Source organism: Clinocottus analis, unplaced genomic scaffold (assembly GCF_023055335.1).
Source record: "Clinocottus analis isolate CAN_PGR_092001 unplaced genomic scaffold, fCliAna1.0.p SCAF_18, whole genome shotgun sequence".
NCBI lineage: Eukaryota > Metazoa > Chordata > Actinopteri > Perciformes > Cottidae > Clinocottus > Clinocottus analis.
In genome coordinates this window covers 4,795,092-4,935,617 of record NW_027175909.1, presented here as the reverse complement: position 1 = coordinate 4,935,617, position 140,526 = coordinate 4,795,092, and the positions used below count along the sequence as shown (strand labels likewise).

General features: G+C 42.7%; 10 protein-coding genes across 27 annotated transcripts in view; 7 read left to right on the top strand and 3 right to left on the bottom strand.

The window, feature by feature from the left end:
• Positions 1-5,060, top strand: part of snx16 (sorting nexin 16) — a 13,674-nt gene extending 8,614 nt beyond the window's left edge. For 2 of the 5 annotated variants that reach the window (XM_068582182.1, XM_068582184.1), the window contains exon 8: positions 1-1,511. This exon is cut by the window's left edge. Coding sequence is in view for 1 of the 5 variants with exons in the window: in XM_068582181.1 (XP_068438282.1) it covers positions 1,557-1,674 (118 nt within the window). In the remaining 4 variants the exon portion in view is untranslated. Of the gene's footprint in view, positions 1,512-1,556 lie in introns of those variants that run through there. The other 3 variants (XM_068582181.1, XM_068582185.1, XM_068582183.1) reach the window with 3 other exon arrangements.
• A 26,633-nt stretch (positions 5,061-31,693) lies between these two features.
• On the top strand, positions 31,694-37,382 carry LOC137789043 (agouti-signaling protein-like). The gene is made up of 3 exons (XM_068582300.1): positions 31,694-31,877; positions 36,597-36,673; positions 37,191-37,382. The coding sequence occupies exons 1-3, from the start codon at positions 31,730-31,732 to the stop codon at positions 37,380-37,382; spliced, it is 417 nt and encodes a 138-aa protein (XP_068438401.1). The 5' UTR covers positions 31,694-31,729.
• A 5,281-nt stretch (positions 37,383-42,663) lies between these two features.
• LOC137788476 (NEDD4-like E3 ubiquitin-protein ligase WWP1) lies at positions 42,664-66,763 on the top strand. Of its 3 annotated transcripts, XR_011077747.1 has the most exons (26): positions 42,664-42,813; positions 47,003-47,059; positions 47,344-47,435; positions 47,597-47,735; positions 48,772-48,896; positions 49,293-49,445; positions 49,680-49,752; positions 53,609-53,790; positions 54,666-55,098; positions 55,306-55,401; positions 55,633-55,807; positions 57,760-57,814; positions 58,159-58,243; positions 59,369-59,497; positions 59,842-59,914; positions 60,023-60,094; positions 60,207-60,295; positions 60,500-60,659; positions 60,977-61,110; positions 61,372-61,512; positions 61,605-61,725; positions 61,942-62,046; positions 62,240-62,336; positions 62,455-62,527; positions 62,939-64,375; positions 66,320-66,760. XR_011077747.1 is itself a non-coding variant. In XM_068581286.1 (25 exons), the coding sequence occupies exons 3-25, from the start codon at positions 47,366-47,368 to the stop codon at positions 63,036-63,038; spliced, it is 2,880 nt and encodes a 959-aa protein (XP_068437387.1). In that variant the 5' UTR covers positions 42,664-42,813; positions 47,003-47,059; positions 47,344-47,365; the 3' UTR covers positions 63,039-66,763. The 3 variants fall into 3 exon arrangements, 2 of the variants coding, with proteins under 2 accessions (XP_068437387.1, XP_068437389.1); XM_068581286.1 differs by having other exon boundaries at positions 62,939-66,763; XM_068581288.1 differs by lacking the exon at positions 42,664-42,813 and adding an exon at positions 43,041-43,116 and having other exon boundaries at positions 62,939-66,763.
• On the bottom strand, positions 65,728-69,723 carry rmdn1 (regulator of microtubule dynamics 1). Its single transcript, XM_068581289.1, has 10 exons — positions 69,520-69,723; positions 68,940-69,045; positions 68,580-68,664; positions 68,224-68,383; positions 67,704-67,793; positions 67,567-67,622; positions 67,067-67,154; positions 66,875-66,905; positions 66,581-66,714; positions 65,728-66,442 (listed from the first exon to the last, which is right to left on the bottom strand). Exons 1-10 carry the CDS (start codon positions 69,649-69,651, stop codon positions 66,401-66,403), a joined length of 924 nt encoding a protein of 307 aa, XP_068437390.1. The 5' UTR covers positions 69,652-69,723; the 3' UTR covers positions 65,728-66,400.
• Positions 69,724-70,366: 643 nt separating this feature from the next.
• Positions 70,367-79,026, top strand: LOC137788757 (copine-3-like). Of its 2 annotated transcripts, XM_068581826.1 has the most exons (16): positions 70,367-70,513; positions 71,004-71,176; positions 71,980-72,159; positions 72,255-72,332; positions 73,495-73,566; positions 73,662-73,739; positions 73,825-73,914; positions 74,846-74,944; positions 75,059-75,142; positions 75,263-75,322; positions 76,411-76,544; positions 76,819-76,873; positions 77,159-77,210; positions 77,429-77,562; positions 78,214-78,447; positions 78,700-79,026. In XM_068581826.1, the coding sequence occupies exons 2-16, from the start codon at positions 71,018-71,020 to the stop codon at positions 78,811-78,813; spliced, it is 1,623 nt and encodes a 540-aa protein (XP_068437927.1). In that variant the 5' UTR covers positions 70,367-70,513; positions 71,004-71,017; the 3' UTR covers positions 78,814-79,026. The 2 variants fall into 2 exon arrangements, with proteins under 2 accessions (XP_068437927.1, XP_068437928.1); XM_068581827.1 differs by lacking the exon at positions 70,367-70,513 and having other exon boundaries at positions 71,046-71,169.
• A 216-nt stretch (positions 79,027-79,242) lies between these two features.
• On the top strand, positions 79,243-89,498 carry LOC137788756 (copine-3-like). 4 transcript variants are annotated; one of them, XM_068581824.1, is made up of 16 exons: positions 79,243-80,342; positions 81,222-81,410; positions 81,577-81,756; positions 81,900-81,974; positions 82,097-82,168; positions 82,767-82,847; positions 82,994-83,083; positions 85,028-85,126; positions 85,235-85,321; positions 85,544-85,603; positions 85,752-85,885; positions 86,295-86,349; positions 86,487-86,538; positions 86,755-86,888; positions 87,051-87,287; positions 87,849-89,498. In XM_068581824.1, the coding sequence occupies exons 2-16, from the start codon at positions 81,252-81,254 to the stop codon at positions 87,960-87,962; spliced, it is 1,629 nt and encodes a 542-aa protein (XP_068437925.1). In that variant the 5' UTR covers positions 79,243-80,342; positions 81,222-81,251; the 3' UTR covers positions 87,963-89,498. The 4 variants fall into 4 exon arrangements, with proteins under 4 accessions (XP_068437925.1, XP_068437924.1, XP_068437923.1 ...); XM_068581823.1 differs by having other exon boundaries at positions 80,651-81,410; XM_068581822.1 differs by having other exon boundaries at positions 79,243-80,749.
• Positions 89,499-91,298: 1,800 nt separating this feature from the next.
• LOC137788600 (copine-3-like) lies at positions 91,299-99,493 on the top strand. 5 transcript variants are annotated; one of them, XM_068581503.1, is made up of 17 exons: positions 91,299-91,418; positions 91,943-92,110; positions 92,518-92,697; positions 93,162-93,236; positions 93,321-93,392; positions 93,482-93,562; positions 93,726-93,815; positions 94,671-94,769; positions 95,053-95,139; positions 95,267-95,326; positions 95,427-95,560; positions 95,767-95,821; positions 95,947-95,998; positions 96,090-96,223; positions 96,999-97,235; positions 97,554-97,666; positions 98,297-98,430. In XM_068581503.1, exons 2-16 carry the CDS (start codon positions 91,979-91,981, stop codon positions 97,662-97,664), a joined length of 1,599 nt encoding a protein of 532 aa, XP_068437604.1. In that variant the 5' UTR covers positions 91,299-91,418; positions 91,943-91,978; the 3' UTR covers positions 97,665-97,666; positions 98,297-98,430. The 5 variants fall into 5 exon arrangements, with proteins under 5 accessions (XP_068437604.1, XP_068437601.1, XP_068437603.1 ...); XM_068581500.1 differs by lacking the exon at positions 97,554-97,666 and having other exon boundaries at positions 98,297-99,493; XM_068581502.1 differs by lacking the exon at positions 97,554-97,666 and having other exon boundaries at positions 91,311-91,418; positions 91,953-92,110; positions 98,297-99,493.
• Positions 99,494-99,835: 342 nt separating this feature from the next.
• Positions 99,836-103,607, bottom strand: idi1 (isopentenyl-diphosphate delta isomerase 1). 2 transcript variants are annotated; one of them, XM_068581480.1, is made up of 7 exons: positions 103,455-103,599; positions 102,693-102,847; positions 101,590-101,759; positions 101,412-101,504; positions 101,074-101,204; positions 100,877-100,981; positions 99,836-100,591 (listed from the first exon to the last, which is right to left on the bottom strand). In XM_068581480.1, exons 2-7 carry the CDS (start codon positions 102,842-102,844, stop codon positions 100,379-100,381), a joined length of 864 nt encoding a protein of 287 aa, XP_068437581.1. In that variant the 5' UTR covers positions 102,845-102,847; positions 103,455-103,599; the 3' UTR covers positions 99,836-100,378. The 2 variants fall into 2 exon arrangements, with proteins under 2 accessions (XP_068437581.1, XP_068437582.1); XM_068581481.1 differs by lacking the exon at positions 102,693-102,847 and having other exon boundaries at positions 103,455-103,607.
• LOC137788591 (WD repeat-containing protein 37-like) lies at positions 103,330-120,791 on the top strand. Of its 3 annotated transcripts, none has more exons than XM_068581477.1 (14): positions 103,330-103,390; positions 104,684-104,975; positions 107,185-107,281; positions 107,424-107,519; positions 108,226-108,290; positions 111,452-111,590; positions 112,032-112,103; positions 112,306-112,350; positions 112,524-112,600; positions 112,782-113,016; positions 113,556-113,697; positions 117,828-117,962; positions 118,260-118,374; positions 118,486-120,791. In XM_068581477.1, the coding sequence occupies exons 2-14, from the start codon at positions 104,823-104,825 to the stop codon at positions 118,615-118,617; spliced, it is 1,503 nt and encodes a 500-aa protein (XP_068437578.1). In that variant the 5' UTR covers positions 103,330-103,390; positions 104,684-104,822; the 3' UTR covers positions 118,618-120,791. The 3 variants fall into 3 exon arrangements, with proteins under 3 accessions (XP_068437578.1, XP_068437580.1, XP_068437579.1); XM_068581479.1 differs by having other exon boundaries at positions 103,375-103,390; positions 104,687-104,975; XM_068581478.1 differs by lacking the exon at positions 103,330-103,390 and adding an exon at positions 103,700-103,966.
• Positions 120,792-125,711: 4,920 nt separating this feature from the next.
• The window catches only part of adarb2 (adenosine deaminase RNA specific B2 (inactive)), a 155,749-nt gene continuing 140,934 nt past the window's right edge, over positions 125,712-140,526 (bottom strand). The window contains exons 7-10 of the mRNA XM_068582138.1: positions 139,564-139,732; positions 134,439-134,620; positions 128,194-128,378; positions 125,712-126,623 (exon numbers count right to left, since the gene is read on the bottom strand). Coding sequence (XP_068438239.1) covers positions 126,447-126,623; positions 128,194-128,378; positions 134,439-134,620; positions 139,564-139,732 — 713 coding nt within the window. The 3' untranslated portion in view covers positions 125,712-126,446. The remainder of the gene's footprint in view (positions 126,624-128,193; positions 128,379-134,438; positions 134,621-139,563; positions 139,733-140,526) is intronic.

Sequence of the window (140,526 nt, the reverse complement as noted above, 5' to 3'; positions counted from 1 at the left end):
CAACTTGTCGTAATACCATGCTCATATGCCACATGTGAAGTTAAGTGTTGCTGTTCTTGTTCCTAATATCCCCACTGGCCATATCAAAGACATGTGAGCATATATCTGTTATGTGTTTGCAGTCAGGATGTTTATCAAGGTTGGGGTCAGTTCACTTTCATTGCACCTAATTCAGGAACAGATGTGGCTGTCCCAATCCGTGTTCACAGTATGTGTAAAATGTGTCCTGGTCTATAACAGCCTCTGCACTCATATTTCAGTAAACTGTGCATCCAACTACATTGCTGTCGCATCAGAGGACGCTGCAAACTTTGTTCTCTGGCTCTGTAAAACATGCATTGAGCAATGTATTGCTTCAATTGACTACATTTACGATCAACACTGATTTGACATCCACATTTAATATGCCAACAATGTCCCATTTAACTACGGTGGCCTTGTGATCCAGACCTTGAAAGAAATGTGTTTTTACTCCAAAGCTTGCAGTTCCTTGTTATTAGACAAATGTTTCAGGCCACAAAAAACATTCTGAAATAGACATTTGAGTAAAAGGAAGCTTTTAGTATTATTTCTCCTTTTTTGATATGATTGTCCTGAAAATGAGTTGATCCCAACCATTGTGTGTGTCCTTTGTACTGCAGTGTGCTGTGCTGTGTAGACCTTTCGGCTGTGCCACACTGTTCCCCTGCATCATGTTTGACTAACACATGCTGTTGGCGCCTCTCTTTCACACGGTGATTGTAGGTTGTTGGATTTCAGGTCTTACTCCTTCCTCTACCCATCTGGTGACATGACATGCAGGGGAAGTCTGTTTATGGAAGGCACAATGAGATGGGTGGAGGGGGACGGTGCATAGACTCTCAATCCTCACCTATGATGACCCATTACAAGTGTGTTGTGGCGTCTGCATCTGCAGAAAGCCTGCACACGGTCTGGATTTTCTTATTTTGATCTGTTAAGGATGTTTTTGAGCTATGAAAATGGCAGGTACACCTGCAAAAAAATAAATAGAAATAAGCAAAGCGACATGCCAAACGCATAAAGCTCGCTCTAAAAAACGAGCGTGAATCTGAGGTTGGCTTCTCCTCGCTCGTCCACAAAACGCAACTGACGACCTTACTCGTTCTGCCTGCGTCACGCCCATCATGCCGTCTGTTTTTAAAGTTTGAAAACTACAAAATATAATCTCTGGCATTAAATCCTGAAGAATGCCCGGTAGCAATGTCATCCACAAATGGCTCGTCACAAATTGTGCAGAGTTCTGCTTCTACATCCAAACGTCTCCCCCTTATCCATCATGCAGTGTGAGATGGACGAGGATCCAAGATAAAAACCTGACTTCCTGCTACTGTTGTGGCATTAATAACATGTCCCTACAGTTTGTGTCTCCCTCCTCAAAGATGGCTGCTGAGTTGGGCTACACTAGCAGCTCTACTGTACGTGTGCTGGTCGATCCTCTCAGTCTGTCTGGCTTCATGTTGTCTGAGGTGTGCAGCTCTTACGCTGTATTTCAGTTGCTGAATGTGTTCCCTCTTCTGTGACCTCCCTATCTCTAGTGGCAGATGTGAGGTCCAGCCGGTGCGATCCTCTGCCTGTTGGTGTGGTCCGCCTCTCAGCACCTCTCCTCCGGTCATTGAGGTCACTGAGCTTAACCACCAAAAACTGCAACAGTAAAACTGGACACTGGTACCCCTCTTCTCCTCCTTTTCCCCCTCTATGATGCCCCTCCCCTACTTCCTTATGTTAAAGCGCTATTCCATAATCGCTGTATTTTTTTTTGGCCTTGTTTACCTTATCATTCCTTCCTCCTATCACAAATCCAATTTCCTCTTTTCGCTTTCCACATTGTTACCGCTGTTTCACCTTCAATCTTGGAGATGGATCTGAAGCAGCATTTATCTCAAGATCTGTGATGGACAGTTTTATACTGCAACAGCCTGTTTAACTTATATTCCTCCCTATGTGAAGGGTCATGGGATATGTTATTTGACCCCTGCAGAAGACATCATGAAGACCCCCTACAACATGTGCAAGATATGAACACTATCTTGAATTACATGCCTACAGTTATTCAAAACTCAGACTAAGTTAACCTGTCTTAAACCGTGGGGATTATTTCTCAATCACCCCCATTTGCTTCTGAGCCTCATACAGCAGCGGGCCAGTCTGAATCAACTTGATCACGCGGTCACAAAGCCAAAGTTTGGCTTCCTAACCAAAAAAATAAAACATCCACAATCATGACAATCTACAGAAAAGCCAAACCATCATCTGCACGCGTTCACTATGCTCATCACTTGTGAGAAGAGGCTCTCCTCTCAAACCAGAAAAACAACACGACCTTGTAGAAAGAAACTAAAGTCTGGATAGATGAGAGTAGATGTCTCAAGATATGCATTGGTAACCAGGTGGGTAGGACAGAAGATTGATAACTTTATGTTAGCAGGTACTTCCATGTCATTGCTTTGTACTGCCATTGACTCCCATTGGGGCGATTGACTGACCTTGAGATGCTTCATTGGGTTTTCACTTTCATTTTGTGTCTAAAAGCATCGACTCCCCCATGTTTCAGTGCCATGAAAGATTTGTGGTAAACTAAAGTCCTGTGAGAGACCAGACATAAAAACTGTAATGTATTCTATTGAGAGAGTGAGCCAAGGAAATGTGGTCTATTGTTGCTTTTCAAGGAACGTAATGTACTCTATCATGTCATTCCCCTGGCACATGACACACTTTGTTTTTTGACATTGTGTATGCCAATTTGAAGAAAGTCCATAAATATTTACAACACTGAACCTCTTCTGGCACTTTGCCTGTGAACAGATCAGACTGAGACGGTTTCCTCAACTCCACCCTAAATGTTGTAACATGGTATCACTGAGGGTTTAGTTTACCTATTAAACACAATTCTACTTGTCTATTTACCCATACTGGTGTGCGGCCATGCAGATAGTTTTGGTCGTATCTGCTTAAGACTTTATAGGTTCTATAAACATGATTCGGAGCATGTATATCGCGACAAACAGCTATTTGCATTGTAAAGACACACAAAACCTGGAAATACTGGAAGTGAACAAGTCAACATGTCTCTCTCATGCAAGCTGTCCTCGGAAGTGTGAAATGTTCTACTTTTAAGTTACGTTTAACAACAATGTCTAGAAGAAACAACTTGCACCTATCAGCTGCCCAGTGTTAGTCTCACATGGTGAAACAAGCCAACACTGCTTAGCGTAACAAAGGTTAGTGTGCTTAAAACACTGTCTAGAAAATAGAACAATCCTCTATTGTGAAACATGACGTTAGCTGATCTAACCAGGCTAACCTATTGTCCGTACATTTGACTTCATCAATTTAAAATATATACTAATCTGTTCATCTACAGCAACCATTTAATTAAGTTACTACTTCTAACCAAGGACTGAGCCTTTCAACACGGTTGGCAGTCACCGAGTCACTTCGACATACATTTTGCACACGTGCACTTTGGTGCATGCGAGTCCCTCTTTTGATTCACCACTGTCTTAGGTAATGGCCGCCTTGCATTGCTCATATGGCAATCGCTGCTGATTATGCCGACCCCAAAGCGCTCCCCTTTAGCTAAACACTGTGAGCTCCCTCAGCTCTGGTGCCGCTGTATGCGCCGTCCGTGCTTTCAGCACCGCTGGCTGCTAGCCGCAGGCTCAGTCATCTCCATGTGGAGAGCCACGCGGAGGCAATGGATATGCTTTGAATTCTGTATTCAGGACCTTCTAAGATAGGCACTTAAAAGATTTCCGCCTCTATCTTGATACAAATTAGGTCAGTGGAATTTTTTGTTTGTGGTGCCGAAAGTACTGGAAAATGACATGAAAAACTCAACAGTAATCTCCTGATTATCCACAGACACGACAGTTATCAGTGTAACCACCATCTACCAGATCATAGTCCCTCTTAATAGGGCCATCTGAGGGAACATCATGAGTAACTGTGACCTCTGCATATTAATCCAAAACTATCTGCATTGCTAGATTCCTGTGAGAATAGGGTGTGAACATTTTTTTTTCTTTTACAATCTGGCTGAACTGACCTTTTACATCTCGGGTTGATATTCTTGAGAAACTAACAAGAGTACACTTTAAACACACAGACGCACAGTGCAAGCAGCGGCACTGGAGTCAGGCCAGAGTCTTGACAATTGTGTGATGATAATGCATGGTGTATGTGGGTTGGTGGTTGATTTACGCATAATTTGCATGTCGGGCAGTGCAAATTGCTTCTCACAGCGGGTCGGGTGTGTGCAGGTCATAGAAAAGGCCGACCCCGGGCATCACTACTAGCCAGGGTGTTCCCATCCGTAATACCTACACGGCATGCCCAAAAGCCATATAAAACACTTGAAGTGCAGTGGTATCACTTGTGGTAGTGTGTTTTCACTCTTTGATGATGAGTTAATGAAGTGTAGAACAACCACAGCTCTATTGAATCAGCTCAACCTGGATAACGGGTCATGTGACGCACTTTATGGATGAATGGCAACCCATAATGTTTGCTAGGATATGGTTTTTAATACGTAATTTGTTTGAGACAGAAAAGTGCCTTTTCAACCACTGAATCTGTCTTGATTCCCGACTGGATCTAATGTGTCAATATGTGATTAATGTACATGAGCTTTGTTTTCTGTAAATTCCCTTCACGCATAATTCTAAGTGCCTTAAACATCTTTCACCTAACTTTTCTTTCGATGTGTTTAAATAGCTTTATGGATTTGTGCAGAACTTGAAACAATTCAACTTTGTTCCTCTGATGGAAATGATCTTTGAAGTGACCCTCATGTGGATGTGGTTGCTTGGAATAGACTGAACAGACTTGTTTTTGTAACGTTACATGAGTTATTATGAAGTCTTCATTACACATATACACCTATAGTTGCACTATAAAAGGCTTAAACGAATAAAAAATCGGTGTCACTATTAATGTCCTGGATTTAAAGGGGAGTAATTCACTGAGAAGTTACAGCAGAGATGTTTATCAGATGGAAATATTGAATTCACCCGCAATTAAACGCGGACTGATCCATTGAATACACGTGTATGTTTCTTCTTATTTAAAGTCTGCTTTCATGTCGTAGTTTGTGCTTGGGTGAAATAAACTGCCAGGTCTGATAAGTGATGAGATGCTGTGGGCTTACAAGTACTGTAAGGCCCATTTTAAAAGTGTGATGCTTTCAAAGTGTAATAAATTCTTATCACAGAGATATCCTTTTTCTTTGCCAACATAGTATATTTTCATCTGTAAAAACACAACTTCTCCTAGAGAGGGGACTACATGCATATTGTCTGACTCGTACATGCTTGTAACCCCATGGCACCTCCGGCACAGCTTCTTATTGCAGAGATTTGATTTCACAACATGGCTTTGCACAGGTTTTTCCATTCAGATGTTCTTTTGGTCTCTCAGCGGGATGATGATGAGGAGGAGGAGGAGGAAGGCAGAGACTACAATGTCATTAAGAGGGCACTTTCATTTCATTTGACGCCTTAAACCTTGAGGTGTAAATCCTCTTTTCTTATTCTATTACACTGTAGAAATGCTCTCAAGTGGGAAAGCGAGACAATGTATAGTTTTTGACACGTTTAACTGATTTTAATTAGGAAATGGAGACAGTGAGAGCAATATAACTCATTTCTAGAAGTCACAGTGACGCTCTACTTCTACAGCAGCAGTTGTACATTTGTGCTCGTGACACATGTCACGAAGACTTAACGACACTCAGCTGTCTCAGCCAATCAGAACGCATGTCCTCAGCGGCGCGAGTCAGACGTTGGGTGACACTGTGGCGTTAGTGTCTGCTACTTAAAAGCTAAAGAATGTAAAAAACACATTAAAAACACAATATAACATCAAATCAGAACATTAAGGGTCTGTATTTTGTTGTAAGCTCGTAGATTTAGAACTGACAACCACACCTCACCTGCCACTGCAGAAAAGTAAACATCATAAACTGTAGGGTAGCAACGATACTGCTTTTTTTCAGACTAAGTACAAGTACTTGCATTATAGTATCCATACAGAGCAACGAGCTGGACCGCTGCAACGAGTTTTTGTGTCACATGTTCTGTTTGAATCTGGTATGCTGGTCCTGCTTTTGATATAATTTGTGGTTTTAAGACAGAGCTCTACGTTGTAGTTTGTAAAAGTCAGATATGAAGTGGAAGAGAAGTTATTGAAAAAGGTCCTTTTGGGTAGTTTACAGTAATACTCACCAATACCCATTATTAGTATTTGATTTAAAAACCAACAAGCAGCCTTAAAAGCCAATGGAGAATTGGATTTGAAGGCTACTGTAAAAAAAAACGTTAACGACACGTTTTTGTGTGACACATTATATGTATAAAAATGTCCACAGCAATGTCTCATACCGTCCATGCAGCATTACTGAGATCAACGTCTTTGCTGCCCTTTAGTCGTCTTATTTTTACTGTAAAAGTTGTATGGTTTAATACTGCAGACCATTATGGAGGTTGTGTTTTAAAATCTTCCTCATTCTTTAATTTTCCTTCATGAACAAAAGGCTTTTCCCCTTCATTTCATTCCCTCCTCCCTTACAAAAAAATTCCACAATTTTACGAACAATGCGTCGTTCAATGTATGCTGCACAGTCGAGGCATTTTCAAGCATTAATATGACAAACTATTACACTGTAACCAAACAGGGACAGTATGCACACTGGCAGGTTTATGTTGCTCTACTGAAGGCCTGGAGGCTCCACCCCCTCGTTAGGAGAGCATTGAGCTCAGGTGTGGGGGAGACACACCTGATCCTGATGTAGTATAGTTTCTGTATTAATTGATCTGGATGGAGCTATGATTTCAGTTTGCTTGTTTAATTAAAAACCCTTCTACCCTGCACAACTGACTCTGTCTGTGATTGCTGCGTCATGTATGTGTATCAGTATGTGTGATCAGAAGAGTGAAGAGTTCCTTCAAATGAAATATGGGTCAGTCTTGTGATTTCTAGTGAAGCATCTGCTGAATAAAACAATGACAATAAGAGTACATTGTCCCCTGGATGAAGGCCAGCAGAGTGAATGCTATGAGAGCGAGGAAGGTCCTATCAGGTGTTGGCTTCAAACAAAACAGCAGTTTAAAAAAAAAGAAAAAAATCTCTGTATACTGACTGTCAAACAAAGGCAAATATGAAACACACATGTATAAATCCACAGAACACAGTTTACTGATACACTTAAACATTATAATACTACACAATACATACACTTAAACATTTTTATATAAAGATTAACATGACAATACCCCTCGTGTGGTGGCAGAAATGCACCAGTGTTTCCATCTTTGCATCTGTACAGAACGGTTTGAACTAAATTCAACCAGCATGTCCTCACCTGCACCTGAGGAAACAATACTTTGGACCATGTTGACACAAAGATTCCTGGCAGCTACAAAGCTCTGCCCCTTCGGACAATTAAACGACATTTATCTGCTTCGCATGCCAATGTTCTCCTATTAAAAAGGGTCAAATGATCAGACAAAAACACTTTTACTATGAACAAATTAGGCTACAGCTGCTCCACAGGACTGCGCGTACTGGCACATGTTCAGAGATGCCGCTACCCAGGACAACTATATATATATCCTGATGAATTATCAGAAAGCCTGGGTGAATGGTGTGTGGCGTAGAGCCTATCCAGAGACGACGAAAAGCCGTCTTTCAGTCAGGAGACCAAATTACAAACGTACCCACCAGAGCGAGACTGGCAGCTTGGAGAGCGTGGAGAGAACCCAACACCAAAGATCTGAGGCAGGTGGTCCATGAAAAAGCAGGATGTTGAGTGAGGCCACTTTGCCAGACAAGTTTAACATATTTTTATATTTTCGCTTTGATCAGAGAGGACTGGCAGCGGTCCGTATCCACAGAGGATGTGAGAGCAAGTCTACAAAGAGGGAACACGAGTGAAGCTGCTGGACCTGGTAACATCCCTGGCTGCAAACAAAGACCACGTGCCAGCAAAAAGCTTTTCAATATATTTTTATTTGGATCATTTTCGAACCTTTCCCTATTTTTATGCGCATATATCAAAAAATACAAATAATTCCCACATTCTTTGTCTTTATCCTCTCTGGGAATAACAGAGATAATTCCCTCACTGGAGGAGGGTGGACATTCTCCTTTTGGTAAGCTTGACATGTATGAGGTGAGTATTAATGGAGATGTGGCTTGAAAGGTTTGTCCCATTTTGTGGTAAAAACATTTTTTTATATCTTCACATGCAAAGAGAAACCTATATGAAGCCACAGTTCTTAAGGGCTATAACCCATGAACTCCTCTTATGTATTTTCAACTTCCCGCTGGAGGTTGTATTTGTCCTGCAGGTTCTCTGAGCACAAACGGATAAAGTCATTAAAAAATATATATATAGTAAATCCTGTGACTAAATCTTAAAACTCCAACACATCCTTTTGTTAAATGGTAATGATATACTCACACATGTAAGTATTTAACCACTATGAAGAAACAATACTTTGACAATGAAATCATTTTCAAAACAGGTTTTTTTGTGTTTTTCTTCAGTAACGAGATGACTGAGGTCCTTTTGTTTACAATAGTTTATTTTTGTTTAATAAAAACAGTCTGTTCTGAATGGATGACATCAGGAAACAGTCTTTCAAGTCTACAAGCTCAAATACAATAATTTGTAATAATTAAGAAAATTGTAGAAATCTGCGTGTGTGTGTGTGTGTGTGTGTGTGTGTGTGTGTGTGTGTGTGTGTGTGTGTGTGTGTGTGTGTGTGTGTGTGTGTGGAGGGCAGGGGGGTTTCTGGCACAACTTCCAAGGTGCATGTGGAAGAGAAAACGTCTGACGAGGTCAAAGCGATCAGTGACGACCTCCATGAAGAACTCGAGCAGAAAGAAAGAAAGAGGGTGGACCTTCTCCTTCCCTAAGCTTGCGTTAGATGGGTTGAGTAATGATGGAGATAGCTGTGGCTTTTACAGATTTTAATCGTTTTGTGGTAAAACCATCTGAGCCTGGGAACTTTGCAGCCTTTAATTTGGAGATAACCGAGTCCAATTACTTGGTAGAAACTACTTGTGCTAGTTTGACATTTAGTGAGTCGAGCTAAAGAACGTAATTCTCCTATTTTTTTGTTTCAGGGTTCTTTGTTTCGTCATTTTATTTTCCACTTGTTGGTATAAATTGTGCACTTGAACTTCTGCTAATTTATCTTTGACTGCTGTAAATTTAGTTTTTCGTTTTGTTTCAATAATATAAACCACTTCTTGTTTTCCTTATATATATATTTAGTCAATCTCTGTGTTTTTTGTTTTAAGTTTCCAGTTTCAAAATATATATTTTTTTGTATTACTGTCAATAAATTAGAACTGTTTTGATTTCCTCTATCTAATAAGTTTTGCCCGTAGGTTTCTCCGTGTATGCAGTGATGGAAATGATTTCCTCTCTTATTACGGCTTTCAGTGTCAACAGAAAATGACTGCTGACAACTTTCTTAGAATCATTAAACTCGAGATAGTTTCTGATTTCTTACTTTAATTTCTCCACAGTTTTTGAATAATGTAATATATTTGAGTTAAGTATTATTTCCATTTTGTTTTCCACAAATCATCAACAACTGTTGTTGACAGAAAATGCAGTTTCAAGAGGCAGGATAATTTAATTCTCCATTCATGAACTGAAAGAATAGAAATTGATCTGGAACAAAAAAATGAAGCAACTCAAAAGACCCTGCCGTCAAGTTCCTGTTCCCCTTTTTCTCTCCTCAATTTGGAGCTGAAGATCACCTTAAACGTCACTCCATCCATCCTTCACCCATCTAACCAGCATCCAGCAACGCCGGCTCTATTCAACCTTCCTTGTTGCTCTGACTGTCGGCAAAAAAACAACTTCCTCATTAGCTGGAAATCAAGAAACATCATAAAACATATTGCACAATGGAAAAACTGATTCATAATTCACATCTCTGGAAAATCTATCCCACTCCGGCATGAACACGGCAACTAACTCCTCTCTGTCTGGTCGTCTCTGATTCGTTTTTTACAAACCTGATTCTTTAATAATTATATTTGTATGTGTTTTCATGTGGATATGTTTTGCCATTGGTATTGTTAAGGCCGTTATTATTGATGTTATCAGTGTTGTGGTGATAGTAAATTGGCATTTATTTGACTTGTTTAACACAGACCTTTATTATTTATTTAGTGTTGAATATTTGTCATGAATAATATATCTCACATTTTTTATATTCATGTTTTATGTAGTCATATACTAGTTGTATTTCCTTTCTTTAAATGTTGTATCAATTCAATTTATTTCTTAGTTAGTTTGACTTCTCTTAAACTTCCTTGCCACCATGTTGTTCATCAGTAATACTATTATTAATATATGTATTATTCCTCAGGATATTACCGTAGTAATAATGATAACAGGGTAGATGAAACTGTTGAGGGCTGTGACCCGGCCTGTCCCTGGAAGCTGAAGTCTATCGAGGAACTCTGATGGGCCACCGCAATACAACACATTAAATTAGAGCCTTGGTCTGCTGCAGCGTATTCAAAGCTATGAAGCCCACAGTGGGTCAGAGGACTTCCAACAAACTGCATCAATCAGTCAAAATAAAAAAGAAAGTTAACCTATTGCTTCTAAAAGGATTACATGGATGAATTATTAAACAGAAAACCGAGTGACGCTGCCGGACTGAGCCTTTTGTGCCGTTCCCGAGCTCCTTGGTGCGCAGATTCTGCTTCACTGAGCGTGAATGGTTATCATTATGTTACTGTTATTATCTGAATTAGCTTTGGTAGAAGCGATAAACATGAATTCATATTAACGTTTGTCTATATTTTTGTCTCTTTCTTTATTCATTTCTTTATTTGTTATCATTTATTCTGAGTTGTTATAGTTATTATGATTACATTTTCTATGTCTCATCTCTCTCATCTTTAGACTTGGCCTGTTCTTACTGGGTAACTGCATCCTGATTTCTAGAAAGACTCACGGATGTTGTGTTTTGCAAATGTATTTTAAACATGTTGTGCTCTGAGCACCACAAGCAGAGGGCTATATTGTTCATGTATATTGGAGAGAAGCAGCCATCCCTACAGCCGATATCTATCAGCTCAGTTTGATGGATAGCACTACGGGAAAGTGGAAAAATATGTATTTTAGATTTTTGTGGGAAACTGCCCTTTAAGTAACTTAGTAAGTCATGCTGTTGTTTTGAGATGTCGTTGAACTGTATTGCTGAGCAACTTTGTAATCAACAGAGAATAGTTGTAATAAATTGTCGTCTATTATTTGAAAAAAAAAGTCACCTCTTTTCCCCAAAGCCAAAATAGGATAACATAACATTTAAGAACCCTAAAGTTGAGATAAGCGTTTACACATTAACCCACAGATGAGCGTGAGCAGCTCAGCTGTGTGTTGCCTATTTCTTTCCCCCAGAAAAAAAAAGATAATGTAATCTGTAGAGGACTCGCAGGAGCAGTGGCAGCAGAGCGTGTGCGAGCGCCAGCCGTTCAGCAGCTGCAATCCCGCTGCTCACGGCTCTGCGGCTGCTCTGACCTTTAAACTGAGGCGGTGTAGAAATAAAAAGCAGTAAGTTCCACTGCGGACGTCGATGGCCTCCACGTGAACATGGACAGTATAAACTGTGAGGAACGCAGGCCGTGTGTTGGATCTCCTTTGTCATCAAGTGTGTTGAGGCCGAAACGTGTGTGTTTCTCCCGGTAAAGATGGGATGGTGAAGTCCATGTTGTGGCTGAACGTGACACAAGTGACACGTTGATGAATCCGCACAATAATGATTGATACTCTCTTATAAAAAGTAGAAAATAAATGCCTTAAAAAGTCTTTTTGAAACCGCACGGTTGACTTAACTTGTGTGTTTATGGGAGGAAAGATATTTGTGCCTTTTCTTTTGTTTTCAAAATGTTGACAATATCTTTCTTCTCTCAGGTTCCATTCAAAACCCAATTGAAATATAAAAAAAGTGTTTTTACAAAGCCAAATGATCACTCTTGCCTTCTTGACAATTCACAAGCAATCCCATCTCAACAGAAAAAAGCAGAACTAAGACAAGAAATGTTTTGAACATAAACCATTTAAACGTTTTTTTCCAGACTTTATAAAGTTCTTCAAGAAGTTCTTTGACTGACTTTCCTCAACTCGGAGTGATAACTGGTTAGAGGGCCTTCTGGTGTGACGACATCCAGGGAACAGTCTTTTGTATGTCTCCACCATGTTGCTGTGATTAAATGTATTTGTCTGTTTTTTGTTTAGTTTTTTCAAACACTTTATAAACCTCCTGGTTGTGAGAACCCCCGGTCCACTTGGACCTCGTCCACCAGGTAGGTTCTTGTCCCATTACCATGGAGTACTCTCAGCCGAGCCGGTTACAGGAAGCAGAATGTTCTGATGTTTTCGTTCAGGACCCTCCGTGCCAACCTGTAGTCCTTCCTGACGAGGATTCCCGGTGCATAGTTGTGGTCGAGGCTCTTTCTGCCGTCTTTCCAGGCGAGGATTTTCTTCTGACATGCCGGTTTAAGAGCTTCCTTCATTCTGGGGAAGGATCAATCTGCACTGGACGCTTGCTAAAGGCGGTGGTGCTAATGCGCAGCGAGCTCTTTCTATCTGTAGGTATGTCGGGAATGTCGAGGCTCTTTACAAGCAGCTTCTCCACGAAGAGAATCACTGACCTGTATCCGCTTTCAGCTTCTTTGGATACTCCGTATACCATCATGTTTTCCCAACTTGAGCACACCTCTTTATTTATTATCTTTGCCCACAGCGGCTCCTTTAATTTGAACACTTCTGCTGATGCCTCTTCCGTGTTTTGCAGCCTGTCCTCGTACGACAACCCTCGCTTAGGCTTAGCGTTTGAATTTTTTTCTTTTGATGACTACAAGCTGTTTTTTTTCGTGGTCTTGCCTGGAATCACGCATCTCTCTCGCAATCGGAGTCCGGTTGTGTTGCTGCGCAGGCTAAACGCGCTGTGGGGAGTTGCCATTGTGTTGCTGCACCTCGTTGTCGTTATCAGTCTTTCTGAACGTAATAAACATAAACCAGTCCTTCTATCGTTTTGACTTTCAGGACGATTGAGGTCGTGAGCCCTTTAGTTGCGCTGCCATCCAGAAGCGGGAGCCCCGTCACCGACATTTCAAACACATCGCTGTCACAGTGAAGCGTCCCCACCAGCCGCTATTGTTCACGCCATAAGCAACCGATAGATAACCGGGTCGCTTGCCAGTTTGCATTTTTCAGTCCACAGATCCAGAGAGGCTGACATCTCCGCTGCCCTCACACATCATACTGCTGTGTGTTGATTCCAGTTGTAAACACTGATAATGATCCCCATGAAGCTGTTTGGCCGCATGAGTACCAGTGAGAAAAATACTGCTCAATATAAACATAACCAATGAGCTCATTGTTGATTTTAGGATAAATTACTGTTATGGACGTCATAACTGTAGAAAAAAAACAAGGATAAAAAGGATAAAACAAGGGTTTGGGTATAACAGCCACGGCCTGCTGGATACACAAGTGTCCGCTGCCGTATGATCACGGGATCAACTTCTTTTCTTCAGACCGTGGACCCCTTAACTCCACCTCATCCTCTGCACGCCTCTCATACACATCAGCTCTTTCCTGGAGAACACACTGTTCCATACATTGCACAGCTCATATGAACTTTACATGGGAGTATTTTATTATGTTGGCCCTCTCACCACTACCTATGAACTTCCTTCATTTCCTACTTACTACCTCAAGTTTTTGGCACTGTCACTTGATATATTGCACTAATATTGACTCTATCATATCATATTTTCTCTCTCGTATATTTATTTGCTGTAGCGTGACGAGGGATCTGCAATCCTGTATTGTGTATCAGCATTAAAGTTGTTGGAAATGAGAGGTTTCCTCAGGGACTCAGGTGCTGGTTAACACTACTGCTTTTGTCCACAGTGAACACAAAATGAAAGTTCCTTCTCGTAGCTTTATTTACGTCCATGGCTTAGATAACGTAACAAACAACCTAACCATGTTTTATTGCCTTTTTGTTTAGTTTCATATACAACATGAACACCGTGTCTAACACTACAATATTACTCCAGGTTGGACTGGTTGAATGAAAGGGAAATATGCAAGACAAAGCTTAACTATATGAACTCAAATCTATGTGACCCACTTCTGCAGTTGGAGTTGTGCTTAAACGAGGTTGAACTTTGGGCTTAACGCTCTCGATATTAAAGTTGTTTACCGGCTTGTTAATTTGTTTACCAGCTTGGAACAAATACTAATCAAGTGACTATGGCAGATATCAGTTTTATTATCCTACCGTATCCAAGAATATTATCACTAACCACAACATCTCAATGCTCACACCCCGGGCTACAACCCTCCTGACGTTTGATGAAAATCAGCCTTGTAAGTCCAGCACCGTTGTGTGCAATAAGAAGAGAGATGTTTGGACCGAGCAGAGATGTTTGACATTGCTAATCATAAGACCCGCCTTTGGCACTGAATTGTTTCCAAAAATACTGAGAGGCTGGTTGGCGCTGGCTGTGACTCTGGTCATCAGCAGGGATTACTGGCGCTTGTCACACAGAGTGAGATGAATGCATTAGCAAAATGACTTTGGATTTTTGATCTTATGATACGGTTGTATATCCCCATGGTAATTTAGGGTGCACAGCTCCAGGGCCGAGTCGGTTCAGGGAAGTATGTCCAACAAACATTTAAAGAAGTTCTGGGAAGATGGCATCAAAAATGATCAGCGTTTATCTCCTCTTCTCGTCCACCACTTTCCCTCCATGACTACATGCCTCATGTTTGAAAGTGTGAAATACACTAAGCCCCGCTGCCTGGACTCACTGCTTACGCTTGTCGAGCTTTTCCTTATGACAGGACACATACTGGTATAGAGTTTACAATATCAGTGGCAGATTTACCACTCACAAGTCTTTATTTTTTAAACATTGCGTCTTTGATCCCAGACAAAGCAGGCCTTTCATTTCTGGCTGGCAATCATCAAATCTGCCCTGCTGAAATAATTGTAGCAGGCAGATGTTATCGACTGTAATAGAGGGCTGCTGGGATATCGCACTTTTGTTTGAAACTCGAACGTTAGCATCGGCCTGGTTTCCTATACAAAAAGTGGGATTTTCCATTGGATTTTGGATAGATACAGAAAACAGCTAACCTGACACGCCAGATGGTTTGTCACACAGAACAATATGAGAAACCATCATTGGAAAAAACGCCCTTTCAGATAGTACATGGCAGAAGACTGGATGAACCACCTGTCAATCAAACTTGTATGGAAGTGAGTCGGGTGACGAGCAAAAACATCTTCTCGGCCGAAAAAGGGAAGGAAATAAACTCTGTGGCAAACAAAAATTTAGGATCATTTTTATCTTTTGTTCAGCAAGATAATCTTCACAAAGAACATCACTTTTATTGGACTTTTGGAGTGTTAAAGTAATCAACAGAAGCAATGTGGTAACATTAGGATTCAAACAAATGACACACGATCGATTATAATCACAACGAGCTGATAGCAAGAACACATTCTCGTGCTTCTGGCGCGATGTCTCATGGTCAGACTCCGCCAAAGCAAATCTCAAGCCAAATCATGCACTTTATTTCTATAGCACCCTTCAAAACCAGAACCGAAAGCATCACCATGGCAGAGATCTAACAACACATCTTGGCTCTTTTCTATATTTTATTTGCAAAAGGAAAAAAAAAATGTATTTCTACATTTGTGTGTGTGTGTGTGTGTGTGTGTGTGTGTGTGTGCTGATGGCCTGCGTGTAGAAACTGTTTGTCAGTCTCGTGGTTCAGGGCTTCAGACTCCTGCAGCGTTTGCCTGATGGCAGGAGCAAGAAGAGCGTGTCCCTGATGATGTAGTGTGTTCTCCTGGTGACTCTGGTGGAGTGTAAATGTCTTGAGACGAGGGGAAGGCTGCTCCTGAGATGTACTGTGCAGTTTTTATCGCACGCTGGAGTGCTTTCCTGTCCTGGGCAGTTTCCATACCACGCTGTGATTGAGCTGGGCAGGATGCTCTCAAACATACATCTGTAGAAATTGCTGATTATTTCGTCAAATTTTCTCAACCTTCTTGAGAAATACAGTCGCTGCTGGGCCTTTTTAATGTTCAGCAGTGCGTCATGAGACCAGGTGAGGTCCTCGCTGATGTGCGTTTGAAGGAATTTTCACCCTCTCCACCTCTGTCCCACCTATGTAAAGTGGCGTGTGCTGCACTTTCTTCCTTCCTGAGTCAATAATCATCTCATTATATTAGGAGGAGGAGTTAAACACTGCAGACCACTGGTTATTAAGAGAGAACAGTCACTCGCGCTACATGGAAGATCCTTCACATAGCTGACATTTTTGGAGTTACCTGCAACAGTTTGTGCAAAATATAAAATGAGCTGGACCATAAACGTAGCACTTGACGCATATCGGCATATTTTGTTGAAGTTCATGTTCTTGCATGATTCTTTTGATTGTGCAAGATTAACTGTTTGGATTTGTGTCCACATCGATGAATGCACTTATTGTAAGCTGCTTTGGAGAAAGGCTTCAGTTAAATTAGTTTATTGAAACGCAATGGCGCAGAAGCCGCAATTTGTGTCTCAAAGCCATGGACTAAGACCAAATATGTGTTATTATATCCATTTATTGGCCTTTCGATATCAATGGCAAGCGTCATCCTGGTCACCACTCTTCTTATTGCGTCAGTCGGTCCTCATGTCGGCGCCCGTGACTGACTCGGCACACACACCTTCTGTTCCCACGCACGCTCCTCAAAAGATGAATGAAGGGCTGGGAACGATGTTCCCAGAACGATGGGAACGATGGGAACGATGGGAACGATGGGAACGATGGGAACGATGTGAACGATGTTCTCAGCAGGAGAGGGCTTTATTTGAAGTCTGATAGAGTTCACAACTGTGGTCACATTCTGCTCAGTAATTATAAATCACACTACACATTACATGCCGGGAGAACTGCAGCCTACTGATAACGCACAACAATTATTAAAACCACATTTGTAGAAATGCAAAAACAGGGAAACTGACCCACTCGATCCTCCCTTTAATCTGGTCTCCTGACACATCAAGTCCCAAAATTTATACTGTTTTACCAACAGTATAAATTTATTTGGGGAAAGGATTAACCTATATTAACATAGGAAACATGTGTGATTAGTGCATTAGTAAGTCATATTAAGTGTGACTTGTAATCACATAAACTAATGTAGTTGTTGAAACATATTGAAACATAAATGAAACATATTGCTCATACTACTGTTTTTATATTTGACAAAATCTCAAAGCTCTGAAAGCCTCTTGTGCTCGTAAGAGTAGAGTTACGCTTTAATGACCCAAAGAGGTCATTTTGGCCTGCAAACAGCATTCAGTGGATCGATGAAGAAGACATTTGCCAAAATGGAAATGATGGTGTCTGGTGCGTAGTGTGGCCGTGTCAAATTTAGAGTTCTGCACGCCTCACGCTGAGTTGATTCGGACAAGGCGTTTTTTTTATAGACCAGGGTCGGACTTGGGCTCATGTGCATGTGTGCCTTCACATATATCAGATAGAGTGGCAGCTCTCAGCTAAGAGCGGAAACGGTGCAAACTTGTTGACAGAGCCAATCGTGGTCCCCTGACTGGGAACCAGAGGGTGGGGATGTTGTCGTTTGGGGTGGCATATCAGTAACCGCCAGATGTAACCGCCATATGTCACCGCCATATGATAGCACAAACATGCACTAAAAGCATGCAGAGGTGGCCTGGCAATGTACAACACGGAGAAGCTTGAATAACAACACAAAGAGGGAGATCGGAAAGAGTAGTTTGCTGCATTATTAATGCTCTCGATGACATGTATTGCTCCTTTTAAGTCCCAGTGAAGTTAGAGCCTCTTGTAGTTGCTTCAATGAGACAATCATGAATCAAGCGTTTTTTTTTCTGCTGGGTTGTGCGATGGACGTGTTGGACGCGGCGCAAATTCGCGCGAGTTGAAATATCCCAACTCTGGCGAAAAAATCCTGTGACGCAAAGTTGCGTGAGTTATGAACCCAGACGCGATGAAGTTGGATATTCCGACGTTTGTGAAATTTACACAACAAGTCTCAAAGCAGAACTAGTGGTTATTTCCATGGGGGGAGGCTGGAAACGGTAACGAAACCGTTATGAACGCAAACACGAGGGCGTTTGATGTGACTTCCACAGCAAGTATAAAGCAGAACTAGTGGTTATTTCTTCCATCGTCAATAGCGGAAAAGATCGCTCTTTTCACGGCGATAAGCCACGGGCATAAGCCACGCCCCCTTTTACGCAACCCGCAAAAGGGGGCGTAATCAAGGGAAAATTCGTGCGGCGTTTGGTTTGAACGCAGCATAAGGGTGAAGAGGTTAGGAGAACAGTTAGGATGAGGCTGGTTGCAAATATGCCAACAGTGGTTCTCCAGTCAACACGACGTCCTCATGTTGACTTACACGCCTATCAGTAGGCTGCAGTTTTCCTGGCATGTAACGTGTAGTGTGAAAGGGAAACCCAACTGGACAAGATCATGTCTTGCTGCTGTGCTCTGGGAAGAATTGCACCATGTGGAGACCACATGGCATTTACTCAAAACTACAATTACGTATCTGAAGCACAACTGGCCTTCATATCTCGTAAAGTCATATTTTGCAAGAGTATTGTTCAGATTATTGAGTAGCTCAAACTGGTTTGCGGCCTGCTGCAGATTCCAGAGGAGTCCATATGCTGGAGGATCAAGTGAAGGGCGATGCTGACCGCGGCGCCGAGAGACCTGTCGGCCCTGTCGGCGAACAGCAGCGGGTTCATGAGTGAGTCGGTGAGGGTTGTGAGATGGAACAGGACAAGGAACTCATAAGACTTCATAACCACAGGAGTCCGGGCCTGAAATCATTAACTACTGTGATCCTTGTTTTTCGGGGGGGAGGATGAGGATGATGCTGAAGCTCTTGGAGCAGGCTGGTATGTGGCATGCCTCCAGGAGTCGAAAATGTCTGTGAACACCGGAAACAGCTGATCGGCACATTGTGCTTCAGGGTGTGGAAAGAGACGGCGTCTGGGCCAGATGCTTTATGGGAGTAATGACTAACAGCCTGTTAACAACTCCTTAAACCTGTCCCCTTTGTCGTTTTGTCTCGACCTGGTGCGTGATGGTGCACATCCCATTCAGACCGGTGTGAACAGTACAGTCTGCACAGTGTAAGCACAGCTGGAGGTCCTCCACAGCCTCACTGGTCCACTGCTTTGATTTCCTCACAATGGGTTGACAAAGCTTTAATTTCAGCTTGCATGCAAAAACAGTGTTGGACTCAAACAGATCTTAACCATGTCATACGATATGCTGCTATAGTACACATTGAAGAGATGATCTCTAGCGTTTCCAGTTCAAGGCATCGACTTCTGAGGAAGACTCATGCTGTGTGCATAACTTCACGGCTCATTTAATGATGGAAAAAGGCCTTATATTGCCTGTCTTCATTTTTTTTTAAGAGAGTTATTTGTATCACTGCGCCCAGCATTCGGGGACATGTAGTATTAAACCGCGTTGCCGGCTACCACCAACAAATAGGGTTTTGCCAAATAAACCTGAACTAAAATCTTAAGGATTGCCACTTTAGGAACATATATTAATGGAAATTGCAGATGGAAATATACGCAATATTCAGGAATTCACACAGGAACAGACACTACCACTGACTTGTGACAATTCAGCCTCAATTTATTACATTGAACCTCCACGGACCAGATCATGGCATTACAACATAACAACGTGATTTAATCGGTTCATTTACAAAACATTCAAACAGTTTTATAATCATAGTCTACAATATTTACTCCAGTTCTTTAAAAGCAAAACTATGTTGACATTCAGAAAGAAAAAGATGAATCTTAAGGCCCAGGTCATGCATTTTCTCAGGGCCAATTTTTATGATTGACTTGACTTTCCATTTTTAAATGCTTTGAAATTGAGAAGTGATGACGGCCCTCGGACATGTAAATTGCTCTATTTGAAAGTATAATAACTATTAGTTTTAACAATAGTGCCTTCTCAGAATCATGAATGACCAAAGTAGGCAGACACGCCGAGTTTTTTTTCCCCTGGTGGTTTCTCTGAGAGGAGCCTGACTGGGTAAGAATGTGTGTGACTAAAGGGGACTTTGGGTTTGGGTTCTTGCTTTTCCCATAAAGGAAAAAACAGTTTTGACATTGTCGTGCAACGGAAGCATGCAAGGTCTATAACTCCAAAAGATGATTGTTCAGAATCCTTCTCTGCTGACTGTTTTTACCCGATTTCCCCAAGTGGACACAGTTCCTTTTTAGTTTGTTTGCAGACAAAAATAAATAAGAGTTTCTCAAACAAGTCCAAACGCATGCACATCTGACAGATGCAGTAAGAAGGGGGGATTTGATGAGTAGATGGATGGTAAATGTTGCCGTCAGAGGCCGGTCAGAAGTGAGGGTGATGAGCTGATGTTATTTCCAAGAGCCATCAGGTAAGTAGAAATGTATTGATCAGCACCCGGTGAACATTTGTGCATTAAATATGGATCAATCCAAGTTTAAAGTAAAAATACACTAAGAAGAAGAATTAACCTGGTGGACCATGTCCTAGACACACTACACTACTACAACCGGGGATGATTATTACATCCTCAACTTTGGATATAACATCAAAGGAACAGTTCTACATTTTGGAGAAAAAACAACACTTAATCCAGATTTTTGCTGTTAGTTGGATGAGACAACTGATCCCACTCTCATGAATAAGCATTCTCCATCCCACTGTGAATCCAACATGTAGAAGGATGTAGAGACATGCCGGACACGTGGCTCATATTTAAACATCCTTTTATTCAACGCTTGAAACTCCATGCTGTTGCATAAAGACTGCGTCACGCTTCTTGATATTGTTGAAGAACGCAAGGTTCCTCATTGTGATTGAAGCGGTGATCATTTACAGGCCCAAGCACTTTTGGAGATGTTTCAGAGAGGGAGAGAGGGAGGGAGTGTTAATCAGAGAGTGTTAGTTAATTGCCTTCAATAGAGCAGCTAGAGAATGACAGTAATATGGGAAGAGAGGGGATGAAACTGAATAATACAAACCAAAATGTGGACGTAGTTTCTTGTACAAAAGTTAAAACTCAGCTAAAAAAACGATTTAACTTCATGGATGTGTTCAAGAAACAAAAGACTAAGACATAATAATATCATTAGATGCAGAAAAATATTGTTATCTGGACTTTTTGATTTGCAACATTAGATGGGTTTGGGTTTGAGAAGTCATTTATTGAACGGAATAAAATGGATTCATATCACACGCAAAGTCAAATTGCTCTACATACTGAAAATAGGTACCAACACACTCCGAACACCGACTGATATGAAACTATCCCATTCAGTTCTTCTACGCTTTTAGTGGTGCACAGTCAGGTACAGTAAAACAATGTTGGAGAGATTTAGCGATTGCTGTTAATCAAAGAATCCATCAAATAGATAATACTTCCCTTGCTCACCTTCCCACAACAGTTATTACATAATAGATTACTTCCTAGTTGGCAACTCTGTTCTAATGCATATTGACAATAATGACTGATATTTTCTCAGACCGTGGACAATACTTCATCTATGAACTGATTTATGAAAATAAAAAACAATGTTTACAGCAATCAAACATCCATTTAGAAATGTAATTCGAAACCCAAACTACATAAATCATATTCCACCTTTTTTTAGAGGGAACTTTATTATTCTGACGAACACCCGACCCCAAGTATCCACTCATTTCTTTAAAACAGGAAACTCTAGACCAGCTATGGGCAAACTACGGCCGGCGGTCCGTACACGGGCCGTTAGGCTTTTTAATCCGGCCCGACGAATGTTGGTACAAAATTGTTCAAATTACAGTAAAGACCGCTGTAACGCTTCTCCGTTGCCGACTTTGGTTTCTTAATGGTTATTTATTGCGCTGTGCTCTTTCAGGCTGTCTGTGTGCGCTCTCCTGTCGCGCCGCCGAGCGCACCTGCGCGTGTTTTCCGCCGGCTGCGATTCCCGCTCACGCTGTCCATCTGTCCTCCTCCGCTACGCGAGTATATACTGGGAGGACACACACTCTTAAAACATCTGTTGTAGCTCAGGTTAAAGCAACTTTTTCCAGCACCGTTCCCTGAACCACTCCCCCACTCCTGTCTCCACCACAACTGCTTTCATTTTGCCATTTTGCTGCAGTTGATCCCACTCCCAAGTACAAACACTCTAATAGCCCTTATTTTAAAAAAAAATACGTTGTTTAAGTTGTTAAATTAACTAACAGCTGAATCCAGTTATTTCCCTCGGCATAACGAATGCGCATCAGACCCACGAGACTGCGCCGCCCGGCCCGCTCATGTGACACGTCGGGTTCGGCCTGCCAGCTTTGAGCTCTTCTGTAACAACGAGCGGATCAAAGAAAATAAAAGTCGACAGTGAGAGTCGAGTGTTTAATGAGGAGTGGAATGCTGAATATCTTTTCACCGAAGTGCGATCAAAGGCTGTATATCTTATTTGCCAAGAAACCGCTGTTCAAAGAAAACAATATCAGCCGCCACGCATGCTAACAGTCAACGCCAGAACAGGCGGCTACTGCTCAGAGGTTAGCAGCCAATTGAAAGACTTAGCTAAATATTGTTATTTTTGCTAACTGCTATTCGAGAGTCAAGCTAGCATTCAAATTAGCAAAGGCTAGCAAGCTTTTCTCCAAAAGGGAGTTCTTGAAAGAATGCATAGTAGAGACAGCAGGTCTCTTGTATCCAGAAAGCAAAAACTAACTTGAAAAATGTAGTTCATCATGCAGGACAGTGACTGGCCATGTAGAACTAATGGACGAAGACTTAGCCAGCGAGTTAAACAGAAAAGCTGAGTCATTTAAGCTTCGTTAGCACTGGACGAAAGTAGCAACGTAAAAGATAGCGCTCAGCTCTTGATTTTTATCAGAGGGGTTGATGAAACCTTTGAGATAATGGACAACACGAGGAGAGGACTTGTATAACAGGGTGTCTGGTGTCATCGAGAGGCTGAAGCTACCTTGGTGTGAACTTGTCACCACAGAAGGATCGCCAAACTTAACAGGAAAAAATGTTTGGCTGCTGAAAAGGCAAAAGGTAAAGGAGGAAAACCCTGAGCTGAATTGTTTTTCTCCTACAATGCATAATCCATCAGGAAGCCCTGTGTAAGTCTGTATTGCAGCTTGATCATGTAGTGACGCCAGTCGTTTTATCACGTTGTACCACGCGCATGTCCGCTGGTTAAGTTTAGGGGAAAGCATGTTGACGAGTGTGCTTAAAGGGGAGATTAGCGGAGACATTTTTTTCAGGAAAGCTGATGATTTTCCCGAGCTTAGCGACCCAGATTTGCTTTGTGATTTAGCTTTTGCTGTGGACACACTGACACACATGATTGAGCTGAACATTGAGCGACAAGGGAAAAATTAATTTGTGAAGAGCCTCCAAAGCCAAATTGACTTTTATTGACTATTCTCAAGACAAATTTCAAACAAATCATTCGCTCATTTCCCCGCACAAGCAACAATGAAAATAATACAGCAAACCACTAGACGGTCGGTTCTCTGATTTTGAAAAAATTGACAAGTCACTTTAGCGGGTGTCATGTCCTCTGTCATAAGACTATGAAACAGCGCCGCAGGAGTTGCAATTGGATCTGAATGATCTTCAATGTGACTCTCTTTAACTCGATGACTTGCTTCACGATGTGAAGCCAAGTTTCCGAACATTAGGAGGATGGTACAGAGGATGTTGGTGTTGTTTTGCTCTACCTACATGTGTGAGCAGATGTTCAGCGTGATAAACAACACGTCACACCACAGATAACTGATGAACACCTCAGATCTGTCCTGAGAATGCCCCATTAAAACTGATACCAAACCTTTCCCACTGAAGTGTAATTTTTCTTTACTTTTTAGTTAATGGCTTTTTCTTTTAATTTATATTAGTTCACACAAACACTCTCCGTCCTTTTCATACTTGCCCGGTCCATCTCTCACATTTTAAAACTCGTTGTGGCCCCTGAGCCAACAAGTTTGCCCACAAGTGCATCAGACCAAACCATGACCTTGGAGGAACTCAAAAAAATCTCTCTTTTCCATGTCAAATTATAAATCACCTGCTTCATACAACTTGCCTGCAGAATTCTGCAAACAGTTATGGCAAATATAACAGAAAATATAGCACAACACTTAAATACCACCCTGATTTTAGTTGTGCTTAAACCCAACAAAGACCTGTTGCTCACATCCATCTACTGTGTGACCTTAAAAATATCAGTTAAGTTACTAGCCAACATGTGGAATGCAGTCATAATATCCCATTTAATCCATCCTGAATTAACTAGTTTTATATCGGGTAAACAAATTCCCCACCAACATGCACCGCTCATTTAGTTCAATAAACGTCTCGAAACACAATATCAACAGCGTCATCACTGGATGCTGAGAAAGCTTTTGATAAATTCAACTGGTCATACCCTGTCATCACCCTGCAGAGATTTGGCTCAGCTCCTTCTTCACCTTCCAACGGTCGAGTACAATGCGCCTTTCACTGCAGGCACGCGACCGTCCGTCCAGCTCACGCTCAATTTTACCCTTACCCATGAGCAAGACCCCGAGATGAAGCCCTTACGGTCCCCTTTCTTTGGGCTGTGACTCACTCACGACCCGGACGGAGCAAGCCACTGTTTTCTGGCAGAGAACAGACGTGAAGGTACTTAAACGTTTACACGAGAATACATTTTTGAAAGCAATGCAGAATGCATGAGTCTTCTGAAATCATATAAATAATAATACATTGTATTTGTATAACGCTTTACAAGGTACATAAGGCACTTTAAATGGTAAAGACAAAATAAAAACATAGTTAAAAAGCATCACAGGTTAAAAGCAGATTTAAATAAATGAGTTTTAAGTGCTGTTTTGAGAGGCGAGTGATGGAGCATGTCTGAACTGACCCTCGAACATTTGGCCCGACTTGGTGCCGCGGTTGGTGTGATTTCATCACATGATGGTGTTCAGTTTTTTTTTAATATACTCTTTGTTTTTCTTCTTGCAATGCAACATCTTTTTCTGTAAATGCACAAACAAAAAATGAAAACGTCTTTAAGATATTTTTTAAAATGTCACCGTGAAAAGCACTGCAGTAAATCATTGCTGCCTGCTCGCTTGCTGCTACTGTCATCACTTCGACACTATTGGAGTTATTGGCGTTGTCATTAATAACACCTGTGCTTGTCCTTGTGTGTCGCTGCCCAGTCTCACAACCGGCACAGTGTTTGTGTTTTAGTTTCAGTTTATTTTTGGAAAGCAGCTTTCATATACTGTATTTTTTTGTTTTTTCGGATTCTCATAGTGGAAAATAAACATCTGGGTCAAATTTGGCTCCACAGTCAAGTAAGGTGGTATTTTGGTATTTTTCCGTTTCTGCTGAAAGCGTTGACCCATCAAGCGTAATTGTAGTGGAAACATAAAAGCAAGAGCGCTGTTTTGGATTCTTAGCTATATTGTAGGACTCCATAGTACCCCCTTAAAATATTATTTAACTATCATGTCATGAATATTTTCACATCTTTCAGAACATTACTTTTCGGAGAAGGTTTGCTGAATGATCTTTTTTATAATGTACACAACTTTTCAAGCATGTATCCTGTCTTGTCAAACCCAAGTTCAACTGACAACATTAGAAATATCTGCTTTTATTTAGGTAATCTGGTTCAAAGGCCCCTGTATTGTACAGCTGGCTCACAGGCACGGCACAGCTAAATCAAACCAACCCATAATTAATGCATTGTTAATTTGTGTTAAACTTTCTAAGAAAGGGTTTAGTATTTAGTGTAAAAATGATTTATATTATTGTTTTGCTTAAAGAAATGCCTAGTCTTCTGAAAATAAAAAAGGGAAGGTTTCCTGACATTCCTCAGGACAGGAATGATATGCAGCAAATATCTCAAATATGTGGAGATCCATCAGCGTAAGTAGTCAAAGATTTTGGTGTGGTTGTGAGAAAAACAACCACTCCGGTCGTTATATTTTATCTCACATATACTTTTAGAAAATGCCTCTTCTATGCATATTCTATCTTCTCTCTCTGCGAAATCAAACTACCAGATATGTTCTAAATATATGTACGCAAAGTAAACTGCAGTAGTCTTTTACTTTTCTCAGGGAGACTGAAATCATTTTACAAACCTCCACGGATCAAGCGTGAGAGAAATCATTTTACACTGCTGGAAGAGACACGTTATGAATCTAATAGTGACAGTAAGTTTTGACTTAGAAAATACAATTTGTCAAGGAAAAAAGTTCCACTGTAAAAATAAAACACATTTTTGCATTCTGATGTGTTTTTCCAATGACAACCTTCTGAATTGTTCTTCATGCCACTTTGACGCGCCAATCTGTCCTTCCATGTTTGACTTTCTGTCTGGTGCTGACGGGACGGTTGAGGGAAGAGGCCAAGGACGGCTTGAGGAGAACATTAGTGCGTCCCACGCTGCCGCAGGGGTTCTCAACCTTCTTTCACTTGAGGCACACTTCCACCAGATTGTAGAAACTAAATATAAGAGGAATCATGATTCACATAATGATGCCTCTCTCACATTTAATTTCACTGCAAATAAATTTCAACTTGCGGTCTGGGAGTTCCAGGCTAACTCATTAAAGCCGTTGCCGTAGATTTACAGTAAATCCAGAGGCTTATTGCAGTCGAGGCAGTCGCCATTGAGTCTGTCTTCATTATTGAGTTACAGTACCGGTGCCCGGAGCGGACAAGAAGAACAAAGGCAATCACAACCACGTCACACATTTTATAGGAGACGCGATGTTTCAAATTAATGTTTTTAATGAAAATACTAAATATAATACAAATCTTGTTGCGTTAGGTATTATTTTCCTGTGCAAATATATTTGCCCATGTATATAACATAATATGCTATGCATATGTGCTTTGGCTATAAGGGAGGTCTAAAGGAACAGAGAGCAAGAGGACCTCAGTGTTTTGCCCGGGGTTGCCCTCAGGAGGTCTATCCTGCTTGGGGTATTACAAATGTCATCGTCATGACTGTTGATATTGTGCAACATGCCTCTTTCTATCACACAGAAGAAGTTTTTTTACCAGACTTCCTGTCCGTGGCTGACTCCAGGTACGCGCGCTTGTCTGTCGCAGGATGACAACCTCAAATCTCGAACCCCTTGGAGAGTTGATAAAAAACATAAATGGGCATTCAGATAAATTTGAACTTGCGGGTCTGTAGTACATCAAATGAACACACAGAGGAGGAAGAATATCAGAAGCTTTTGAATCTCCATGTGTCAAATATGACATTAAACATATACTTGATTTTGTCATTTGTGATGATGACTTTAATATGAAACAAGCTCGGTGCTTTACAAGAGGGTGAAGTTAAGGATGACCAACTCCTAGATTATAGAGAGTTATATATGAGAAGACCAGGAAACTTTGGACCGGGTGTTCACCAAACTCAGCCCTAAACATAATGCCTTGCTGACACAGTGCAGCTCACGGTTGGTGGGGGGCCCAAGGGTGCAAGGATCATGAACAGGGCCTCTGCAAAATGCTCTAAATTAAGGTCTCTACTGTAGACATCTAAAAACTTTAAAGATGCATGTATACGGGTTTCTGCCACTGTGAAAAAGCGGGGCATTTCAACTCTGCCCCAAATTTAAAACCGTGCTCTCGCTCAGCTGACAGGAACCTGATGAAGGAGCTGTATGATGTCCTTCAGCCAACCTCCCAACTAAGCTCCATGGGAAGCATGGCCAGGAGCCTGTACCTGGAACAGCAGTTCAGGAAGAGGAGGACTGGGTTATTCTCAGAATACAGAAAGCTCCTCAACTGCAAGCAAGACACAACAAAAAGAAAATCTAGAGACATTGTTGAAAAAAGCTAACTCGGCGGTGCCAGCAGGCAGCATTGTCACTTTGGGACGCAAACAGGAACTCCCTCCCTGCACTTCTTCCTGTTACAATAAGAGCACTTGACGTGGCAGCATAAGTGCCCCAGTTGAGAGGGTCATTATAGCTGTGAGGGACTCATCAGGAAGCTGCATTATACTCAGCATGGAGACCAGAACACATGTTTTCCAAATGTACCAGTTTGTGGAAGATGCAAACAGGCTGGTACGTGAAGTTTGATGTTGTACTCTGGTTAAGGGAAGGGAATATGTATTTCATTGAGAGGAAGTTAAGTAATACATGAGCTTTTATAAAGTTAAAGAGTTACTTTTGATGTTTCTTTTATTACATTGAATATCACTGAATATCAGTGATTATAACACAAACCCAATAAATGTATTTACTTTTCAAGATGATTGGACCAATAATATAATTATTTAGTAATAATCGCTATTATTTTCTCTTTATAAAGACGGACTTTGGATGCTTAGCTTTGGACTTGACTTGCCTCCATCACAAAGTCTGTTGAGCTGTAAAAAAAATAACACTGTGCAGACACGCAGGAGACTTTCTGCATATTTGACAGAATACTGACACCCACTATAAGACATGTGGTGAAGGCCATCAGTCTCACCATTGTCAAAATGGGATTTTCAAAGTCTTGAATGGGAAATTCTCTTATCAACAATTAATAATGAAATACCTGTAACTCGCAGACATTGCGATGGAGGTGTTGGAGAAGATGAAAACAAATTACAACCCGGTCACTAAACGCAACCTCTACCTGTGTTTGCTCAAAGCGTGTGGACCCATCCATCTACATCAGATTATCATTTAAAAAGCATATCTTTTGCTACATTTATGCTTTGCATCCACGCTACGCTTTGATGCCCTCCAAAGCCAACGTTTGAAGTCAAGGTCGGAGGCTTTGAGGAGGGTGATGGACGCAAAACTGAAGACTTTCCTTTTCTTATCTATACTTATTTTGTTTCTCCAGTGCAACAGACAACAATGAAGCCGAAAGGAAACTGACCCATAATGTGATGATCCATAATCTGATAAACTTATATTTGTAAGCGTTCATTTAAGAAATAATAAAATGATGTGTGTGTGTGTGTGTGTGTGTGTGTGTGTGTGTGTGTGTGTGTGTGTGTGTGTGTGTGTGTGTGTGTGTGTGTGTGTGTGTGTGACCTGCACTCATTTTGTCTGTTTGAGTGCGAGTGTAGGAAGTATAAAAAAGATGGTAAGGATCAAATATTCGTTAAAGAGAATACTCTGTTGTTTTTTCCTGGAGCTAATCAACTCTTCCTGCTTACACCACCACCCACATGGCCAGTGTACGTGAATGGTTATGTGATGTTTTGTTCTGGCGTGTTAGTATGGATGGAAATATTGAGTAAGATGCTGATAAAACATTCATTTGGGTGAAGATAGAGCCTCAGTAAACCCTCAATTAACTTCAAAGGACGTCACTGTGAGAATGGTGGTCTTGGTTTTCATCAGTGCTTTTAATACCATCCTGCTCTGCCTTCAAAGAGAAAAACTCTTCCATCCTGTCACTTTATCCTCTATTACTCACACCTCTGGCCCGTTCCCTTGTGATTTTGTTATGCGACTTGAAGTAAATGAGGACTTTGTTTCACAACAGCGAAATTGCTCCAAAACATGTCAACAACTAACGCAATAAAATTGAAGTCTCACTGTTCATTCGTGTGCTCACTACTAATTATTATTATTATTACAAATGCATCTTTGCAAAAATAACCTTCCTATTTAAAACACTTTAAGGCAGTCTCTTGGTGCGCCTGCTTGTTCTGGCATTGATGTGTGTGTCTGAGAAGTCGTGAGCACACAACAGCATCAGTGAGACAGATGTGTTGGTTTAGTTTTGCTGTTGCTAAACGGAGCCCACGGGTTACAAGGTGAATTCATTGTAATTGTACAACAGGGTTACGCAACGAAATGCAATGTGTAGTCCCATGTTGCTGCATGGGAAAATCATTTGAAATATATATATTATATGTGAAGGGTGAGGGATGAATTGAGTCTGGCAGGCTGAGGAAAGAAGCTGCTTTGAAACCTCGTGCACGGCAGCTAATGGACAACGATGTTGGGCGTTTTCATCGACTGGCTGTAGAGCCCGCTCTCCTGGGCCTCAGCATCTCATGCTAATCTGTAATGTTCCAGTGGGGATGCTTTGATTGCTCCTCTGTGAAAAGTTAACGAGAACGTAGCGCAGGCTTTTTCCTCCTTGATTTGACTTAACTTGAGCAGCAGGTTGTTCTCTGAGCACCACTCTGCAAGACTTCCTCCTCACATAAAGTCTCATGGTTGTTTGTCATCCGGCCAGTGACGGCGGTGTCATCTGCAAACTTCACAACAGGTTTTCTTCATGTTTCGGGTCAGCAGTCATGGGTGTACAGCGTGACCGGGAAGGGGCCGAGCACACAGCCCTGGGGCGCTCCGAAGTTCAACCCTCGAGTGGAGGGCGGTGTGGCTGCCAATCCAAACTGCCTGTCTGTTCTGGAAGAAGTTGAATACGCAGTTGCTGAAGCCCAAAGTGCTAAGTGTACCAATCAGTTTCATTGGGGAGATTTTTTTCTTTATCTGTGTATATTCTAGTGCAAACATACAAGACATATAACTACATTTATATACAATTGTATTCATCATTCAGACATTTTCTTTGGTATAACATTCAACAATCATGGAGTAAATTAACATTAAAAAAGATCTAAAACTGAGCTAATAAACATGAAATAAATGTTGTTTTCTGCCAATAATTTGGCAGAAAATTTTGCATATATGTGACTTCGTAACGCCAACAGTTTCAGGTAAAGTTGTATCACTATTATGATACAGAACACCAACATATTTTGATAAAAAAAATACTAAACCATTTATAGCAAATAAAATGTAAATTACAAAATACTATTTTGTATTTCAAACACATATTTATTTAATTCAATATTGTCAGTGAAATGTATTTAGAGTTAACAGCCCTTACTCTGACTTTTTATTTCAATGTGCACGATAAAAAAAATATCAGTTGAATAAGTAATTTCTTTGGTCCCGTAAAGCCAGACTGTTGCCCTTAAAATCTGATTTGCTTTATCGGCATGGACATTGGATATTATTGTATCTCCAATATTAAGCAAAAGCGTATGACAGAACATAAAGGCAGCAGGGCATCATGAGTACAATTTAAAAGAATATCACATGGGATATGTATGAGAAAAGGTCGAAAGTGCATGTGTTTCTTTGAGAGGAAGGCCACTTAAAATATTTTCTTGTTCATAATATTCAAGCTATGATCCCCAGGAGAGCTTTTTCTGACACTTTTAAGAGTATACACATGTTTCATGATATGCAAAAAGTACTATTTGAAATTTAAAAAAAGAGTATTTCTTGTTAATACGTGTTAAATCTAAGATAAAATCGTGGAGGTCACGGTTGTTTAATCTGCTCAGAGGCGTGAAGACAAGGGGCGTGTACTGTTGGAAACCTGCCTCTCTTATAAGTTCAAGTCCGCGACGACTGAGACGCAGAGACAAAGAGCGAGGCGGCCAACAAGTTGGATGTAGGCAACCGGCTGCAGCTGGCAACGCAACACGCGCACTTTTTGTTTTTCTCCCTCCCTCCCCCCTCCTCCCCCCCCCGGCCCCTCTCCTCCTCTCCATCGTGGCATCCGAGGAGAGGCAGCTGGCTACAGTCGGGATGAAGCTGGCTGTCTTGTGCTTGTGCCTTCTGCATTTGACCGTGGTCAGTGCCGGACAATACACCCGCAAACCGCCTCGTAATGGCCACGGCAACGCGGCCGGCAGCCCGGCCAAAGCGCCCCAGAAGCCGCAGCCCCTCGGCACAGGTGAGTGCATGGGCGGCGCTGCTCTCAGAAGTAGAGAATAACCTGCACTGAACTGTTTTGAACTCTTCAGTGTGTGTCCATTTCTGTTGAGATAATCCAACAAGAGACATGTTCTTTTCGAAAACATACGTTTGGACTAAAAGTATGGGCTACTACACAAGAGGAATGATTTACTATTATTTAATTATGCAGTGCCAAATGTATTTATGGTATATTTTGAATTGTGAAAGTTTTAAAGGAAATGCAATCTCAACCAGGAGTATATAATGGATTTTAGTCTAAATAGGAAATGACTTTCCTTGTCAGAGTTAAAGTTGAAGGCAACATGTGTTTGTCAAAATGTGAGATCCTGTGCATTATGTGAATATAAGTGTATCGTTGGATTGGACTCGGACGGTGGTTTGGATCATCTTTATGATGTCACGTTGTGAGATATATGAAACTGACCAGAATGAAAGATAAGATAAGAAACTGTATCCTAATAGGGAAACTAGTTGTGAGGCAGTTGCAAGACAGATTGCAAATATTACATTTTTAAAAAAAAGTTAACGGCTAGGATCCGCCTAAAGATAAGGACAGCATCAGATTTATTGGAAGAGTAAAGTATTGAACATGTTCACATTTGTAATTGGACATTATGTCCCAACCACGTCATGTGAGTGAGCTGTACGGATGTGGTGCAATGTATTGTTGCTCTTGTCCTTTGTTTGTTCATTGTACATTGAGGATGTACATTGAGTGATGGAAAGTGACTTGTGTTTGCCAATGAAGCACATTCAGACGAAAAAAAATCAATTCCTTTACAGAAAAGGTGATAACAATTAATAGCCTGCATAACATGCATGACATACGCTGTAGAACATGTGTACAGTTACTGTAGCCAAGCGGTAGATCTTTTTTACGAGACAGTTTTGTAGCCTATGATCCGGATTTAACTTTTACTGATGACTTCAGGAATACATTCATGCTTATAGGATTACAGTCAGACTAAACACAGTAGCACCAAAATAATCCTACGAAAAGAGTTGAAATGGAACCCCGACGGGCACAACATGATCTGGACGCGGGAGGCCCTCTGCTCCTCACAGCAACTGTAACATGCAGGGTATTAGGAACACATGCGCTAATAACCTAACAATAACGTGCTTTCACACTTTGTGGGGTTCAAAAAAAATATTGTGGGGCTCTAAGAGGAATTCAAGGAGAGAGGAGAGATGCAACTCGTTACCAGATTATCATAGTTTATAAAACAAAAGACAACGCAGCGCCGACATAGTAGACCTGTCGATGCGGCAAGAAAAGCAGCAGGATTCATACGCGCAGATTCAACCATAGACGCATATTGGACCCGTTCGTATGAGTCAGCTCTGCATTGTCGTCCAGACTTTATATTAAAAGTGGGCGTAGTCACCATGACGTCACCCCTTGGTTTTTGAAGCTTTGAGTTGGACGATTTCGCGGAAGCCATCTTGTATTTAGGCCACGGCCATGTTGTTTTTTTCACAACCAAAAAACGGAGGTGACCATATTTGGAATTCGGAAGAACGATGCAGAGATGTTGTATACGCCTCTGGAAGCGGCAGCGATCTGTTAATCACAGTTATGGTCAAATTGACTCTAAATGGACCATAATGGACCACTAAATGAACATCATGCTGTACTGAAGAATACTTCAAACTAGCGAGATCAGAAACTCTTGTTTACAATGTTTACTGATGTAATAAATCATGAGAGAAGTACGGTCATTTTCTCATAGACTTCTATACAATCTGACTACTTTTTGCAACAGGAGGAGTCGCCCCCTGATGGTCACTAGAGAAAATGCAAGTTTAAGACACTTCAGCGTCAGCTTCACTTCACACAGAGGTCGCCAACTGGTCTGGACAAGAAAGCTGTAAACAAATATGATTCAATTAGTTTGAATGTCCTTATTGCAAGATCACGAGTTGATCATGCCGTGATCGATAGGAAACAACCTCGTTATATTGAGATAACGAGATAATTCATTCACTATTGCCGGGAAAAAATCCTCTTTCCATGTACGGGTGAAATTATTCCGAAGGTGAATGCCCAGAGTTGCTGACAGTGATGGACTTGGTGAAGTTAGCAGGAGGATACCAGAGGGATAAACATATGATTACGTCTGTTTTTCAAAATAAGATGTCAATGAGGGTACATACAAAATATGTGTATGGAAATGTGATGAAATGGATTACATTTGCAAGCATGTTGTCTGTGAATACATCCTGACTGTGACTGATGCATTTGAGTTGACGACACCTGTAACAACGTACAGACAGAAAATCAAGAATTATATCAATTCAGATATTTACAAAAGTAAAAGTCTGACATTTCTACGTGAAAAACCACATAGGTCTACAGATCTAAGTAATGTAAGATGACAAAATATCAAACTTATTTTAATTCATTTAATATTTTAATTTGTCCGACATCCGTATGTATCTACTCAGAGATGTTCTGAAGTCAAATATTTCAATCATTGAGAGGAATTATTATTAATGTGTTTTCTTATCTTCTTATCTCCAGATAACAAAGCTTGTTTTCTCGAGATCACGACAAACCAGATCCGTCTGACAAATGTGCAGTAAAATGGGCCTCAAGCTCAAAGAAAGTTTCTCTTCCTCTCTCACATCAAACGTCTACATTTAAAGATTTATTTTATAAGCATAGTCTCCCAGTTCACACACCAAATGAACAGGTATTACTGTACACCGTCATTAGTCCTCACAAAAAGAAACATCCTCTAAAACACCTCAATGTTTTGGTGCTGTGATAGTCTACGTCACAAGGAAGCCACATGTGAGAATAAACAGATAAAACAAAGCAAATCCTCTTTACCACCACACATACTTGTCTTATTTTGAATGTTAAGATGCAGGCCATATTATTTGACCCGAGCTTTTCTGTTTTTGTTGCTATTGTTGTTAACTTTCCACCTGATGCGAACTTGAACCGTGTACAGTTTAAAGCAATTTAAAGGCCGGGTTGGTAATCCAGTTTTTTATTTTTGTGGAAATCCTTTCTCGCTATTGCAACTTGTCAGCAATCAATAAATCAAACAGCATCTGTGTCGGTGGCGTGACTAATAAGCCGTCCAATCATTTCCTTCATGCAGAATGAAATGATTGGACGGGCTACCTGCCCGTCTACCTGCCCGCCCGGGCACACTTTGCCCGTGCACTTATTGCGCGTCACCAGAGTCTTCCACAAGCTGCTGGCCTAACAGCCGTGAGTCCTAACAACAGCCATGTCCTTTGTTTACGTTACATTTTTGGGAATTACCAACCCTAAGCTTTAAAGTATACATATGTAAATAATGATTAAATAAATGCAGTTTGAAGCAGACAAAATGTAAAACCTAATGTATCGATTGTATTCAAATAAATGTAATCAGTTTGCTTGTAAATGTCTCCTTGTGTCCTTTTATTAAGGAAAAACACTATTTAATACATTTTATTGTGTCTATAGATTTCTTAAGGACAGGACATGTGCTCCTTGTTAAGACCTGACTTGGCTTGGTTTAATAAAGTCTAATCATTTTTTCTGGCTTTAATCTATTATCATGTGACTATGCAGGTAATTAGGATTTAATAGGGAATCCCGACCAGAGGCAGCGAGGCCTCCAGGCCCCCACCTTTACGCTCACAGTTCTTGAACTGGACGCTTATTGGCACATTCAGTCTCGATAAGGTGACTGAGGAGATTCTTTCGTGTTTGGTTAATCTCTGAACCCATCGGCTATCGGTCAGAGGACGCACAAGCCGAGGGCCGACGTTTCTGGGGTTCAGGTGCAGCCAGCAGGTGTCCGGGCCAAGACTATCTTTTCTGTGCCTTGCCCGTTAACACCTCGCTTGGCAACTTAAGATACGAGACTGGAGTTAAGAGACGACGTGTACGACCGGATTGTTTCACGAGTTGCCAGTTTACGAGCTCATTTTCAACCAATAAAAAGCGTAATCATCATCAGACGATAGCGGGTGGGTTACCACATTGCATTTTGGCCAATGCGTTTTACCTCGTTCGCTGTAGGACAGAATCAACCAAAGCCCGCTCCAAGGTGATTCTTTAATATTAATGGCATAGAAATCAGCGAGTTTTGGATGTCAAAAGCTTGTCCGGTTGCCTACAGATCTACATGTGAACTGTTCATAGAGATTAGTGTTTTGTGTTTAGGTTAACCTCTTGAACAGAAGTCCCATCTGGTGTTTAAGCAGCTGAAATAGTCGTTTATTTCACTGATATACATTTTAATTGTGGGATAAAATTTCATTATATTCTGTATTTAAAATCCAGTGCAGTAGTGCATTTTTATGATTGTGTGTTAATGGTTCAAATTGCTCTTTCATTTTTTTCATATTATAATCATTTGAATGTTTTTTGTCTGTTCGAGTGATTCGGAGACATCTCAAATATATCCTGATACTACATTTTGCCTCTCTGTAGTCAACAGGTGCTTGTGGTGCCTCTGTTTCAGTGGTGGTACTCCACAATGTGACACTAACACGACCCAAAAATAAAATAACTTTCTGTATCTTTTAAATATGCATTTGAATTTAAAACTGATGATTGGCTTTGTGACTTAAATGTACAGTAATGGTGAGAGGCACAAACTGGGATTAATCTGAACATAAAGCAATCTGAGACGGATATGTTCTGCAGCATAATTTCCTAAACAGATTCTTGTCGATGTTTCAACAGGGTCTGTAATCCAGGGCAGACAGAGACCGCTGTTTGCGAGGCGAGGACAGTATGAAAGACAAAGGATCCATACATCGGTGAGATCTGTGGTTTATAATCCAGTAACATTGAGCACTACTAACGCACTGATTCCTAGTGAACAGAAAGCCATTCTTCTCAGCAATCCATAATTGGATTATCTGTGATGGTCTAAAATCTTGACTTTTGGTGATTTATACACACTGCAAAAGAATTTTATGATCTCAGTTGGAAAATTTATTTGAAAATAATTTTAATGGTTCAGTTGAATTTTGCTATCTGATACATCACCATGTCAAATAATCTTAATTCTTGGTTACACAGATTTGGGACATAGTTGGTAATGTGCACAAAGACAAAAAAAAACGGCTTCACAATAAGTAGTGGATCCTTTGAACAAATAATTCTGTTCAGAAAGCTCAGAAAGCTTTAAGTTTTCAGCGCTCGATAAACAAAACCAGCACTTTTTAGACACCAGAGGAGAAGTCATATCTGCAATATTACCGTCGCCCCGGGTTTTGATGCTCTCATATTCATCTCCTGTGCTTCCCTCTTTCCGTTCTCTCCACCTTGCAGAAGCCCAAAGTGGTCCCTGTTGCTCCGAATGGCGCGCTCCCTCCTTCCAGAGCGGCGGTTAAACCTGTGAAGCCCAAGTGCTCTCAGCTGACACAGAGCTGCTTGCCCCAGTTTGGCTGCTGTGACTCAGGCGCCACATGCCACTGCCGCTTCTTCAACGCAATCTGCTTCTGCCGCCGGTCCATCTCGTAATACTAGCAGAGGAGATGAAGAACGCCAAGACCACAAAGCTGAGACATAAAAATAAACTCAAAACACACACTACCCACGCTTGTGTTATAACATTTATAATCAACCACCTCAACAGACAGACTGATGCATCTTACAGGTGGGTCAATAACCACCACCTCACTATGTCAGCATCTTATGTCAGATAGTGCACATTTTATGGAGTTTAACAAACTTGTATACCTCTTGTGAAAGGCAGCTGCTTGTAAAAATATCCACTATAAACTTAAGCTTACAGTCTTCTAAAATACATTTATTGTCATGTGAAATCTTTTGAAAAATACCTACTGTATATTATCAGTATTATTATGTGTTTTGTCTTTTTTGATGTTGCTGACGTTGCATTTCCCTCGTGTTACGTGTCCACATATATATATGTTTTGAACTGTTTTGCTTTAATAACATATACTTATGTTCATAATGTGTGAATTACATTGAAGATGTGTTATATTAAATAAATTCTATACAAACAACATTTTTAAGCAATCAGTTATTGAATCAATTACTTTTTAACTGTTTTTCTTCACTGCAGTCTTAGCAAGTGTTAAGTTATGAGCACAGGTACACACCTCAAAGTGATGTAAAAGAGAAGACAACAGAACAATGACAGGAACGTAATGGCAGAGGCACGAATGGAGAGTCTGAGTCATAGCATCGAGAATACACAAGCTAAGTTCTGTTTGAGAAAAGCTTTTAAATACATCAGCGGAGATGTTAGCAGCAGCCATAAATTAGCAGTTCAACTTCACAGTAACATGCTTGTGGAGTGCACTTCCTGCGGAGAAAACCAGATGCAATGCTGCCATCCACAGTAGTTTATGTGGTAAATGGAGCTGTACTTGTATAGCGCTTTTCTAGTCTTCCGACCACTCAAAGTGCTTTAACTCTACATGACATCATTCACCCAATCACACCCATTCATACACTGATGGGAGGAGCCACCTGCCTATCAGGACTAACTCACATTTACATACCGTAGGCACAGCTACGTGTGCCCAAGGACATATCTTTGGGCGGGGGGTCCTTTACTCTATGGCATGATGTCAGTAACATTGCCTTTATGTTAAATTTATATATTACACGTTCCAAAATTGATGTTTTATGGTGAAAAGGTGCAACCAAGTCAATTGTTTCTTTCTAACTGCTCTAATAATAAAACGTTGTGATACACAGCCGCTCTTCCACCCTGCCCCCCGCTCTCTCTCTGTAATGAAACATGTTGTATACGATATTCAGAGCGTCGTTAGCTGCAAGCTGCAGGCTCAAGCTGCCGCCATGTCGAGAGCCACTGAGAGGCATCGGCTCAACCCCTGGCCACAAACAGCTCATCAACCCACTGCATGTCAACCCTGGCTTCCCTTCCTCTCATCCCCAGAGTGTTGCTCCTGTCTCATTGGCAGCTGCGCTCAGGCCCAGTGAACGACTCGGCTGTGTGAGGGCCACGGTGGAAAAGAAACAAAAAGGGCACCAGCTGCATGTGTCTGTGCACCAGTGAGCAGAGTGCTTGTCGGGCAGCCTGTATGGCACTGCATCACGGTTTCAGCCCTGGAAGGCCACTCTGATGGGCATGGCATCATGTTTTCTCCAATTAGGGGCCGCCATTTCTGCAATCTTATTTTCTGTTTTCTCCACTGGAAGGGCACTCTCGAGGGCCCTTTTTTACATTTGGAAGGAAACCCGTCGAACGTTCGTCACCTTTTTTTCCCTACCATATAGGAGCATCAAAGAGGACACTTGTGCTGCGTTTCGATGGAGCCCAAATCTTTTCAATGTGTTCGGATCACATTTGATTCCATGTGACATGCACTTCAGGATGTTGTCTTTCGACAAATGAAAGGGGGGAACTCCAAAATGCTCAAATTAGAGTTGGCTTACAAAAGTGAAACTTTGTTCAAACTTTTGTGAAACAAAGGCTGTAGGTTCATATCGTCCCTTATTGTCTGGAAAAGCGCTCGCCTCCTGCATAAATGGTGTGCTGCAGTGCAGCAAGGACCAAGGCCTGCAAATACAGAATAGAGCTGTTTTCCTATATGACTTTGACGATTTCCGAAGAATCAGGTCCAGGCATTCCAGAGTTGCCCTTTTAAACAAGTAGCCAACAGGAGATTATCTGTGTCAGACGCATTCTCACGGGATATACTCCATTTGGTTTCTGCAAGGGGTACGCCTGGGAAGAGCGTGCATGAGGCAGGACATGGCATGGCTTGCATTGTAATGCTGTAATTGGGTCTCCTCCAATTCCTTGAATTTGTCTTACCATGACCTTACGGAAAGACCTTCCTGGATCCCTTCGTCACTTCAAAAGACATTTTTCATCAGTGTTTTTATCAATGACCCCTCTACTTCATCCTCGGATTTGAATTTTCTTCTAGTTTTACCCCATTTGCCGTGTGATAAAAAAGCGCTAGCAACCACCCTCTCCCTCGTCAGAAACTCCCGAACAAACAATGTCAACCTCCAGGGCTGTAAAATGTTACACATCACGGTGTGGACGCGACCTGGAGAGTGATACAAGTAAACATGACATAAACGTTGGGGTCTCAAGCCATGCCTCTGGTCCAGGATTATTGCTATGCTTTTGGAGCACTCGGGCGTCTTAGTTCCATCATGTTCATGTACATGATGTCACACAGACCCACAGTTGGTTTAGAGAACTGCATTTATTACTGACAACTAATGAGGCTCACTTTCACACACATGCTTGGCATTGGCTTACACTAGAAATAATATTTGTGCCAACTACTCAAAACACTCAGGGATCAGATTTTACTACGTATGCATTGTACCCTAATGATATGACGCAATGTGGCCCATCTTCTCTTATAACTCTCCTTGTACCTGGCTTTTTGGCTTAGATTGTTGTACTAAAAGACAAATGAAACAATACAACTTCTACAAAGTATTTACTGCTTTTTCTTTTTACTGGTTATTATGCTGGACTGAATTAAATTGTGCAGGTCGTCACGGCCATATGTCCACCATATGTTGTGAGATGAGTTGGCTTGATCTTTATTACTGAAGGAGTTGAGTTTATACATTTTACATTCTTGCTGATATATTATGTATGTTTCTGAGACATGCTGGTTGTAAATAAGAGTTTTTGAGCACATTTTAACAATGTTGAGGGTTCAGTGTTTAAAAATGTACTTTGGCGCCCTCTGCTGGTGTGTTTACACACACACACACACACACACACACACACACACACACACACACACACACACTTATTATATAGCAGATAGTGTATCTGATGGTTACCTCTCATGCATTGCATTAGGCCAAAGCCCGGAAGACATTCAAATCAGGCGGTTGGTACATTGGTAGTGAAGTGAGTGAAAAAATGTCAAATGTATAGTTTCAAACCCACGATTGTACATCACATGTTCTGTTTTGGAACGTAATATGTTGCCACAAAGCGCTGTCACATTATGCATTTCCAGGACTTGCAGCCCCTCGCCCTCAACCACTTACCAGGTAAATCATACCTATATCATAATAGATAAAATGATACGAGTTGATAATCTGAAAAATAGATGATTGAAAAGCAATAAAGAGAGTCTGGGAGCTTTACAGCATTTCTTTTGAATTGTCACCAGCTGCCTCAAATTTGTGTTTTATTTCCTTTTTTTCTTCTGCTTTTGATTAATTGATAGTAAAAGCTCAGAGAGAGGCAGTAAAGGCAGAGGGAGAGAGCGGATGACATGCAGCAAAGAAAACAACTTTGCCTTGATAAGGGTCGCTAACTTCAAACACTAAGACGTTAGCTGTGTTTTCTTTTTCATAAATGAAAATGATTCCATCATTTATTCACCTTAATGCAGGAAATTAGTTTTTTAATGCTCAGAACTCCCTGTGGCTTGTGCAATATACGTATAGTAATAACTACAAATAATTGAGGAGCTCCTGACCCCAACCAGGAGGACGGAGGGGTCAAAGTCCTGGGGGAAGTCTCACCGGCAGAGGTCTCTGATGAAGCTAAGAAGCCCATTGCCAGGTTAATATTATAAGATTGACCCTGAGATGCTGAAGGCGCAAGACATTGTTGGGTGGTCTTGGTTGACCTGCATCTTCATTGTCACATGAAGGTCGAGAACAGTGCCGGCAGGTTGCTGGAAAGGACTCCGAAACAAGCCATCCGGTCTTTGTGGGAGCTATGTCAGTATTCTCTGCACAAAGTCAGACCGTGACCATCAGCTTGCACTGGGGCAGTTTGAAGTCGGGTGGGAAACAGTTAGGATGGGAGTCAGGCAATACTTCTCTACTGGAAAAATATGTTTTCCAGGTGGGGAGTGAGTTGGAAGGCCTTCAAGTATCTTGGGATCTTGATCATGAGTGAAAGTAAAATGAGGCGCAACATCAACCAACAGATCGGTTTAGCCTCAGCTTTAAACTGGGCGCTGTGCAATTTATATTTCATTTTGCAACCTTATGTTGTAAAATGACAAATAAATGAAATGTATAATCTCGTAACAAAAAAAAAGCAACAAACACACAATAGTAAATATAAAATATTTTCAAGACGGCCGATATGACTCAAATGTGATCAAATAGATGGATACATCTTGATTGGAATGAAGTTTTTTAATTTTTGGGAAATTTCAGACAATTTTTTTTTTTTTGGAGAGGGGGGGTAACAGAATTGTTTGTTTTCTCCAATTTACCATCTTATGGTCCCTCTCAGCTCATTGCGACCTCTTTGGATCCTGACACTTCAAAGTATAGGAACCACATGCAGCATATGATGTATAAATATAAACATACAAGCAAAATTAAATAGATCTTTCTTATATGAGAAGATACTAAGGTGAGCAACATTGCTGCAGAAGTAACTACAAATAAAATGTGTGCAATATGATGATTGAATTATATATATATATATATATATATATATATATATATATATATATATATATATATATATATATATATATATATAGACATCGAGAAACACCGATATAGGAAAACAAGTTGGAATACATATATCAAATAGGACAAATAGGAATGATGTGTTCGCCTTCAATTTAACAAAATAGTGTCTTGGTTTGTGCGCTGTAAAAAACACACACACAAATAATGCGTTATTTTAATTACACTTTCTGAAGATAAGCGCAGAAAAACTATCGATATGGTCTGGTTTAACTATCCACCTGGGTTTGTTCAATAACAACACACATCCACAGCGTTGACTCACAGGGCCAACTCTCGTGTCCCGTGTTATTACACAGCAATATTTGGGGAGGCGCGCCTGTGGACCGTGTGTTTTGCTGCTCAGAGGCTTCTGCACAGAGATGGCAAGACAACCGTAGCAGACTGGGGCCTATACGGTTGGGCTTTTTACCGACAACCGTAACGTAAGAGACGCAGAGAGCGGGAACGGAGCGGGACACCGGACGAGGTAAAAGCCTGCTGCTTGTGTCACCAAACCCATTGCGAACGAATTTGTCGTCATGTCACAAATTAAATCTCTCAAACATCCGACTAAACTGTCAGACCGACGTTAGCTCGATGATGGCGGACGACTAGCAAAGCGCCTTCGCGAGGCTAGACCCGTTAGCACGCCGGCTCGCGCCCGCAGTGGGAGAAGAGCTAACTTGTCTTAAGTTTGAGACGTTAGCTCGCTAAAGTAGCAGCGGGCTGTACGGCGAAAGATTCAACAAACACAGTGGCAATGTCCATTGTGTGAGGATATACCCACCTGGTAAGCTCGTTAGATATTGCAAGGGCAATTCGAGGGACAGTCGGCTATCGGGAAGCTTGTAACTGAAACAAATGACACTAAAAACAGGGTTTCTTCCAGTGGCTAGCTGGTTAGCTTATTGATAGCGGGCTAGCTGACTTTAGCTTTTCGTTGCAGACCGCTGCTAGTGGACCTGGATGCACGTCCTTATCTGACAGATACGGTTAACGCGATGTGAAACGTCCGGGGCAAGTATGAGATGACCAAACACTGTCTCCGATGTCATAGACTACTAGGTTACTTGGAGAGCATTGTGCCGGGTGTCTGGTAAATTACTCTTACTTAGGTTAGCGTTAACGTTAGCATTTTAGTAGATTATCAGAAGTTAGCCGACGTTCGTTAACCATGTCGGAGTTTGTGTGTGATGATCCATGTTTGGAATAACCAGGCTTCAATAGCTCAACGTTGCAATTTTATTGTAGTTTTTAAGTGATAGCAATATGCTGATGTATTATCCAACACCCACAGTATTGTTTACTGAACGTTGTTATCAGAAAAGAAAAGAAAAACAGTGGGTACCTCTAACTTTTACGTGTCACCATTTGTTGTCAACAAGGTGCTTCTTTGATTATGAACGATACCTGACTTAAGAAACGCCAACCTAGGCCTGACTTGAGGCATACTGCTGTTTTAACACGGTGTTTTAACATGTCAGTAGTGCTTCCTTTTATTAATACTGAACAAGAACAAGTACAACACACTGAAACAGTCGTTGGCCAAGACGCAGTATTTTGAGCCCAATATGATACAGGATATGAACTCGGGGCCCAGCTAAGATCTGATGGGAATCGCTATCAATGAAGTTTAGGCCCAATGATTTGACTTTTATTTGTTTCAGTGGCTGATCAGGATTTCCTTGGCTATTGTATTCCAGAATCATTAGTGAGTGTCTTGCTGTTTTCCAGCTATAAACAGTGGTTTGACAGCTCAGGTTGTCGCATGTATATTAGTTATTATACAATAGTAGGGAATTAATCTCAGGAAGCTGTCACTTGAGCAGCAACTTTTGCTGGTTCTGAAATATACTTGTTTGTGTCTCGCTCTCGCTCTCTCTCACACACATTGACCTTTGAAAAGCAGCTGAGGGGCAGGAGTTGTAGACTGCCGTCAATGCATGCAGCGAGTGTGTCATGCCAACATGAAGAAAAGAATAATTTACTGGGTTTCCTATTGAGTATGTTGAGATAAAGTAGAACTAGGTTAAAGATTTCTATTCACTTAGTGCTTGAACAGCGTTTTCTATATGTAGGGAATTGCAAGCCTAATAGCTGTCTCATTACTGAAAATGCAATTATTTTTAATTTGGGGTGCCTGGTTCTCAGTAAATTGGACAGATCACAACCTCTGGCAGGTGTAAATTAAGCTTCTCCTGTGTCCTGTTAATATGACAATATATTCTGAATGTAGTTTATAGATAACATTTGTTTTCATTTTGAGCTATATAGAAAATGGAAGAACAAGACTAGAGTTGGTTATGGCTTAGTTTTGTACTGACTTATTCTTGCCCTGTTTGTTGAGCTGTGCAGAGTGCTTGAAGGGAGACTTCAGTGCTGTTCATGTAAGCAAACACCCCCCTGACATCACGGTCAGATGTATTCCAATGCAGGCAACTTTGTGAGAGACCGTGTATGTGGGCATGATGTCCATGTTGGTGTGGAAGTTGTTCTGTGTGAAATTAGAGAACCTTAATATCAGGCTTCGTACAAAGTCTTGAACAATTGGAAAGCTCTTTATTTTTACCACCATATTCTCAAGGTTAGGAACGTGCTTGAATTTAAATATAGTCTTTAAAAAGGGGTTTTCAACATAATCTTGTGTTTATTCACACAATCACTTATGTAAGCCAACAATCTTTAAGTGTTTGAAATCAAAAGCTCCATCTTCATATTTGTTGTCTTCTGGACTGAAAGTTAATGTTTTTTTTAAACTTTATTGTCCATATGAGAGGGGTTTGGAGCCAGTCAAAGTGTTTTTGGTTATTTATTTGTCAAGACCTTTTGAAAGGGAAGGCAGATGACTGCTGGACTCTGCCATTTCCATCCTTTATCCCCCTAGTTGTTTTTTCCCTGATACAGTTGTTAACTGCCTGCTGTGGATGGAGGGCTTAATTTATTCCTGATCGTTTTGAGGAGTTATCTTACTCAGTGATTTACTCAGTGGTGTATTTCAGTGTTTCTTGGGTCCCGTTTTGTGTCTCCTATCGCTGATTTATAAATCAAAATTAGTTAAAAATAAACCAAAACTAGGATTTTTTTTAACTTTTGAAACATTAAGTGCTATGTGTGTTTCTGGAAGATTTATCAGGGTTTATGACATTTATAGTAATACATATTCTAAAAGTTAAACTTTAACTTGGATTCGTAGCTTTTTTAAAAAAAATTGCTGATTAACCTGCAGATCACTAGTGAACTCACTTGGTATGAAACTTTGAGAATAGTAAGATGGCCGACTTATTTTTACATGACACTGTGTTGCTGATTTTGTTTGTGTCTCTCTGCCCTGTAATCTGCACATTGATCAGTTCATTCAGGCACGGACTGACCTTGACTTTTAATTGAGTTCCTTCTAAGCTGCTTAAAATGTGCCTGCTCCAAATTGTGGTCTATATTGGGTGATCAACCAGCCTATGTGACAACCTGATGCTGCGATAATTTAATCATATCAAAAAACGCTTGGTCAAAATTAGACCCTTGGTACAAGATCAGGAAGCAGTGGGTGTAGTGACTTCTGGAGCTTGGACCTTTAAAGGACTTCGTCTGGTTGGAGAAGGCAAGCATGCCTGAACGTGGTGATCAGGGTTATGTTATGTCACTGCTGACAAAAGACTTAGACAATTCCCCAAGAAAGACATATTCAGGATTTATTTGATCGGTCTTGAGATCAATTGTAATAGATTGAAAGGCTATATAGAATTTAAAACTATACATTTCAAAGAACCCCTTTTTTTTACAACGTGCCTCTTAATGTTGTAGTTTAATCACAATAATGTAGTCGTGTAATCATATCGATAGTGTAATTGGTGTTGAGAGTCAACATTTAGGGGGACTTTGTTGATGATCAATTTTTTTTCAGCACTGCAGGGAAAATAACACATTTGTATTGGCTCATTTGATATGAGAATTTGAAAGTGTAAGGCACGAATCGCAAACGACAACTACTCATTAGCATGCAAGGTCATCGATCAATACCCCACCGTACCAAAAAAGTGTGCGGCAAAATAATGAACTCATTTGATCCAGTGTGAAAGTTGGTAGCACCAACCTGCGGAAACGTTGATCCAGAGCCCTGTGTTTCTTCTAATTTATTGAACTTTGCGCTGTTTCATTAACATTAATGTGACGATGTTCATTTCATGTTTGATCTTAGCCAGATTCACACTGACAGAATCTTACAAAAACAATTGCTAGCACATTTACAGATTGAAGTACACGTCTAAAAACATGGTGCATAGTGACTGAAGTCAGTTCATTGCTGTGAGCGGAGAAGTCAGGTTTGTGGTTGACCACTGCTGAGACGAGAATAAGAACAGTTGTAGATGTGAACGATAGTCAGTTGTTTTGAGTGCAAGTGGCAATTTTGCTCTTAAAGAATTTTACACCAGATCAAGTTACTTTTATTTATACTTTTTTATTATTAGTATAGTGTGACAGTAAAAAAAAAAAATCACACGGGCTTTTCACAGTGTCCCATTTATTCCTCCATGATAACAGTTATGTCATATGTTATGAGATGTACACATACAAAGTATTAAATTGGCGTCTTAATCCAAGGTCCTATTTTGAATGGCTGAAGTATACAGCAGCTGGTCTCAGCCTTGTACTAAACAAAATGCTCTTTTCTGTTTCAGAGGAACCATGGGACACAGAGTGGGCTGAACCAGAGGGTCTAGCAACACACACCAATTGTGAGTATGAAATGTGTTTCCAGCATTATAATTACAACATTACAGAAGGTAAATAATAATTACACAAAATGTTGAACAATATGAACAGCTAAAACCTGGTGAAACATTGACCACAGACCTCAACAAAAGGTTCAGACTATGCAGCAGCAGCTTCTACGACTCCTCAACTGTATTTTTATTGGAACCCTGCCAAGCTCACTTGTTTCTTATTTTTGATTTTACTGGCTGTACATCTTATGTGTTTGATGTTTGCTTCATCGGTCTGTGTGTGTATGAATTTAAAGGTCTCCCACTGTGGTGTATGACATGGCCACGGCTTCTTCTAGAGCCGAGTCTAGCCATAACCACAGAGGAACATCGCAGCTCCATGCCATTGGTGAGTCCAAGCACGCGAGAAACTAAAAAAACGCAGGAGTGGCAGAGAGCTCACACCTTGCATTGTGTGTCTGAATATCAGAATTACACTGTCAACCTTATACTGAAAAAGTGAAAGGAAATAAAACACTTGTCTCATTAACCCATTCATGTACCCACCAGTTTCCTGTGCCAAAATCAAGAGGAAGAAAAGCCTGTTTGGGACTTCCATCTATGTGGAGGTGACAGCGGAGGGGGAGTCGCGGCGCACAACAAAGTCCAACAGCTCCTCGAGTCCTAAATGGGATGAGAGGCTCACTCTGTAAGAAATGACCGTTTGCCTCCTGTGTTTATCTGACAGTCTGTGCCTGTATGCATCTTAGCATGTGATATCCACAACTTCCTGTTCACAGTGTATTAAGTCGGGTGGGATACAGAACAACTCTTGAATCCACTTAATTATATGAAGAAGATAAAATCATCGACAGAGTAGGCATCTGTCTTCTATTGAGGGGAGTTCCTCAAACAGAAAACGACCCATTCTCGTATGAAAAGCTGTTGTGAGGGAAAGATGAAGCAATAGTTCTGTTCTCCTTGGCTTTGGGGCACCCCTTTGAGGTCCATGCGTCTAACAGTGGGTACCTTATCTAACAAATATAAGTGCTGTTTGTTCATCTGAAAAATTATTTGGAAAAAAAAATGCTGAGACTTTTACAGTTCTTGCTTCCTAATAGCCCAGCTAAATGCCAGAGGCATGTCATTGCAAATACTAATTGTCTTGATTGGGTAATTATTGCGAAGAAGACAGAGTGGTGCTGTCTGTGTCATCCTGTGTTGAACCATGGCTGTTTCGCAAGCCGTTATGAATCCTGCATATTGACGTCCTGGTTACGATTCTAGATGTTTCTCTTTAGGCTGAAGTGCTCAACCGTGAATACAACGACTGTGCTGTGTGGTGTTCATTTTGTGTAAGCACAGAAAACGCAAGGAAGCAGCCGAGTACATCAGTCGCTAAGCCTGCAGCAAGGCTTTTGAGAAACATCGAAATAATTGTTGCTTTCTTTGTCGTTGTTTCTCTTTTTCGAGGAGGAACGGATACTGAAAGTAGATGCAGAGGTTGTGAATGGAGATTTTATGTATTAGACATACTTCACCATGTTCGTCTCTTTGCTCTCCACATTTAAATGTTTTGACTGGTCCCAAAACCTGACCAAAAATAAAAGGCCCTCCTGATGGAGCACACTAGCACTAAACGCATATAATTTGACTGTCCTTTTTGTGTGTGTGAGATTTGTGTTAAACATTGTAATAATTACATGTGTAATGCGTTTGTTTGTGTGTTCCTAACCTTTTTTTAGGAATGTAACACCGCACACCCAGGTGAATTTCAAAGTATGGAGTCACCACCCCCTGAAGGCAGACGCTCTGATGGGCAAAGCCACGCTGGACCTAATTCAAGCCTTGGAGCAGCATGACAGAAAATGTATGATTTTTAAAATGCAGAACCATGTTATATTACAATGTTGGGGGTGGGCTGTGTTTGTGTTTTAACATGTACGTTGTGTTGCAGTTAGACAGGAGACGCAGGAAGTACTATTTATTTAGACAAGCTTACATTACCACCGTGTGTTTTTAACTTTTATTTTCTTTTTGCTAAATACCTTTCTGCTCATCTCCTGATTTATAATGTGAATTATTGACGTTTGTGTTAATCAGAATCACCCTGACAACAGATGTATTGTTGAGGTTGCCTGATATCTGTTTTCAACATGAATGTTGTGAATTAACCGTGTCTCTGAAATTGTTTTGCTTTCTGCTCTTCTTGATGCGACTTTGTTGTAATGCCTCCTCCCACACGATCCCTGTTTTGCCTCTACAGTGGAGAATGTAAAGGAGGTGCTGAAACTGAGCGTGGAGCAGAAGGGAGCTCTGGTTCCTGCAGGCGAGCTGACTGTCTACCTAGATGGCCTGACTGTCACTGGCCAGGAAGAACTGGCACCACTTACCAACGGCAATGCAGCAAATGGCACCAGTGAGCTGAGTATTTATGTGTTTGGGGTGGGCGAGGCAGGGGGTTGCCAATTTTCATCATAATGTTTACCGGTGACGATCAACAATGAAGCAAAGCGAGAGAAATAGGCTGGTACACTATCATCTAATCCCTGTACAGTCACGCACTCACCACTTGTTCATTACATTAATTTAGTAAATGGACGCTTGCTCATCATTTCTGTTTGCTAAAATAGTTTTCTCCCATCCCCACTAGAAGTCCAACAGAATGGCGATGCCATCCACGAAAATGGAGACTCATCCTCTTCTTCCTCCAGGGCTGCTAACAGGTGAGTTAACGAGCATTTTGAGGTCATGGGGAAGATTCTGTCCACTTCACTTTCTCTTATATCAGTGGTTTTCAAACTTTTCCTGTCGAGCCCCCCTTTGATGATATAGGAACATTGTAATCCTGTTATAGCTGTAACAGACTTGCCATCAGGTTTGAACTTCATACCAGTCACAAATATGTCCATTTTGGTGTACATCGCTTCTTTCCTATCTCTTATCTTTTTCTCTTCCTGTGTCGCTCTGTTTCTTTCTCGCTCTCTCTTTGTGTCACTGTGTGTGTCTCTCTCTGGTTTTTCCATTCGTTGCTCTGTAACATGAGCCACTCTGGGGGGTATGGTTGGCACACAGTTGATTTATTTTAATTTTATTTGTATTTCTTCGGTTCAACCATACGATGTTTGTCTGTGTGTGGGTTGGTGATGAAGCTGCGCATCCCCCTAGGGAGCGTGCCCCCCAGTTTGGGAACAACTGCCTTATATGGTTGTTGGCCTGATGAGAAGAACTCCTTGAAAACAAGGAATGCTAACAGGCTGCAAAGAGTTATGTGCCAGCTTGGTTTCCCGACAATGTGTGCTCGAAGAACACATGCAGGCATATTTGGTCTGCATCTTGTCTGTCTGTCCTGCTTTTTCTCCTTGACTATGCCCTTCCTCTGCTTTAAGTACTCATGCTGCTGCTCTGGTGCCAGTCTTTCTTATTTGTCACACAGAAAAAGTCTCCTTTAGTAAGTGTAACTGGGCTTTTATGGAAAAGCCACTGAAGAAGCATATCTGCTCATCGCAACAGACGGGAGGTTGGCAGAGGGGTTTAGTAGGTTGTGGTTGCCTGGCTCTCCTCTGTATTGCAGTTCCTGAGAAGACTGCAAGACACAAACAGAGAGGTATATTAAACACTTGGTAGTGTTTCCCCTCCCTGGGAGTACCCAAAATATTTGAATACTCGGCCAGATCGGAAAGGTAGCCAGCTAAGGGATATTTGTGGTAATAAGACTTTTCCGTCCATCATTGTTGAATAAATAATGAAATCTTTAACGTGTGTTTATGAAAGCAAGACAATTACAATAACACAAACCCATTTTTTGGTTTCAACAAATTCAAGCATAATACAGATGATTATCTCTGGTAAATCTCAGGGAAAAACAACTTCTTTAAAAAACAAGAAGACCTTCAACATTTTTGATAGAATTATGCATGCATTTTTGGAATTTTTATATGTAGTGTCACCCTAAATGTGGCTGAAGCCGCCCTGCTTCTTCCCCTAAATGTGACTACAAGTAATATGCTATTTAGCTGGGAGACAAATCTTTGGGCCCTCTGCCCTTCTTGTTCTCTCTGTCTGTTTACTCGTCCTTAACGGTTGTAAGTCACTGTCATTCATGGGTGCCAACTGGCAGCCTTCACGCCGTTACTTCTCTTTCCTTTTTCTAGTCACCTCTTTCAACCTTCCCCTTTTTTATATTTAATTTTTTCTTTTAAAGCTTTTTATTTATTGAGCCTTACCGACCTTTCATTTCAGTTCGCTTGTGTTTCTACTTTTCCTGTAGAGCTTGAGGCACCAGGTCTCATAGTCTGTCAAAATATTTGATCCCGACCTGCCCCTCATGCTGGATACAGGAGCACAATGTTTCATTTGGTGTCAACTGTCTGCTCCACCTTATACCATTTCAGTAATTGCTACTTTGTCTTTGTACCACATTTTCTCCTCTGCATTTGATTGTCATGCTAAAACAACAAGTCCAGTTCCCTTTGAAGTATTTGTATTTAAATTATTGAAACATCAGTATATTGATACAAAATAAAATATTGACTCAAATTCCTTGTGAAAGTGTTGTCAGCCTTTGCCAAGCTCTATCATGAAAATGGCCAAAGATATAAATGGGCCTGATATGGTGAGAAATTAGTTGGCATCTCTTTCTGTGCTTTGCAGCTTACGTTGTGTATTCGGTATAGTAAGAGCTTTTGATGTGCGGATAGGCTGAGTAGTCAAATCAACATTCATCAGAGTCGTCCATTCTTCTTGGTTGCTAGCTAACTGGTCTGCTGGCTGTGAACTTGCCTCGACGAGGCCTGGACTTGAGTCATATGGCAGATTTTGTAATGGTCTTAGTGTGGGCTCGTCTGTGGCACCGTCTGAACTCTTCGGCCTTATAAAAGGGCCTCTTCAGTTGTGCCCATTACGTCACTGTGCAATCCTATTATGTCCTGTCCTTGCCCTCGCAGGACAATAGTCCCAGTGTCTCGAGTCAAGCCTTTTAAGGTTACAAGGATTACAAAGTTCATTTATTATCATTGTACAACAGTCCCATTCTGCTTCATAAGAAAACATGCAAAAAAACTAACAAAACTATGTTATGTGTGGAGGATGAATTTAAGACTCACAGCCTGAGGAAATGAGCTGCACTGATGGTACGGCAGCTGATGTTTCTGTAACACTTACCAGACAGCAGCAGGGTGAACACGCTGGGGTGGGTATTGTCTTTGCAAAGATCCTTTGGGCTCTTCACAGGCACCGGTTGTCACAAATATCACTGATTCTCAGTAGATGAGTATCAATAATGTTAAGTTGTTCTAATCGCCTGATGTAGATGTTTTTTCCAAAATCAACAATTGGCTTTTTGGTTTGACTGACGTGAAGCAGTAGTTTCTTCTCTGAGCGTCACACTGTAAAATTGTCTGTCTGTTTTCACTCTCTATGAAGTCTAATTGTTGTTTGTAATCTGGCCGATGCTCGTAGTGTCATCGACAAACTAGTTTCATCTGCAAGCCGGAGGTGGGGGAGCTCTGATGGGGTGTGTCTGCGAAGCCGAACTGCCTGGAGTCTGTTTGTGAGGAAGCCTTACAGAGTGAGATACTAAAGCCTATAGTGCTTGGTTTACCAATCGGTTTCATGGGGGAGATTGTGGTGAAGGCTGAGCTGAAATCAACAAACAACATTTGGATGTCGGTGTTGTTATTTTCAAGATGAGGGAGTGGAGGGCAATGGAGACAGCATCATCTGTAGATCTGTTAGTTTTGTTTACAAACTAGTGAGGGTCCAGGCTGGCTTGGATGTTGTGTTATATGTGTATTGTAGAGCCAGTTTGTCAAACCACTTCATCAGAATGGGATGAGAGCCACAGGGTGGTCGTCATTAAGACTGGACCCTGCAGACTTCTTCGGTACAGGGACGATGTTGCTGTCTTGAAGCAGGTGGGAACACTCTCCTGAGACTGCTATGTTGAACACGTCAGTGATGACATCAGTAAACTGATGGCACGTGTTTCTAGAGCACAAACAGGGAAGTTATCAGGCCCAGCAGCTTGACTGGCCCCCGCACACACTCACATTTGCTAATCTATAGACATACTTCATACTTCTCAGTTTATTATTTTGCCATCAGATTCATTACCGGAGACCCCTATGCCACTGGCCATTGCATTCAGTATCACAGATGGTCTGTCCTCTCTGGCACAGAGGTGTGATAAACACCTGTATCTGTTCATCCATAAACGCCTTATTGGACATTCACCTCCAAATATAACGTTTAAGCTGGACTAAAACACAGGACCCTGGTAATCTTCCACTCCTAACAGTCTTGTGGGTTTATTCTGAACTTATAAAACCTGCCTTTGCATTTGGTGCACATACACTGTGCATCAAACGCATGACATTGTCACTATCCCATGACAATTCAAGACGCTGATCTAAAATCCCTTTAACACTTGGTGTGTAAAAGTATGAATTACCAAACACAGTTTTTATTGTGTATACTAAATAGGTCTGGAATTTGTAAGGTGTAATGAAGGAATTGTTGCTTGTCTAGCTAGATTCAGATTTGATCTAACTATTTTGAATCCTGGTGTGTTTTCCCTTAAAGCACATTGAATGGTACAGACTTGGGCCCGAGGTCAAGTTCCTGTTCGGTCTCCAATGGTGTGGATGGACAGGAGCCTTCCAGCTCCTGCAGCGCTGCTCTTGGTCACGTTATCAACGGAGAGGCCACACCCAACTCCACGCCAGTCCACCAACCCTTAGACAGTGACACTGAGAGTAGGACGGGTGAGTTGGATTTTTGGTTTGCGTCTCACAGTGTGTGAATTTGTACGGTCTGTTTCTAACCGTTTTAATGCTTTGTTGTGGTTTTCCCAAGTGTCTCTTATGTCTTATGTCTCTTGCGAGTGGTAATGTCTTCACTTCAGAAATATTTCCTGGTTTATGTATGATAAACTATATTCTCATGTCAAGGATGGAGTAATTCAAATCAGAATCTGAGCATCTCAGTTAGACGTGTGCACATTTTCAGCAGGTATCCATTATGTTGCGCAGGCTGTGTTAACTTGGGGTTTAACTTGGTAAACAGAGTATAATAGTATATCCAGACTTATTAGTTGAGGCCTATAATCTGCTTCTTTTAGCACCTCTTTCAAAAACTCCCTGGAGAGATAAGCAAACTGAAAAGGAAAGCCGAGTACAGTGTACTGTGGAGAGCAGGCAGGGCACTAATAGCACATTGGCATCACTGAGCTAGGGTTGATGAGTGAGACGATCTTCTTTACACGGTACTTCAGACAGAACTAGCACGGTCGGTTTGAATTTATTAAAAATGTTGCTTTATCAAAATAATTGGTGTAATTTCTCTCATTCGTGGGGCCTCCGCTGCCTCACTCGAGTGACAAACTAACAGGTGACTTGAGAATTGTTTTTGTTGTGACTTCACTGTTTAATTTTTTATAGGCAGCAAATAGCCTTACCTTAACTTATATACATAGATAAATCACAAAGATAAAAGTTGATGAATGTTTTTGTGTAAGTTCTAAGATTACAAGACTAGCCATTTGAAAAAAGAGTATTCCCATGAGACACCACTTGGATGGATGAAGAGTTTAGTCCATGCACGTAAACAATATCATTGTCTTTCCCTGACTTGCCTCCAGTCAACGGGGAGTCCTGTGATGCTGCGCTTGAGCCATCGTCCGCTGCATCCAGTGATGCGCTGCCCTCTGCAGATGACCATGAGGACTGCAACCAAGAAGCCGCCCCGCCAGACCCTGACGCTGAACCGGATAGCACCCCTCAGACGCTGCCAACTTCCACACAGGCTCCAGCCTCCTCTTCTGCTGCTAAGCCTGCTGATAGCACTGCTGCTGCTTCCTCCACATTTGCCTCCCCGGCACAGGGGCCCAACACCATCACGACCTCCACATCATCATCGTCCTCCCCACCAGCTTTAGAAGAAGCAAATGCTTCAGGAGGAGGCGGTGGCGGCGACGGCGGTAGCAGTAGTAGCAGTGCAACTGTAACTGTGGATGGGGCCAAGCCCAGGCAGCAGGCCCCCAATGCTGGAGCCTCAGACCCTCTGCCGCCGGGGTAAAAGAAACACCACCAGCTGCATTTTCTGCATTCCCTGACTTTATGACATCACTTTTTTTTTCAAAAATATGGTTAAATTAATGGGTATTTATTTTATCTTAGAAATTGTCAAATATATTGTCTCCTAGTAAAACAGGGGGTGCCACATTATGATGAGACTCATATTTTACAAGGTTATTTATGTTATTAATGTTATTCTTTTAGGTGGGAGCAGCGTAAAGACCCACATGGGAGAACTTATTACGTAGACCACAACACCAGAACTACGACCTGGGAAAGACCACAGCCGCTACCACCAGGGTGAGTGTCTCTCTCATGCTCCCTATCGCTATCTATTCAGCGCTTCTCAGACATGGACTCTGTAGGTTAATTTGTACTTTTTAGCAGGAGCTTTTTGAATTTTTATTGGCCATAAGTCAGCTTCAAATATTAATTACAAAAGACACTGTTAATATATCTCTATTTTTTAGAACATGGGAAGTGTACTTTGTTTGAGGCTTTTATTGTGCCGTATCTCTGTCACTCTCCTAGTTGGGAGCGTAGAGTGGATGACCGGGGCCGGATCTATTATGTGGACCACAACACCCGCACTACCACATGGCAGCGTCCCACTATGGAATCAGTCCGCAATTTTGAGCAGTGGCAGAGCCAGCGCAGCCAGCTGCAGGGAGCTATGCACCAGTTTAACCAGCGATACCTCTACTCTGTAAGTCAATTCCCACCTTCACCTGTCCAATGCCCTCTTGTTCCATTAACCCACTTTTTAAAAAGAAAAAGATTTTCCACTTGTGAAGGTCATTTCTTTGTATTTTCCTGCCCACTCATTCAGTCTGTCAACTTTCTAACTTTTCTTGTTTGGGTTTCACTGTGGAATTCCTCCGTCATGAACAATACAACATTCCACATAATGATGATAATCAAGAAGGACATTTCCCTTAAGGGAGGTCACATTAGTGCATGCAAAGAAACCGTATGGCAAATTTGTCCTTCTTGTGTAAATTTGGTATACATTAACATTGCTGTCAGGGTCCCTTGAACTGAGGTCCGTTCAAATAGGTTGACTCATTTGCACTCTTTTTGCTTGACACTCTTTACAATTATGGACGCTGTGTCATTATGTAACGCATATTATTCAAAATATAGCTCCTTCGTTGATTTGTGATTCTTACTCTACAGTCTGATTTTGGTGACCAAAGATGCATGCTTCCAATCTTTAGATCTCACACCCAAAGAACTCATCTGACACTGGATCTATCCAAATTTGAGCTTTTAGAAGCTCGTCATGTTTTTACATGTGCATTTTACTCAAACGTTCCCGAGTACTTGCCCATTACTACAGAACACAGAGAAACCTATAAGGCGTAAACAAACCTGGCTCCTTAACTGCCGTCTTGTATGATCTTGAATAGTTAAATAGTTTTGAAAATATACATTATATAGTTGATAAATTGTTTTATGCATGTGTTCTCTGAAAACACGTTAAATCTTATTAAGACAAAAAAAACATTTAGATGAACGTTAACTGGCTCTTTTTTTTTAATTGGCAACCCAAATACATTCTCCTACAACCAAACAGTGGGCCTCAACACAGTCTTTGAGAGGGACTGATTGACAGCTCTGAAATGGCTCCATTGTCTTTTTAGAGCATTTAAGGCTGCCATTTAAAAAGATCAGATGTTTTAAATATGGTCCTTGAAATGGTTAGTATTTGTCTATGCATATGATAAATGATTTCAACTTTTGAAAGTTTTTATTTGTACATCAGTAATTGTTTTCTGTCCATTAGCCAGTGGAGACCTTTCCTACACCTACTTATGACTGCATTACCACTGTTCATCTCAACGCAGCTACATCAATGCAACTTTGGTAACTGTGAAAGCTGAAATGAAGCTTATTGTTATGTCCAACTTGAGCAAGTTTCAAGTAATGGCCAGTTCATTTTCCTACCACAGTAAAATCAATGGAAACCAGTGACTGCACTGAAGATAAAAAAGATGGGTCTGTAAAGGATTGGCCTCACTGAAAAGTGGATTGTAGAGTATAACAAAGAAAGTATTTTTTCACATCATGATATACATCTTTTTCTAACCTAATTGGTAAGGGTAAACAAGTCGATCAATATTTGTATCATGATGAGCTTAGAAATCAAAGTCCAGTTTCCGATGACGATTACAATTGATGAAACTTGAAAATCTTGTCCATCACCCTTCATGTAATGAGTCTCATCTCGCTCTCTGGGGGCATTTGTGTTGCATCCCCATTTATCGATACACAGCAACTTATTTGGCCTAAGGTGAGAACTACCTGGATATATACACCTCTGCCTGCCCTAATCTGGTAGGAGGGTCCTTCTACCAAATCTTTAATCTCAGCAGTGATGTCATCTTTACAGATGATTAGTTTACAGCACAAATCAATAGACAGCTGAGAAGTAAAGAACAGTTAACCAAGCACAGAGGCCTTCTTGCATGCCACATGGCAAAACTTGTTTTCGTTTGGAATATCTCCCATTTCCCTAAATCGCATCGTGGAGTTTTTATTTTATAATTTTCCTAAATTATTTTTTAACGTTTTTTTGATACATATACCTCTTTGGAATATTTACTCGTCAAATCTTTTTTTTAAATGGAAGTTTTTGTGTGCATCCCTCGTTTTCAGGCATCCATGATGTCGGCTGAGAACGATCCTCTCGGCCCGCTGCCTCCTGGTTGGGGTGAGTTCACATTCTTCTCAATACTGCACACGTTTTCACTCTGCGTCAGTATGTCCTGTTCTTTAACTGTGAGATCTACATCGCATCTGCAGTTCTTGCTGGTAAGACAAACCCAGAAATGTATATATAGATTTGCAGAAATGTTGCAAAATGAGTGTTAATACGAAAGCACAAATTCTGCTCGCTGTTCATGAAGGTCATGGATGGCAGCTAGTCGAAAATGTGCATGAGAACATAGCATGAGTCAGCACTGATAATCTGACATGTGTTGCCACATTTTGGGGCCCAGTGTTCATCCTGTCTTTTAAGATACTGATTCCTCTCTGCGTTTTTTTCAACTTTAGAGAGGCGCGTGGACTCCAATGACCGAGTGTACTTTGTCAACCATAGCACCAAGACAACGCAGTGGGAAGACCCCCGAACCCAAGGGTGAGCTCTTTTAAATATCATTTGTTTATGTGAAAGGTGAGCTCGAAGGTTAAAGGGTCTTTTCTGTCTCTGAGGTCTGTTAGTGATTTTACTGGCCTTGTTTGGACCAAAACAGAAGAAATACATTCTGTGATTTTCTCACAAATGACTGTGTATTGGCTGAAGTCCACTTTCTGTAAAAGTGTTGAAACATTTACCCAGTAAGACAGAAACCATTGATCCATAAAAACTCCCTGCTCCTCACTTGGGGATATGCAAGTCTTTGCTCTGAGCTAATGAACCTCAAACATCGGCCAACGCAAAAAAATCAATGTTATTTATTTTTTAAAGGTTTTGAATAAATATTCAGCGAGGAAAATGACGAGGTAGAAACTGTGGCATAGTGACCTCACTGTGTGTTTTGCTGGAGTGGAAGGAATTGTATGCTTTTCTGACCTGTTTCTAATGAAGAAGAGTAATTATAGTTAATCTACAAGAAAAATATATACACCAGTATACGCATAACTCTTTTTATTTTCTGCTCAATCCTTTCCCAACTACTATTGTTTTTTGATTTCTCGGGAGATCACGAGAAGCATATTCAAATCAGCATCCAAAATACCAGGGACTACCTTGCGCAACAATGTGACCTTTGACCTAAATCAATAGTCTAAGTGGTCACATCGAACTGCATCGCTCGAGGCATTTTGCTGGTGACTCGTCTCTAGCGACGGGTCCTGATGTGGGTAGCCACTTAGAAATCATTCTTAAAAGAAACAATTGTAATATTTTTTTGCACCACATGCCAGCAGGTTATAATATACGGGAGAAGAACAACCGATAAATAGTGTATATAATCATTAAAGCAAAATTCATTAATTCGCTACCATTATGATGGCAAAATCTGAGTGCTTCTCGTTTTGCAGGAGTGCCCTGAAGGCCTTGAGTTGGAAAAAATTCAACTCAGCGGGAATGTGCCTGACATCATTAGCGGTTTTCCCAATGAGGGTGACTTTTGCTGGAAGACCCGAGCTGTTTGAGATTAGCGACTGTAGTTACCATGATCTAAAAATAATTTATGTTAGGCGTTAGCACTCATTCCGCAGGAGCCATCCAAGAGTATAATTTGTCCTTGTGTGCGTGCAGGCTACAAAATGAAGATCCTCTTCCTGAAGGCTGGGAGATCCGGTACACGAGGGAAGGAGTTCGCTACTTTGTGGATCACAACACCCGAACAACCACTTTCAGCGACCCCCGCACCGGAAAGTCCTCTGTGTAAGAACACGTTTCAGAATAGTTTACTTTCTGTAATCTGCTTTTCTTGGGTGATTTTAACATACTTTTCAAGAAATTCAAAGAAGAAAGAAAATGGTTCCCACTGGCATTCATTTTTAATGGTTCTGATTCACGCAGGGATGTTCAGGGAATTTGATGAATTAACTGAAAGCCAGGAAATATTTCTAAATAACAACTTGATGAGACCCTACCAGAGCATATTTGTACTACATTTGCTTGTCATGGTATGGGGAAGATTTCTGACCCGTGTAGAATCCGTTGCATTGCATCCATCAGCTGGCGCTTGTTACGTTTTGACCTCTGAAATGTTTCTGCTCTATCAGCACCAAAGGCCCTCAGATTGCCTATGAGCGCAGCTTTCGCTGGAAGCTTGCCCATTTCCGCTACTTGTGCCAGGTAGGTGTTTTAATTCTCCTACTCCATAACTCTTTCGTTTTTTGCTTTCAGTTAATTGTCTTTTTTTGTCCCGATTGCATTAACGGGTTTTTCCTGATGTTTGCTCAGTCTAATGCTCTCCCTAGCCATGTGAAGATCACCGTCTCCAGACAGACGCTGTTTGAAGACTCTTTCCAGCAAGTAAGAGGGCTTTTCTACCGCAGTGCCAGTCTGAACCATTGTTGTACAGCACATGCAGTAATACGCCTTGTCCCATGTCATTTCGCTGATGTGTGTTTTCTCTGTTCATTAGATTATGGCCCTAAAGCCTTACGACTTGAGGAGGAGACTCTATGTTATCTTCAGAGGCGAGGAGGGTCTAGACTACGGTGGCTTAGCCCGGTAATATAGACAATAGAAATAGTTTAATGTCAATTTAAAAATGTTTCTGGCTTCTTTTGAAATGTGAGCAGCTATTAATCATATAAATCTCTTGTCTGTCCCCCTTCCTCTCTTCTCTCATTTCTGACTTTTTCTTACTTAATTTTGTTCCCATTTCTTTGATTCATCCCCCCTTCTCTTGTCTTTTTTCTTGTCGTTTTGCAGAGAGTGGTTCTTCTTGTTGTCCCATGAAGTGCTGAACCCCATGTACTGTCTGTTTGAGTATGCCGGCAAGAGCAACTACTGTCTGCAGATCAACCCAGCCTCTGCTATCAACCCGGACCACCTCTCCTACTTCTGCTTCATCGGCCGCTTCATCGCAATGGCAAGTTCAGCAGCTGCCCACAAAATGGAGAATATTCCTGATGACACCAACGCAAAAACATTAGAAATGGAACAAGCTCTTGATTTTAGTCGACATCTATTTGACGTAAAATGTCAAACGTTTATTAGCGTTGGAGCCAAAAGTAAATGTTGTTTTTCTATAAACACAAATACAAATTTGTCAAAGAAAAGCTTTTGACATAAATATACCAAGTAAATCTGTCAAGTGATCGATGTTTCACGATGGATAGACCATATTTTCTGATTGACCAACATAGTTAAAAGAATACATTTATTTTTATTTCTCTCCTTCTGCAGGCCCTTTTCCACGGCAAGTTTATCGACACAGGCTTCTCTCTGCCTTTCTACAAACGCATGCTGAACAAGAAGCTTATACTCAAAGACCTGGAATCCATCGACCCAGAGTTCTACAACTCGCTTATATGGATAAGGTAATTTGTGTTTTACCCTGCACAGCCTTCAGAATTTATACATGAAAATGAATTTTAAATGATCCCATTACTGTCAAGCATTTGATAGTGAGAAGACAGTTTTGTTGTCAAAAGGGCTTTAAGGCCCTTTTGATGCTGGAGGCTCGGCCAGGGTTTGCTTTCTTTAATACGACGGGCTGAAAACCTAGAGATCTTTTTGCAACAATGAGCCGATCAGCCTTGACTCTGCTGTGGCACCAACACAATCTCGTCTGTCCTCAGGGACAACAACATTGAAGAGTGCGGTCTGGAGATGTACTTCTCAGTGGACATGGAGATCCTGGGGAAGATCACCTCTCATGATCTCAAACCTGATGGCACCAACGTTCTCGTCACTGAGGAGAACAAGGAGGAGTATATCAGGTTCAGTATAACTTCTGTCTCATCACAATGCTATTTATATATGATATTATTATTTTTCTTACTAACAAAGTACATTTGTGCAATGCTTTTAGTCTGATGGCAGAGTGGAGGTTCTCCCGCGGGGTGGAGGGTCAGACCAAAGCTTTCCTGGACGGCTTCAACGAGGTGGTCCCACTTCAGTGGCTCCAGTACTTTGATGAAAAGGAGCTCGAGGTGAGCACTGTAGCCTGATGCTGGTGCCGTGACGAGCTGGCTGTGCAGTTAATGACCTGTGGTGTCATGTTTCTAGTGTGTGTTTCCAAGAGCCTACTCAACTTCTCAGAGCTTTAATCATTACTTAATGTGTGGAGAAAGATCACTCTTTTTCTGTGAGACTTTTCTGTACTTGTATTTGTCCTTTATTTCCTTGTTTGTGTGTGTTCGACGCAGGTGATGCTCTGTGGAATGCAGGAGGTAGACCTCCAGGACTGGCAAAGAAACACGGTGTACCGCCACTACACAAGGAACAGCAAACAAATCATCTGGTTTTGGCAGGTACAGTCTTTCTCTCTCACACACACACACACACACACACAGCTTATAGAAACACTGTGTTTCTGCTCCCTTCCATTGTTAACAGAGCAATCGTGCGTTTACAATGGGAGGGAGCAGAAGATTCACAGGGTGTTGCACATTGCATGGTTTGCACAGAGCGATTAAAAGTCAAATCACACTTTCTCCCCTGAAGCTGGTGAAAGAAGTGGACAACGAAGTGCGACTGCGGCTCATGCAGTTTGTCACCGGAACCTGCCGACTTCCTCTGGGCGGCTTTGCTGAGCTCATGGGTCAGTGACAGACGCACAAACAGTAACACATTTATGAAATAATCATTCTGAAACCAAGAGCTATGGACACACACGTGTCTTCTTTTCCCGCCACAATGTCTCCTCTTTTGTATTGCAGGGAGTAACGGGCCCCAGAAGTTCTGCATTGAGAAGGTGGGGAAGGACACTTGGCTTCCTCGGAGCCACACATGGTGAGTGGAGTGCTCGACCTCTGATTCAGGATTCCTCCCTCACGTAGATCAGATGCTCCGGACGTCACTCAGTTTTAAGTCAAGTGTGATGCGCTGTTCCTCGCGTGGTGTTTTACACTTTATTCTTGATGAGTTTTGCCATCATATTCCAATCACTGCCACTTGAAAATTGAATCACAGCAGCCGTAATTGACTTAGCTGTTAATATTAGGATGTAATCAACAGGCACACGCAGTCTTTCCAGTATTTGAAAGAAATGGAGCTGCTGCTTTGTTATCTTTTATGAATATGTTCTATCACATCACAAGCAAAGAAAACATTGAGTGTACTCGAACACTGTTTTAGACGTAGCTCATGTTTCAGGAAGCATCGGATCCTTTCCACTGATCTGTCGTCCTTGTCTGTCCTCAGCTTCAACCGGCTGGACTTGCCTCCTTACAAGAGTTTCGACCAGCTGAAAGAGAAGCTGCTCTTTGCCATCGAGGAAACAGAAGGATTTGGCCAAGAATAGGCGGAGGAGTCCTCTTGCATTTCTCTCCCTCCCCCGCCGCTGTCTATTCAGCCGAGTTAAACAAACAACAACAAAAATAATTGCACAAGATAACCACCAATGTATATAAGCTATTTTGTCATTTAAAACCAAATCTTAATTTGCAGCATCGTTTTTGCCGCAATCCTGTTCCCCAGCCCTTAAATATAATGATACCCCATCATGAAATATGCAAGCATTTCAGCATTTCTGCTCCTCTGTTTAAAACAGAAACTCATGGATATCTTTTAAATGTCCTCCCCACTGCTGACTGGCTTTTTAAAAGAGACTGAAAGTGTTTTTGAGAGGATTTTTATAGTTGGAGCGCAATCTTCTTTTTAAAGCTCTAGTTCTATAGAGCTACCAAATGGCAAGAGTGGTTTTGGGATCTGGTGCCTGAATATAATTTTCCCCCCGTTGGACTCATAGTAATTGTTGCAGTTTTTGCGTGCTTGCATGGCAGCCTCTGGAGATGAGAAGACTCCTGTGACCACCCTCTACCACCACCGACACTAAACACACACAAAGACACAACCCTCTCTACATCTGGAGTCAGAAGCATCATCCGGTCATTCCTGGGATGAAGTCGTGAAGATAACAAAAGGCACATGATGAATCAAGAAAAGGACTCTAAATCGCAGAACTCGACTCGGTTCTCGTTTTGTCTTTTTTGAAGTGTCCTGTGAAGCCACTGTGGTTTTTAAAGCAACAGCCATGATGATGCTTACTTGATAACATACAGATCACATTGACTTAAACCCCTCGGTTATCACAAGCAACAAATCCCCCCTACAGGGCATCTTGTAATTAATGTCATATGATGAGAGGTCTGATATTTGGCCATCTTGTGTCGTAATTAGGTCCAAAAGACAATTTGTTTCACTTATCACCATTAATTAATTACAACACAAGCCTATGAGACATAACAACCCAAACATTATTGCAAAATGGAAGTACATTTTAAATAAAAAAAAATTGAAAAAAATGGTCAGTGTCATAAAGGAGACGGGCACTGGACGAAAAAAAAAGTATCAAATTTCATGTCTTGAAAGCAACATATATAAATATTGCATGCAGGCAGCAGAGTGGAAACTGTCCAATTTAAAAAAAATAAGCATTAGAACACGTTTAGTGGTTGATAGGTCTACTAGAGGTGTGAGAACATTACTATTCGGTCACATGAAGTGTGTCTCTGCTGTTTGTCTGCGCAGTCAGCAGCAGGACGGGACTGAAGCCACAAGATGAGCTTCAGGCCTCTTCAGGTCATCATCCGGTTTACTCGGCCCGAGGTCAAGCTCCGTCTCAGGTTTTGTGCTGAGGTAAGAGAGCCTTAGTTTAATAAAAGAAAATACATAAATGCATGAGTCTGTAAACCAGTAAGGATACAGAAAAATTATAAACTAACGGTTCGCTGACAAAAAAAATGACACAGACCAAACACTGCGTGGAGACTGACGCAGCATTGCAGTGCTACATGTTTTTTTGTTTTGCCCCCCCTTCGCCCTCTCTCTCTCTCCTTTAATGCTTCAGGGGGGGCACGCGTATAGTTTTTCAAAATGTCACGTCTTAACTCCACTGTGTCTAAACTCTGGTGCTTATTCTTTTGGTCCGCGGTCTGAACTCAGCTCTGGCAGTGGCAGGCCATCCTCATCGTTTCCTCTAGCATTGTGGGTATTTTTTTATTTTATTTTTTTCTCAGGCCACTGCAAACAGCAGAAAGCCGTTTCAGACTTTTTCTCGAAGGGGCGTGCGGACCCTCGAGCCGTCAGTCATGTATATAACATGTATTCAGCCGTCCCTGAGGAGGAGCTGGAAGGAGGGACGGTCGTATGAAGAAGAAAAAAACCATTTACTGTAGCGAAAGGAGCCGACTTTTTAAAGAGTCAACACTGCATAACTCTGTGCTTCCTTTTGAAACAGAAACCTGTAATCAAAGAAAAAAATCAACTGTGTATGTGAATATCCATTGTATAAAGATAATGAAAGTAAATAAAGTACTTAAATATTATAATTAATCACACAGAGCCACCGCTCAATTGATGGAAATCTGCGATGCCTTTTTTTTTTTTGTTCTTATCCTAAATAGACGGGACGTTTCGGGAGTCACCCTCGTAGCCAGTGACACGGGTGTATTCTCTCTAAAGCGACGCGGATTCACGAGACTGTCTAATCGTTTCAGGCCACCCGAAACACATCCGAACTGTAACATATCGCGTGTAGATACACACTGTAAACACCAACCACACTGTACAGAATGCCCCTTTACTGAAGACGATGTGTATAGGAGATTCATTTTTAATCTGCTTTCACCCATCTTCAAAAATGAAAAGATAGAAATAAGTGGATAAACCCCTCCATGACCACGCGCTTCCTTGTGTTGTGTGATTATCGGGAGGGGAGGGTGAGAGGCCTTCTGCTCAGGATTCACAACGAAACTGTTGGCAATTCTTATTCTTTTCTACAAGGAAAATAAAACGCTGTGCTTTTGGTTCATCTGTTTTGATTGGGTCCTGCCTGTGGAAAAAAAGACCATATTTAATAAATATCTGACCATCTTTACAGCTGGTTTGACTTTATTTACACTACTCTTTTTTTTTTACTGGCGGCATGAAATCCCCTCCTTGCCAACGAAGAACGAGCATCAATAAAGTGCTGAAGACCAAACCCACAGTTAGTATTTACGTTGGTCTCGTTAAACCAGTTGGCCCGATGCTATTGAAGGAGCAGCAACCATTATTAAAGATTTGATTTATTCTCATCTTAAAAAATAAAACAAAGGAAATAAAAACCACAGTAGAAGCGTGTACTTGAATAGAGCTAACGTTTAATTTGAGAAACTATCCGTCGGTGTGAATTGCTGACATATAGATCGGGTTTGGGAATGGAAGATGTTACATTTCTTTAATTTAAACAAACAACTTCTCAGAAATGGTCATTTACAATATGCAACTTTTCACCACAAAGCGCTGCACGCTTCACTGTCCCACATTCGTCTTGACCACGTCTCGGACATTTTTAGTGTGCAAATCTGATTTTTTTTTTAAAGTGACCACGTTCAGGTATTTTATTTTTTTCAAACAGTCAGCCCAGCTAATAGCACGCGCTGAAGCCTTAAGCTAGATGTCAGAGAGAGGTCGGTGTAAGAGGAACTCCGGCATGATGAGATGCAGCGAGCAGATCGCCCACTACTTCAAATATCAAACGTTGCAGGTTCTTTTATGATTAACTGAATTATTCAACTAGTTCTACTGTATCGATTACAGAATCAGCTGGAAAAGTACATCCCTCAGGGAATTAACCGTCTCCGAAGGCGTCTGGTTCCACTCTGGTGACAATTACCGGGTTCATCCTAGTTTCTTCAAGAGGTCAACGGCCTCTCTGTGGACCTGCCAGGAGGAGTAAAATGAACCTATTAGGTATGCTCACATCAGCGCGGGGGATTCATGCGTCAGTCAAAAGCCATCATGGTGTTGTGTGGGCCAATCAGTGATGCTGAAACCCAATAAAACAGGAAGTGTGTGTACCTCTTTGTCTTCCAGCGTGTGGGCAGGATACTCTTTTGCTTTGGTCAGGAAGAGCAGCGCCTTCTCCTTGTCCTTCATGCCCATGTAGGTCTTCGCGACCATCAGCAGATTTTTACTGTAGAAGTTGGGATCGACTAACACATAGAACGTCACGTTAATTGAATGCATTTTACAAGCACAGTGCTTTTTTGTTTTTTACGATCAGAGAATCTGAGCTCGCAGCCAACAAGAGATGAGCAACTATTTTAGTACATGCGTCTGTGACTTTTAGTATTTCTTTCTCTTTTTTTTTACCTTCTTCAGCTTTCAGGAAGAATTTCAAAGCCTGAAAGGGACAGAAAAACAGGACTTAATCCAAATCTGAGAAAGTTTGTCTCTCAAAAATGTGACAAAACAGCTGTTGACGACAGCCTGAAGCTGTGTTCATAAGCAGCACGGTGTGCGGTTAGTCACCAAACAGCAGGAGAGGCTTCAGACAGAGCTCACCTCCTCGTATGTGGACTCGGGCGGTGAAGAAAAAATGACAGCCGCCACCTTGCGTTGGTACCAAGGCAGTTCAGCAAAAGCAAAGCACCTGAGAGAGAGAATACAGATGATGATGATAATATTTTAGAAGTATTGAGCACAACAGAACGTTTTTCAACATCTAGTAGCACACAAAGGGAAACGCAACAATATTGGCAAGAAGAGTTTTTTCTCCAAAACAGATACACTATTCTGTATTAATATTGGTAAATATTTGCATCTTTAAAAAAGTTGCCTATGCCACATTAAGAGCACTCATCCCTTTTCATTCTGTGGGCCTCATTATGTATTTGTTCTTTCTCTTCAGAGGAGTCTTTACACTCCCAACAACTTCCCCCTTCTTTAGTGCGTTTGTGTCCATGTCTGACTTTAATGTGTAATAAATGTTCATATGATGAAGCAGCTGTATTGGAACAAAATGTCACAGCTATGGTTTGTTACAGTAAAAAATAAAGACTCACCAGTGACCCAAAATATGAAAGGACGTGGCATCTTTTGGATTGAGTTCAACAGCTCTCTAAGGGGAAAAGCAACACGTTTCACTTCCATTCACCTCGTAAACGTAGTTCAGTGATGATAAGACCCAAATGCCGCTCACCTCGAGATGTTCTCTGATGATGTATGAATTTCCAATTTTCACCTTGACTCCCTGGTAATCCCCGATGTCGCTGAGACACACTGCGTACCACTGAGTCAGGAGGGGGAGAACGTTGAGAGATCAATGTCTTTTTCTTTTCTTTTGCTTCACACTTTTTTAAAATAGAAATGTGTTGACAAACTTTGGCGACATGCTGCGGGTGCAAAGTGAATTTGTTTCACATGTTTGGATTGGTGCGGTGTGCCTTGTGCTGGGGTGGTCTGTGTTTGTGTGTTTTAATATTTTTCCATTGATGGTTTTGAGCGTTATTTGCAGGAGGTTTATGACTATTCATATTTGGTTGGTTTTCTTGCCGTTAAATGATGGAGGAACGCTTGATTTGTTGTTTGTTAAATGTGTCTGAATAATTCCACGAGGGATGGACCATGTTAATGACCACACACCGATATCAAATGTGTATTATATTATAATTGTATTATTATAAAAGTAGAGCCTTCTCAGTAGGGAACCAGGCTCTCACTTTGTGCGCCGCAAAACACTTCTCATCCTTCTCCAGGGCCTTCTGTGCATATTCGAAACCCTCGAACGCCAGTTGCTTCTTCTGTTCGCCCCCCGTGTTGGGCAGCACGGAGAGGTCACGAGAGGCCCGCGCCAGCCTCCACAGGAACTCAGCCTCATTACTGGATGGACAGGAACACAAAAAAACACACAACTTCAACTTATAATGTGCATTTTAAACCATTTACTTTGGGAGCTCTGTGGTCAGTGATGCAAAAATAAGAAAATATCAAATACAATCTACCAAAACAGGGTACATTTCAATAGTTCTGGTGGGAAGAGGAGGCGAGACGGTGAGAGCCTGAACCTTCTCCTCACCTGTCCTTGTGCTGCAGCAGCAGCTGGTACAGCTTCTCCGTCTCTCCGCAGCTGTACAGGTAGTCCGCCTGCTCCAACACCTGATCTGCGCAGGCGCACAACAGCAAATTCAGCCAGAAACGCTCACCAGCCTGAACGTACACTCCCCCCCCCCCCTTTTTTTTGTGTTTTTTTTTTACAGTGCTCAGCTTTGGTTGACCTCAGGTGACCCTATAAGCAGCGTCGGGTCAACATCGGGTTATTGCACTCGGTCACATTCAATGACATTTTAGACTCGGATTGACATATTCTGCGCCTTCTAAATCCCTGAAAAACATGTGTGTTTGTTTTTGTCCCATTTATCTGTGGGATATGACCTACCTTTTTCTAGAGCATATAGCACGGTTGAACTCTGCACTCTGTGATAAGCGTCCAACGTGAGGCAGGACAGCGCGGGGACACCCAGGAGGACAGCCGCTCCTCCGGCCTGTGTGCGCAACAAAGGCGAGGAGGGACGTGAAGACACACAACAGGGACCACATGCAATTACAGGGACGACTTCAGAGGGGAAGACGGTTCATTGCCGATGGCGATCATTTACAGTGATCAGCCTCAGCCACGACACTAAGCAGGATGTCAACATCGGGTTATTGCACTCATTCCACATTCAATGCAAAGGCTGCATTGAACTATTATCAGTTCAACTAATATGACATCATGCTCAATTATACACAGTCTTCCTTATAATGATCATCATCATCATATTAAACCTGTTACTTGCTCAGCACCTTTCTGGCATTTAAAGACCTGCTGCCCTTTCACCTACATTAGCGTATTAAACAATCGGGTCTACTGTCGCACTACTGTTCTTCCAAAGCCAGGAAGTTGGGTGAGATTAATTGCTTCGTGCAGGAAAGCAATACTGTCCGATGAGTACGAATAAAAAAGCAGAGGTATTCACGGTCAGAGCAGCACCAGTCCTTCTTAAAGTTGTCCAGTAGTTCCGGTTTGTCCCTCTGATCCGGACGCCTTTGGCACCGGGTGCTGACAGTAAAGTTCTGCTCACACATCGCCTCAGCACGATCCCAGCCATTGTGTCAAAGCCCGAACACTCAAAGATAAGAAAATACACTTGACATCGCAAACTTAAAGACTCGTCCTGAAACGCAAAACAGGACACATTCAAGAGCCCAGAACAGAAAGCTGTTGCAAAGGGGCCATAATTGGGTAAGGTTGTGTCTTCACGCACACTAAGGCATAGATTATATTCTATACACACGCACACAGTAACCTCAGTATGCTTTGTTGCATGTTACCACGCTGATTTTGTGTGTTTGTGTATTGAATAAATTCATTAATTTAATGACAAAGTAAACAGTTTACAAATGCATTTCAAGACTAAAATGCCGTAAACCAGTTTATTTTAATGGCAAAAAAATGTTTGAGGGCAAAACGTAATACAATAAATGTTCTGATGCCTCCTAGATGTCACAGCAATGTCTAAAATGTTAGCTCTCACAGTAGTTTAAATGATTTGCATTAATTGATCGCCTCGAAAGGTATTTCTTGAATGCAGCCCGTGTGAGGCTGTCCCCTCGATATGTCACCGATAGGAAACAACCAAGACTCCCGGGAGTTCCGTCGTAATTTTGCCGCATTAATTATATTAGACAGTTTCATTGTACAATGTTTTTATATTATATAGTTGAACAGTCTATGGTTAAACGTAATTTTAGAACAAATGTACCAGACATATATAACTTTGTTGCGCGCCGGACGGTTAAGGCGAACAGAGGGAGTCCGTTATGTTGACTACTAAACTATTTCGCAGCGCCCCGCTAAGAGTCCGCTCCACCCCTCCGGCTCAGCCCAGCTGTTCCTGTCAGATAAACACGTATCCATGCGTGACCACCAGAAACAGGCAAAATTGGTTATTTGACTCAACAACTAAATAGGTAAATAAGTCAGCGTTGAACTGAGGGAACCGTTTGTGTAACTTCGGCGGGGACTTTAGGTCGGCTTTAGTTTTGGTGCACCGGGCATCGCCACACCCACTAACTGTCGCTGCGTGCATGTCCTGACCTAATGAATTAGTTAATTGACGCTCAGACCAAGATGTGTTGTTTGTCATTATATTTTGATCAGTAACGTGGTATTTTTATTGTCTTTATTTCTGTTCAAGGTAACATACGTTATTATGTGATAACCGCTTAAAGGTAACTAACCTCGAGGCTACCGTTACCGTGTCACCGTCACCGTGTTTTACCTTCTTCAGTTGAAGCAGTGATTTTGCTCAGGGGCTATTGTCTATGAAGTAGAAAACGTACAATATTTTCCTCATAGATGTAGTGTAGCAGTATCATGTGACAAAAAACTGAGATATTTCAATAAAGTACAAAAACCTTGAGTAAATAATCCTTCTAATTATCGGTGGTTGTCTTTCAGTATAACCAGCAGCCATGGCCTCAGGTGGGGCCCCGGTGCCAGGGGCCACCCAATGCGCCACCAAGGTGGAGCTAACCATATCCTGTGAGAACCTCATGGACATGGACGTCTTCTCCAAGTCTGACCCTCTGTGTGTCTTGTACATCAACACTTCAGGCTCCAACTGGTATGAGGTCTGTATTAGGACACATGTCACACGGTATGGATATGATTCAGGCCTTGTTGTGAATAACTATTTATATCAACCTTTACATCCAACAAAGACGTACGTGAATGCATTGTGGGCACGGTGCTTGAGGGTGTTCGCTGTTTTATATTTCAATGTATGCATTTGGTGTCGGATTGAGCGCAAGTCCTCTGACACTAGATTAGGAGTGTCAAACTCATTTTCACTTGGGGCCACATCAGCATTACAGTTGCCCTCAAAAGGCCAGTTGTGACTGTAACACTGTATAAACTGCTCCCTAACATATTGTTAAATAACTGTTTTTACATTTGATTATTGTTTATTCCAGTATAAAGCTATTCTACATGCATTTATATAAATATCAAAATATAAGTAAGTACATTTATCTGTTATTACAACATAAATTCATTTAATTTAGGGTTAAGAAATACACATTACTCTATCAAAGATCTAACTTAAAAAATAGGACATAACTTAGGTTCCTACAAATAATTGGAAGCTGCAAAGATGGGGGCACACCTGTTCACATACATATGGACAGGTGTGTCCCATACCACATATGGTATGGGACACACCTGTTGCATGCAGTGCTAGGAAGCTTGCCTTCTTTTGCGGGTCACAAAATCAATATGCATTGTGGTCCCTGTACATTGTAAAGAAGCATAGACTTTAATTTTAAGACGATCATATGCCTTTCAAGCTGTCATGGACCGCTTAAAATAATGTGGCGGGCCAGATTCGGCACCCATGGCGTAGATGATGAGTATGTTATTTTTCTTTGTGAATCAGTTTGGACGCACAGAGATGATTCTAAACTGCCTGAATCCAAAGTTTGCCAAGAAGTTTGTGATCGATTACTACTTCGAGATGGTGCAGAAGATGAAGTTTTCCGTGTATGACATTGACAACGACACCCACGACCTTGGCGATGATGATTTTCTGGGGGAGATTGAATGCACCCTGGGCCAGGTGAGCTTCACTTTGTGCAGTTTGAAAAGAAAACTTTTCGGGCCGTTCTGCCATCTGTTCATCGTTCTGTGACACTGCCAGTGTTTTGTGTCCAGATTGTTTCTAACAGGCAGATGACCCGATCTTTGTTTCTGACGGACAAGAAGAGGCCTGCAGGTCGTGGGACCATCACAGTGAGTGAACCTTTTTCTCATCCGTAAAACATGACGAGCCATGCGATTGAGGCGCTCTCTTTTTAACTGTTTAAACTATCTTCATCATATTATCCACCACATTGCACTGCACCTTAACTGCTTCTCCTGCACTCTGGATAGAGGCAACTACATTTAGTTGTCACATTACTTGTACTATGTGCAATGACATTAAAGTTAAATCTGAATCTGAATCTTTGCCCACACCAACAGACTGGACAGAAGGGCTTCAGTGTGTTGTTTTATACACCACTCCTCCAATCTATCTCCAAGCTTTTGTGGTTTGGAAAGTGGTCGAAATCAAGCATGGGCAGTGTTAAATGTTGTACATGGTGTAACGGCCCAAGGGGACGCGTTGTCACAGGCATCTACATTCTAGCCAGAAGGCTCCGCCTACGCGTCAGAGGAGCATCAGGATCAGGTGTGGGACGAGACTCACCTGATCCTGATGCTCCTCATCAGCCAGGCTTACAAAAGGCAGGGAGGGCAAGTGAGCAGAAGAGAGATGCAACAAGAGAAGAGAGGCTTCGTTTCTCCCCGACGAAGGTGAAACCGATAAGCCGGGTAGCGGCCCGGTTGTGGTCGAGAATCACTGAACAGAGTTTGAGACCGAGCTACTTTTAAGTTCTTTTGTGTTTGTTTCATTAAAACCATTTAAAACCTCCAGAAGTGACTCGACCATGATTGCTACGCTACCCTAATGTCTGGGCCCTTCCTCCCATCCTGTTACAATTTCTTATTAAGTTATGTAAAGCATATATATATATATATATATATATATATATATATATATATATATATATATATATATATATATATATATATAGGGATGTATCTTGAGATGTGATCAGAGAAAATAATCCAGGATCATGATGTTTGTTAATGTTATGGTATTAGCCGAATAGTCATAAAATACCACAATCTTTCTGGAATTAGAGTTATTGCATACTTGAATCAGTTGTCGCTTATTGTGAAATTTGATGTATGGCTTCTCTCTCTTTGGTACAATATAATTTAGAGGGTTGTAAGCTATAGGTTGTAACACAGCACGCTGCTATGTGCCGTACACCGATGTAAATACATGCGTTTGAAATCGCCAGACCTTTAAGAGTTTTGATTTCTTTGTTTTTATCTTCAAAAACAGATATGTGCTGAAGAGATAACGGACACCAGGATGGCAAACTTTGAGGTGTCAGCCCGCAGGCTGGACAAAAAGGTATTATAGGTATTTGTGAACAGCTAGGTCGGATATCTTTATAATTTCAACTGCTCTGAAGTACCGTTAATCATCATTTGGATGTGGATGTTCAGTTTTTGTGGTGGTCCGACCCCTTCCTGGAATTCTACAAGCAGACAGAAACTGGATGGCAGCTGGCTCACAGGACTGAGGTAAACAGGTTCCACCGGCAACTCATTCCTCTGCTGGTAAGTAACGATTATTACCTTGTGGCTCATTGTAACCCTGTTTACGTAGGTGGTAAAGAACAACTTAAACCCACTATGGAGACCCTTTCGCATCTCACTGCGATCTCTTTGTGGAGGAGATGTGGAGAGACCAATCAAGGTAGTTTAGTTTTTTATTTCAGTTACCTTTCCTCAGTTAATGAGACTGTACAAATGCAGCCCAATAACACAACCCCCTCCCTTAACAGTAGAATCAGTTTTTCTTTTTATCATTAAGAGTTCAGCTTGATTGACCATTCTACTCTAACATACTAATGATTCATTTTGTGATTGCATTTTCTTTTCGTCTTGCAATGCTCCCAAACTTAAAACACGCTGCACCCCAGCTGGGTAAGTGATGTGTGTGTGTGTGTGTGTGTGTATGCACCATTCATGATGTCCTCCACCTGAAGGGGTGCCCTGCTATGTTATTTGTACTTAATTGAGTTACTCCCAAAGCATTCACTGTATTTACAAGCTATAGTCTAAAAAATTAAATGCTGTCGGCATACCATTTAAAAAAATGTTTATACACCGAAAATCTTTTTAGTAACGACTTCAGAAAATCATCAGGGTTCAAACGGTCATGGAAAACCTGGAAAAGTCACAGAATTTGAAAAATGGTCATTTTTAGTGCTGGAAAAGTCATGTAAATGTGTTATATTCATGTGTTCATGTCGTTCATTTACGCTGAGTTAATAATTAATATGCTTCTAAAAGAAAGATGCTCCAAGTATAAGCAGGCGTACATACAGGCATCTATATACATGTTTATTTGTTTAAAAACTATTGTCTCATTAATTTGTGTCTTTTAAGGTATACTGTATGTTTTTGAAATGATCATTGTTAGTTTAAATACTACAACTACAAAATTATCTTTTACATTTCTACCAAATTTCCCAAAATGTTTGATCATGGAAATTTGGTGAAAAGTCATGGAAATCCATTGGTCAAAATGTGTTTGAACCCTGATTCATCCTGTCTTGATGCTTAGTTAGTCTCTCTCTAGCACTTTGTCATCTCCTACGGAAAATATGTCTGTTTTCCTTCAGGTTGACTGTTATGACCACCACGAGAGCGGCGCACATGCCCTTATTGGGAGCTTCAAAGCCACACTGGCTGAGCTGCAAATGGGAACGCACGTTTCCCCTGTAAGACTTGTGTGTGTGTGTTAGATTCTAGCTCTACCTTTTATTAGTAGCCTTGATTTCATTTCATTTTTTAACTGACATAAATGTGACTGATTCATTTTTTTTTACTTGCAGGCTGAATTTGAGTGCATCAACGCAAAAAAGCTAAGGAAGAATAACTATAAAAACTCTGGAGTCATTTGCATCCAGAACTGCCAGGTAATGATTTACAAGTTGTCTTCATCGATTTGAATATATTTCTTCCTACACTCTCTATTGCACCACTGTACATTGAGCACTGCTGCACACAGTTAACATGTTGTTTAACCTTTTTTTCAGGTGGTGAAGGACTATTCCTTCCTGGACTATATTATGGGGGGTTGCCAACTCAACTTCACTGTGAGTTTGGAAAACCAGATGTTTTTACTTGTATTTATCAGCAGACTTCCAGGTTGTGTGCCTCGCTGACACCTGCAGACGCTTAGTGTATCTGCATACACTCAGGTCTATAAGTATTTTGCTGTGACACAATTTCTCTTTTTATGTAATTTGTGATTCTACAAGCTCAATATAGGTCAGGAACTGTGACATTGTTGTTACCTAAGGTGTAAGGGCAGGGTTATCTACTATTCACACCCAGAGGACCGTGGTGAAAAGAGATGGTGTTACTGCAATTACCTGTAAAATTACCTTGGTCGGGTCCTGTCCATCCCATGGCGCAAAAGCAAACTTTGTCACTGGGTATGTTAGTGGAAATCCATTCTTCAGGTGTAGTTAGTAGCGCTCGTCGGTATGACCGATCAGTGCATCGGTATGATCGATTTGCCGTGTCATTATGGATTAAGCAATTGGATTAGTCGGAGGGCAAGTCAGGTGAATCAGTGTCTGTAAGAAGTCAACAAGTGTGAGGCTGTGAGCAATATAACAACCACCTTTTTTTTGTTAAAAGCTTGAGTAAAGGGTCTGCTTACATGTGGAACTTGTGTAAGGATTAGGTGCATGGGGACGGACTGCTGCTAGCAAGTCTTGAGCAAATCAGAGTGGTTTACTTTTTCACGGGAAGAATTAAGGTTCGGACAGGTGAGTTACTGCAGGGCACGATTACGCCTGCAAAGGAGAGTTAAACTCAGGAGTCATGCCATCAATTGCTTCTTGTTTCAGCGGACATTGATGATGGCAAAGGCTGAAACAAAGATTTAGTTGTGACGAACAAAGGTTGTGCATTTGCGATGAGGCCTCTGACGTCTTTGTGCTCTTAGGAAATGCTTGTCATCCCTTACCCCAAATGTTTGTTATATCCATTGAAATAAAGCTGAACGTCTACACTTCAACCACATATTGACCGCTTTATTCCAAATGAATTGCAGTTGTGTAAATTTAAAAAAAAATGTTTATGGCCCTGACTCTGTGTGGGTGAGTATATTTACACCATACACCCATCCTCAAATCTTGAATTTTAAACATTTTTTATCCTCACCTCCGACCAGATTGCCATTGACTTCACCGGCTCTAATGGGGATCCCAGCTCTCCCCACTCCCTCCACTATATCAACCCTGAAGGCTATAATGAATACCTGACTGCTATCTGGGCGGTGGGGAATGTCATCCAGGACTACGACAGGTAAACACTGCTTCATCCGACATCATCCTACCACTTTAATTCTCCATTGCCGAGATTGGGAAGAAGATGATGTCGATGCAGGTCCAAGCAGGCGTTATCCAGCCGACTGCAAATGTGACCGCTTGCTTTTTGAAAACCTGATTAAGTTTGCCTGCTAACAATGGTCCCGCTCTACAGGCCTACTCTACAGCTCTGTTCTCCTGACTGATTTGCCTTGTGTAGTGTCATTAATGTTATACCTATACCTGTCTTGTTTCTGTCCTTTTTTTTGTAGCAACAAGATGTTTCCTGTCTTTGGTTTTGGAGCCCAGCTCCCCTCCTCGGGGCAGGTGTGAAGACATTTCTTGACGGCCTTGAAAATCCTTGTCTTCTTTAGCAAAAGGCAATTTGTTAATTTTTAACAGGGAATCATTTTGTTTACCCACAACTAACAAACTGCCTCATAAATTACTTTTGGAGGATGACATTGTTTTTTGTTTTTTTTAAATAAAGTTGGTAAGATTTGTTTTTAACAAGACAAACAAACCGGAATAGAAGTTTTCTGACTGGCTGTGTTGTTCTTGTAAAGCTGTTATTATTAATGTTTTGATCTATCTTTAAATTGATGCTTGCAGGTTTCTCATGAGTTTCCGATCAATTTCAATCCATCAAATCCTTTCTGTGCGGGTGAGTCAAACTTTGTCACAAGATGTGAAGTATTTGGTTCGTATGCGCTGTTCATTAATGCCGCATTGGTGCTCCCTTTGTGTGTGTGTGTGTGTGTGTGTGTGTGTGTGTGTGTGTGTGTGTGTGTGTGTGTGTGTGTGTGTGTGTGTGTGTGTGTGTGTGTGTGTGTGTGTGTGTGTGTGTGTGTGTGTGTGTGTGTGTGTGTGTGTGTGTTGCAGGCATACAAGGTGTAGTGGAGGCCTACCAGCAGTGTTTGCCCCGGCTGAAGCTTTGGGGCCCCACCAACTTCTCTCCGATTATCAACCATGTGGCCTGCTTCGCCAGACAAGCTCTGCGGCAGAGTACGGCCTCTGTGAGTAGACGTTACATTTCATTATATTTAGCTGACGCTTTTATCTAAAGCCACTTACATTAAGTGCTGCTAAAGTGCTATACAGTGCTACTTTCCTTATTCAAGGTATATTCAAAAAAAGAGGACTTTTTAGTTTGCGACGGATAAATTATTTTCCAAAAATATAAGAGATACTCACTTCGTATACACTTTTAAATCAAACGGTTGTTGGATTCAGTTTTGAGACCAAGACCAGCTGATAGAAAGAAAACTAGCTTAATAATTTATAGGTAATATCTGTTGTTTGACTGCTTTTGTTCCATTTACTACCCAAATGTTTTTATGTTCATCTTGAACATATTGTAAAAACACATTTCACTTGTTGACACCTTCATATTATTTTAACAATTTTCTCCATCAGAAGAATATTTGATTTATTTAGTCAAATCTAGTTGATAAAAAGGTTACACAGTTATGTAACTCTCTCAAAATAAGATTCATTGTTGTCTTTGTCAGAAAGCATTTCTGAGCACTCATCAAAACAAGCAAACTGGAAATAAAAAAAATCAACAACAACAAAACAGGAATTAATTTGTTTTCTTCTGATACTTAATAATTGTAAACTTAATCTTTGGCATTGTCAAATGTGTTTTTCTTTCCATCCATCTGCAGCAATACTTCGTGCTGCTCATCATCACAGATGGCGTGATCACAGACATGGACCAGACACGCTCTGCCATTGTGGAGGCCTCTCGCCTGCCCATGTCTATTATCATAGTGGGTGTGGGAGGGGCAGACTTTAGCGAAATGGAGTTCCTTGACAGCGATGACAAATTGCTGTGTTCGGCCAGAGGAGATGTCGCCTCAAGAGACATCGTCCAGTTTGTGCCCTTCAGATATTTTCAAGTAAGCACCTGCCCAAACCTTTTATACTGCCATACCAGAGCTATTGTGTGCACATATGGGATTCAGACCATTAATATAGCAGCAAACATCTATTATAAATGTACCACCACCACCTGCCTTCTCTCTCGCCTTCTTTTGACGTCATTGATCAGCATGAGCTGTCAACAGAACAGATACATGCACACTTTAATATCCGCGAGCATCGTCCCAAACGTGGCTCAGACTTTTATTCTTGTAACATTGTCATTGCAGGGAAGCAGCGTGGCCCTTGCCCAGAGCGTCCTGGCGGAGCTGCCTGATCAAGTTGCCTCCTTCTTCAATTCTTACAAGCTGAAACCTTGTGTTTCTGACCCGTCAGACCGTTGAGTTCACTTAACTCCTAAAAAAACATCTTCACGACCTATTTGCATCTCCTTCCCCCTCTGTCTGCATCTACTGTATGGAATGGCATCCGTAAATGCCATTCAATGAGTGTGGACAAGGACAAGGATATGTGATTGGACTTGATTTAGAGTTCATGAGAGAAGATTTGTTGTGTTCAAGAGGCTTGTAAGGCTGTGAATGTAACGCTTGACATGACGGTATTGCTTTGTTGATTACGTGTCATTATTATGCATTTATTTTCCCTGTATTACATCTTCTCTGCTACAACTTTGCTGCAATTCGTAGAGATACGATTTTTGTCTTATCCCCAACTGTGAGAAAGCTGTGGGCTCACAGAGTGTCCAGGCAGCGAGCTGTGATGGACGGACAGGTTGTGTCAGTACCATCACACTCATTTGAACACTGGTCCTGGTTGCGTCTGCACATGCGAGCATAGTTTAATTTATGTTTGGGTGTCATTCTAAGCATGATCTTCAATTTAGTACTAAGTTTGAGCTTTTGAGGAAATGTGTTTATTAATGTGTGTATTAAGCATGACAAATGTAATCACAGTGTTAGCTATTGTAACATTCAAGATCAATTAGATGAACAAACATCTGCTGCACCCTGCTGGTAAAATAGTTTGATGCTATTGATGCTAAATTATCTTTTTTTTTTTACTTGCATCAGTGTTGTCAGGCAATTTGTGTAAACTGTTGCCTCGAAGATGTTGCCTCTTCTGGCACTGTGGCTTCCTTTCTGAGGAGGGAAATGTTTTTCCAGAACTGGCGGACATACGTCCCATCACAGTGCAGCGATCTAGAATTAGGTTTATCTAACTGTCCAACTAAATATATATTATGCGATGAACGCAACTGTCAGTAAGAAATAACATTCATACTACTAATGAATTCAGTGACATTTTTTAGTGTAGTGTAGTGTCTTTTGGATTATTTTATCAAGACTGTTATGGGTTCAAAAAAAAAAAGATCTACAGATAAACAACAACTTCAAAATAACCTCAATTTACCACTTGAATCTGGACAACACTGAACCACAGTCCTCTGTGTGGGTGTTTGAGGCATTTCTATTGTGTTAATGCTCCAGTTTTGTCTGACTATCGCAGCTTTGACCAAATACTTGTGATTTAAGTCCAGGTTGAAGTCTTTTGTGACTGAGAAATGTAGGCGTCTGGGTTCACTGCATGCCTTTCTCAAAGTATAACGACAGGAAGTCTTTCATATTTAATTAAATTTCCACTTTTTTTATTGCCGTGTTTGTAAACCCTTGTATAAACCGAATGATGTATTGTATTTAGCTTAGTGGTTTACCAGATTTAATATTTTGTGCGTAAGCTGACAAAATGGTGAGTGCATTGCTTTTATCCGCAGCGGACTGACTGGTGCCCCTCAGCTGGGCACGAGCGCAGTGGGGCCCCGCCCACCTAGCTAGCTGCTGTCTGTCATCTGTTTGCTACTAACAGCTCACACAGCGCACGGACAGCTAGCGATAACTAACAGCTAGCTAACAAGGTAGGACGTGTGAAGACGCCTTTTCACAATGAGCTGTTTTGCCGTAAAAGTAAATATGACGTGAGACAGAGGTTTTGTGCGCTAACGTTACTAGCTGCTTCACGTTACTTACGGATTGTTGTACTTTTACAGTATCACGGGGTTTTAGCCGAGACAAAATAGGCGTCAACTCGTTCAACTTAACGTTACGTAGTAACTACTTTATGTAATTAGTAGTGAATACCCATTTTACATCGACTGTTCACAGCAAACGTGAGTGGTAGTTCATGTAGTTAGTAGTTAATAGACGTTTTATTTTATCGCCTCAGTCAACGTACGTGAGGCGTCTCACGCGACGACAGCCAACGTCCGTAACGTTGAAGTTCGTCACGGCCCGGCCCGCTCGAGTTTGTTCCACTACCGTTACGGTAACTACATTACGTCATCGTCGGTCTATCCTCTTTTTTAATGCAAAGAGCACATAACGCTACTACAACTGAGAGTGTTTGACTGTGAGCCACCACTGTGTGGCGCAGCACATTCCTTCCAGCAGCTGCATTTGATTGCAACTCAATGGGCTTATAGGTGCCCTGAACACCATACAATGTCTTATATTCAACGTGCTCTACTCTCTATACATTTATATTAACTGTTAATAAACAAATGTATAACACGTTTGGCATGTTTACTGGGTCCTCTTTGTATTCCGGGCGTGTCAACAAGCTGTGTACAACTTTGAGATGAGGTTGGTTAAACTTGACAAGTAAACTATATTAACAAAACGCTGATGGAGCAAATGTTTTCTGTCTCTCAGTCCTAACTTGGAAATACAATGGGTGTGGTATATACAATGTTCCCTTTTATGTTTTGTAAGACTGTAACTGTGTTTCTGTTTGTCAGTGAGTGTGTGTGAGTGTCCTCCAGGCTGGCATGGCAGCAGTTGGACCCCTGGGGCCGAAGGTCCCTGACTGTATGACCAAGGTGGCACTGAGCGTCTCCTGTGAGAATCTGCTAGACATGGACGCCTTCTCGAAGTCTGACCCTCTGTGCGTGCTTCTCGTGAACAGCTCGGGGCCTCACTGGTCCGAGGTAAGAAAGTCAAATCTTTAAACAGGCCCGTTATACGCATATTGTGTAGATTACACAACTGCACTGGCTGTCACTTTGTACATTTCAACACCTGCTGTGATTTCAAAAAGAGTGTCTGGCTATGTACAAATACAGTCTCTGACTCTGAAACTTGTGTCTTTGTTAGATTGCCCGGACGGAGAGAATCCAGAACTGCCTTAATCCCAAGTTTTCCAAGACTTTTGTCATTGACTACTACTTTGAGATGGTGCAAAAACTGAAGTTTGAGCTGTACGACATTGACAGCGACAACAACAGTCTGCAAGATGCTGACTTTCTGGGAGAACTGGAGTGTACCTTGGGACAGGTTGGGGCACTTTCCTTACTAAAAACCCAGTCAACCCCAGTGATTACATGAAAAAAAAGCATATTAACCCTTTTCTTTAGTTTTTGAAGCCGTGGCCCGGGTAGATAAGATAACTTTGATTCAGAAAGTGTTTTTCTGTCCAGATTGTGTCCTCAAAGAAACTAACACGACCACTCGTCATGAAGGACAAGACACCAGCGGGTAAAGGAACCATCACTGTGAGTCCCTGTCGTTCACATTGGCAATGACATTCAGCGCATAAGTGATATGTAATGTGTTCCCTGGCAGATTGTAGTTGCACTTTTTTAATTTTTTCACCAAGCTGTTTCATGTTTTGTAGATATGTGCTGAAGAAAGAACAGACAACAGAGTGGTGGAATTTGAAGTTGCAGGTAGAAAGCTGGATAAAAAGGTATTGATTGCTTCTTGTATTATTATTTTAGAAATTCAAAAACAAATGAATTGTAGCTTGGATGCGTAGGATGAATGAGTAATTCTCTCTTTTGTCTTGTGATGTGATTGGTTGCATTGATGGGACATAATTCCCACAATACTGGAGATTATATGTTAATATTTCTGAGTGAGCTGGATTGTGGTGCAGCTGGACCATCTAGTTTGAAAGGGACTCAGCTGCTGGCCAACGAGTTCTTGTTCCCGTCCGATTTTAAAGCTGAACAAATAAAATTGAATGAAGCTTAAACACAGTCAGATTCCACCGCTTCATCATCCATTCAGGAAATGCAAGACTGGTTAACCATTAACTAATGGACAACACTAAAGAACAGTATCTTGTGTTTAGTTATTTACACTTTTCCCCCGCTCTGACCCATTCATATCTCCACTTCCACTGGATTAAAATGAAGGCTCTGCCTTTTATTTACCTATTGCCACGGTGAATCATAGTAGTGTAACTCCATTGATGATGGCTTTTGTCACCACTCACGCATTTAGTTCGGGGTAAACTCTGTGTTGATTGACCTGACTTGAATTGTTTTCACCCTTATTTTCAGGACTTCTTTGGCAAGTCCGACCCTTTCCTGGAATTCCACAAGCAGGCGGAAACCGGATGGCAGCTCGTACACAGAACAGAGGTACGGATATAATCATTGTGTCTCAATTGGTCCCAGGGGCTGTTGGACAGTGCGTGGGACAAGTCATGACTAAATGTGTCTTGACAGTTTTGAAGTGCATGTGGTGAATGCATGTCAACTGTCCAAATGCTCTTTGATCTGTGCAGGTGGTGAAAAACAACCTGAACCCAACATGGAGACCATTCCGAATCCCGCTGCAGTCCCTCTGCGGAGGTGACGTGGAGAAATCTATAAAGGTACACACACCTACGTGCAAAGTTGTTTTCTCACTGCCACATTTGGAAAAACTGATATGGGGAACATTACAAAAGGGCAGTGGCAGGCCATGGTTTTTGTACTTCCTCCTTCTTTAAGGGATCAACTGTTCAGCGCACTGTTCAGGCTGCTATTGCTGTCTCTAAGGAATCACAGTACAGAAGCCTCTTAGCGGGCCGTCATCATGTGTTAACCGTCAGAGAGAGAGTGCAGAGAGAAACAGATGTGCAATCTGATTGGACAAAGCAGACAGACAAGGCAGCAGCAACAGAGGCCGACGGGAGCTGGTCAATGAGAAAAAAGCTAATAAGGAAAAAAACATTATAATACATGCATACAATTAAATTACAAAAGAGATATAACTTTTAATTATAGTTAAAATATATATTTAATAGCTATAACTTTGTGATTCTGTTGAGGCCAGCAGAGAAGGCTTAGCAGGCACCTGACGATCCGCCACTGAAAAATGGGACAATCTCAAAGAATAGCCCAAATGTATTTTAGAGATTGTCTCCTACAGTAATGTGAAATAAGTTGTTTTTTTCCAGCCCGACTAAACATCAACAACAATAAGCATACATTTTGATCATCACTGAAGCATTTTCGTTTTGTCATGGCTGAATCAAGTCCACGATGAGCACGCTGCCTGTGATTGATGATTCCTTTTCTGCACACCTCAGAGTCTGATAGTTTTGGTTGGATTAAGGAAAATGTATTTTAGCCTTAGTTTATGAGTGTTTTCTTGTTTTGTTTCCATCCTCTAACCGTGTAAAAGCACACATGTCAGGAAGGGATGCTTTCCAGCCTGCGGTGCAAGTGAGTTTATTGTCTCCACCGTGAGTGCTCGTCACGCGAGCGATGCAGTGTCTTTGATAGTGCGGGCCAAAGTCCTTTCCGTATCTATGTCTGTCTTGAAGGAGGACGTCCACAATTTCAGGTATCTGGCTCATTGGTCTACTTACCTGTTAAATGATGAGAGCATCATCATGTCCACGGCTTGATTTGACAGTGGGGCGCGAGCATTAATTCAAAATGGATTTAGAGAGAACAGGAAGTATGTGCAAAGCTAAATTATAAATCCAGATATCCAGACGGCTCTGGTAGTTTTTGGCAGTTCACAAATAATAACAAAATACAACGCACCAAAATGTATTAATTTTTCCGTTTACATAGGATATATGAAGTTTAACTGTGATACAACACTGTGCTGTTGACCACAATACATAATGAACCTGACTCCAATATGTATTTAATGTTAAATATATTGTATTGTTGAAGCATATGACATATGTAAATATAGTTAACATACATTTCTGCTCATGCTCGTGGCCTACTCTTTATTCAGCTTATTTATTATTTATTTTACCTGATAAATTAGATTTCACAAAAGGTAAGTTGACCATTGGGGAAGATTCCCAAAAGGTAGACGGCTTTCTGTTAAGATGGATTCCACTTTTCTTTAGTCACCCATTACCTTTCCTAGCTAACCATCTACCAGACTGTGATGCTACCAGACTGTGATGCTACCAGACTGACCGTAGCATCACACAGTTAGTCTAACCTGTACTCGCTCCATGCTGTGTGTCGACCTGTTTTGCTTGTTCTCTCACCGCTGAAGGTGCTCAGAAGCTGCTGGGTGCAGATTCTGAGCAGGTACTGTGTGACCTGCTCTAAAGGGGAGGCGGGACCTTCCCCCCCTTTCATTTTGCCAATTAGAAGGCTTGCGCGTGTGTGTGTGTGTGTGTGTTTCTGTTATACTTTTCAATATCAGGTGTTGTCTCACATTTGAAGCTTCAAGGCATGTTTCTTTATTTTTTTTTTACTCATCTGCTTTGATTTTCACACTGGTGCTCATTTATTTTGTTTCCCTCTCAAGAGAATTGATTGGATTTGTCTTGTTTCTCCAAACTGTCTGTGTTTCCTAGGTAGATTGTTATGATCACAACAACAGTGGCTCTCACGACTTTATCGGATCATTTGAGACCACACTCTCCCAAATACAGCAGGGCTCGCAAACATATGCGGTGAGCTAGCTCTCTGTGTGTCTGTCTGTCTGTCAAAACTGTGTTTGTTATATTAAGGTTGACAGTGCCGCTCCTGACACTTGTGTGTTGTGTCTGTGCTCCTCTCAGGCTGAGTTTGAATGCGTAAATAGCAAGAAGAAACAGAAGAAGAAAGGATACAAGAACTCTGGCGTTATCATTGTAAAACAATGCAAGGTACTGCACTAATTGCTTTTCTTTGTTTAGTACAACCATACTGACACAGGAAGTCAGTTGTTAGATTTGAGATGTTCAGATAAAAGTAGATCAGTGATGTTTCACACTACCTGTACTTCAAAAACATTCAAACATTTCTATATACATTTTTTTTTTTGCAATGTTGTTACATCCATTTTTTTTTTAACAGATTTGATTTCTGTAAAAAATATTTATTTTCAGATCGTGAAGGATTACACATTTCTGGATTACATAATGGGCGGCTGTCAGATCAACTTCACTGTGAGTACTCCATCTTTTTATGTTTTTTATTAATTATTTCTACACTATATATTGAGGATTTAATGTTTTCGGGAAGCATTTTTTTATGATGTTGTGAAAGCATTAGCGTATTTAATTTTGCCGGCTTTCAATCCATCCCCTGGGGCAGATTGCCATTGACTTCACCGGCTCTAATGGGAATCCCAGCACTCCCCAGTCCCTCCACTACATCAACCCTCAAGGCTATAATGAATACCTGGCTGCTATCTGGACAGTGGGTAATGTCATCCAGGACTACGACAGGTACATGGGCTGTTATACATAAAGTTTTATGTTGGTAAACAAAAGTAGAGGAACAGTGCGCCTTTTGTTCTTCTTTCTATAAGAATTAGTCCGACGAGCAAACACACAAACTGTGAATAAGAGATTTTGCGTTGAGATGTCCCAACTTAACATCCTACCATTCTATGTTTTTGTGGTATTGTTTATCATAAACAAGCAACCAAATTTGTGTCTCTCTCTCCATAAGGTAAATGATCCAATCGATGTAAAAATGTATTCAAAGTGAGATGCAGGGACGAGCAGTCAGAGCCGCACGGCTCGCTCTGTAAATGTCCCGTCATGTCTGAATGAAGTTGAGGGCTCTTTTGTAATCTTTTATTTGTCTGAAGTTACCACGAAAACAACACCTGTTCTCTTTTACTTCCTGTAGTGACAAGATGTTCCCTGCTTTTGGATTTGGAGCCCTGATCCCCCCTTCGTGGCAGGTTTGATCTGCATTTAGCTGTGTTTTTAACACGTTCTCTAATGCATGGAGAAAAACATAAAAAACGTTTCTTGGAATCACTTGAGTCATCTCAGAAGTTATCGCGGGATCCAGATTGATAGTTGTTTGTGTTCGCAGGTCTGCCACGAGTTTCCCATCAACTTCAACCCGGCGAATCCTTTTTGTGCAGGTGAGGAGACTGAAGCTGATGTGAACTCTTACCGCTGTGTTGATTGGCATCATTTTGTTCTTCTACCAAAAATATGGAATAAGATGTTCCAATCTCACCTATATCTTCCACAACTAAAACTAATGATTATCAATTTGGGTTTGAGTCACTGATTGACCAATACATAGAAAGGGTGTGCCGTAAGGCTTAAGTTCTCATGTGTGTGTGTGTGTTTAGGTATAGAGGGTGTGGTCCAGGCCTACCAGCAGTGTCTGCCCCAGGTGAAGCTTTACGGCCCCACAAACTTTTCGCCCATCATCAACCACGTAGCCCAATTTGGCAGACAAGCCATGCAGCAGGAAACCGCCTCTGTGAGTCGCTGCACGTTGCTACAACTCCATCAAGTATTTTACGATTGTGCTTTTGGTCTTGAAGTAGCTACCAAACCGATCGGTCCTTTCTTTTCCTCCCGCACACAATACCAATCATTCTGTTGCTTTTGTTGTTCCCTCTGATGTCGATGTTTTTCGCAGCAATACTTTGTTCTGCTCATCATCACTGACGGAGTGATCACGGACATGGATGAGACGCGCAGCGCCATCGTCAACGCCTCTCGCCTGCCCATGTCCATTATCATTGTTGGCGTCGGGGGAGCCGACTTCACTGCCATGGAGTTCCTGGATGGGGACGATGGGACTTTACGCTCCGCTGCCGGCGAGACGGCCATGCGGGACATTGTGCAGTTCGTGCCTTTCAGGCAGTTCCAAAATGTAAGAGACATCACAACGCAGCGTCTTCGCAGGCATGCGCCACATGAGCTTCTTTAAGGTCCTAAATAATGCGTACATTTCAATATCTTAAACGTCTTATTTCAGGCAGGCAGTGCGGCCCTTGCCCAAAGCGTACTGGCAGAGTTGCCAGACCAAGTGGCATCCTTCTTCAATTTATTTGACCTGAAGCCCCCCGTCGAACCCAGTCCTTCCTAGAAATGTAGGAGCACTCCTGCCCCGCCTCCCCCTTCATTCCTCTCCTTCTCACCTCCATTTAACCTGCATACATGTTTAAGATTTTTCCTGTGTTTCTGTGACGCTAAATTAATCGGCCGCATAGTTTAGTGTTCAGATGCCACGTATGGCGTGAAACAGATAGCGTCGCTGTCAGTGTAGAAGCAAAGATGTGCACTGCTCGTCTGTGTAGTCCAGAGCCCCACACTCGTGGAACTGACCTCGCGAAAACATGCTGATCATACTTGGAACATTCATGAAATGAGCTCACCTCTGCAGCGCCCTGCATCTTTAATATGGTTCTATCTCTCTGTTTCTTCTCTTTAGAGTCCTCCAGAAATGCTGGCTCAGAGCGTCTTGGCGGAAGTCCCAGGTCAGGTTGCAGGCTTCTTCAATACCATGCGCTTGAAGCCCCCCCACAGCGACACGCCTCTCCCCTGACCTCTTGGCGTTAGCACCCCTCAGTATGACACATGAGCATGCAATATCTAGTCTATGCAGATATGCTATGATTTGTAAATACTACATACCCTCCGTATAAAGCCATAGTACACAGATGCCGTGTACATTTCTTAATATTTCCTAACATGTACTTCATTTAAACATTTAATGTGACTCAAGTGCCAGGATTGTTAGGACTTAAGGTAATTTATTGTTTCATTGATCTCGCACAATCTGCTTTATTCATTTAAAGTAATGTGACTTGTTTCAAGGTCATTGGTGCAGCCGGCGTATCATCGTATCAGTCTGTCTGAACGTCTCTATGGAAGAGCTGGAGCCCTTCACGTGTCCTCTATGTTTATGCTCATAATGAAGCATATGTTTCCATTCAAATCATGGAGTTTGGACAAAGCTGTGCTATATCAAATAATGTAATGTTTACATAATGGCTCCAAACATAATGGATTAATACGTTTGCCTAAATACCTTTTTGGAGATTTTTTACACTTACAAAAGTTACTTTTTACTGTCGCTGCTGTTTTGTACTTTTTTTTCTGTTCTGTATTTGATTTTGACATCGTATTCTGTGACACAAGTGTTAACAATGAGAATCCCCAGACTGTTAGGAAAATGTCTGAATGCATTTCACGAAGTGTACAAGTATATTGAATATACACTAGTTAGCTGTGGCATTGCCTTATTATACTTTGTCATTTACATAGATTTTATTGATATGTTATGTGAATATCTGCAATGCAAGAAACAAAAACATGTCCACCTACAAAGTAACCATCTTCTATTTCCGTATTTGTTTTTTAAAAATAAAAATATTAGATCATGTAAAAGTAGTTTTTCTGTAGTGTTTTTTTGTTGTTTTTTTAACAACTGCCTTCCTGTCATGCTGTTACAGAAATACTGTATGTATTTTAACCAAGTAGTGATTCATTCACGTATGTTGAAAAGGTTTTACTGCAACCAAAGTGTTGTAACACTGGACTTTTTCTACATCTAAAAGAACAAAAACACACTTCCTTGTCGGTTCTTAACACACACGCACACACAAGACATGTTGAGATATGTCAGATATTGAGTCTCCCTGTAGTTTCCGATGCAGCTCCACCCATAGAGTATATGTGAGGCCTCACCTTCCAATTTATTGTGAAAGTATTAACCGGAGGTGGTAGTATAATACGTTTCACTCTTAGCTGGTGGTTGTGGTGATTGTGCAATTTTGTGCGTTCAGTTGCATACAGCAGTTACCAAAAGAAAACGACTCACTATACTAAATTTTGAAACATTAACAAAACTCTGGACTTTATTTGCTCAAATGCATCTTGATAGCTAGCACAGTTTTCATGTCATCATTGTTCAAGTTTTGGAACATTTTGGTACTGTTTCAGAGTTTATAATGGGTGTGTACTGCACATAACGTTCTTCATACATCATTGTTCGATCATGGTAAAACAAGCTCGTCATACACGTCTGTGGTCTATGCATTGTGGAGATGAAATGAAAATAAAAAATATCTTGACTAAACCTGGAAATATTCTGGTGTACAGATGATTGCCGTTTCATTTTTAAACACATTTTCCGACAGTAGGAAAGAGTAAATAATGTTTTTTTCCAGTAAAGTAGACCAACATTCGTTAGATTTATGATTTTATGGATTTTGTTTTACAATGAAGTTTTTTTTTTATTTATAGTTTCATTAATTTCCTTCCAAGATATTGAGAAAGATTATTCATCACATTCAATTCTCATTTATATAAATAAATAATTTTGTAAACACCAACCGTTGCTCGCGACTATCAAACGGCCAAATAACACAGACGTAGTCGGTTCAGCCTTTTAAAAGACGTCTAATAGTGTCCATGTAAATGTTCAAATGATTGTAGAGCGTTATGAGGCTGTTATTAACCCTGACAATAGTCAGCAAAAAAAGCTGCTGGTGGTCATGCTGCAAAATGAGTCCAATCACCAAGATTGCGATGATGTCATTTTTATGTGTGTTGGTCCCAAGAGATGCTCCTACAGACCTAGACTGCTGGGGACATCATGAGTTCTTTTCTCCTCTTCCCTCTGTCCTTTTTATTAATTCATGTTCCATCAGTGCACATCACAAACTCTGCTTCTTCTCCGGAGTCTTTGAGCTCTCTCGCCTCACAGGTTTCCATGGGTCCTGGTTATATCTGGACTCTGGTCCTGCCCGACAACTTTGAACGCCATGTCGAGCATATCACAAAAAACGCCTTCTTTCATCTTGAAAACATTGTCGACTACACTCCTCCCTTTCCCCTCCTGCCGCTGAAACACTCCTCCTCGTCTTCATCACCTCTCGACTGGACCCCTGCAACAGCATCCTGTGTGGCACATCCACCAAAACCATCATCAAACTATAACACATCCAGAACTCAGCTGCCCGTCTCCTCTCCCACTCTAGCACCAGAGACCACATCCCCCCAGTCCTTCAAAACCTCCACTGTACCCCAAACAGCAAAGAATCCAGTTCAAGATCCTCCTCATCACCTACAAAGCCTTTCACAACCATGAACCCCTTCATACCTCTCTGACCTCCAGCACCGACATGCTCCCATAGCCTGTTATCTGCAGACGCCAACCTCCTCACCATGTAAAAAACATATTTGTACCACGTAAAGTGCCTTGAGTACCTGGTAAAATAAATTGAGAATAAAATGTCCAAACTTTGACACACACACACACACACACACACACACACACACACACACACACACACATTTGAAGTTATCCTGTAATCTAAGTTAAAGATCAGGTCAGTGACGCTTGGTAATAATTAACACTAACTTTGAGTATTAAGAAATATGTTTGTAATTTAAAATCATGAGTCTGCTAACATGTTTTAGACATAGAATTTCACTCCCATCCAGTTATATTGAGCTACATTTTAAAGATGTTCAATTGAGTCTGCAGACCTGTGGTTTCCTCTTAAAAATAGGATCTAGAACACAAACGTTTCAGATCCTATTTTTTAACCTGAAGCTCCAGTTTGTACCCAAGAGAATACTTGTTTGTAGCTCGTACAAAGCTGACCTCTAGTGGTAGAGAATAACAACTACATGTCTCAAGTGAGTAAACATTATGATCCGTTGTTTGTTTGTTTTTGCAGATGTTTATTTTAGAGGCCCATACGATTTTGTGTTTCAAACGGAAAATGATAAAACATAGTATTCGCGCCGGGACTATTTGAAAAGGGATGGGTTTCGTAGCAGACGTGATGACGTGCTCTTCCTGGTGGGCGTAACTTTGTCACGTTGAACGGCGGAGAACGAGGAGCCTACGTCATTACGTCACTTTCCCGTTCAGGAGGGCGGTTCCATCCTGCTAAACTCAACTGTCGTCCTGCTAAACTGTCATGTCGAGCGGCTAAAACCAGCCAACTAAGTAGTTGTATTATTGTGAGTCCAGACAATTTTAACGGTAAGTTTTAATTTAAATCACCATCTACATTTGGGAGGAAGTTAAAGGGCCAAAAGAAGCTCTTTTTTAATTTTTGTAAAATCCAGCCCAGTTGGCTGGCTGGCGTCTCGTAGTACTTTCTCTTACTGGAGCTGCTTGTATCCTTCTTGTATCCTCCCCGCTGCCTGGGCTTCATGACTTAACTCCTGCTGTGTTACACGTCCCGGACACGGTTGCTGGTTCACCGGACCGTGTTTGGGTGAGGCAGCACGGTTTTGTGTCAATGTTTTGAGGCGAGAAACTCTACATTTAGATGTTTGCGGCGTGAGGTCTGTTTATCCTAACGTACATATTTGTCACTGTGTTGCCAGCTTGCGTAAAGTTAACGCCCTCAATAAAAACAAAAACACATTGTTCATGGAAGTTCCCTTTGTGGTAACGTCAGGTCATGTTTCAAAGCGACGCGCACTTATACACCAAGTTTGTGGGTAATACGCTTGTTATGTTCTCACAGTGACGTCCCTCTCTGCGTGTCTCCTCTCCAGCTCTCCACAGTCCGACCCTGCAGTCTTTAGTGAGACATGGCAGCCCAGTGTGTCACCAAGGTGGAGCTCACTGTGTCCTGTGATAATCTCATGGACACGGACATCGGCTCCAAGTCCGACCCCCTGTGTGTGCTTCTGATGAGCAGCACTGATTCCCAGTGGTATGAGGTCAGTCGGGAATCTGGAGTCATTCAATACTCGAGGAGATTACAGATTGATGCTTTTGTGTTAGTGTTTTTTTGTTGCCTCTCCCGTTTGTTTTGAAATTAAAATAGAAAAGGTATTCCTAAGGAACCTCCTCTGCTCTGACAAACAGATAATGTGGGGTATTTGAAGCAACGCGTTGCACTTTTAGGTGTGGCAGTTATGTCACTGCTGTCCCTTGCAAAAAAAAATCTAAGAGCATCGTTAATTGTTAACCCTCAAGTAGAAAAGTCAGTGTTGAGTAAAGCAGCAGTTATGTCTATTTCCTGTTGCTTCAGTGTTGTGTGCCATTTTGCTCTTCAGATCCCTGGATCTCTTAAGACGGGTGTGCATGTTGAAGTGAAACATGCAATGTGATCCTTTCTTGACAGGTGGGGCGCACGGAGAAAGTCCAGAACTGCCTCTGCCCGAAGTTTGCGAAAAAGTTTGTCATCGACTATTACTTTGAAATAGTGCAGAAGCTGAAGTTTGGAATTTATGACATCGACAACAAAACCGTTGATCTGAGTGACGATGACTTTCTGGGGCAACTGGAGTGCACCTTGGGCCAGGTAGGCGTTTGGCTTCATGTGGTGTTGATGGTTTCAATTCCTTACATTAGGTTCCACTTCCAACAAAGTTTTTCCGTTTTTGGTAACAGTTCCAATCAGTGTAAAGATAACTATAAACTCACACTCAACTCTTAACTATGGCTGTCCTCGACCAAAGAAACACACTTACGTTTTGTTTGTGTGCCCATACATTTCTAGGAAATTAATCATTTTGCATAAAAGTCTTTAAAAAAACAGCTATTGGCTAAAATCAATCGGACATCCTGTGCTGTAATAACATGCTAATGTTGCGGATGAAGACCGGACGTCCCTGATAAGCAGTCACTGTGCTCTCAGTATAACCCGACCCCAAATGTTCACTCTGCCTGGTTGTTTTGGTTGTTCGCCTTGTGGCTAAGAGGCTGCTGTGTTGCACTCGTCCACTGCTGCTTCTTTGTCAACTTGCGTTTGTGTGTTTATTTTAGGTCGTGTCCAGTAAAAAACTGACCCGCCCGCTTGTCTTGAAGAACAAGACCCCTGCAGGCAAAGGGACCATCACGGTCAGTGACGGAGAGAGCCGGAGAGGAATGTGGCAATGTTGTTTTTTGTTTTTTCCCTGTTGTTCATCTTTCATCCTGTTGTAGATCAGTGCAGAAGAAATAAAAGATAACAGGGTGGCGAATTTTGAAGTTGAAGCAAGGAAACTCGACAACAAGGTACGAACGGTTGTCACGCTGTTTTTAATTCTTCAGTATTCAGCTACATTTCACTTCTTGGTCTGTTTCATTACGTTACTCGTTTACAGGATTTCTTTGGGAAGTCCGACCCGTACCTGGAATTCTACAAGCAGACAGCAACTGGATGGCAACTCGCTCACAGGACCGAGGTACTGCTGTGGAGAGAATTAACTGCTAATTAATATCCACCCCAAAAAGAAACATACTAAATATAATTTCCGTTGCCTCTTTAAGAATCTGCAGTTCCATAAGCATCGGTTCTCGATGGTGTCGTCTGCACCTGGATAACTTTTTGTTAAATTCTGTCACCAGGTGGTGAACAACAACCTGAATCCAACATGGAAACCCTTTCGAATCTCCCTGCAGTCGCTCTGCGGAGGAGACCTGGAGAAACCAATAAAAGTAATCTAAATACTTTTTCTAATCTCAAATACACTTCCCTAAACCGCTGCTTGCACATGATCTTTTTGGTCGAGTGGCGCTACATTTTTTCACTGACATAATGCAACCTCTCTTGAAGCTGCACAATAGATCCCGGACACAAACATTGTGTCGGCTCTCTTGGATATCTCAAAACATTGTTGAAGTGTATTTAGTGCTGGCTTGATGATGTACGTATTTTTGTACTTTTGAAGCGTACATGTCAGGAAGGGAACTGTTTTCAACCAAACAGGACAAGTGAGTTCCCCAGTGTGTTGCAGTGTTTGTCTCTTTTTCCTCGTACCATCACTTAATAGTGGATGTTTGTGAATGAAGTAGAAAGCGGAGGGGGGCGAGGGGGCATTGCAGGGTTCTTCATCCAACACAATCGTCTCATAAAATGGATTTGTCTAAAAACCACACATTCCTCTTTTAGTCATCTGACCGTCTGCCTCTGTCTAGTACGCTGGTTTTACAAAAACATTTGTTTTAAATCTCACTTGTGCATGTTTTTCTTGTTTGTTTTTTTTACATCTCCAGTAAAAATACACTTGGAGGGTACGTTCACACATACAAAAACATTTATCACAGCTGTCCAGATATTTCTTGATCCTCCTCCGGCTCAATACAATGGAGGTTATTGTGATTCTGAAGATCTTGCTGTATCAGCATTATTTTTTTGTCTGGCTTTGGTGAACGGTACCTTTTTTAGTTGTATTTTTTTTTTTCTGTGTAAAGAATGTAACTGTTTTCTTGTCTGCCATATTACTGTCTGTGTGTTGTTGTTTATTTGTCTCTTTTTAAAAAATGTTATTTTAATTCTTTACCTTTTTCCAGGTTGAGTGTTATGACTATGACGACGATGGCTCACATGACCTGATTGGAACCTTCGAGACCACAATGACACGCTTTCAGCAAGCATCACGATCGTCTCCGGTACGTGTGTGTGTCAGTGTGTGTGTGTGTGTGTGTTTCCATTGTTTGCTTGGATGTTTAACAACCAATGTTTCAAACTGTATTTTAACATTCTCCTTGTGGTGTTATTGTAATGACTTTGGGTTTTGGTGATGGTCAAAACCCACTAGACCTTGTGAATTACTCTAGCTAAGAGCACCGACGAGTGTGGCTCAGAGCAAAATGTAGATTTTAAATGCAGAACTCTTCCCTTTAAGTAAGACCTTTTGCACTCACACCCACGCTTTTGTGTGTTTGTCCTCAGGCAGAGTTTGAATGTGTCAACAGTAAAAAGAAACAGAAGAAGAAAGGCTACAAGAACTCTGGTGTGGTGAGCGTGAAGTTATGCCAGGTACAGACACGATTTGGTATCTTGTGTGATTGGTTTAAGATACCGTGGTGATTTTGGGATTACACGCTCTTAAATACTCTTTAATAAAACGTATGTTTATTGTGTGTTTCTTGTATGTATCTTTTAGGTGGTGAAGGAGTATACCTTCCTGGATTATATCATGGGAGGCTGTCAAATCAACTTCACTGTAAGTTTTACTTTCGATATTAATGCATCTTTTTCTTTTATTATTTAGTATTCTAGGGCCACTAATGCCGGCTTCCTGAATTTCTGTTTTTTTTTTGCAGGTGGCTATCGACTTCACAGGCTCCAACGGGGACCCCAAGTCTCCTCAGTCTCTGCACTACATCAGTCCTCAGGGTGTTAACGAGTACCTCTCTGCTACCTGGTCTGTGGGCAACGTCATCCAGGACTATGACAGGTATGTGTGACCCGTGAAACGCATGAAACACAAGCTGGTACGTTCAAAACTTCCAAGTTTGAAGAAATACAACATCACTTTGCATTTCTTCATGCTGTGGCTGGACTGGTTTGCATTGAATTGAGGAAATCTGTTTGTCAAACTTACACATCTGAACATGGTATATAGTGTCCTGTCCTGAGTGATGTTTCTTTCCTCCTGTGTAGCGACAAGATGTTTCCTGCCTTTGGCTTTGGGGCACAAATCCCTCCCAACTGGCAGGTAGGACTTGTTCAAACTACAAAATGCCCCATGAAAAAGATATGATTACTGTTTGAATCTGAGTGAAAAGTCATGTAGTAGTTCGACACAGGAACTGGAATCTGATGGGTTTGTGTTTCTTTTAGGTTTCCCATGAGTTCCCTCTCAACTTCAACCCAGCAAATCCATTCTGTGCAGGTATGTATGCAAACCATTGCACTGTACAGTTGTAGATGACGTGTAGTGTGTTGATGCAAGCATGATCGTGTGTGTGCGGGTGTGCGTGTAGGCATTGAAGGTGTGGTGGAGGCCTACAGGGTGTGTCTGCCTCAGGTCAAACTCTACGGTCCCACAAACTTCTCCCCTATCATCAACCATGTAGCCTGCTTTGCTAAGCAAGCACTCCAGCAGACCACTGCGTCGGTGAGTATTTGTCTGTTCATGCAATCCCAAGATAATGGATTATTATTATGATTATTATTGTGGCTGAAACAATCCAGAGTGAACAGTTATTTTAATAGTGACTTTTACCTTTGCACTGCTTGCTGTCCAGTTCATTAAGACTCACTGTAGACATTACGATGTGCCACATTTGGAACGTCTACTGCCTCTACAGCCTCTCGATACTCCTTTTTTCCATTCTTTGTGCAGACATTTCACAATGCAAGAGGATTGGAAAATTGTTTGATTCAGAGCAACAGGAGTCTTGTGATAATATCATCACATTAATTGGCTGTTGGAGCTATTTTCAGATGCCAGGCCCGGGGTTATCAGATCTGTGTGCCCCAGAGAGGCATTACCTTGAGGTCGAACTTTGTCTGAACCCCTTGATTTCAGCTATAATAAATTAATAATAACTCCATGTCAGGCTTAAGTAATGCCAGTGTTCAATAAATGAACCGTTAGTTTCACACGTTCATTCTAAAACTTGTTTGCTTGCATTTCATGTGTCCCCATCAAACTATGAAGCAACAGATTGCATGTGTCTGTATGTTCTTGGCATCTCCAGAGCTGCTCATCCGATCTATGTCACACTTTTCAGCACACGCAGCACAAAACCAGCAACTAATCCGTTTGTTTTGAGAACCCAGTAGATCTTGATTTACAATGTCCGCGTTTGGGTCTCGGTCAAAACATGCGTACACTTCAGCCATGAAATAACTGATCTACTTCCTCTGTGTCTGCCGTCTCCCCGAAGCAATACTATGTTCTGCTCATCATCACCGACGGAGTGATCACAGACATGGATGATACGCGCAGCGCCATCGTCAACGCCTCTCGCCTGCCCATGTCCATCATCATCATTGGCGTCGGGGGGGCCGACTTCACTGCCATGGAGTTTCTGGATGGGGACGATGGACGCCTGCGCTCTCAGACCGGCGAGACGGCCATGCGGGACATCGTCCAGTTTGTGCCGTACCGGCAGTTCCAAAACGTAAGTCGGGGGGGAGGGGAGGGAGGGGGGGGGATTGCTTTATAGAAGATGTGAATAGGGTTTGCTTTGATTTCAACAAATATGCTTTAAATAAGCCAAATAATTTCTTTAAAAACTGCATGCCTTTCAAACTTTTTTTTCTGACAATTTCACTGCTTCATTGTTTTGGTTTAACTGGCTTCAAACTTACTCATCTGAACATGGTATATAGTCTCCTGATCCAAACAGGAATACATGCCCAGACCCAGGCATCCCCAGCCCATCAACCTAGATCTCTCTTAGCTCACCTCTGTGACTTGTGTATTCATCTCTTTTCAGGCGCCCATCGAGGCTCTTTCCCAAAGCGTATTGGCCGAGTTACCTCAGCAAGTGGTCTCCTTCTTCAGTATATTCAAACTGAAGCCTCCCCATGATCCAAATCCTACATAGGGGTACCCCAAATATGTATTACTTATAAAATTCACCTCTACCCTCGCCTGTGCTTGGCCGATATGAATAACTGCCTCATTGCATGAATCCTCCCATGTAGTGATAGTAGTCCTCCTTTTTTTTCTTACTCACAACTTTGTTTTGCTAAAGATCCATCATCAGTGCTGAGAGAGATGGTGCAATACATTCTGTGTGAGGATATGAAGCACTGGTGACTGATCTCAGAAACATATTCTTGTTCACAGTAAAGGGAAAACTCCACTGCTCAACAGACGTTTGACAATCTGACATGACCACTTGTATCTTCTGCTATTTTCTAAAGTGAATCTGGGTTGAAGCTTGACAAAACTAAGATGAAATGACAAAACAACATCAATGCTGTCACTGTTGCTGCTCACTCCGGCTATAAATGCAGCAAGAGTAAGCAACTCCTCTGGAGGTTGCCAGAAAAAGTGTCATTGTGACAAAATGACTCTCGAAATACAGTGGAAAAAGCAAAGATGGTTGGAATTTTCCCTTTCGCTGTCTTTACCTGCATGGCGCTCTACTTCTCATTCCTAAACCCTTCATTTAAATAAATCAGTGGCAAGATTAGTTGTAAACATTTTTCTCTCTCCTTTTTTGCACTTCAGGCTCCCCGAGAAGCACTGGCAAAGAGTGTGTTGGCAGAAGTACCAGGTCAGCTGGTGGACTTTTTCAATACCATGAAGCTGATTCCACCCAAATCCAGTGCTAATGCACCGAGCCCTGCGGGTACCGTCTGATGATGCAAGAAACCAGATCCAGACCTGTCTCATCTCTTGCAGATGTAAAGCAGATCTCAGCTTTGCATCCTCGCACAACTAGACAAACGTCTTTCCTTCACTTGCCTTACTCAAACTTTGCTTCTCAACCACCTTGAGGAAATGCCAGTATCCAGCTTTTTTTTTTTTTTAAAACTAACTAACTGTCGTAAATCCAACATAATCATTCCGTCTTTTTATTTTGTGAAAATATAAGTTGATAGGCAGGAAATTGCTACTAACTAAAAAGTTTATTTTAGAATTATATTAAGACACATTCAAGCATCTTCTGTTTGCAAAGTACTCAGTGAAATGGAAAGCCGTACGAGAAACCCAATTCTCGTGGCAGAAACAATGCACTGTGTAAAAACTCGTAAGTTGCTCATGAAGTGTGCGGGTTCAAGTTACAATAGATTTGTAAAAGGCTTTGACGCATTAAGAAAACAAAGAATCTTTTAATCATGGGACAAAGTCTATGTCATAGGTTAGTGGACCTTCCCCATATACGATGTTTACGTAGCTGAAATAGCTGCAGCGCTGCTAGTAGCGTAAGTATGTACGTATAGCCAAGTAGCTTTGCTAATGCTTCTCTATGCACTCTAACCTTTTACTCATTACTCAGTGAAATGCCAAACTCTCTCTGTGGGTTATAAACCTGTGTACACACAGAGCTGTTGATACCCTAAGTATGAAATATTGTGATAACTAGAACGTGGTCTCATTGTTTGTGGTTGCATGGTGCCTCATGACTTGTATGTGCCAGTTGCATTGGGTTAATTAGCCTTTGGGTAGTTCCTGGACAAGGACTAGCTTCAATATGTATGACATTGTATATCAGTATTACACACGCTGTATTACATGCGCTGTTGCCATAGAAACAAGATACAGTGCTGCTTATTGAAATATATACTAGTTAGCTTTTATGGTTGTTCGATAAAAGATATGAAACTTTCATGATGTATCAGCTTTAGTGCTGTAAGAGATCAGCAATGTGATTTTGTGTCAATATTGAGTCAATCAAGATTCTTATTAAAGATCTTAATCATGTGTGTTGCATTTAACATTTCTTTCACAACTTTTAGCAAGTCCACAGCCCTTTATAGAGGATTTGGTCATTCTCTTACAACATAACCAGTTAAATTTGCTTCCTTGTGATCATTGCAGCAAATGAATACACACAATGTTGTGGGCTGAATTGTGAGCTCTTGATATTTGGTAGGTGCAATGTAAGCTTTTGCTGCCACCTACTGCCACACAGAGTCCAAAACATCTTGTTTGTGCCATCTATTTGGCCAAAACCATGATTGAATGAAGTTATAGTTTGATCTTCTAATATTGTGACACAAGTGATAAATGTGTTTATTTTATACACACAGAAATACAGTCATCCACTGCCAATGACCACAACCAGACACTTTATTGTGGAAAAGAGTGCAAAGACATGGCGTGTTCACTGACGCAATTGTCTTTATCAACACACAGAGGTGACATTAGTTGTGACATCACAGCTTGAAGACACTATTCATCTCAACCTAATGACCTGTACTCAGGCACTTTTTATATAAAAAATAGGCTATTCTCTTCCATTTCAGTGTCAATGACGAGGTTGCTTTTTACTTCCCACTGAAGTATACACGTGAAATGTTTTTAATCAGTAAATCCAGTGTGCAGTTTACCAGAAGTGAATGATCTATTTGTCAGCTAGACTAAGAGTCGCCCTACCAGCCCTACTTGCATACACTTGCAGCTCGGAGCTACAAATCCACACTGCCACGTTTAGTAAGACTTAAACAGTCTCCGCCGCCTCCTCTGGGAAAAGTGTGATTCTTGTATTTCAGAGTGTTAGTTGTGGCTATGCTTGCGTGTCCGGCAGGTTCTACGACAAACACGGGTTTAAAATGAGTGACGGTAGAGCCCGGTCCTGGCTTTTGGCTACATGCGGTGGATATTTTTGTGATCCATGAAATTCTTAAGGTTCTGCAGGTCGTCCCACCACTTGAAGAGGAAGGTCTCTGCGATGAGGCTGAACCAGGGTGTGATCTCCAGCTCTTTGCGCTTGGCCTTCTCGAGCATCTCCTTCATCTCCTCCTTGCTCACGTAGCAGTGGCTCTTAATCTCATTGGGGTCCGGGCTCAACTCCACGTTCTTCAGGAGGGAGAGAAAAAAAAAGACGATGTTATTGCCCATCATGTAGACACACAATCAAACATCCAAACTAAGATGGTACATGACAAAGACAAAAGCAAGATGATGTAATCTAAAAAGGAAATACAGTAGCAACTTCAGGAACTTGTTAAAGATCTTCTGACAAAAATTGCCAGATTTAATTTTCTTTTATCCTCCAGCGAGGCACAAACGGAGGCCAGATACACGTTATCTATCCTAATATGTAACTCAACTCTAAAGCCCAACAGACGCTACAGCACCAACCTTCTGCATGAAGAGGATGTAGTCAATCTCGTGTTCTCCCCACACGCCGTCTGACTGGGCCTTGTAGTGGATCCTTGTCAGGTACGTCATTTCATCTGGTGTCACCTGAGAAAAAGAGAATCGCCACAATCCTTAACAATACTCTTCCATTGAATGCAGAAGCTGGGACTTCCACACCTACACACATATACACATACCTGTTCCATGGGGATACCAAGTTCAGCTTTAAGTCTCCTCTGAGCAGCTCTCCTCACTCCGATTGCTTCCTTCTCCTCCCGCTCACTTTCGGTCTGCAAAGGATGACTGCAGCATGTGTTTGTGAAACAGCCTGCGCACGCACGCACACACACGCACACGCACACACACGCGCACGCACACACACGCGCACGCACACACACGCACGCACACGCACACAGACACACACAGACAAGGTGGATGGTGAAACACAGTGCCAACACCCACATGTAATGTGTCCCGGTGGACCATTTTGGGATAATGGTTAAACTGGGTAGTTTCAGGTATTTTTGGCAGAGACCTGGAAATGTGATTTTGGCGTCAGATCTCTGTTGTAAGAGCAGCTTGTCTTCACTGTTGAAAATGAACACGCTGAAGGCTCTGTGTAATAAACCTGGGAGAGCAAACAAAAGATTTACTGCAACGACGATGCTGAAATCAAAAGATATGCACTAGAAGCAAGATGAGCATTGAGGTACCTTTGTCAATGTTTGAGTTCAGGTGGCAGTTTTTCTTCGTGTCCGCACCAATGTTCTGGTCGTTCTCGTCGATGACGATGCACATCTCCGACAGCAGCTGGACCTGCTTCTGGTCGAGGTTATCCGTTACCTCGGGCATTGTGACCGCAGACCGTAGGTTCCTCGCCTCGCTGCAGGGACAACAGTTGTAGACTCTTAGTGCATATTCACATCCAAACAGGTGTCAACACTTTTAAATTTGACCCAGAATATTCTAGTGCTATAAGCTCTTTCTATAGCGTTTTAAGTTTTGGAAAATGAATGAAAAGCAAACTCTCCCTACTGAGGAAATTTACAAAATGCAGGTTTAAAGTACGAGAAGAAAAACTAGTACAAAGAATTCATGCTAAAAGATGGACTTTTATACTCCAGTATGAATACTCAAATATCTTATTGTGGTGGTGGTCTGTTTTTAAATATGGTCTAGACTTTTAAATTATTGAATAATCTGAATATTATCAACACGTTACATTAAACAAAATAAAAGCAATTTGCTGGTTTTGTCACAAAACCCAAAGAAAAAAAGTACAATAATATGGAAAAAAGAGAATAGTTTCCATTTGAGAAGCTGGTATGCTTTCTTAATGAATCAAATCAACAATTAGTAATAACAATAACTATCCAATTTCTAACTGCTAATCAGTGCTTTGACTCGGGTTACATACAGTGTTGATGGTAGTATTGCTAAAGTAATTCAGCTGGTGTCATAGCCTTTAGCTTATGACTTGGCCACACAGTTTACAAGGTAAGCATGCTGGGGTAATAGCTGGTGGACGCTGAATTTAAACTCCATATACTCAGACTTCTAGTTGCTATTGTGGAAGCGTGTAATGCAACAAATACGAAAAGCCGCATTAAGTGCAGGACTTTATTTTAAAGTAACGTTAGTGTTTGGCATGACCTACGCGGACGACATTCATCTGGTAGAGACAGGAGTCGTTGCAGCTCGGCTGTCGGCAGCACAGACACACGCCATTCCCTGCGCTTACCTCTGGCTTTGCGTGCTTCAGACTCAAAACACGAGACGTCGACCGCTTTCGGACGCCTTAAGCTCGCGGTCTTACCTTGAAATAGCTCTGTAGCCGGAAGTGACAGGCTCGTAGGTAGACCGGTGCCGTAGTGCAGCAGTTCTGCACGCGCGAGGTACGTTTGATTTCAGCCTCGCGGCTCCCTCGCAAGACACCGTCCGCAGCACCGCCCACACGCCCCGCACCATCGCCTGACCAAAACACAACACCAATCACAAGGTCTGAAGGGGGGGACGGTGGTAAAACCTGGACAGGAGTCAGCGAGTCGGGATCGGAAGATACCGCTACACGAATGGCCGTACAGGTTTAGTTTGTCAAGGTTATATACAGCCTGTATGCTGTAACACAAGATTAGACCGGACACATATGCTTTACTGTACATTGTACGACTGTGAGTAAGAATGGTCTTCATTACTGATCGATCACTTGAATTGTTTAGTAACTGATCTGTAAAACACAGGTTCCCAGAAAGCGCGTTCCTGTTCCTCCGTTATTTGACCCAATTCATTAATATAATCGTAGCCGAATTGTTGAAGCATTATATATTTTTCCAATAAAGTGAGTTGTTCAACTGTTTTAATTGAGTGATTGTTAACACGAGCGCATGCAGTGGACCAGGGCATCGTCCCGTTCCGGTGGATCCGTTTCGTGTTCCCTTGTTAACACTGATAGTCAACACGCCATCAGACCACCGCACGGCCCGCACCACCCAGGCCTCTGACAGCTGAACACAAGTAAGCATTCATCTGCTACATATACAACCTACGGAGAGAGCGGTAAAAAGGCTACATTACTTACAAAACAATTCTCCTGTTTCAAGTGGAAGAATCTCGTCTTTTTTTAACGTGTTTTGCGTTTGTTTACGACGATGTTTTAGAGCTGACGCCAGTGGTCGCACCACCGAGCTTCACTCGCTGGTTCTGAGGTCACGGGTTTCCATTGGTTGCCTGAGCAACAACGCGGCAGCCCATTGGCTCACAGAGTGAACTATTAACCACGTAATGCGGAAGTCGGTGCGCCTATAAATTACGTGATGTGTCAAAATTTGGTTAAGAAAAAAACTAAAACTGTAAAGTGTCGATACCGGTCGCTGTCAAAGGTCATACGTTGTCTATTGACTCATTGGCAGGTTAAATACTACACTTGTGTTAGGGAAGCTAACACTATATTATTATCTGTCTGACGTACACGTTAGCATGTTGAGCGGTGCCGCAATGCACGCGATCGTGACAGCGAGCATGCGCGTCCGTGTAGTTAGGGTTCATTTCGTTTGTTGACTTCCGTGTTGGATGATGAATACAGTGACAGAGGTGAGTGTGAGTGACAGTGGTGAGTCAATAAGCCATACAAGTCGGAATATACATTTTTGCTAGCATAACCCCGTTAATGTCCTTTGGGTATTTGGTATAACGTTGAATGAAAGCAAGTCTTTTTTTTCTTGTAAATGCATAACGCTAAGCTAGCTGAGCTACGCCAGCTAGCTCGTGCTCTTAGGACCGTGCCGCTGGACTTCATTAATATTGTGAATATAATGCTGGCAAATGCACATTTATTATAGAAGACTGTAGGTCTTTTTTCTTGGGATCCAATTGCTTCTTTACACACAAAAAATACCATTGCCTTTTTCCTTCAACATTAGGCAAAATCAGTAGGATGAAGTAGGACATTTTCATTGAAAAATGTAGCTTTTAAATCAAATGTCTTATCAAGTTCTACAAAGTAATATTCTATGTTTTAGTAGGATGAAGTAGGACATTTTCATTGAAAAATGTAGCTTTTAAATCAAATGTCTTATCAAGTTCTACAAAGTAATATTCTATGTTTTTGTTGATAAGAGAAACATTTAGATGAATGTTTTTGTAATGTTGTTTCAGAGCAGCGTGTAACGGGTCAGCATTGCACCAACAAGCACTATAATTCAGAACATATCTATTTGTAGTAGTTTGGATCCATGCTGGAGGATACCCTTTCCCTTTGAGCGGTTCCTGCAATGATGTGTGAACTTGCACTTCTCTTCCTTTTTACAGCAGAAAAGGTGGCGATAACAGACTGACCTGATCCCCCCCCTACCCCCCTCACCAGCCAGCTGGCGAGCCTGGCCTTTGTTTACCTGCTTCTCAGGTACAGCAGTGAGCAGGGGGCAGGGCCACCCACGCACTAGAAAGGATGCCTGTGGAGGGTGGCAGCAGCAGTGGCTCCACTTCGGCAGCCCGTCACCCCAAACAGAAGCGCAAGGCTCACAGTTTGTCTATCCGGCGCACCAACAGCACGGAGGACAGACCGCCAGGCTTCCAAAGAGGAGACATGCTGGAGGGACAGGTGAGGGATATGCACAGACATCCATACTTTTTTCCCCCCTCACACATGCACAGCTGACCTTTGTACACACACAGTTTGATTACATGATTTGTACACATGGCTTTTAAACGTTCTTGTAGACCTGCTCAAAAATACATACCAGGTAGACATTCTTTATTAATTTGGTTTTTGATTGTCATTTTGTTGGTGATTGAGGATGTGTTTTGTTAGTCATGAGAGTACAGTACCAGCCGGCTAAGCAGCATTGCTTTTTTATTTTGTACCTGGTGTTACAACATTCCATCTAATGTATTTGTGAGATGTAGTTTCTACCCCCCAGGGGAAAATGGGCTTTTTAGGCAGCCAGAGGGTTTTACTTTGACGTAAACATGCTTTAGTTAAAGTGTTAACGTCGTCTTGATTTTTGAATTCTCTTAACTTTTCTGAACTGCCTGCTGTGGATGTGCATGCTGGTTACTGATTATTTTTTGTTAAAACAAAGGGATCTACTGTGACTTCTTAAGCCCACTGCATCAAGTTAGTGATTAACCCTGCCCCAACCAACAGAGTATTTAAATTACAGCTACAATTGATTTATTTTCCTCAGAAAGGGAGGACTGTGAGCCTTCACAGGAGCACTCATCTCCTGATCCAAAGTAGTTGTGCCAAACTGTCAAGCTACTTCATGACTGAGATAATATAATTTGTTTGTTTGATCAAGAAGAACATCCTGGTTGTTACCTTTTTGGGAGGAGGCTGTTGAATGACCTTGTTTTGAGTCATCGCTGAGATAAGATTTGCAAATTGATTGTGAGTGACTGCTAAGTGTTTTTAGATTGTATTATCATGCATTTTGCAGAGGGAGATCAAACTGGTTAAATGAAGGACACATTATTGTCTTTGCCTTTTTCATGATCAAAGTATTCCATCTGAAATAATGCAATGCTTTTTTGGGAGTTATTGCCCAGCCATAGTTTTGACCGTAGAAGTCCTTTTACTTTCTCTGATTGACAATGTCCTTGAATTATCGGCCACTAAAACTAGAGCTCAGCTTGCATTGTCCTGTTGTCTCATCAAGTTTTAATATGGGCCGCTTGTCCAGGCCTGATTAGTCTTTTCACCAGGCCTTTTTGTCTAATGCCAAGACATGCTGGCTTTGTATATGTATCTAGTCTACCCCCCACATCACAAGTCCAACACACACACACACACACACACACCGCTTTGTAAATCCATATGTAACACAGAGAATGCATTTTACTCCAACTTTTAATGCTGTCATTATTATCCAGGGTATGGTGCAGATTTTAGGGCCTCAACTAATCAGCTTTGAATTCACAAGTACTGCTTGTTGTTTGCCAAATTACCTTTTTTTTCTTTTCTTTTTTTAACTAAGTGTTGCTACGGGGCGCAGGCAGAATGGTCAGGCGGTTAAAGCCACTGTGACAAACTGTTGGTTTTGAACACGTGCCAGAAGAAAGAGTGACACTCGAGTGTTTGGTTTCCTCGTCTTTCAGATGGCTAGAGAAAGCAGCAGCTCTCAAGGCACGCTGTCAAATGCAGCCTTTTGAATCCTTTGTTTTTTCATGGCAGCTTTTTACGTCCCTTTGCATGCTAGTCTGGTATAGACTGGTGGTCACCTGATAACTGGGTACTTCTAGGAGTTCACCATGGAGGTAAGTCCGTTGGAGTGAGTTTGCGTGCTTGGACCCTGGCTGTTGTGTTGTTAGTACATAGCTGTTGTAGTTATGTAGCCCAAAATGTAACTGAGCTTTTACACAAACATAATTGGCAGGTTGAAAATCAGGTAAACATGCGACTGTGTTTGTCATGAGTTTTATGTGGGTTGCTTTCGATTTATTGGTGAAGTGGCGTGTATTTAGTCAGACATTAAGACTTCTTAGACTTATTTGGGATAATATATGACATACTTGTTTGTCATTGTAACATTTCTGGTTTGGCTTGAACATATTCATCTGTAAACATATTCTTTAGAATGGTCAGCACAACATATTCTGTATATATTACACTATATATACTATAATATAGATATATATTACTGTATTTATTACACTATATGTGAACGGGAACACCACAATGGAGACGGGTCTGGAGGGAATTAACGTGGTGACTCCTGCTCCCGACACCAATGTGATTCCTAATTTGTTGGCCTTCGTCAGTTTCCCATCGAGTTTATTGGAGCACTGTCTTTTCTTTGTTGTCTGTCCAGGACTCCAAGCTGCCCCCTTCCTTACGGAACAACCTGCTGGACCTTTTTGGCCAGATTGAGCGCGAGTTTGAAAATCTCTACATTGAAAACATTGAACGTGAGTACTGGCGGGAAAGAGTCCAGCAAAGGCATTCATATTTCTTGGACACATGTACCTTGCTGTAGTGATCCTCAGGTGTTGATTGATTAACCAGACAGTGTTTTCCTACTGATGCTCTGTTACTGTGCTGACGTTATAGTACGCCGGGAAATTGACTCTCTGAACGATCGTCTGACTGGAGATGGACAGACTATTGAGGGAGGGGACCCCACCAAGGGGGCTTTGAAAACAAAAGGTACTGCATTTCCTTCACAATCTGTTGCATGTCCATATGCTTAACAACTCTGTCTTCGGCTATTTAAACAAAAAAAGGATTGCTGAATTTGATTGAGTGGCTTTAAAGTGAAAGTAGATATCTTGTTCATTGAAGAAAAGCCTCAATATAGTTTGACTAATAATCTTCTGGCTGACTGATCCTAAAAATACAAGAAAGATATACAGTTGTCAAGATATTTTAAGCACCAACAACCAGCTTAACTTTAATTGCGGTGTCTTTTAAAAGCACACATTGTGCACACAAAATATGACCTCAGATTTTTTTATCATGTCGAAATTAGTAGGTACAAACGGACTAATGTTAACAGTGCTGCAGTAAAGAGGAGCCTTCAGGGAGGAGTCTTGGATTAAACTACCGTTTCAGTCTGGCAGATTTGATTATGCGACTGACATTACGCTAAACCTGAAACGCAGTCTGACCAGGTGGGACACGTTTCCATGGTAACTTAGGTCAGACACATTAAACCTCCTTTTTATTGAACAAAATTTCCTGAAAATATGCCTGGTTTGCAGATGTGAGTCTGCTTAAACAGGTCATCTGTGTGTTTTATGAAACCGCCCTCTGGTATTAAACGCTTTGACGCTTCATGAGGCCGGCGCCGGCCAACGGGTTCGCCACTCAGCGGAGAGTTTCAGCCGTTGTTCTTTGTCTCCCCATCACACAGCCAGCCACAGCACCAGTCAGCTGTCACAGAAGCTGAAGACGACGTACAAAGCCTCGACCAGCAAGGTACCTGGCTCCAGCTATTCCATCTCCTTCTATGGAGCCCGTAAGATTTGTCATCTAAGTGATTGTCGGAGCGGTGGGGGGAATGGGAGTAGACTCCCAAAAGATGCTCTATTGCTGAGAGGGGAGCAGGAAGTCTTTTTCCTCTCATTATATGTTATTAAATTATTTAGTTTTAAAGTGCTCATGCGTTTATTTCTAGATTTTGGAACTGAGGTTAAGGAAACGTGATTTGAAGCTGATTTATCACAATATGACGTCTCCCTTGACTTGCAGCGCTTGTACACTTCCCGTGGTAAAATAGGTGGACCTCGCAACTTCAGTGTGGCCTCATGGGAGTTGTGGGGCGGAGATTCATGGGTAACTTCCTGAATGCTCTTGTTTTGTCGCTAGGCATTGCGAAGGGACAGCTTCTGTCTGTTTTGAACTACAGTCCGACCTTGACTCCTCATCTCTTCTCTGCCCGTCAGAATTCATTCGGATGAACGGCTGCATAAAATAAGGCTGCATGTTTCGAAGCCGTTTCTCACAAGAACACACTATATATATTTGGTCATGTCGGTATCTTAGTCATTCCACAAAGTCTTCTACCAATAGACCACCTAACTCCTTTTACATCAGCAAAACAATATGTCACAGTCAGCGTACTCCTCTGACAGATGGTCTTGGACTTTAACTGATGATTTTTCATGTATTTTATTCTTTACAAAAACTAACTTCATTACAAAAAAACAACGTAAGAACTTGTTCCTCTTCAGGGGAGGGCTAAACGGTTTCTTTATACTTGCTGAATTGACCGTTAAAAACTTCTCCGACTTCCGGTTTAATCATATTTTTCGCTTTCAAAATAAAAGCACCGTACAACAAAACAGGAAACCAAATACATTTTGCTTACGACAGACAAAAACATGCAACAAAAAACATCAAAATTGATTGGCAAACAGTTTCTAACTCTAGCACACATTGCAGTCAGTTATCATAATGCCAATGCAAATAACGGATGTGAAATTACAAAAGTAAAAATAAATAAATAAATGTTTCCCCATGAGACTTTGGAAAAGCCAAGTTCAAACGGATCGGCTTCAAACGGAGCAACGTTCAGGTAAAAGTTGAATTCAAACAGCTCTTAAAGTGAAAGTTCAGCACTTTGGGAAATACACCTATTTGGCCTTATTGCCACAAGTTACATGAGCGGCTTGATAAGTGGGAAGCAAATGCCGGCAGCCGCTTATCGTAGCTCAACACATCAAATGTAAACCGGGAGAAACCTGTGGAAGGTAAAATAAAATGCATCGCTTCCCAGCACCTCTAAAGCTCAGTAATTAACTTGTTATATCTCGCTTTCTCAATCCTTCCATAAACTGGCGTGTGCGTTGCGACCTCTTGACCCCAACCAGCCGCTTGGATCAGATGCTGGTTGCCTGGCAACTGTTCCCAGGCAAGGAATAGTCCATCTGACAGCCAGAAGAGCGATTTTCATCTTCTCGTCTAACTCTCGACAAACTTCCCAAAATGTTGAACTATTCATTCTAACGCGGCGCTTTGTGCACACGGAAGAGAAAATGTTCTGCTCCGAGTACATCTTGTGTTTTTCAAACGTCTTCAAAATATCATCTCGTGATGTCATTCCCCTCAGACATAAGCACACTGTCGCTGTCTGTCGCTTCATGTTAAGCCCCTAATTTTTTTATTTTGGGCGCTTTTCCCCTCTGTGCCCTGAAACTAAATAAATGTAAGCATAGAGCCCTGCAACCGTGTAAGTGTCATGTTATAAATGTTGAACTTAGTGTAATATGTCACTTAAAAACACGTCTTTGACTGTGACTCCACATTCATTCATTTCACACTTTACCTACAAACCTCTTGAAGCAAAAAAAAAAAACGAACGTAATGCAGCCAAAGTCTGAGCCGGATGAAGGGCGGGACTCGATCCTCATCTGATTTGAAAAGAGGATACACAGGATCAAGGGAGGACGTAGACTAACAGGACCAGCTGCTATATAATACACAGCTAACCAATCAGCTGGCTGAGAAACAATGACGTATCAGACTGAGCGTACATGAAACTAATGATCTGCACTAACTCCTCTCTTTGGTGAACTTACTGGGTGGACCTTGACTGGAAGGGGAGATGTTTTGTATTATTGTTTGTTGTCTATCAATGACGGTGGGGGGAAACAAACTCGATTGTATTGACACCACATTAACACGGCCTCACACAAAGGACCCAGATGCTTCGCTGCTGCATCTAATGACTACCAGTGATGTCATCTGTCTGCTTGCAGCTGCCTGCGCCGTGCAGACGGCGACTACTCTGTGCCAACTGAAACTACAATTGACCCTTTCATTTGTTTGTGTAACCTGACCACTCGGTGTGTGTGTTTTTAGAGGTGCTCCCTTTGTACAGTAACACAAGCACAGTGTTGATCTATCTTCCTTACTCTTACACTTGATCTTAAATATTAATATTCAAACGACACAGTTTGGTGGAATTTGAAAACATAAACCTTTCGGCACTTCCAGAAACATCCTACGATATGAAAACAGTGCTTGCAGGCTGAATAATAATAGTAATAATGCTGAAGTGCATTATGTGTTCTAAATAAACAGAGCCAAATAACTGCACACTTAATATGCAGCTATAATTGCCATTCACCATCCTGTGGTAAACCATTGCTCTGTTTGTTTTAAATCCAGAGTGGACTCATCATTATGCAGAACAATGTTTCTTCTATCGCTGACATAATTACCACGGAAAGCAAAATCCCCTCCGTTTCTATTCTATTGTAAACTTTGTCATGATGACATTTCTTCCCCGAGAGCTGTCAGGCTGTCGACAGGTTTTTAATCCGCTCCTCTGAAAGTCAGCCTGCTCTGAAGCCGGTTAGCCGAGCAGCTCAAAGTGACCGGCTCACGGACACCACAAAGCCCAAAGAAAGATGCCCCGCCCAGCGCCCACTAATCTGTTGGTCAGAGATTAAAAATAAGATGTCTGATGCCTGCCAAAAATAATCATCCTTTTGAATTATAAACCCAATTGTCACATTTGTTTCTGCAACTGAGCTCTTGTGTGCCTTCTAGTGAGGCGTGAGGACTTGGATGCTCATCCCTCTGTCCATCTCCTATTTCTCCATCATGTCCTTGTCTCCTCCCTCCCTGTTCAGATTGTGTCCAGTTTTAAAGCCACCGCAGGCTCCCGAGCTTTGTGTCAGCTGCTTAAGGAGTACGTGGGCCACCGGGACGGGATCTGGGACCTCGGCGTCACCCGAAATCCGCCAGTAGTCCTGGGCACCGCCTCCGCAGGTATACAACACTACGTCTTCTGCTGCGTTCGCACTAAACGCGGCGCGCATTCTCGCGTTTGGTTTACCGCGTCACTTTACTCGCTCGACGATAAAAGGGGGTTCAGACCAAACCCCCCCAAAAAACAAATTAAAATCGCCCGGCGGAAAAAAACTATCATGCATTGTCATGCATGTAATCTGGTTGCGAGTCAAATTTGCGCTGCGTTTGGTGTGAACCCCCCTTTATTGTGCTCTGCACAGCCTACGTGCCACAGAGGCGTGTGTGTGTGTGTGTATATATGTGTATATATGTGTATATATCTCAAGTTTGTCGTGAAGTGGCCTTGAGCTGAATCTAATTAGGGAGCCCACCATGTAAATACTTTACTATATTAAATCATTATATGACTACTATCAAGAGTCAATGGTTTCATGTTTCATCACCGCTCTTTCTCCACAGATCACTCCGCTTTACTTTGGAGTATAGAGACTGGGAAATGTCTGCTGAGGTATGCCGGCCATGCAGGATCAGGTAATGATGAGTTCAAATCGTACATACCTGTCTGTTGTCTCCCATGCAGACATTTCAAAGTGCACAGTGAGATTACCTCAAACATATGCTGAAGGTAACAGTTAAATACAACTTTGTGTCCACATTTTGAGCACTTTGCTTGTTCCATATTTGGAGTAAGTGATGCAACACATGTACACTCACATTGTTCTCTCGCCCACAGTCAACTCCATCAAGTTCCATCCCACAGAGCAGATGGCCCTCACAGGTATGCATTTAAACGCCTGTGTGTGTTTTGTTGTTGTTGTTGAACAAGCTTGATTCCTTCATTCTCTTCATGACAGTTTGACGGTCTTCTCTCTGCCGCGGTTGTCTCCAGCAGTTCGGTTTCTGTAGATCTGAGTGTGCTGTGTGTTTGCTGATGTGTACTTACACCCGCAGCCTCTGGGGACCAGACGGCTCACATCTGGCGCTACATGGTGCAGCTTCCTGTCCCCCAGCCGCCGCCAGATGTCACTGTGAGTACCTTTTTGTGTTGCTCTCTTCTCCGTGGAAGCTCAGAGTTTTAAGATGTGTATATTCTGAATTAATATTAAGTTCATTCACAAATTGCAAGTGTATCACCAAAACTCACTAAACACCTGTGTGCATTGACTGATTCTGTGTGTCCTTTTCTTTCTTTTGCGTGCGCACCCATAGGCTCCATGTGACGACGACCAGGACTCGTCAGACAGGGAAGAAGGCGAGGTGGACGGCGAGGGCCCTTGCGAGGTCCCCACCGTCCGGGTCGCTACGGCAACCCTGAAGAGCCACCAGGGTGTCGTGATCGCAGCCGATTGGTTGGTGGGAGGCCGACAAGTGGTGACCGCTTCCTGGGACCGCGCTGCCAACCTGTACGAGGTGGAGACGTCCGAGCTGGTTCACGCCCTCACTGGTATGTAAACAAATGATGTCATAGTACATGCATGTAGCACAGTATGCGTCTTTTATCTTCAGCGTGTGGAATTTATAATCCAGTATTTTATGGTACAGATGCATTTGGAGAATTTTTTTTAGGTTTTTCGCTTTTTAAATATTTGAGTATTTACGTTAATTTCACAGCAGACTTATTAATTTGTGTGTTTTTAATATATTTTTTATGTCACATTTTCATGTCATTCAATTTGATGTAATTTCTGGCAATACCAAATTACAGGTAACTCTGAAATGAACAGCAACACAAAGTTTAGACCATTGTCTTAAACATTTCAAGGTTAACATGGTTGAAACATATTTTTTTGAAGGGATGCACACTGTGTTGTCGCTAACTGATTGTGATCATAGGTCTGATTGATCAGATTGTGTCTCGTCTGCGACTTCAGACATCATTATTTCCAACACTTTAACAAGGAAAACGCTACACATGAAGTGGACCTCTGACTCTCGTGCTCTTGCTACTTCCTGATACTTACTCGTCTGCGTCTGCGTCTGCAGGACACGACCAGGAGCTGACCCACTGCTGCACCCATCCCACCCAGCGGCTGGTGGTCACTTCCTCCAGAGACACCACCTTCCGGCTGTGGGACTTCAGAGACCCGTCCATACACTCCGTCAACGTCTTTCAGGGACACACTGAGTGAGTTGCTCTCATTTAACAAACATTCAATCGAAAGAAACTGAAACTGTTCAACGGTCTGAGTTGCTGCAGTCTCTGTTTTGCCCACAGGGTGGTGCTGTCACATCTATCTGGTCCAGAACGTTCAGCTTTTTCTCCTTTTTTCCTTTTTCAGTGCCACATTAATTTACAAACCCAATTGCTCTAAGCCAAATCCTCCACTTGCCTCTCATTCATTACAGAGCACTTCTCCTCACTTCGACAGTTCGCTTTTTTCTTCCTCCCCACTCTTTCTCTGCATCTCTCTCTCTCTCTCCCTCTCTCTCTTCCTACCTCCCCCCCCCACCTCTCTCTCTTTCTCTCTCCCTCCTGTTCGTTTATCGGTCCGTTTTCTGCATTAATCCGCCACTCTGTATAATTTGGCACTTCGCTCGCTGTTAACACTCAATTGCAGACGCTCATTTCAAAATGATGACTGTCAGGCTTGTCTGTGGCTTTCAACGGCGACGCACTTTAAAAAGTGTGTGTGTGTGTTTCTATGTGCATGTCTACATGTGTGTGCCGGCTGGCTGGCACCCTCTGGCAGCCTTTTGATTGCAAGTGGGGGGATTACATAGAGCTCATTATGTACGACCCCAACATGTTTAAATCCTGCAGATCCCACTCTAATTCTCTCCCATAGACAATTGGTATAATGAGATTAAGCACCAGTGTTTCACAGTTAACAACAGCCCCCCTCCTCTCCGTTCCCTACCTCCATTCTTCTCTTCTCTGTGAATGGGCCTGTAAAGTAAAAACTTCCTGACTTGCCCTTTTGTGATGCATTTATAGCAGCAGACTTCAACAGACTCGTGTGTGTGTCTGTGTCTGAGTGTGTGTCTGTGTCTGAGTGTGTGTTATGTTGTTGTCTCGTCAGTTTTTAGTTACCAGCAGAAATCTGAATATTGCCCCCGAAAAACTCTATTGATTGACTAATTGGGTGATTTATTCATCATATGTCAATGAAATGAATCCTTGATTCTGTAGCGGGTGAGTGAGATGAAAAGGGTTTGGGGTCCCATCGTGAAAGAAACAGTCACACACGGATGCTTACAGTTTACTCAGCCCCGTTACTTTTTATTCTGGCCAGATGCTACAACAATAGCATGTTGCCGTCTCCTCGCCGTTTCTCTTTGTAATTTTCCTAAATCTCCAACTTGGTTTAAGTGGCACAGTCTCTGCGAGCAGAGGCCGGTGTGACCGGTGGAGCGCTGGAGGGGAGACGGCCTCTTGCTTCCACAGTCTTTCCCGCGTCCTGTCAGTGAGCCACAGCAGCTAAAAGTGCAGCACACACCCTCTAACGTCCAGCCCACCGCCCCGCCGTAATTGCAGAGTAATGACAGCTGCCCACGAGCGAACAAAACCAGAAGTGACAGCGGTCTCGCTCTGCAAACGTAACGCCATGTCACGTTTGTCTCTGGCCTGACGTCGGCAGCTTTTGCAGCCATTCGATTGCAGTTGATAGAAAAGCACGTGTGAGTGTGCAGATCTGACGCCTTGTCTCTGGAGGAATACACCAGCACTTAACATGTTCTCAGCGGCTGTCAGCAGAATAACAGGGTGCTCTAAAACCTCTTAGTCATCTCTTACTGAGTTGTTTCATTCACATTCTACCTTCTTGTCGTTGGGTCCGCGCGCTCGTCCTCTTTCAAATGAGCACATTGTAATATTCCTTTAGATTTTCAGTCATTAAGATAACTCTCTGGGAAGGAGGATAAGATCAAAGCCGAGCAGATTTATGCCTGATGGGTAAAGAAATGGCAGGCAGCCAGGAAGCGTGGCAGGAAGAACAGTCCTCCAGCGGTAATCGCCTGCAATCTCTTTTTGTTGTGCGTCTTTGTTGATTGTTTACCAGTGTGCCTGAGATGTTCGTCAAAGTCGGTAATTTCTCTCAATTTGTTAGTACACTTTCTGAAACCCGTAGGATTCTCGAGCACTGCAATTATCACATCATCCTGGGCAGCACTGCATTTGTCCCACAAAAGGATTTTCATGAGAGAGAAATGATCTGTCGACAGTTCCTTGCTTATTGTCTCTGACGTACATTAACCCAAAATGTAAAGTCAGAGCCAGCTGAACTACTGTTAAAGCTTCCGGCAATAAATCACCAGTTCGATCAAGTTGTGCATTTAAAGGCTTCTCATTCCCACAGTGCGTCGCTTAAAGTCACCGTCAGGTCAAAGACACTGACAGCAGCTTCCTCAGCAGAGTCTGCAGAGTCAGATTGGCACCTTTAAGATGACAACCTTTGTTCTGTAAGGGTGTCATGGACATTTTAAATGGCTCAATAAGGAGAAAAGCAACTAATATATTGAGGCAAATGTCTCAATATTATTGTAAAAATAGAAATCTCCGACGTTTGGAAAAGAGAACGAGGCAACGGAGAACCACAAGTGGAAGTTCCTTCCTGTTTGGCCTCATCTCTGTTCTTAAAATCATAAAATCCCTATATTTATTTATTTATTTATTAATTAATTAGTGGCTAGAAAAAAATACAGTTCTGACCTGTGTGTGCCGCAACCTTTGATAGGGCTAAGGGCCTTTTGAGTTTCATGCTTAGGGATTCATTCAACTGTAGAAATTCTCTGTCTCTCTCTCTGTCTCTGTCTCTGTCTCTCTCTCTCTCTTTCTCTCTCTTTCTCTCTCTCTTTCTCTCTCTCTCTCCTCTTTACCGACTCCCCAGGTCTCGGATCAGAGGGAGCCTTGACCTTGGCTGTCAGACACACTGCAGAGATGCCATTAAGCAACACTGAATACTTCCCTCCCTCCTCTCCACCCATTCTAAAAAACCCTTTAACCTTAATCAAGCTTTTAATCAATTACCCTGTCTGATTACACTCCCCACGCACCTCCCGCCTCGCACACCTCCTGTCCTCCCTTCTCCCTCCGTCTCTCACTCCACCGCTTGTATTCCCAGGTGGGCTGTACCCGGCAATGTCAGAAGGTGCCTGTAACGATACAGCGGTTTCCTTGAGCCCCGACCCTCTAATAGGACAAAGTTTAGTCCCCTAATTAGCCCGTAATGCCATGTCAATTTAAATTAAGAGCCGAGCCAGTTTTAGAAAGGAAAAGTGTGCGTGCGTGCGTGCGCACTGCTCAACGCTAATTTTAATCAGGAATCAGAGGTTTTTTTTGAACAGGCACAAAGGGAGGGGAAAACCGTCCCAGGAGCGACTGACATACAGTAATTGATTGGAAATATTAAAGTCTATTAAATGAGTGGCTAGGTGACCGTATGTGCCATCATGTGGAGCGGCGCATCGCGGCTGGCTGGGTAAAGCGCGCTGGAGGAGGAGGATGCTGCAGACCAAGACCCTTCCTGCCTCCGGCGCGCCCAGTATCGTTTATTTGGCATCGTTATTCATTTCAGCCGATCGGTTCTCCCCCTGTACCCCGGCCTGCATTAGACTTAAAGAGTACTACACTTATTTTCCTTTATCGTACAGTTTTAGTTTTTTTTGACGCTCTTACGCAGCATCGGAGATGGACGTGATCGGGGTTGAGCTCCTGTAACAGCGATGTCGGCATACCGAGCGCTGGACTTCAGCGACTGGAGGTTAGCAAAGCAGTCGGAGCAGCAGCTGAAATCAGTAAGCGGAGAACCACGGTTCACGGGTTGCTCCCACGGAAATTGCGGTTTGGCGTTGATTGCCTGTTGCTTGAAGGAGTGGATGAGATGGTGCCATTAAATGATGCATTTAATTATAATTGCGAGTAATTGGCTATTGTAATATTGAATTATCGTAATATAAAAATCTTCTCCCGGTTTCAAAGGTTTTGCAAAGTGGAAACCGTCTTTCACGGCATCCTTCAAGTCGTTATTTAACCGTTTCCCCCCGACGGCCACACCTTCTGGTGACAGGAGTGTGATGCCGGCAACGTTCTTTCATTTCTTTCCTCACCTGTGAAAGCGGAAGGTGATATCTTTGTGATGTCTCCATCGGGACCGGTCTCAGTGTAAACTTTCTGACGCGGCGCCGGAACATTCGTAGGTCGTCGTGTCGCTGTGCGACGTGTGGGTCTGTCCCGTGTGAGCTCCTGTGGAGCCACAACTCCTCTTGTTGTGTTGTTTGTGTAACGCCCAACGTCTGTCTGCGCCCATCCGTCTGCAGCACGGTGACGTCGGCGGTGTTCACGGTGGGGGACAACGTGGTTTCGGGGAGCGACGACCGCACCGTCAAGGTGTGGGATTTGAAGAACATGAGGTCGCCGATCGCAACCATCCGCACGGACTCGGCTGTGAACAGGTAGGTGAAAAAAAAAAAAAAAAAAGGAGATTCGTAGCATTTTTGTTTGGGGATTATAACATCTGCACCAAAAAAAAATAAATCTGTTTTTAAAAGTCTTAACAAGTCAGTCGGGGGGGAACAGAGAGGCAGCTGGTGTCGCTGTTCACACGTGGAGGTGTGCAGACGAGAAAGGGAATTTGCGCTCCTTTTATTTTTGACACGCGGTGCTGAAAAACACACCATAGTTCAAAAGTACTGACAATTTTATCGAGAAGTATTGAGAAACACGTGACCTACGTTGCTGTGACCCTTCAGGATCAGCGTCTCCGCCAACCAGAGGATCATCGCGCTGCCGCACGACAATCGACAAGTCCGACTGTTCGACATGAGCGGCGTGAGGCTGGCCCGGCTCCCACGCAGCAACAGGATGGTGAGGACGGGAACAAAGCGGCCCGGAAGATGTGCGCTCGGTCAATCGGCATCAGTAAAACTTATGTGTGTGTTTGTGTGCGTGTGTGTGTGTGTGTGTGTGTGTGTGCAGGGTCACAGGCGAATGGTGTGCTGCACGGCGTGGAACGAAGAGAACCAGTCGTGCAACCTGTTCACCTGCGGCTTCGACCGGCAGGCCATCGGCTGGAACATCAACATCCCCGCCCTGCTGCAGGAGAAGTGACGCCTCTGAACACGCCCGCCCACACACTCGCGCACACACACACGCACGCACGCACACGCAAAACAGAAACACGCGGTGAAGCAGGAGACCCCGCACACACACACACACACTGTAATCTTTGGTCTCGCACGTGCTTGCATGTTTAAAGTGCTTACGCAGCGAGGCTCTTTGGCTGTCGTGTGTATCACAGGTTTCCAGCTGTGGGAGGAAACAGAATGACCTTTAGAGGATGCGGCTGTCGACGTCCGATATTCCACTGACGGATAACTCTGGTTTAATGCGTTCGTAACGACCGACCCGGTTCCAGCATTTTAAAGTCCAAGTGTGTGTGAGGCCAAAGCGCTGATCTCCCTTATTTGACCCCCTCACTTATTTAGCATGCGTTGTGAACTGTGACTATGCTGACTCTTCCGTTTCCAGCCTTTTTTTTTCTGTTTTTTTAAAAGTGTAAAAGTATACGTTTGACTCCACAGTCACGGGGCTGCTGTTCACATCACTGTCGTTTAGTTCGCTCTCGCATGGAGATAATCTCGGTTTTGCAAATGTTCCTTAGCTAGACGTAAGAGTGCCAGGAGGGTTGGTGGGATATGATATCAAGAAGGTATGTAAATATTATGTTGTGGCCTGATTAAGTCGCTACTTCATGGATTAAGTGTCTTACAGTGATCTACCTTTTTGAAGGTGGCGTTTGGCAGAGATAGTGTGCATCTGTGAAATGTTTTTATCCTTTTAGTCAGACTTGAAATATTCTTATCGTGGAACAAAACGTATATAATATAATCCGACCTGCCAGGAACAGCTGCTCAGCATGCAGGCTGCCGGGTCCTTCAGCCGTATTTAAATGTTTCAGGAACTGCTGTCCCCTTTTTGCCTTTTTATCTTCGACGCTTTCAATCTCACAGCCAGCCTCCATACCTCTCACGTTTTTGTTTTCCGTCTTTCGGATGGTTGTGTAACCCCGCCTCGTTCCGTGTTTACAGTAGGACTTCATGTGTAAAGTGTCGCTCTATCGTGTCTTCAGTGTCGAGAGCGCAGCAATAACGAGTGACTTCTGTTCACCTCTCTTTGTCGGTCTGTTCAGCATTATTATGATGTGGTATTCCCCACGTGTCGCAGGTTTGGGAGTCACTACTTTTAGCCATAATGAGCGCTCGCAGTGCTCCAGTGAAACTCAGACCCGCCCTCTTCAGCCTGTTGCCAACTCAGAGCATCGCTCATCGCTGCATCGCGTCATCCTCGAGCTTTGGTCCACCGGTCATGTCTGTGCTTCAGTAACAGTCAATATGAATTTGTCGTGCACCTGTAGAACCCATGGCCTCGTGTGACCTCAGTAAGGAGAACCGCTCTGACTCTTTGTTGTTGGTGGCTCTTTTTAAGTCTGTGAAATAAACTCTTCATCCAAATTCAGAAGCAATAACCCTCTGTGTGTTCTGTCAGTGAATAGGACTTGAAATACAAACTTGAATCTCAGTTTAAGTAGTGGAACTGGATTTGGGCTTGACCATGAATCCTTTTTATTTGTTACACTCGTGCAATATCCCCTCAACATGAAGTCGCGCTGTAGTTTTTGATATTCAGACGTTGAACTTATGTCAGTGCTGTAAACCCCACGGCGAGATGTGCTTTGTGTGACTGGTGTCGATGTAGCTCGGTGTACATAGTTATGCATAACTTGCCCCAAAGTCGGCTTCAGACTTCCCATTGTACTGCTGTTTCTACCGCCAATAGAGCCAGGGTGGATTTTGGGGTCACATGAAGGTCACAATGTAATAAACGAGTGTTGAAATGCCTTATTGCATTAAACGATGCATCGGCCTTATCCACCTGAGCATCAATGCACTTTTCCAAATGCTAAACAACTAGTTGTGCTCCACTGCACAGTGCAGACACAACCTTCTGCTTTCATTTCGGGAGCTCAATCTCGCGGCCACTGACATCTATGTCATTTAAATCTGCAGGTAGAAAGGCAAGTCCCATTTTCGCCCCGACGCATGAATCCCGACTCGAAGGAAAAATCATTTTGGATTGAAACATTAAATTATCGCGTGCCAGATTGGCCGGGTGGGTAAAAAGTGGATCATTGTAGCGAATCCTATTCCTCAGAGTTCATTATGGGATCTACTCTGCATACTTTATTGTGATAGCGATGTGCTCTCTTGACACTTTCCAATAAAATGTGTGATTTCCTTTCCCAGCCTCTCGTGTCTCTTTTTCATCTTGTTTAACACAAACCCGTCTCACCCTTTTGTTCAGTTCACTAAGGTATGAATCATTTTTAAATTACTTTCATCTGGATTTTAATCTGGTAGGTTGCAATAATGAAGTCTGGTGTTAATGAAAGTGGAGCCATAAGGCGCGTGAGGAGGTGGACCCATTACACATCACCACGTCGTTTTTCACAGCAGACATTTTCACTTTATTGGTGTCTATTTTCTGGATTTTGATGTGCTGTGTCAAATCCCAATATTCAACCTAAATATTAAATAGTGTGAGGTGGCATGTTGCCATTTTTTTAACTCCAGTTCCCGGTGTATTAACTTAAGACATTGATGATGATCAGAAGCATTAAAGCATTAAAGCGCTGTGATTGTATTTCTAAAGATATTCGAGCTTTATTACCCTCTCTAGTGTCTTTTTATAGCTTGTAAAGTCGTGATGGAATGAGGAAACGTGTTAATACTACACTTTGAAAGACATTAATGTGTGCATTTAACATACTTGAGCATTATAATATACTTGTATAAGTATTAGCAGTTCCATCAACCAGTTGCAGCTTACGTCCAGGGCTCATGTAAAAAAGGACTTTAATAAAATAAGTGTTTTTTTTCTATTACCATACGGACGCGTATGATTCCAGTAAACCTGTTCCTGTGTCTTCACTTGGAGACGGTTCTTCACAGACTGATAGAAAGCTTCGTCACAACGTGTGACAATGGTCACCTGCAGCTCAACATCTGCAGAACGTCAGCGCGTCACGCATCTTCAACCCGCAGCGCAGACACGATGAACAGAGTTTGAAGGCGTGCGCCCAAGATACGTTTCACTCGTTCAGTATCTGCCCCAATGTGATGTATGGCCACACGCTCCGCTTTGTTCCTGAGTTATGCACATTAATAATCATGATGGCAGGAAAAGGTTTGCTGAACATTATGATGGCAAAGTGAATGTGTGACATGCTTACATAATTAACATATTCATTAGGAAGTTTTGGTCAAAATAGGGTTTCGCAAGGTCACACGGACCTCGACCTTTGACCTCCAGACTTTGAGTTGAAAGGATAAATCATTTCCTATTCATAAAAAGTAGCATAGTATAAAGGGACATTTATGTCAAAAAAGTAAATGTATTGTAAGTAAAAAATGTTAAAAAATGATATTGTAGTTTAAACAAATTCATAGTCTATGAAGAGTATGTCGAAATCAAATAAGAGGCCGTTAACGTCCCAGTTAAAGGCGTTCATGTCCACGCCATGTGACAAACTGACACGCTGTTAATAAACTATATGCAGCGTTACAACAGAGACCATATTATAGTTGTTATGTCCACATCAATATGTCAACATGAATATCCATCTGAAAGACGATGAACTTGGAGGACTCCGTCTCCGCTGTGGTATCAAGGAAAGGAAGGCACGCAGGACGATTTATCATTATTATTGTATTATATCCACTGCTGCTGTTATTAGTAGTCATTATTGTTGTATGAACCAGTGTTCACACTGGTTATTGCTTTTTCTTCTGTCATGTTTTTGATGTACATCATATATAGATGATAGATGACCATATTGTAGTTCTGTTCATTCTGTACACATTTACTGTGTACAGACGGTCTGTGTCTCTCACAGAGGTTTCTTCCTTCTTTTCTTTTTCTGATGTGAGGGTCATGGGACAGAAGTGTTCATGTGTTGTACAGATGAAGTCTGCTAAGGAACATTTGTATTTTGTGATTTTGGGTCAAACAGATGAAATTAAATTGAACGGTCAAAAACCAGAAAATACATCGTTTGACAAAATCCATCTCATCTCGAGAGGCCGAAGCTCAGACGACGTTCAAATCAGGGAGTAAAACATCTCAAATATCCACGATAGTACGTAACCTGATATGAAGAGGCCATGTGACGTGAGTTAACCCTGAGGGTTCAGGGTTTAAAGTCTGAGTTCTTGCATCAACTAAAACGCAACATAAAGTGTATTTATCCGTACTTCATCAAAATAAAACCTACTAGCATGTAAACTTGTTCTGCATGTAAACAGTATTGGGCAGCTGGTCACAGTAAACCATCTCTACAAGTTTCCTCAAGCTAAAAGATCCTGAGGAAGACTCCGACCTCCGAGGTGTCCTGAACGCAACGCGGGGCTGCTAGTTGAAACGCTGCCGTGCTCCGCGTGCTTTGGCTCTTAGCAGTCACAGAGACACAGCATGGCACCGGGAGACCGACTCTATTCTGTGGAGCTTCACCTCTCTTTCCTCGTCCATTAGATTATAGCTGGCTGGCCGTGACCAGCCACCGGAGCAAATTGTCAATTATGATGTTTATTGTGGAGCACACAGTCGACTGCATGGCCTTCGGGGGACGGGTGGCTGCTGCTGAGGCGGCACAGCTCCATCCCCTCCTCGCCGCTCGCCTCCTTCCTCGCTTCGTTCTTCCTCCGGGCTAATTTGGCAGCCTGGTCTGCGTGACACCTGCCACCGAGCCAAAGAGAGATAACCATTTCCTCGTGGATTTCCCCTGGGAGAGACGGGAGGAGGGCGGCCCCTTTAATATGTGTCTGGATGCTCCTGAGGGCCGGCGCCGGCGACGGACAGGTGGAAATGGACCAATATCTGGGCTCATTGTTGGAATTGTGTGTAGTTGTAATGACAGATGTAAATCCGACTCAACAAAAAACAACAACTATCAAAACAAAGTAAAATTACAAGATTTTGTGGTTTTATTCACATATACAGTACAAACATTCACTTTGTGTTACTGAAGTGCAATTTACAGACCTTAGCAGCAATTCTTCATATACTTAAATTTACATGATAATTAGACATTTCCAGGATCTCTTTCACGTCGTTGTCAACATCTTTTGTACATATGTACACTATTAGATACAGTATTGCCGTTCAGACATGCCTTATAGTTATTGTCTCTCAAAATAAATCAGCGTTTATGGCCAACACAGCCGTTATGAAACCTGGTGCGAAGCACGGCGTCACCTCTGTCGACAAACAATGTCAACTCTGGAGTTATGGAGCGTGGGCTGAACACACACGTCGGTGGAAAACATACGCCGCATCTCCGTCACAAGACACAGACTCGATGTGCTAAATTGGATCTGAAAGTGTAAACAACGTGTCAGACAATATGAGTTCCTGAAAACGGGGCGGAGATCAACGGGCACGGCAACACACACCTGCCCGAGGGCGCCCGAAAGAGGTTCATCTGGCTTTGCCTCTGGCTCAGACAAGTCAACGTGGACTTTGTCACGATGCCTTTAGAGTCACGGTGAAATGCATGATGCCTTCTTTTTTTTAATATTTATATGTTTTACCCTTTTAGATCACATCCCCCTGTCAAATTGTACACAAAACGCTGAATGAAAAGGGATGGATGGAAACCCAATCATCATCTTTTCATCCCGTAAAACAAAGTATGGCGTCTGCTCACATGAGCGAGAACCGGTCAGTTTGAACCAACAATATCGTCTGCTACTTTTACTTTTCGATGTTTGCGAAATTTCTGTCTCTCACTGGTTGGTGGGGGTTTGTTGAATAAAAAAGGTAACTTCACATCTTTCAGTGAATCAGGATTTGGCAACATCAGAGTGTGAATCCGACCACAGCCGGTGGCTCGTTTGGCCAATCCCACCACAGAGCGCTGAACTCAACCAGTCAGCCTGTTTGGTTTTCATCCCAAACTTTAACTTTTGACAAATAAGAAAAGCTCGAGAGACAGAGAAACAGAACCAAATCTACGTTTCCAGGGGCTTCATAACACTGTCATGAAACAAAGAATATCACATGCATGGCTCTGCAGACGCAGAGCGTTGCTACTATTACTACTCAGCAATACTGGCCGATGTCCTGGAGCGATGAGAGGCCGGTGGAAGCCGCGGCCTCGTGGACGGGAGGCCAGACGCAGGCCACATGCGGGTCACGCTCTCTCTGGTGTGCGGTCGACACTTTGGTTTGGTACCGCATCCTCCCAGGAGCCCGAGCAAGAGGCTCCGAGAGCAGGGAAACAACCACCCACAATGCCCACAAACAACTACCCACAATGCCCACTAGATGTCACTCTCATGACTTCGATTTTTACTGCTGACTGAGCCGGCGCCTGGTGCGCATCATCCCTCCTCCAGAAGTGAAGATAAATACAGCAATGACACAAAAAACACAGTCATGATCACAATGAATATCAACACTTAGCGCCATGAAAAAAATCTCACACACACACACACACACACACACACACACACACACACACACACGTATGTTTACGTGAAATATGTCATAAAAAAAGTGTGAGGTACAAATGTACATGGTAGTGATCAGAGATGTCCGTCTTCACCTCGCTGATTTTCAATCTTTAATTCCTACATAAGTGTTGTGTGTGTGTGTGTGTGTGTGTGTGTGTGTGTGTGTGTGCTCACAGTTAGTCGAGACGGCAAAAAGTTTTGTAAATATCTGTTTCTCTCCGTTCGGGGCGGTCATGACCACAGAGAGAAAGCACGCGTCGATCGGGTCAACGCGGCCTCGCTAATGAGTCGCGACCTGAAGTCGCGAGTATCGGGGACAAGGAGCTGCCGTTCAGATGAACGGGGACGTGGCGACGGAGGTCGAGCAGGTCACGGGACAAGAAAGAGAAAGGAAGTAAAAACAGGAGAAACACTCCCACCTGCACTCAGACAAGCGGTAATGGCTGTTTATGCACCTCAGCTCCTTTCCTCCTCTACATGCGGCGGGTTGGAAAAAAAGAGGACGTGTTAACCTGTCGTCGTGTCGCGTTCACCTCCGGCGCGCTTGAAAGGCGCCGGAGGAGGGGAGGAGAGAGTGACGAAGAGGACGTGGAGGGGAATAGGTGGAGGACTGAAAAAAAATGTAAAGGAGGGAGGGAGGGAGGAGACAAAAGGAGGACGTCAGGAGTCAAAGGGTGAGTCAGAGATGGAGGACAAAAGAGAGAAATGAGAGAGGGAAGGTGCGGCGAGCTGAATGCAATGTTGTGTCCCTCTCTTTTTCTCACTCTTCCCTTCCTCTTCCTCTATCACCCGTCACCCTGACAGGGCCGGTAATTGGACGTGGACCTCTCTCCCTCTCCCTCTCTCTCTGTCTCTCTCTCCCCCATGGCTCGGCTCCTCAGCGGGAGCCTTGGGGCCCGGAAATAGCTGATGACAAGATAGCGGCTGCCTTTCATTCCGCTCAAGGTTACCCCACCCTTCCTTGACAGCCGAAGAAGAGTGGGCATTTAGGTGTGTGTTTGGCTTCAACGTGTGTGTTTGTGCCTTTTGAAGAAGGGCAGGCAAAAGAAAAGGTCCGTCTGTTTGTGTCCGTTTATTTCTTTTCAGCCCGTCCAGTTGACCTTCCTGTTGTCGTGTTTTCTGTTGGGTGATTGGGCGGCACATCCAGGATGACACACACACACGCACACACACACACACACACACGGTGATAGCCTTGACTTTAACGGTTACACTGGTAAACGTATGAAGGTGTGAAGCAGGATGTTGGTAAAGAGCATGGAGTCATCTCAACCTAAAAAAATAAAGGTTAAACAAACAAACACACACATTCCCTCTCCCTCTCCCTCTTTCTCTCTCACTCTCTCTCTCTCCCCCTCCCTCCCTCCCTCAGACCGACAGCAGGAACTGTTCCTGCTCTGGCGGTTTCTTGACCCAGGTCCCGAGGCCCGTTTCCTGCAGCGATCTGAACCACTGCTGCTTCACTGTCTGGTAGGGACGCGCCGCCATCTTGGCGTCGCAGTACATGAGCTGGCGGTCCGCCGAGCTGAACACGTGGATCCCCGACTGAAGAGGGCGAGCGAGCGAGGGAGAAGGAGGAGAGAGACAGGCAGAGAGAGCAATTTGGAGTCAGATTTTGAAAAACCACACAGAGACAGACACGGCGATAGGCAGGAGGGAAAGAAAGAGGGGGGAATCAAACCTGGGGAGGAAGAAGAAGAAGAAGAAGAAGAAAAAGAAGAAGAAGAAAAAGAGCGAGCAAAACAAAACGAATGAGCCGGCACAAATGCATTCGGGTGGGGTTGGGAGGTGGCGGGGTGGCGGGGGGGCTTCAACAGCTGTGTAATCTCCCCATTTAAATTTCACAAGCAATTGAACATTCTCTGTGCTTTTTGTGCATTCCTATTGTCGCGAGGGGAAACAATGAAGATCCGCGGAGAGACAAGTGGGGCGAGAGAGAGAGAGAGAGAGAGAGAGAGAGAGAGAGCAAAAGTTTCTTTTGGAGATTAGTGCGACTGCTCTTGCGTGGCCCTTATATACGGCGCGCGGGGAGCACTTAGGGTGGGGGCCTCCTCGAGTGCTTCTCCAAATAATTATGGTTTCATAGTCATTATGCTTTAACGGCCCGCCATTTGGCGATGCGGGCACTGTCTGTTACATAAAGTTTCGGGATGGAAATGAAAGCGCGAGCGGCTCGGCGCGCTGACGTTCAAGATCCGAGCTGCCAGCTTTCTGACGAGCCGCACAGAGAGCAGATGTCGCCGCGGCCGACGCACTTATCCGCGGCGGAGGAGGAGCGTCGCGCACGTTCTGCAGCGCGCAGCAAACTCCGGTGTGAACACACGTGTCGGCTGCCGGCGTCTCGTCAGCTAGCGGCTCCGCTCGCCTGTCATTCCTGACGGCAAAGGATGGCGTTGTGTGTTTCGACAACAACCGAGTTGTGCGTCTCGCGCGGCGGCAGAGGAGCAGAGCGGCTGAAACAGACATTTATTCATATGAAAATGCGACTATTGTTCCGACTCAGATTAATTAAATAGTACATCATAATATTTTTTTTTTCTCTCCCAGCGAGTAAAAGATACTCTGTGGAAGGTGGTTTTTAATTAACATTTAAATTAGCAGGACATTTTCACAGCAGATATGTCGACAAGTCATAACAGGCAAAGCGCAGTGTAATTAATAATATTAATAATGGCTGCGTTGCGTTGTGCCGGTGCTCTTTGTATTGTGCGCGCCGCCATCCTTTAACGGAAAAGAGCTATCATTAACGTCACACTTGGGCTTTATCTCCAAGTCAAAATGGCTGCTGGGGGGGAAAAGCCGATAGAGGGAGAGGAGCCACTGGTTTCGTCAATATTTTGACCACAAGAAATCCCCATTTCCTGTTATCTGCTTCGACCTTTGTCGCCCTCAATTCCCGTCAACTTCATACTATCTGCTAGCAAAGACAAACTTTACCCCCCTTATGGATCTTGGGTATACGACAATAACCAAGATATATAACGTAGCCTATGTGTATCACAAGAGCCTGACAGATAATATGTTAGGAGGAAGAAGGCATTTCTTTCACATGTCCTCCCCGCATTGCAACGTTCAGCTCAACCCCTGTCGCTACCTGGCCTGTGGAGGCCCTCACCTTGCGGTAAAGCCTGTTCCAGCGGGTGAAGAGGGCGTGTTTGCAGAGACGAGAGGGCGTCCCTGAGTCCCGCCTCCGCCCGGTCGCCGTGTTGACCACCTCCAGCTGAGCGTCGCCCAGAGTCCAGTTGACGCTCACACACGAGGCCTTCCCCGGCTGCTGCTGGTACTCCGCGGCGCTCAGCCCTGCAGAGACGACAACACCGAGAGGCTGACTTCAACAGCCGGCTCCAAATGAGAGGATTTGTAAAAAGCAAACACCTCTTGAAAGTGTTTCAAAATGTTATGCACATACGAGTAAAACAAGTATGGAAATGAGCTGCTATTGTTCCTGTCAAACCTCCACTTTGTTGTTTCGTTTAACCTTCCATCACCCTTCCTTCGGTCTCGGCTGTCGGTACGAAGCTTTCATACACCCTCGGAGGGAGGGGGAGGGGCTCTTGAGCATATCAGCATCGCGTCCCTGCCTTTGTGCCAATGCTTGTCTGCTCTCGAGTCGCCGCCGTTAACAGCGTTTGAGTGTTAGCGGCTACAAACATTATCTCCAGTCAAGAAGACGCAGCCGCCCGTACGCCGGACTGTCTGTCTCTCCCGCCCCTCCCTCTCTCTGTGAAATAATTAGCCTCGCTAGCAAAGCACACAAAGCGCTCAGTCGAGGAAGGAGGGAGAGAGACAGAGGGAAAGTGGAGGTGACTGTCACGTTGGGTTGCATGTGTAGAGAATTAGCGCGCGGGATGATGGCGGGAACAGAGCTGACAACAGAGTGAGACATGGAACAAAAAGGTCCTTCATAAGAGAGCTTCATATGAACCAGTTTACCAATATATCCAGAAAAGGGAACACGAAGAACTTGTGATTCAGTGTTTGAAGCTCAGAAAACACTCGACTGCCCGCGGCAGCAGAAGATGCTGAACACAGACTACTTGAGGAAACCGGCCTGCAGGGATTAAGTGATTATTAAAAAATCCTAAATAGATCACTGTTTATGTGGCGGTGTAAGCCCAATAAACAGTGGACTGCCGTCCTTAATGCACTGGTTCTCCAACTGTGGGGCGCGACCCTCTAGTGGGGCGCGGAGGTATTACAGGTGGGGCGCAGAAGAGATGCAGCTTCTTAAAATATATTCATCAATCTCAGCTCTTCTGTAGCTCCTTGGAGTCTGAATGAATTGCCTGCCTCGGTAACAATCCTCCATATATATATATTGTTTTTTAAGAACGCTTTATTAATCCCACAATGGGGGAATTATTCTCTGCATTTGACCATCCTTAGTAATAAAGGAGCTTTGTGCTGCTGTGAAGCTCTGGGGCTTCAGTGTCTTGCTCAAGGACACTTCAACATTAAATTATGGGGAGAAATCAGGGCCCCAACCGGCTTCCTTGGTAATCTCTTTGCCAAATATTAGGGTTTTTTTTGTACATATATAACTTTATTGGCATTGTTTTAACAAAGGTGATAGCACATGTTATTACTTTTTGTCTCATGGAGCGATCTGGTTTACTTGAAAGGGATTTCATTTTTTAAAATCTAGTAATTAAAAAAGCTCGGATGGAGGAGTCTCAAAAAGTTGCACCATTTTGTTCCCATGTTGTTGGGGCCCGAACATTTTGCTTCCTCCATGTGGGGCGTGACAGAAAAAGTTTGAGAACCACTGCCTCAATGTAACGTGAGCTGTCAAAGCCTTCAGGCCTCCCTCTGAAGCCACTCTCATTACATTCGGGGCCAGCTGTTTTCTCCTGTTTCCAGAAGTTATGCTAAGCTAAGCTAAGCTAACCAGTTTCTTGATACATATCCATATTTAGTATGAAAGTCCATCCAACTCTGGGCCAGCAAATAAGCCTATCTTCCTGAAATGTACTATTTCTCATAATATAATGAAAAGAAAGGACTTACAGGAAAGAGCAAACTGCTCATCCGTCAGCCAGGATAGGTACATGGAAGGTAATAGCTGAGTTAACATGTAGCATCTGAACACTATATCCACTTTAAATCTTCACAAAGGAATCACTGTCTTGAATTTTCCCTTGACTTCCAACCCAGTTATTCATTATATTATGAAATTTGAAAGGTACCTTCGCAGGAAATCAGCAGACAGATTCTGTGCGACGGGTGAACAACAGTTGCCTCTGATCTCCCCGTCTGACAGACAGCTTGTTATAGTACAATACCGCATGTACAATACCACAATACATGCCAGCAGATCATCTCCCTCCTCGCCACACTCATTTTCCTGTCTTCACTCTTCCATTCACCAATCTCTGCTCTTCTTTTCTGTCGCTCCTTGGAGTCGGGATGAATTGCCTGCCTCGGTAACAATCCTCCAAGTCTCTTATTACCCACCTCTTCTCTCTTGTGGAAACGCACCTCTTTGAACAAAAGACCCCCTCTATCCATCCTGCCTCTTCCCTTTCTCTCGCTCCATTCATGGCTCATTTCATCCCTTCAATGGACTTGACTCCTCTGTTTCTGTAATAGCCAATTTGATTTTTTCCCCTCAATGAAGACTTGATCAATGTGTCTTCTGAGAAGTGTTTGGCAGACATGAAAGAGGCAGAATTAGAGCCTTTGGTTATGGGATTCATAACGGTACAGTACACGTACCCACCGCAGCTTTATGTGAGAGGCTTCTGTGGAGCCACAGCGCAGTGTGTGTGTGTGTGTGTGTGTGTGTTTATGTGGACGCGTTGCCTCCACCCTGCAGCGCTAAATACTGCAGGGCGTTCGAAAGGGTTCCTCGTGTGGGTGGAGCAGCAGAGGAGTCGTGGGGAAGCCACTGGTTTGTGAAAAGATGGCCTTCTTCCATGTTTGTGTAAGAGGCAGCAGCTCATTCACGAGAGAGACGAGAGGAGTGACTGCGGCTTCTTCCTCACGAGTCTGTTTCTGTTTATGAAAAAGAAAGGAAACCATCTTTGTCCACACTGGCCTGCCTGAAGACAACTATCACATGACCGGGAAACAGGAAGTAGATTGCAGTTACTTTAAAATGAACACATCAAAATTGACTAGATTATGGGTCAGTGAGTTTGGTCAACTCTCGTTCCCCCTCGGTTTCGTTGACGTCTGTTCTCACACTCGTAGCTCCCCTGAAGTCCCCGTTGCACTTTGTTCCTTTACAGTTTCTTTGTTAACTTTACAACAGTTGTGCAGAACCAAATAAGCAATAATAAGAAAGAGAAAGTCCTCCGTGTTGTGTCCAAAGCTGCAAACCAAGACTTGAAACGTCCGGTCCGTAAAGGCTGATACCGCCGCTGGACAAGCCGCTCGCTAATCGCTCCAACAACAGCTCCGAGATGTACATGGAGGTGTAGTAGTGTGGATGGAGCCTGACGGGTTGCTAATCACCTTCAACATCACACATAACTACTACAATCAATCACAAATGCATTCTATATGTATGATATTTCCTTTCTGCCCTCACAGGTGTGCAGCGCTCCAACATAGTCCTACAAGGTCCTGCCGGGCCTCCTGCTCAATAGCAGCAAGAGTGGAGCATGAGTCTGATGCGTTTGGCGGGAATGCACAACTGTTTCAGCAGTACGAGCGGCTACAATTTGAAATTGAGACAAAGCATGGTGTCGCTGCATCCTCAATGAACTGCAACACACTCTGGTCATTGTTCCCCGTGTCGACTCTTGTCCGTGTTCTTCTCATCCCGCAAACAGCAGAGCGCTGGAAGTGAGCAGCAGGACGAGAGTGAAGGACGAGCCGGCCCGTCGATGTGTTTGGCCCTCGGGGTTCAGGTGTAGCTGCTTTGTCTGAGCGCGATAAGACCGCGGCCCTGCGATCGCCGGGAATTTCCTCTGGGGGTGTTTCTTTTAAATAACCCTGGACGCACAATAGCCGGGGAGCTCATCAGAGCCAATGAAAGGACGGAGGAGGAGATGAGAGGTGGTGGGGGGGAGGTACGCGCGCAGACATCTGAATGCAACTGAAGGCCTCTCTTTCTTTAGTCCCATCCTGCCTTGCTGTCTCCCTCTCCCTCTCTCTCTCTCTCTCTCTCTCTCTCTCTCTCTCTCGCTCTGTCCGAGCTCCCTTCAGATTGAATGGCTGTCTGATAAGGGCTGTGATTACATTGATTTGGTGTAGGGCCATCTCCACTGTCGGTTCCACCGTTCCTCCTCTCCTCCCTTTTCCTTCGCCCTTCTACCCTTCAACAGGCTGTCGCTATACTCGAGGTGGTGCGGGACGGAAAACACACATTGTGAGGCGCGTTCGAGGGGAGGGCAGAGCGTTTGCGGGAGGAGGCGACCTCTGTTTGGAGTCAAGACGACGTCTGAAGGTAGAGGCCCTATCGATGTGCCTCAACACACAAAGCAACCCCTCAAAACTCAGGGAAACGTAAAGGACATTCTGCAGCATCTATTCTGGGAAAAAATAAGCTATAGAGTCATTAAAATAATTATGTACTTACTGCATGGCTCAGTATAGTTAGAATGAATAACGTAATATCATAAGTAAGTATGATTGATGAACAAATGGATCGTACCTGAGCACAAGTCTCCAAATATTAACTGCGGCCCGTAATATCGAAAAGCCCAAACTCCTTTCCAGACAACTCAAATGACTCCATTCGAAGAGCTATTGAACAAATCATGAGAAATGCTCGCTGAGGCCGTGGTCGGACGGTTCAATGATAAATTTGTCCCAACTATCATCACCAGAGGACAATTCAGTACATTTATCAATCTTGATGAGGATAGGCCTCACAAAATATTCATCCTCATGGCACCCTATTACCCGGAGCGCCGCCCCGCAATGCAAAGAGCTGCGGTGCCCTTCAGGAAGCACACTTGAAGGCTGATAGTACGGTGGATGTGGAGAGTGTATCAGACGCTGGTGACTCAAACAACTGGAGAGCACGGGAGGAAAATGTAGCAAATGACATCAAGCTTTCTCTTATTTTGCACCTCAATTTAATTAATGAGCTCGGTACTTCTTGAGATATGAGCTCTCGCTGTGTAAGTCATATTAGCCGCTGCTCCATTGCACCGGCTAACGCAAGAAGCTAACTACTGCATGCTAGGCTTGAATTTGATAAAGAGCTGAATACATTTGTTTGTGATTTTTCTTCACAATTTTACGACAGTCTTTTTTTCTAACATGCTAGATCGCTGTGCATTCAGTGTTGAAGTCCGTGATTTACTTGTTTTCATCCCAACATTAATGTAAAAAAACTTACTACACTATATTGATAAAGAGATGCTCCGCCCAAAACAGCAAAAACAGAATAGATATATTTACACAGACACATGTTCTCATTAGAGATCCCTAGAAACACAATGTGCCCTACATCGTTGTGCGTCTCTGTCGCTCAGCTACTCCAGCTGGCCTAGATCTGAAGTGATGGCTGATGCAGTTTCTACAAGTTGGGTGTCATTCAGATCCTCTTCCAGCATTCATCTTCGCAACAAACGAAAGCCTGCAGGTCTCAGTGGAGCCTGCAGGCAGACGTGCCAGACAACTTCATAGCTGTTGCTTGTCTGGCTGGCACAATGTAACTGTAGAGAAGCAGGGGTACATGAGTCTGTCAAGCGTGTGTGTGTGTGTGTATGTGTGTGTGTGTGAAGAGGTGCGGTGGAGGGGACGAGGTTGTGTGATATGTTGTCATTGATTCTATAATATATTATGTGCCCGTGTTAATATACAAAGAGGCTTTTATTTTACGGTTTAAAGACAGGGTGACAATATGTCTGTCATTTAGCTTTAGGATATCAAAAACTAGAGGAAACTAACTTTCACTAGACCACTCGAGAGCCGAAAAAGAGATCCAAGCAGATCAATTAGCCTGTGAATTCCTGGTTAAGTGTGTTTTCCGTCTAACTCGGTAGAGGGCAACAGGGATAAGAGTAGAGTGGATGTTGGACTTGCACTCATCAGGCGACACAAAGACGACTCTTGAATGATAATGCAGCTGCGTGTCGACTGGATGTGTGAATCGGCGATTTTGTGACATGAAATTGTATGTCTTCCTTAGATCTACTGTCTTTTTTTAGAATATCCAAACGAGTAATGCTGCTTTTCAGACCCGCCATGGTCTACTGTGGCAGGGTCACATGAGTAATCTGTTTATCGCATGACATTTCAGGCAGAAATGACGTCATTTCAAGGGAATCGAGGTGTAAATCAGTTCAGGTCTCAGGACAAAGTTTGACATTTTTGGTGAATTTTGATGTGACAATTTGCACAATTTCACCATCTTAATGCTTCGGAAACCCCTCCATTGAAAACACCGCGTGGCAGTCGTACCGCTGAGCAGGGGCTGGTTGCGTCTGTGCGTGGCGGGCAGCGGGCCCAGGCGCTCCTGCCGCTGGTTCAGGACCCGGCCCAGATAGCCCGTGTGGCGCAAGCTGCCGACGGTCACGCTATGCAGGTACACGGGCTCCACGAAGTGGCTCAGCAACGCCCCCTGCAGGCCCAGGACGTTCCACCTGAGGGGTGAGGGCGAAGAAGAGAGAGGAAGTCAAGGAGAGAGCGGTGCGATGGTGGGAAAAGTGGATGAGGAAGGAAGGGTGAGCGAGAAGGGCATCGAGGAATAAAAGAAGAAAAGTAGGAAAGAAGGAGGGAAGGCAACAGTTGGTAGGGAGGAGGGGGAGGAGGAGGAAGAGAGATAGGATCACAGCGGTAAAGGAGGAGAGATAGGAAGGGTGAAAATGAGAGAGAGAGCGAGAGCGAGAGAGAGAGAGATACATGTGAGAGCTTCAATGACAGGTAGAGACAATTTGATCATTATCTTGATGTGGGACGTGATGAATAACAGCTGCCGGACTGACAATACACACAAAACACACGCACACACACACCTATACACACACAGACAAGCACACACACAGTCGCGCGCATAGTCCGACGGACACCCTCGTCCTCCTCTCCCATTCCCTCTGGTTCTGCGACGCAAACCATCGCCGCCACCTCCAACAACACTGCCAAAGGTCAGTCCATCAGCATTCACGACGTGGAACAACACATTAGCATGTGTGCATTCATCAGTGCCACGGAGGTTAATGCACTGCGCGGCGCTGCAGGCAAGCTTCCGTCGATCGCTCAACGCGAGGGCCACTCACCTCCGGATTTGTTTCGGGAGATCCACGTGTGACACAAAATCACTGCGGGGCTAATCCCGCCAGCCCGACGCTGTAGCCAGCTGGTCATGTGCCACCTACCGTCCAAAGCCACTCCACAGTGTTTAACCAGCAGATGCTAATTTACGGATGGAAAATGGTAATTACCTTGTTTATTATTATTCCAGCCCTTCATGGAGAGACAGAGAGAGAGGGAGAGAGAGAGAGAGAGAGAGAGAGAGAGAGAGAGAGAGAGAGAGAGCCTGCTGTGTGCCTGAGCTGTTCACTGGACTAATGAACTCATGTGAGCCACAATCAAAGGCTCGACATCATGCCACTAATTTTAAAATCATTGTACTTTTTCTTAATCAATGTCTCTTTATCACGGATGCAATTACGGCGCCTCCTTGCTTTCTCGCCGACTTCATGATCGCTCATTGCGGCGCCTCCCGAGCAGTCAATCAACATCAGCGGCCTCGCCGAGCGCTGTCTGTCCGCGAGATGCGTCCTGTCCTCCCCAACAGAGAGGGGGAGCTGCGTTGCGAAAAGCAGACGCGCTCCCACGCAAACTCAGTGCTCCCACCGAAATAGAAATAGTTTAGCCTGAAATATTAATTTACCCAGAAAGCGACACCGTGAATCAGAAACATCTTCTAATCTCATGCAAGAAAAGACAGCCATCTGGCTCGGGTGTGTGAATTTAAAGAGAGGAGAGGGGAGAGACCTCTTCTCTCTCTCTCTCTCTCTCTCTCTCTCTCTCTTTCTCTCTCCCCCCGTCTCTCCACATCTATCCTTCCTTCCCTCCCCCGGTAAACGCCGACCATTAAAGTAATGTTCATCTGCATAAAACTGCAGTGGAATGGAGAACATCATCGTTATATGAAAGCCATTTAGGCCCCTCAATTAAATCCAGCTGTCGACTTCAAATCAAATATTAGCAAAGGCGCTTCATGGGGCCGGGCCGAGGAAAACACAACGATGATCACCAGGTGAGTCAATGATGGGGCGAGGCGTCACCTATTATCGAAAAAATGTTTATGATAAAAGCAAAGATCCTAAAATCCCTCACGGTCAAGGCTGAACTAACTATAATTATGTGCAGGAGCTGAAGGAAGTGTGGAAATAAAAAAGTAATGGGAGGTTGCAAAATGAGTGTGACAGAGGACAAGAAGAGCATCCAGGGGATCACTATAAGACTGCAGCTGTGTGTGTGTGTGTGTGTGTGTGTGTGTGTGTGTGTGTGTGTGTGTGTGTGTGTGTGTGTCTTCCATCCTAAGCTGCTCTCAGTTCCACCCTCCACCCTGACCTTGATAAACTGGCCCTTGGTGACCCACTCACTTTAACGACGGCCACCCATCATTTACAGAGATATAAAAAATAAAAAAAACGGGGGGAAAAAATAGGAGGAGGAGGCTGCGGAGCAAAGAGAGCGCGTCTGCCGTCCGGCCTGTCGGGATGGAGGAGTGGGGGTGGCTGTAAGGGAAGAAGAGCAGGGTGTCCCTTCCCTTCTCCCTCCCCCCGTCACTCTATTTTTTTGTAAAGTAATTGCTTTCACCCCTGTTGGTGACCTGGGTAGATTTAATCACACCATCTTCAGCCCTCGCCAACTGAATCAAATTGGTCAAATTAACAGCGGCTCCACAGGAGAAGGGTTCACCTCTCTCTCTCCCTTTAGGTGTGTGTTGGTGCCAGTCCTTTCTCACACACACACACACACACACACACACACACACACACACAGTGGCTCAGCTGTAGTCCCGCATGCCTCAGTTGGCACAGTGCGGTGCTTACTAAGCTAAATTCATGGGTTTAGTTCCTGTCGCGGCTCAGGCCTGGAAGAGAAACTGGGACTATATTAAAAATCGATTTCAGATATCTTACGAAATGCAACATCAAGGGTGGGGCTAAAGACTCATCATTGTTGAGGACCTTCATTGTGTGCTGGGGATGCTGGCTCTAGGGATGGTAGCGCACTAGTTTGGTCCAGATTGAAATATTTCAATCACTCGTGGACGCACCATCGTCAGGTCAAAGTCATCCAGTATAGCCTAGCCCTTTATATTTCTCACAAAGTGCTTTATAAAAGGGGTAGTGTGAATTAGCACACGATAGCATGCTAACATCAAACTAAGATGGCGGTAGAAGTTGCAGTTTTTCGAGCAAGATGTCGCAGTTGCTCTTCGCTGACTGCGAGAGCCAAAGGCATGATGGGAAACGCGTCCAGTTGCCTGATCATAGAGCTTTAAACAGCTCTTAGCTTTAAGCACCATGTTTTGTTGAAAATCCTATTATTCTGTTGTAATTGCATTATTTGGCCATAGATTGTTGGGTGTTAGTGTCATGTTTTAATCTGTTAAACATATCTTGTGTGGTTGAAAATAATGAGTTATTTGTATCAAAATTAACCACAAAGTGTTTTACACAATATATAAAATCAAAATGTGGTCTGCAAACTACAAGTAGCCTGCAGATTGTAGCTAACAGGTTGTGACTCCTGATCTACACAGTTCATCTCCAAAAAACCTGATATCAGCATGTTAGCATTGACATTTTGAGAATTTCAACATGCTAATGTTAGTATTTAGCTAAAAATACTGTGCTGGCTGATAGCACAGCCTCACGGTAGTAGAAGTAGTAGAAGTAGTAGTAGAAGTAGTAGTAGTAGTAGTAGTATAACTTATTACAACAACTATTTCTTATGCAAAAGTTGAATTCGTCACACACAAAATACGGTTGTTTCATTCAATACACATGATTTTGTTGATACATCCTCACGTGGATGACCAGTAGCTTGTTGTGGCTAACTTTAGCATATGTATATATAACAGAATTCCTTGTAAAGCTAATATTCTGCTGATGGTCAAAGAAAAAATAGGCTGCTTTAACACAAAATGTGTGAACAGCTTGAATAATAATAATATAATGTATCTAATCATAGATGCACAACCAAAAGTTATCACCTCTAACAGTGTACCCCACCATTATAATTGTTTTACATTTCCAGAAACAAGTCAGTAAGGGAATAGTATTGTGTGTGTGCGTGTGTGTGTGTGTGTGTGTGTGTGTGTGTGTGTGTGTGTGTGTGTGTGTGTGTGTGTCTCCCTCTGCCTGTAAAGATGCTCTGGTGTGTACACATTGTTGCCTTCATCCTCACACGAGGACAGTGTGAAAACGGAGGCGGGAGAGCTGTCCCGATTTAGCGTTGCCGTCTGTCCGTGCAGACTTGCCAACATGCGGACGACACATTACCACCCTGAGAACATAAACGAGCGCCATTGTCTCTCTCTCCGCCTCTGCTACACTGACACTGCACTGGAATAATGCAAATATTTCCAAAACCAACCTGCTAGCAAACCTAAAACCTATTGTCGTGAAATTCCACAGCAGAAACCTTGTCCTTACAATTTGGCATGTCCCGAGGCCGGTTCGGCACGGGCCCACGGGGGAGTTGTGTGACTAATGTCCTCGCCGGAGGAGAGTCAGCCCTACAGATGTGGAGATTATGACAATGCGTGGAGATTAAAACAACAACGTGTTACGCAACACACTAATTCATTAGAACGGGATTACCTGTTCCAGTTACTTATTGGAATTCAATATTCACCACCTGAAACGACAAAGGATTTCATACGCAGCGTGGCCACACAAACATGCACCTACGTACCCAGACGCGCCCAAGGTAAATATCACAAACCTCTACCTGGCTCATGAAGCACATTTCAAAAGGCTTTATTTAAACAGGGATCACTGCTTCTCATAAGGAAGCTTATCTCCTAATAAAGCTAACCCCTCAATCAATCCTTGTACCGTTCCTTTCTCACGTAGGCCAGAGACCTCCCGGGATGTGACGATCACATGGTTTGTGATTTGTACAATAGCATCAACACGATCTCGGCACTGATAACTGCAGCGCTCAAGTGAGAAGCGTCCTGGTTTTGTTGAGCTCCTCAACATTAAGACGTAAGTCGCATCGTTTATGTCGCCCAATATCAAAGCTGCACAAGCTCAACAAAAGATGACAGCGACCGCATTTTGTCTGACAAAAGGAAACCCCAGATTACATTTCCAGGCCAGGAGAGGCCGGGCTAGTTCAGGTTTAAACCAGTTTGCAGGTTGTCCAGTGACAGCAGTGCCGACAGGTGTTTGGGTCCGATTTAGTTCTGACCCACATGACGGACAACAAAGTCAACACGTGAAGCGAGGCAGAAGATGAAGGGAAGCCTTTGATTGAGAACATAAAGGACAAAAAAAGATGACAAAACGTGCAACCTGACACGTTTGGCACCCCGGAGGTGACGCCCGAGAGCACTGACCTGGTGATCTTGTCGGTGCAGGACATGGTGATGAGCTGCTCGCCCTGCAGGACGCCGTCCCACGTCTGGACGGGGCCCCGACCTCGCACCGGCACCGTCCCCTCGCCCGACTCGATTTTGGTCCGCAGGTGGCTGCGGTGCTTCCTCATGAGGTGTCTGCTGCTGTGCACTGCCAACACAACACAAGGCGAGCTCAGCCCGAGCTTCATCAGTCTCCATTATGTCATTTCTTATTACACGGCTACGCCGGAAAGCCAATCTAATTAGCTATTAATGAAGTCTGTTATTTCTAAATAACACAAAGCAGTTCCAGATCTAATCACATCAATAAGCGGCAAAGATTCATTTTGCAGACTTCTAATCAAATTTACCAAAAATGCACCAGGCCACAAAGGCCCCAGGTAAACTAAAGTGGAGTCAGTTGACCTTTCTCCAGTCGGGCCGTCATATATTTTATAAAAGAATCCATTATATAGTAGACATTAGCTCTAATGCGTTACATTCTCTGTATAATTAAGGAAGTTCTCCAGGACTAATTATTGGTGTCGATGTGTAACTAGCTCTACGTAATTAAAAAAAAAATCGGATAAATGTTTATCCAATAAACTATGTTAGGCCGATAAACAATAAGACATTACATAGTATTAGATATTTGAATAAGATGACGGGTGCAGTTTTCCAGCGGACAAACATTGAACTCCCTCAAAGCAAAAGTTTAAATGAGGTTAACGTCTTTATTTGGGGAATTAAATGTGTTATCTTGGGACCGTTGACTGCCTAAATGTTAATGAAGCGAGCGTTTGACTGGATTGTCGCTGGATGTACGGAGCAGCCGGTTTGCAGGGAAGGAGAAGGAGACGCAGTCTTGATGAACTTAAGACGGTTCATGTTGGGCATGGTATGACGTAATATTGTATGAATAACCCACCATGCAACCGCGTCAGCCAGAGCACAGCCCCTTGA

What these genes read in the sequence shown, in the direction of transcription:
- LOC137788476 (XM_068581286.1), top strand. Translation starts at nt 47,366, where the DNA reads ATGGCCACGGCTTCTTCTAGAGCCGAGTCTAGCCATAACCACAGAGGA. An exon ending in TGGGATGAGAGGCTCACTCT is followed by an intron (nt 47,736 to 48,771) that starts GTAAGAAATGAC and finishes ACCTTTTTTTAG; the next exon opens with GAATGTAACACCGCACACCC. An exon ending in CCACAGCCGCTACCACCAGG is followed by an intron (nt 55,402 to 55,632) that starts GTGAGTGTCTCT and finishes TCACTCTCCTAG; the next exon opens with TTGGGAGCGTAGAGTGGATG.
- LOC137789043 (XM_068582300.1), top strand. Translation starts at nt 31,730, where the DNA reads ATGAAGCTGGCTGTCTTGTGCTTGTGCCTTCTGCATTTGACCGTGGTC. An exon ending in GCCGCAGCCCCTCGGCACAG is followed by an intron (nt 31,878 to 36,596) that starts GTGAGTGCATGG and finishes ATGTTTCAACAG; the next exon opens with GGTCTGTAATCCAGGGCAGA. An exon ending in GACAAAGGATCCATACATCG is followed by an intron (nt 36,674 to 37,190) that starts GTGAGATCTGTG and finishes TCCACCTTGCAG; the next exon opens with AAGCCCAAAGTGGTCCCTGT.
- LOC137788600 (XM_068581500.1), top strand. Translation starts at nt 91,979, where the DNA reads ATGGCAGCCCAGTGTGTCACCAAGGTGGAGCTCACTGTGTCCTGTGAT. An exon ending in AAGCATCACGATCGTCTCCG is followed by an intron (nt 94,770 to 95,052) that starts GTACGTGTGTGT and finishes GTTTGTCCTCAG; the next exon opens with GCAGAGTTTGAATGTGTCAA. An exon ending in TCCAGCAGACCACTGCGTCG is followed by an intron (nt 96,224 to 96,998) that starts GTGAGTATTTGT and finishes GTCTCCCCGAAG; the next exon opens with CAATACTATGTTCTGCTCAT.
- idi1 (XM_068581480.1), bottom strand. Translation starts at nt 102,844, where the DNA reads ATGGTGCGGGGCGTGTGGGCGGTGCTGCGGACGGTGTCTTGCGAGGGA. An exon ending in CGCCAAAATCACATTTCCAG is followed by an intron (nt 101,205 to 101,411) that starts GTCTCTGCCAAA and finishes GTGCGTGCGCAG; the next exon opens with GCTGTTTCACAAACACATGC. An exon ending in TTGGTATCCCCATGGAACAG is followed by an intron (nt 100,982 to 101,073) that starts GTATGTGTATAT and finishes TCTTTTTCTCAG; the next exon opens with GTGACACCAGATGAAATGAC.
- LOC137788757 (XM_068581826.1), top strand. Translation starts at nt 71,018, where the DNA reads ATGGCCTCAGGTGGGGCCCCGGTGCCAGGGGCCACCCAATGCGCCACC. An exon ending in CCCGCAGGCTGGACAAAAAG is followed by an intron (nt 73,567 to 73,661) that starts GTATTATAGGTA and finishes GTGGATGTTCAG; the next exon opens with TTTTTGTGGTGGTCCGACCC. An exon ending in TGGGAACGCACGTTTCCCCT is followed by an intron (nt 74,945 to 75,058) that starts GTAAGACTTGTG and finishes TTTTACTTGCAG; the next exon opens with GCTGAATTTGAGTGCATCAA.
- LOC137788591 (XM_068581477.1), top strand. Translation starts at nt 104,823, where the DNA reads ATGCCTGTGGAGGGTGGCAGCAGCAGTGGCTCCACTTCGGCAGCCCGT. An exon ending in TGCCGGCCATGCAGGATCAG is followed by an intron (nt 112,104 to 112,305) that starts GTAATGATGAGT and finishes TCTCGCCCACAG; the next exon opens with TCAACTCCATCAAGTTCCAT. An exon ending in GCTGGTTCACGCCCTCACTG is followed by an intron (nt 113,017 to 113,555) that starts GTATGTAAACAA and finishes CTGCGTCTGCAG; the next exon opens with GACACGACCAGGAGCTGACC.
- rmdn1 (XM_068581289.1), bottom strand. Translation starts at nt 69,651, where the DNA reads ATGGCTGGGATCGTGCTGAGGCGATGTGTGAGCAGAACTTTACTGTCA. An exon ending in AGTGTTTTGCGGCGCACAAA is followed by an intron (nt 67,794 to 68,223) that starts GTGAGAGCCTGG and finishes CTCCTGACTCAG; the next exon opens with TGGTACGCAGTGTGTCTCAG. An exon ending in CTTCCTGAAAGCTGAAGAAG is followed by an intron (nt 66,715 to 66,874) that starts GTAAAAAAAAAG and finishes TCTATGTGTTAG; the next exon opens with TCGATCCCAACTTCTACAGT.
- LOC137788756 (XM_068581824.1), top strand. Translation starts at nt 81,252, where the DNA reads ATGGCAGCAGTTGGACCCCTGGGGCCGAAGGTCCCTGACTGTATGACC. An exon ending in AGCTCGTACACAGAACAGAG is followed by an intron (nt 82,848 to 82,993) that starts GTACGGATATAA and finishes TGATCTGTGCAG; the next exon opens with GTGGTGAAAAACAACCTGAA. An exon ending in AGGGCTCGCAAACATATGCG is followed by an intron (nt 85,127 to 85,234) that starts GTGAGCTAGCTC and finishes TGCTCCTCTCAG; the next exon opens with GCTGAGTTTGAATGCGTAAA.